The 144179-nt window shown below is 40.2% G+C and overlaps 2 protein-coding genes across 4 annotated transcripts; one reads left to right on the plus strand and one right to left on the minus strand.

Annotated features, from left to right (window-relative positions):
• Window positions 1-16277: 16277 nt before the first annotated feature.
• On the plus strand, window positions 16278-92083 carry LOC131255036 (dnaJ homolog subfamily C GRV2). Of its 3 annotated transcripts, XM_058255735.1 has the most exons (22): window positions 16278-17155; window positions 18792-19025; window positions 19238-19325; window positions 24335-24543; window positions 26006-26107; window positions 26193-26255; window positions 26422-28671; window positions 32009-32371; window positions 32902-33042; window positions 53574-53966; window positions 54135-54632; window positions 55783-56006; window positions 56105-56449; window positions 56896-57190; window positions 62166-62624; window positions 62700-63045; window positions 65632-65975; window positions 66059-66517; window positions 68870-68994; window positions 72523-72646; window positions 73732-73800; window positions 91591-92083. In XM_058255735.1, exons 1-22 carry the CDS (start codon window positions 16685-16687, stop codon window positions 91795-91797), a joined length of 7809 nt encoding a protein of 2602 aa, XP_058111718.1. In that variant the 5' UTR covers window positions 16278-16684; the 3' UTR covers window positions 91798-92083. The 3 variants fall into 3 exon arrangements, with proteins under 3 accessions (XP_058111718.1, XP_058111724.1, XP_058111730.1); XM_058255741.1 differs by lacking the exons at window positions 16278-17155; window positions 18792-19025; window positions 19238-19325 and having other exon boundaries at window positions 24449-24567; XM_058255747.1 differs by lacking the exons at window positions 16278-17155; window positions 18792-19025; window positions 19238-19325; window positions 24335-24543 and having other exon boundaries at window positions 26089-26107; window positions 26193-26259.
• Window positions 92084-97078: 4995 nt separating this feature from the next.
• On the minus strand, window positions 97079-110290 carry LOC131255057 (uncharacterized). Its single transcript, XM_058255758.1, has 4 exons — window positions 108491-110290; window positions 98804-98924; window positions 98375-98434; window positions 97079-98284 (listed from the first exon to the last, which is right to left on the minus strand). The coding sequence occupies exons 1-4, from the start codon at window positions 110194-110196 to the stop codon at window positions 97196-97198; spliced, it is 2976 nt and encodes a 991-aa protein (XP_058111741.1). The 5' UTR covers window positions 110197-110290; the 3' UTR covers window positions 97079-97195.
• Window positions 110291-144179: the final 33889 nt, after the last annotated feature.

Genomic DNA, 144179 nt, shown 5'->3' on the forward strand with positions numbered 1-144179 from the left:
TTGACTGCCAAAAACTTGATTGAGGAGCACAATGAGGAATCCGTGTAAGTAGAGACTCGTTTCTAGGTAGCTAGTTGGTAAGGCAATAGCTTGCCAATACGATGATCTCTAGTTGATTTGAAAGGATGATTAGCTACAATAGGACTAAAACATGGTCAAACTCGTATAAGAGATAATAATGGCGAATTTTTTATAATAGGCGAAAGCCTGACAAAGCAATGACGGGTGGAGGTAAAAGGCTTACGGGTCATAAATCTTCTGACTAAATGACTATCTAAAAGACTTGTCAATGATACATCGAAGGGAATGGGGCTGAGCCTAATATATGAGTTACCAATGTTGGTAACCCAACCTATACAAATAGAGATCCTATGCGATAGGTTAAATGGGTAAATAACAAGACACGAGGTAGACGACTGCACTAATATAAATGAGCCTCTTTTATGGTGTACAGTGTGAGCAGAAATGAAGAAGGATGAGTTTTTGCACTCTTAATGAATCCATATCCATATATTTGGTGGTGTACCCAATTGCTACGTACACTTGATGGAATTCACCTATATGGGTGTGGAGGTGGAGGCTGCTTCCTATGAGAATCTAGGCGAATTCTCTAGAGCACTCATGAAATCTAGGTAATGGTACATGATCGAAACAAATCGAATCGCATAATCACTTATATGAAAAAAGTTGTGTAAGTGGCATATACTTGTGATCTACATAAAAAGGAATTAGGTTTAAGACTATGGTGTCACTTGATTCCTGTAAACCTGTCATGTTTAATCTAATGTCGGTTCAAGTTTATGGTGACACCAGCACCATTGCACAACTCTTCCATCTTAGCCCGAAATATCAAAAATTTTGAAACATGTGGAGGATTGTTGTATTTTAAATTATTTTAAAATAATTTAGTGTTTTAAAATATCCATTGGGAAGGGCTATGACTGTGGCCATAGGTGTCCTATGGATGTGTCTTTTCATTTAAGTCTGAAATGTTTCATCCTTTCATATTTTGTTTTGAAAAGTTGTGTCTTTTTAAGTCTATGGGTAGTCATTGAAAGGGTGTCTCTACACCTTTAAGGGTGTCTTTTCAAAGTTTATAAATAGACTTATACATTATGGTTTTAAGATGGATTAGAAGGTCAGGTTTCCTCTTAAAAATGTGTTCAAGTATTTTCTAGTTTGGGTTAAGACTATGAGTGGTTCGAGCCCGTGTACAGTGAGTGCACCACGAGGACCGGGTCATAGTCGTTGTATCCTGGAGGTTGATTACTCTGGAAACCTATTGCACTTGAGACGTTGTCCAAAGGGAGCAAATTCGATTTCAAGGCGAGTAACTCACGTCATGCCTCGACTTCTATAAACTGATAAGTTTCCTCTTTTTCTCAATTTAAATTTATTTATTTAAATAGTTTTTCGAACTCCTTATCCCAACAATATATTGATCCAACGACAAACTGCCTATTTTCATGACAAGGACACGTGAATGAAGTTCGAGCCATTAATCACATGGGCTCATCATGGATGTGCTTCTCTTGAATGAGAGGTAAAAAAGTGAAATAAGTGATGAGTAGTAATTTTGAGTTTTAAAAAGCAGTTAAGTTATAGAGGTCCGTATATGAAGGTACGGCCTGGTAAAACTTAATTTATGCACTTATTATTTAAATAGGCATTTTTCAGTGATTTTTATTGGTTCATATCCTTTGCGAAATTTAAATATTTTAGTGCTTAATTTGATTTTTCACTGAAAAATAGGTTTAGTTTTAAGCTTTCCTCCTTTGGCTTAAAACTTAATAAATAAGTGATTTTAAATGATGATGGGCAAAGTTTTTGGACTATGGGGCCCACCGTGATGCTTGTGTAAAATCCATCTTGTTCATCTATTTTTATATATGGTTTTAAAAATGAGACAAAATGATGTATATACAAAACTGAGTAAACTACACGAGGGGAAACAGTGGATAGGAAAATGCCTACGTATGGAGCCTCTCTGGTCCGCTGCCATGTTTATATGCCTTTTATACCCTTCACAGGGTCATTCTTACTAGGATGAACTGAAAACTATATATATAAGATATGTGATCCTAGAAATATTTTAACGGTGGATGTTTCATCCTTATTGTTTCCTATCATGCAGTTCACTTGAGTTTTTGATATGTCTCATTTTTATTCTCACATCCTAAAATGATAGGAAAAAACATATGGATGAGGTGGATTTCTCACAAATATTATAGTGGGCCCACCTAGATAATGTCCTTCCCTGACAGTGTCTGTAGGCCCTAGTATGATATATTTATTTTATACACACCTTCTAGCTATTTTTAAAGATCATTTCAGGGCATGAAATGGAAAAATGAGGCAATCTCATGTGAACCACGCCATGGGGAATAATGGTGATTGAACGCCCATAGTTAAAAACTTATTCAAGGCCACAAAAGTTTGGATGAAGCTAATATTATGTTTTCCCTTCATTCAAGTCCATGTGACCTAATCAACAAGTTAGATGTAAAATAAACATTACAGTGGACCTTAGGAAGCTTTTAATGGTGGGCATTCAATCACCACTCTTTTCTAGTGGTGTGGTCTATTAGAGATTTGAATTTGCTTAAGTTTTTTTGCTCATGTTATAAAATAATTTTTAAAAATAGGTAGACATTATAGATAAAATACTTCAATTATGGTAGGGCCATAAAGCACTATCAATGGCCACCTCTCTGCCGCAGGGTAGCAGGCAATGGGCACCCTTAGGTGGAGCGGATTAGGTGTTACCCGGGTCACATGTCAGTGGGTATTGCCATGTCTATGTTGCAAGATTGATAAGTATATTTTACATCTAAGCCATCCATCAGTTTTTCTAGCTCATTTTAGGACAATGGCCCAAAAATGAAACAAATTTAAATCTTAAGTGGACCACAACACAAGAAACAATGGACATTGAACGATCACCATTAAAAACATATCCGAAGGCCCATCTTAATGTTTATTTTCCATCCAACTCATTTATAAGGTCACATGGACCTGGATGAAAGAAACAGACAAATATTAGCTTGATCCAAATCTTTTGGATTATCATCTTAATAGGAATTCAAACCTTGTAGTGTGGTCTGCTTAAAATGATCATCTTCTTGCTTTCCATAGCAGGAACTTCCAGCAAAGGCTTTTGGAGGCAATAAGAGCTTTAAAAATCTAAATTGCATGGTGTATAACATGTCATCGAGGTTTGTAGTGTGATGACGTAGCAAAGTTTCGTAGGTCCACCACGATGCATGTGTTATATCCACGCTATCCATCTATTTTTCTAGATCATTTTATGGCATGATAAAAAAGTAGGACAATTCCAAACCTTAAGTAGACCACAACACATAAACTTGTGGAATGAAATGCTTATCATTTAGAACTTCTTGGGGGACACATAAAAGTGTTTGCCCTTCATCCAGGTCCGTGTGACCATATGGATAAGTTGGATGACAAATAAACATTGTGGTGGGCACTAATCTTCTAATCTTCTTAGATTTTTAGGTGGAAGTCTTTATTTTTGTCGCACTTGTAGAGCAATTCATGTTCAATGGGCAAGATCAAATGGCTCATATTGCTCACTTGGTGTGCTTGTCCCTTGGTAACACTAATTAAAGGGTTGTGATTATTCTATTAAGAAGAATATAGTTCATGGTCTATCAATGGTGTGGACCGTCTTACCAAGTACTATGATCATGAAACTAAAGGTAACAGATAAACCTAAATATAAAGTGCATATCTTTTAGACGGGTATATTTACTTGCCTCCTCCTACAATTAATTTATATCACTACATATTGGAAACATAAAAATTACAAATCATTTATTTTCTTGGCTATATTTAATGGGAAAATTATAAAACTTTTGTTGGATGGTGCATATGTATGTTAAATTTTGGTAGCATGACAATAAAAATTTCCGTATTAGACTCTACAAAAGAAAGAAATTGAGATAATTGGGCGAATATGATAAAACGTTGATTTTCAGGCATTTTTTAAAATATTTATTTACCAAACAAGTTTTATGAAAAAATACTTATTTTCAAATATCAATAATTTTTTTAGACAAATTATCAAACGCTTATATATGCGCACGCACTCACACCCACACACACTCGCACCATAGTGGGATTTCACCACAATGGGTACTCAAATCCATGATCTCATGTTGAAACTATCGTGAGTATACACCAAGTAAGGATCCAAATTTGTAATATTTTATTTAATTTTAAGACTTTATTTTTTAATTCACCAAACAACACCTTAATACATTATAAATAAGGGCCCGTGCCATTCCACAGAGATATAAATGGGCTTTCTTAATAGACTTTGTTGCCGCATCCCAGCCTAGAGCCCACCCACTATCAGTCGAGGTTGGGCTACTCCTTGAGCCCTATGGGTTGGATCCGAGCCTTAACATGACTGAAGACTTGGATGAGTCTTGTTTGATTTATTTGAGTTTACTCAAATTCAGTAGCATTGATGTGGGTTGATACAACGAGTTACCCTAACTTAAGTGAGTCAGGTTGATTTAGCCTTGACTCAGGTAAGTTGAAACTCATTTTACTATGGTCATGGGCACTATAGGTGGCAATGAGATGTGTTTGGGCTAGGCCAAGCTAGGCCTAGCCCCCACCTAAAACTTAAGACCCAAGGCCCCAACTTAACCCAATCCAACTATGAAAAATGATAAAATCTTTATTTCCCACTAAAGTATTCTTTATGTATCCATTGATCCGGTGCAACATGTGCACAAAGAAGTAGATATGTTAAGTGAATGAAACAAAAAGTGTATGGATGAATAGAGGTGTTTACACCCATTTTCGACGCCTTGACATGAACCAAGGGGGAGATACCACATGGAGACACTACATATCTAGCACAGTCATAATCATAATCGCAACCGAAGGAAATCCGCATATGATTTTCCTTTGATGTTATGCATTCTATCATTATTATGACGATACATACTCTTGCTGACTACTCGCTCAATCGCCTGTTCCAATAGGCACGTTAGGTATCCATCTTTCTTTTCTTTTCACTTTAATATTAAGAGTGTGAGGCACCACGATTATAATTGGGCTAATATGTTAATAATATTAATCATATTAATGCTACTATTTTCTCTGTTATGCATGAATCTTTTACTTTGATTGGGAAGTATTACATTAAAGTACCAGTGAGATAAAAAGTCTTTAAACCGGCCGATTATATAATCATTAGTACAAGGCAAAAAAAACTCAAATGTAAAGGGTTAACCCCTTTATTTGTTCCAATCGCCTTAGTACGACACGCACTTCTAAATCAGTACATGATCAAGAGGACTCTGGGTTTCAATCCGATCTCCAATATGCCTATCTCGACATAAGAGTACCGACCAATTCAGTCAATACCTTTGACTTGAGTAGACTTTGACAGGCCCACAGAATGACACACACACATGTACTTCCGATCCAGGCCATCCGCCGCATGAGTGGCCTTGATTGGCTGAATTAGGGGCAACATGTTTTATCTGGCACGCCCAGTGGGACCCAGTGGCATGAGTATTTTTCAATCAAGAAAAGATGTCATTGAAATCTAAAAAGACTAGCTTTGTGGTTGATGTTGCAAAGGAACAATAAGACCTAGCTCAGTACTATGAGTCTATGATCGATGTTAACATAGGAACATCCACCACATCCCATGCAATTGTGCTGCATTCTTCAGATAAAAGACGAAGTGCATGTAACAAATTGTTAGGGATGTTGAATCATGAGTAAAAAGAAGTGAAAGAAACAACGAGATCCATCTCCAGAGACTTAAAATGCCTGAAAGGTGTTCTCCCATTATCCAGATACTTGTATGTTCGCATTGTAAGACAACTTTCAAAAAACATCGATAGTTGACAACTACTCATTATTCTACACACATTCCAAGCGAACAAGAACCGTGAGTAAAGGCCAACAAATGATCTCATTTTTTTCATTTGTAGGGGACTCTCAAGCTAGCATTATGACTCATAAGTTTGAGAAACGAAAAAAGAAAAGGTAAAACAGTTGATTCTAAGGTTAATTAAAGTCGAAGAGAAATAATTTAGATTCATAGAAAGCAAAGTATTAAATGAATTATGCAAATACTTTTAAAACAATCATAAGTGTAGGACTACGGAGTAATATATTCTCGGTCAGATTGAGGTCGATCCACATAGAATGTGAAAACACAACTAAAATCAGTGTAAAATTAAGTTAAATGATAAGAATTCAAGCGGATTAAGATGAGCTAAAAAAATAACAAATACTAAGGATCCGTGGATTCACTTATAGCAATCGCAATATATAATTCATTGATTCAAATTCTCTAACTCAATTATAACTGAATTCCAGTTCATTTTAATCGAAAGATCAGATAGTTAAACCAATCTCAACATCCAACAATAAACGATTTCAAATGAATGTATCTCTTATGAATAACTCGTACACAATCATAGGGAATTCAAAGCATCTATTGTGCCCATAGTCTATAATAGGTTAAGAAATTTTACATATTAATTCATTTTATAAATAAACATTGTAATTGTACTTCCAAGCATCCAATGTAATCGGAGTCGACAATGAATCAAATATGAAACAACGCAAAAACTTTAAAGTAAATTCAAATTTACTTCAATTAACTAATCATTATTCAAACTTAAAGTATGAATCAAACAAACTAAAATATTTTAATATTAGAAGCTTCGCCCCTTAGCTTTAGCCATGAGATTAGCTGCATATAGTTAATTCTAACAAATAGAAAAACAAAAAGATATACTAGAACTCATGAATAAATTGAAGTAGAAGGATGTTGTCGGCTCTCCACCCGAGCTTTCTCTCTCTCCCCAAACCCTATAAAATACTTAGGAATGTCCTATATAACTTTGTAAATAGATAGGAGCCCTAAACTTCCGCATTGACTAGAAAATTTTGCAAATCAACTTTGATTTATGTAGTTATACACACTATCAATCGATCGATAGATTGATAGTTCTTAATAACGTCGAGCAACGAACTTTTGAAATTTTGAACTTCCATTAATCGATCAATCATTTCAAATTTTGTCCCTAATAGTTCAACCTTAAATTCAAATTTCCATTGATCACTTGAGCGGATCGCTCGAGACAGCTTGGTACATCTTCAATCAATTGAACCCCTGAGTTTGATTGATCGAAACTTTGTTGGTTCCTTTAAATTGAATGCACACGAACCTCGATCACTCTCTTTAATTGTACTTTAATTCCTTATATTTTTAGATCTTCATTTTCACATCTAAAAATCTTTAATTCTTTACTTGCATTCTTTCAGGCCTTATTTCACTACTTTTAAGCACAAAATTGACTTAGGCTCTGAAATTTTCCAATATAATGAAAATATATTCAATTAGACCAATTTATCATGAATTTGCATAAGAAAAGTAATATAATAAAATTGATAAATATGCAATATTTAGGCGTTAACAATACCTTATTTATAAGGTTGATAAGATATTGTGTACCACTGTGCAATGAGAGTGTATAATATATATTTAAGTGAAAAAGCGAAGATGAAAGACGTATTAAAATTAGTATCATGTATAAGTTTGACTTAAGATTTGTGTATGACATCTAATCAAATGAAAGGGTACATGTCATCGACCATACACCACATCGATGCGAAATGGAACTTTTGCCATCTTTCTCCCTCATACTAGTTTGACAATTTCCGACTATATATATAACTGTCTTCTATAATGGGGCATCAATGATAAAATTTTCGCAATAACATTAGATAATGCATTCGCAGAAGATAGTGTTATTTTTACCTATGATACCAATTTAAGGCGACCGATAAGTTATTCTTCGATGGAAAAATATTACAGGTTCGATATTGTCCCTGTAACGCCCTGAATTTCGAGGACTGAGTGATACTCGATTTCCAAATTTCGGGTGTCACTTATGCCTTACGGGGATTTCAAAATATGCATAACTTATTTGTTTCATAAGTAATAGAGAAGTTTAGTATACCATGCAGCATATATCAAAACCAATATAATAAGCTCAAGTGCAACTAACAAGGGATATATATATCTAGCAGAAGAGACAATATAAATAAACGTAAGGGACTGTGTCCCACAAAACATATAATCCAAAAAAAGGGGTACAAATCCCTGCCCGGGGAATCCATCGCAAATCTTAAGATGGTTTACAGGGATCCACCAAAAATCTGAAAATAAGAGAGCTCTTCTTCCTCATCCATGCTTGCCCCATCCAACGCATCGAGCTCTGTGACACCTGCATTTAAGATAGGTTTTGGTTTTGGTCTCGGAAAAATCCGTACAAGGACCCGAGTACCACCTCAGGCAGAAATTGCACAGGACCAAAACCTTTAGAAATTAGGTTAATATTAGCAAGTGCTAAACTAGAGTACTTATGAAATTAGCACTAATCACTTTAAATATGATCTGCAAGACCCAAATCGTGTAAAATCATTAACGCTATATTACCATGAAATCTAGAATCCATCCCTGAACCCGATTGCTCTCGGGAGCACACCGAAACTCCGTATCGGACTTGGACCGCACGTCGAAAGTCCGATAACTGCAAAACTATACAGTTATGACCGCATTACTGGACTTGACAACTCCATCAAAAATCAAGTCTTAATTGTATATATAAATACACAACTTGAGCCTGGAGCAAAGTGTGTGAGAAACGTGAATATATTTAGAAGTAAATTTTGAATTTAAGTAATCTGAGTCGTGTCGCTGGCAGGCCAAATATAAGGATTCAGACCCAAATACACCCTCGGATTAAGAAAAATGTCCCACACATGTCGGTGTACTTGTGGCCCTGATCGAGTCCCGGTGATCGTTAAACTGAAACTGGTCCGCCACGGCTGATCTGTAAACTCGATCACAACGAAAACTTAGTCTGACCTAGATCCATGGTCAGGGAGTTTAAGTCCGACCGCACGTGGAAAATGGGCCACCAGAAATGCTCCGTTGAGCTGAAACAGGCGCCCTTTGGATATAACCTAAGTATACCTTGGCCTTGGGGCCATTTCCATCAATCCCGGGCCTATATAAGGACCTTAAACCCTCTCTCTCTCACCTCATACGAATTTGAGAAACCCTAGGGGAGAGAGGAGAGAAAAGAGAAGGGAAAAGAGAGAAAGTGAGAGTGAGCGTTGGAGATTCTTCCTGGGATTTGATCCCACTATTCTACGCACTCAACCACCATTCTTGTCTCGCTATACAGCCGATTCCGACTCCGTTCTTAGGTAAGGAAACCTAACACTAATCTATTTTAGGATTTCAGATAGTGTAAGTTATGAAATAGCTAACCTAATTCATGCTATAGGTTGCCAATCCACCGTTGACAAAGGATAATTGTCTAAAACGAATCCGTTACGCGTTTACCGGCATAAGGTGCGGACTATAAACGTATAGGTTATGATTTTCAAGGCTTTCAATGTCGGCTAATGATTTATTATTGACATGGGTGTCATTTCACATGCCAAATGCGTTGTCTGTTTCGCTTTACATGTACATACAAACTATGTCGAAGTAGTGCATTCCATGTGTTTGTTGAAATGTTTGTATGAGTATTGATTCTGGATATGGGTTTGACATGATTAACTATTGTTGACATATGGTTGAGGTATACGTGACAACTTCTTAATGAAAAGATTTGCCCTAATACGTACTATCACCAACATACGTTATATATGTTGGAATATGTAGTCTAAGTGTTTGTATAAATGTCTGAATGAACAAGTATATAGTAAATTGTACTTTACATGGGTGTTGAGATGAGATTCTCAACTACCTTAATGATGTGTATGATTTCCTCCATGAAACTTATATTCTTTGTCTGTTTTACTTAGGGACTGCATATGTGTGAATTCACGTTTAAGTTGAAATCCATCAAATGCTCACATGCTTGTATGATTGGAATTATTGATCCATATTACTCTAATTATCTTATAAGATTATCTGTTATAATTGAATGTACTGGAACTATGGTATAGTCCAGGCAATCTGTAATAGGCACTTAATAGGTGGCTGAGGTTGTTTTCGCCACATAAGACGCGTTCGATGAATCCGAGTCATACTTTGGTTGTCGGCAGTGGTTAGGCCACACGGAGTGCTTACGCCCTTCATGTCGATCAACTCGAGGTGCACTCGTACTAGTCGAGCTCTTCAAGTAACCCGATTGGCTCGATATATGTTCACCATATATGGTCGTTACTGCTTGAATCTAAGGTACTAAACTCACCAACGAAAATCCCTTTAACCTTGGTACATCGATCCGCTAAGACTCATGAGCCGGGCATGGTGGTATGGGACACCGTGGTCGAGCTGTCGGCCTACGCTAGGGTGACGAGCCTCCCCGTAGTGACTAGTGAGCAACCCAAACTCGTGAGCCGAATACGATGGTATGGGACACTGTATTCGAGCTGTCGGCCTACATTGATAAGGTGACGAGCCCTTTGTAGTGACCTTGAGCATACTCTAAGACTGCGCAGAGGCGACGAGTCTTCTGTAGCAATAGAGTATAAACTAGGCCTGCACTGATAAGGTGACGAGCCATTTGCAGTGACCTAGAAGCGTAACATCGTATGAGAATTACTGGGACTGACGACCCTAGAATGGATCATCATTTGGGAATCGATATAAGGGAGGTACCTTAGCTTCCCAATCCTGCTGTATGAAAAGGACTAATAAGAACTTTGTAATCATACTCATGCACCGCATTGCATGTGCCGTTTGATGATGTGTAGAGAGCACGAGGAAGTGACTGACATGCGCGACCGTTAGATGAAGATCATTGAAGGAGTGCAGGCGAGGGCATGCATCATTTATACATACCATTCCTGAATTAATCAGAGTACTTAGGGATGTTTGATTGTATTGCTTTATCATTACTACTTGACTGAATTGATAACATGTTAACCTTTGCTTTATTGTTCCACTGAGTTCATCACTCACTCCCACGTTACGGGACGGTGTTTTAAACACCAACCAGACTCTGTCTTAGTTGCAGATAGAGACCCGACTGGAGAGGCAGAGCCAGATTTTGAAGACAAAGAATATGCTTTCTCATATATGCAGTATTCAGGTGGGTTCATATAGACCGTTTTATCGACGGGGCTTCAGGGTTATACTTGTAGAAGACTCTCACATTTTTGACATTTTGTAACTTAAAACAGTATTTGTAATATTTCACCTGGGATGTGTTCATACTCTGGAGATGAACCACGACTTATATGTTTTATATCCATCTATTATAGTCTTCTGCTTGCGTAATTTAACTGTCTCTGGAGTATGATATGTTGTTTTGGTATGATCCCACTCATGTTTAATGCATTAATATAGACAACATTAGTCATCATTTTTTATGTTGCATAAGTGATGTGTTGGAACTTGGCAGTTGGACTTCTACTCGACCCCGATTTTCAGGGCGTTACACTCTCTCTCTATACTCTCTCCCCACTTGCAGGAAAATTTATATATGAGTGTGGGAGAGAGAATTTAGAGCTTTTATAGTCTTAAAATTTGTCCAATTGGCCCTGAGGAGTCTTATTTTAACATATATACCCCTAATGGGTAGATTTCTGGTTCCTAGGGTCATCATAGTGGCCCCCTGGCCCATCCGTGTCATGGGGCAGGTGTCCCATTACCAGATGAAGGGTTGTTCCAAGTTTGGCGGCAAACGGATGACTCGGTTGACCGCAGGAGCCTGATTTATGATCAGCGGTCACTATCATTTGATCGGGGGTCCAACTTTGCAAGTAAGGGTAGGGAAATATCCTTGGCATTTGGTTTGAGTTTGAATGTTATTCAACGGTCGGAAAGTCACAACTTGCCGTTTTAATGGTGGGGCCAGTTGTTTAAATTTTAGGTTTTAGGTTTTAGATTCTGGCGAGTTGCGCCTTTCAAGTGCTGCCTTGGCGGTCCAAGTTGTGCGGCTCAAGGCACCGTTTGGGTCTACCATCTACGATGGATCTCGAGACCAATGAGGCCCACAATTTCTTATAGTTTTAGACTTATTGGACTTCCTACGGGCGATAAATGGTTATTTTTTGTTTGTCATAGTGCATCGTTAGAGAGATCGATATTTCGGTCTATTCCCGACCTGAACACGCTCGGGCTCGTTTGCGTTCATGACTTGATTTATCCCAGCTCATTGACAGTGGATCTCGGCGTTGCTTATCCTTAGACACTCAGGGTCTCATACGTGTGCACAATGTGACTGTCTAGTGTGGTCTTGTGGCAGATCCGCTAGTGGACTCCCCAAGACGCCAAAATGTTTGGCCTAGGTGTTACAGTCCCACATATTAAATTTGATTATATAAGAAGGGCTTATATTAATTGATCTCGCATTATATAATACAAGAGAAGTATTAAATACATATAAGGGGGTCACCTTCAAGACTTAGTGTCTGTAATGAGATACTCTATCATTTGAATGTTATGTACCATAAAACGTTGAAGTTAGATGTATACACATATTGGAATTCAACATTTGAAATGTTGGATTTGACAATGGAGTCGAAACCTGCATTCCCTAAATATAAAGCGTGCGATAGATCATATGTTTGGTGCCCTACAGAAGGTGATTGGACAGGAGTGGAACATGTTCACGAGTTTCTAGATGTTTTGTATGAATGCATACATTTTTTATATATATAAGTAAATACGCTGCTGCATATCTATTTCTTTCACCCCCTCCGAAGATTAAAGAAACTCTACATAGAAGTGCAATCATGTGTCCAAATTTTCTACACACAATGACTGAATGTATGTAAGTTAAATTCAAAAAGTAATGGTTTGAATACCATTTGTTAATGGCCATGACCATTGTTCTTGATATGCGAGATAAAATAATGATGCTTAATTACATTTTCAATAAGATTTATCTGACTGAAAAAGTAGTGAGAGAAACCGGCATTATTCGTGAAAGCGGTTGTAGAATTGTACAATTCATATGTTATTAATTTGGCCAAAAGACAGGATACATATGGAGTTATAACCTAAGGGCCTAAGGGCCTGTTTGATTTTCTGATTTCCTATAAAATGCGAGGTAAATAGCCATCATTATCATTTCTAGGTATTTGTTTCATAGGAAATTATAACTTATAGTTCAAGAGTCAAATACACTTGTGAAATGAGGTAAAGTTAAATATAATCATTACAGTTTCACATTACAAAATCACCATTTTCACAATAAATTGAGATTGAAACAAATAATGTATCAAAATCATCATTACAGTCAAATGTTGTGATGTGACCACCCAATTACAAGAGTAAATAATCATGACCCATTTACACTCATTTACCATCATAATTGGAAAACCAAACAGGCCCTAAAAGTGGTTGTAGTTCAACGACAGTTAGTAATGATGTGTTTGATGAATTCTTCTTGGCCCATGAGAAATAAAAATTGAACGAGGACAGTACCGAGTAAGAAATAGATATATACCTCAATGAACCAATTGTGAAGGTATAAGCGTAGATTTTAAAGTGTTGGAATGGTGAAAGGCACGAGCTCGTGGAGCAAAATACTCCACGCTATCTATGATAACACGTGATATTTTATCAATTTTGATTACAACAGTGGCATCAAAATATGCATTTGGCATGGGAAGTATGGTTGTCAGCAAGCATCGATGCTCTTATATATAAAATAATAATAATTGTAGCTCTCGTCTGTGCATTATGTTGGTTGCGACCGATTTAGGTTGGTAGCAATTTTGAAGTTGATGATGATTAAGAGAACGATAACAAGGGTTTAGGAGACACCCACTTGCATCTGTTTAAAGGCGGTTAATTTTTCATATTATCATTGATATTGTTGAATAGTTTAACATTTAGTTTATTATTATTGGCGGTGGTGTTGAATAATGAATTAATATTATAAATTACACTTATAGATTTATTAATATTTAAATTTCATGTGATGTGTTATTCATATCATATTTTTCATTTGTATCCAGTTTCTAGTCTTTTAGTTGTTACGTTAAATTTATTTCTTTTTATAACTTATGTAATTATATATTTATATTTTTAAAAAATAAAAATATATATCTTACGATAAAAGGATGTTCATCAATGTCTTCAGATGATCTGTTCACTACCAATTCTTGGCATTACGGTTCTTAAGTATATTCTCCACATTATGGAAGAATGAAGATTCAATGCAATTTGTGTGAAGTTAGATTTGCAAACAAGATAAATCAACTTAGATTATACTTATCAAGTCGTGGGGAGACGCAAAACCATATCTTAGAGCATCACGGGAGGTATAAGTTTTATTTCAGGCTCTCGTGGACTCCAGCATGAAGTCTTCAATCCCCTCCTCCACATCGAATGCATATAGTCGCAAGATATAACATAACATACCTATCGTTATTGATGAAGAATCCGAAATAAAGAAAGTGAAGAGAATTAGTAAGGAAGAAGAAAAGGAGAAGGAAGTTAGGGCAATTAAAAAATGTCATGAAGTTAAGCAGAGAGGAAGCACAGGCATCTAGATATCAGCTTTGTCCTCGTTGACAACATGATGCTGAAGTAGGGTCGAGCACGAGAAGCAAGAAGCCATCGAAGTTTATCTTTAGACTCACCTCATTTTACAAGATATTAGGTACTCCATATATATCGTCTCACCAAAAAAGATTGAAAAAACTAGCTGAATTTATAAAATAACATGTTGGAAAAGTCTCCACATATTCCGATTCAAGGGACGTTATCGGGCATCTTGGAGAAGACACCACCCCGTACACGGACGACGAAAATGATGGATAGGGTCCCGGTTCAAATGGGGGAAGAGTATTATGGATGTGGTGGTTATGACTATGAAATTATGCCAGGAAGGCATTTATTATGGATAATATAAAAATGATGAAAGATGTATTAAGCTTGTTACTTGCAAACTATAAATATGCTAACTTAACTTACTTTTTTATTTAAAAAAAGAAGTAGAAGAAGAAGACGAAGCTTAGCTCGACAAAGCACGCTTGGCTTGAACAATCAAGCTGAGCCTGAGCTAGTGTTTTGAGATCAAAAGTTGAGTCGAGCCCAAGCCGAGATAGTTATGGGAATGAGTTGAGCACGACAAAGCTCAACTCAATGTACAAGTTTACAAGTCAGTTATTTATCTTTCTTTTCTTCTTGCTTTAATATTAAGTGTGTAAGGCATTACGATTGTAATATGACTAATACATTAATAAAGATTGATTGTATTTATGCTAGTTTTTACTCTGCCATGTGTGAATATATTAATTTGATTGAGAAAGACCATGTTAGAAAACCGGTTACATAAAAAGTCCTTGAACTAATTGATTTTATAATATTCGGTATACAATAAAAAGAACCCATTCGCAAGAGCTAACCACCTCCTTTGCTCAAATCGTATGAGTGTATAGTGCGCACTTCCAAATCAGTTGGTGATCAAGAGAATTCTAAATTTCAATCGAGTTTTCAATCTATCTGTCTTGATGTATAAGTATTGACCAATTCAACAATACCTTTGGGTCGAGTAGACTCCGGTGCCCTGCACAATCATATATGCACTTCCAATAAGTCCCTCCATCGCATTGTCCGGCTGAAATGGGGGGCAACAAGAAGGATTGGAGTGATATGCATACGTATAATATTACACGTGTGCATATAAAGTCGGGTTGCGTAGGGCCGGGCTGGTCCGGTCCCAGGAAGGTTGGGCTAAAATGAGGCGGAGATTGCAGGTCCAACCGCACCCAAAATAGACTGGGCAGCCTGCCCGGCCCATTGCCATCCTTAATGCGCAAGTAAGGTCGGCGCAAGGTGTGCAATTGTATGTGTACGTGCCCACTTATTGTTACACGAGTTGGATTTGGGTGATGCTTCAACGATCCACACCGTTATTTGATGGGCCTCAGTATGAGAGGATATCAAAGTAAAAACATAAAGGTCCAATTGAATTTGGTCGTTCGGATATTTTCATTTAAATCTGGAACGGCTACCTAACTGTCTTTCGTGGGTTACTAATTGAAAGTTTATGATCTTCCAATGTTGAAGAACTTTTCAGGCATCCACGATCAGCTATACATCTAGTCATATAAACGGGCTGGATCTTAGAACAGGGCCCCTGATCGAACGGCTATAATCCCAACATTCCTGTAACAAAGGGTGTGGCTAGGATCACCAGCCCTACGCTCGATGTTGACAGCGGAAGAACAACTGGTTCGATAGGGAACACACACTGATGGCGTACATTAGCAAAAACCCATAAAAAGTAATTTTGTTAGATCGGACTTTTGACAGAGTGGTCAGACAAAGCAGAACCTCTAGGGCTTTCATCTCAATCAAAACAACGTGAAAAAATCCCAAAAGTTCACGAACTCTTCCATTTCCGGATTATTCAATCAAAACCCGAGAAATCCGATAATTTTGTTGGAACCTTTCGATGCAATCCAGCATTTTTTTCACATCTATTGAAGTTTCGATGAGAATTAAGCTTTTGGATTTCGTAGTGAAATCTAATTTCTGCGAGTTGGACGGTCGGTGAAAGCCGCGAAGGAATCCGAACCGTCGGAAGCGCTGGGGGCGAATCAGTCTCGTCAGGGCCCGCCGTCGGGCTTGGGATTCTGGTTCTTCCTCCGCCCGAATGCACGCAAGACTCACTACCTCGAATTCCTTCCCCAGATGGATTTCGTCAGCCGCCACGCGTCCGCCGATCACCACAGCCACCCCCCGCAGAACGACTCCTCATCGTCCTCGTCTCCTGTGCCCGCCCCACCCGAAGAGCTCGAGTACCTGGCCCGGTACGTGGTGGTGAAGCACTCCTGGCGTGGGCGATACAAGCGAATTCTCTGCATCTCAAACTCTGCGATTGTCACTCTTGATCCAACGACTCTTTCTGTCACGAATTCGTATGACGCTGGCAGTGATTACGAGGGGGCTGTACCAGTACTGGGCCGGGATGACAATTCACAAGAGTTCACAATAAATGTACGGACGGATGGTCGTGGCAAGTTCAAAGGAATGAAGTTCTCCTCGAGATTTAGGGCGAGCATCTTGACCGAATTGCATAGGATCCGGTGGAGCAGAATTGGGGCTGTAGCAGAGTATTCTGTTCTTCATCTTCGGCGGAGGAATTCAGAGTGGGTCCCTTACGTAAGTTTCCTAAACAATTCTGGTTAGCACGTGTAGCTTAATATATAGATTTGTTGAAGAGTGGCAGGTGTGTACCGTACACCCTTGTTCAATGTAGAGTCGTTGCCTGCCATTCATTCTCGGGAGGATCTTGAGAGGGCACAGCGTCTTGGGATGAAGCATCAATTTGGAATGGACAGCAGATGTTTGATTATATGCTGGATAATGGCTTGTGGCTTATATACCTGAACATTTGTCAAGTTCATGCAATGAACTAAACTTAAAGTTCTTTAGGCTGTGCTTTTTGTCAATTTGATGTATCTGTGTGAGCAGGGCAGGCTTTTGTAAATGCGTGCTTATTTTTTTTGTAATTTTTTTACTGTATAGATTCTATAGATTTGCTGAAGGATCATTGTCTATATAAATTGTAGGCCACTATTTGGTATATAGCAGTTCATCCACCATCTAAACTGAAAAGATCCTGAGGTAGGTACACTGCCTTGCAATGGTAGTATTACGGCACGCCTTTGTATCGGTGAATGATGCATGAATGGATAAATGGTGGGTGGTGAATGGTGACTAGTTTATTCACCCAATTCCTCAAATCTGCTGCAACAAACTAATTTTGATGATTATTTATTTATTTATAGACATCATGGTGTGCCATAAAGGCCGTTACTTAAAGGAATGGTGGCAACCGTTACACGTTACGGGGTCGTAACGGTCGTAACAGCTGTTATGGAAAAAAATGACCTGTAATTGCCGTTAATAGCTCATTACGTCCCCTATAAAGGCCTTAACAGTCCCGTAATGGTCTGTTACGGACAAATACAAGTTTTTCAGACTTTTTTCAACATTACAGGACACACACACACACATATTGGGTTTTTTCTGTCAATAAAAAAGAGACCATAACGGCTGGCCGTAACAGCTGTTACGACCCGTATCGTAAAGGTAACGGTGGTGGCCGTTATGGCCACCATTACCGTTACGGAATACCTTGATAGACGTGCTTTTTTTAAAATCAGTCTGATAGACGTGCTTTTTTAAAAAATCAGTCTGATGTAATACCATAACTAGGTTGCATTCATTGATAACATAAACCTCCATACTTCATGAATGAAAGTATTAGTGTAATGTTGGTAATCTCATACCGGTGCAGATTTGCCGATTCCTGTCTCCCCACGAACTGACCCCTGAAGCTTCTTGAACTGCTTGGAGATTCTTGATATACTATATCTTGGCAGCATGTTTCCAATTTGACCTCAGCTATAGGCAAAATGTTTATTTACTGAATTGAGCAATTGCAGGCTGCACCTCTGCAGTCGCAATGAAACTCACCAAGGTATTTCGACTTGGATACCATCTCTGTGGATTATGATGAAAATTGTTGTTTGTGCAATAGATCTGCGAGGTAGATTGCCATAAGACTTGGAAACTCACTTAAATATCTGCTTTAACCTCACCTTGGAGTTGAATTATGATGTCATTTTCTATACAAACCTGCTCAGTGGTGGTATGCATGATGCGATTGCATCCTGCAAACACATCCTTGTGTGAAGTATGGGCATTGAACAACATGTACCCTGCTTAACTGCAAACTTCTTGCTCTTGAGGCTGGTAGTCTTGTGTTCATTTCAATTGATGTATTGTGCAGAAATTGAAGGTTACTGCAATTGGAGTTGAACTCCTCGACGGAAAATCTGGAGACATGCGGTGGTGCTTGGATTTTAGAGACATGGATTCGCCTGCTATTATACTTCTGTGTGACAACTATGGCAAAAAAAGTGCTGAAGGTGGAGGTTTTGTTCTTTGCCCCTTGTATGGAAGAAAATGTAAAGCTTTTACAGCTGCCTCAGGGACCACAAATGCTACCATTATATCAAATGTGGTATGAGTGGCACTTTTTCCCCAACTTTTTGCTTATTTATAGTTTTTACCTTTTTGAGCAGCTGTTCTAAGTTTGCAGAAGAAACCGTTACTGTGGTATTTGTTAATGAAAGGGGAAGGCATTCATAGCTGTGTCTGAGATATTTCAACTTTTTTGATGTTGCTAAGGCAGAAAATTGATCTTTTGCATTCTCTCTTGAACTTTTTGTGCAGACTAAAGCTGCAAAATCCATGGTTGGTGTGTCATTATCTGTGGACAGTTCTCAATCGATGAGCACTGCAGAGTTTATTAAGAAAAGGGGTAGGTACTTGAAAAGAAGTTCACAGCATCTTGTGGAACTCTTACGTCTTTTTAATCAAGTTTGATATTGCAGAAAACTTCTCTTATGATTCTGTATTGTAGATTTCATCGAGTTCTTTATCAATTGTGCTATTTGTATTTTTACATTATGAGTAACTGTATTTTTTCTGTTTATTAAAATGTTGCCCAAAGTGTCTTCAACCCCGAATTTGGATTTTGTTCAACATTAGCATGTGTTTTTGGAGTAACTGTTTTTGGAGCATGTGTTTCAAAGCTCATCATTTTAAAAAAGCTTGCTTATCAGTGTCGACATTTACATAAAACAACTTAAAACACATTAGCAAGCTTTGGGCAACATGCTAATGTTGCCGAAAGTGTCTTCAACCCCGAATTTGGATTTTGTTCAACATTAGCATGTGTTTTGGAGTAACTGTTTTTGGAGCATGTGTTTCGAAGCTCATCATTTTAAAAAAGCTTGCTTATCAGTGTCGACATTTACATAAAACAACTTAAATTTTGTAAGCCACCATAACTATAACTATAAGTAAACAACTTACATTGGAGAATAATATTTAGCTTACATCACTAATCTTATTTTTAAATTAGTGGAATACCCACTATATCTCTGTTGCATCATATTATGATGCAATTCCATGATGTTCCTTTGGATGGTCCTGTCATTTATATATACTTTTTATCTGGCCCATAGTGGACTGCCCATTGTCCAAAAATCACTCATCATGGGATGACCCTAACAATGCTCATTCAAGAGGCTTCCAATAGGTTTTTATAAAATAATATAAGAAGCAGTCTGCATATGATAATAGGCAGTCTTTTGAATTGGATGTCGGGATCAGGTAATTAATTTGGGATGTGCAATTGAAGGTGGGGTCCACCAGGTGGTCGATGTTGGCAATAATGTTATTCAAGCGTACGATAGATGTAAAGATAGACAAGTGTTTGGGACCCACTTCATGAGTGGACCCAATCAATCTCACCACAAATGTGCTGTATTTTACCTTGTATGATTCTCTAAATTGTACATTAGGGTATTCTTGTAATGTTACATATCAACATGTATAATAAGATGGCTTTGAGTAAGGCATCTGGTTCAAGCGACACCCCAACTTTTATTTCTTCTCTCCAGTCCTTCCCTTCTCCACTTGAGATCTGAAATGTAATCAGAGCATGGTTGGGGGAAGCAGATTCGTTCTCTCAATATCCAGGCCATGCGCTGACCTCATCTGGCTTCCTAGATGATGTCATTGAAGCTGTTATCAGATCAGAGAAAGCCCCACTTCTCACCCATAGAACACCCATGGAAATGCATTGAGGGAGTCCCCCTCATCAGGCTTAAGACTCCTGGCTACTGCCATCTTAATAGCAGTGGGCATAGCAATAGTTTCTGTGCAAGAAACCTAAGAATACAACTTTGCAATTACCTACCCAATCTCTTATAATGCTCTGCCAACGTCAGTGGGGCCTGGGTTCCCCAAGGAACAGCTGTCTACATTCAGCTTGTAGCATCCCTCTAGAGGGCAATGCCAGACTTTCGGATCTTTAGGAAATTGGCAGCCGTGTAGAATCATCACCTTCCACCTAGATTGCCTGCGATCCTATGGCTCAGTGGTAGATTCACAAGAGTTTCAACACAAGGTCATGGGTTCGAGTGTGAGTGCCTGGGCGTGTGTGAGTGCGTGTGATTAAAAAAAAACTTCCACCTAGATCTAAAGAGAGAACATCAAGCTTTCGAGATTTTGGACTTACTCCCCCATAAACAGGTATTGCTTCAGAATGAGAGGACCAAACCCCATATACCAACATACTGATGGGAATGTTACTATTTGACTGGATTGAGGCATAACCAAAATACGAAAAGACAGCATTCTGTACTTTTTGATCAGAGGAGCGAAGAAATGTTTGACACTCTCTTTGGCAGCCTACACATAACGCATGATTAGGAATCATGGGACCTTGATGTTGGAGATGATCCATTGTGAGAAGCTTGTCCAAACAATCAAGCCATCAAAATGCATTGATTTCATTGGGGCACCATGTTTTCCATACAGATTTGGAGAGAAATGAACAGTAGATGCTTCGGAAATGAAAGTAAAAGCGTTGCTTGGGTGGCAAGAAGTGTGTGGCTCAATGCTATTGAATGGGCTGGGGGTACGGGTTGGATGGAGAAGTTCTAATTTTTCTTTGCTCTTTTGCCTTCTTGGCTTCTGTCTTGTTTTTCTTTGGCGCTACATTAAAGTCAGCATAGACAGGTGTTCCTTAGGGAAACATTAAGAGTGGTTTAGTGGGCCATATTATTTAATGCTTTTGAAAGATGCCCCTTTGAGCTTTTTGATAGCAGTTGGGTATCTGACTATATTGGGATTGGTTATCTACTTATCTTGCATCATCCATCCTCTCTTTTTCTATTTTCTTTTGTTTAATAGAATTTGAGCAAAAAAACAAGCTACATTGCGGACTTAGTGTTTGATAGATTGTGGATGATTCTGCTAGTGCTTTTGTTGGATATGAATGTCATATATTGTACCATGCATAGGTATCCTAGCAAGTAACCTCTGAATATTTAGATATTTTGACAGACTGCTTTTGAACAAAATTCAATAATAAGGAAAAAAAAATACTAACTTATAAAAACACTGGCTTTGCCAAACAACACGAAATGTTCTGCGAATCATGGTAAATTACATAAAGTTATATTATATTAAACGCCAATCTAGAAGTCATCTTGAAAGTTTGGTGGCGTTTCAGTGTGTAACATTGCAATATACCAGCATGTTTACAGCCACTAATTTTAAGTGTCTAAGTAATAGTGGCACCATGATGCATCGTAGTCCTTGTCTTTTATATATATGTATACATATTTATGATGTGTATGTTAGCACTTAGCACCAAACAAAATAGAGTATAATTAAATTGAGGCGATGAGGAATTACCCTGCTATATGCTCAAAAGAAATACAACCATACCCTCAGATGTCTGAAATGTCTTCCCATTCACTACCCTTAAACTGTGGATTTCCTAAAGCCTGTAGAATTATCCTCCCTTTGGCCCTTTGAAAGACCGCATCTGCACTCTCAGATTTTCTGTTGAATGTTCACTCTCTGCAAGTGGACAACAAACAAATGCCATAGAATTTTCGTTCCTTTTTTCTTGAAACCCCATTTCCATGCTAGTGGCACAGTTTCAATTGATCGAGGCATAACTGACTGCATGTGAAACTTGCCTGAAAATCTACTCTGTAACTTTGAGGTGTGCTCAAAATGTATGAAGAGGTGATTCATTTGTTTGGCATCCTTGAGGTAGAAGAAAACAAATGTTCGTAATAATCACATTCCTGTTTCTGAGGTGGTCGATGATCAGCACTTTATCTTTCAGAAATACTCAGCCAAAAACAGTCACTCTCGGGAGGCTGGGAAAACACGATAAATGAGTTGAGGGGGTGACTTGATCTGTCCATCCTCCAGATTTAAGAGAACAGTAGAAGGATTTCACTGTGAAAAGGTCTGAATTTCTCCCTTCCATCTCCACCAGATGCCGAAACTGGAAGAGTTTATGAAATTCTGCATTCGACCTTGGAGCCTGACAATTTCCTCTATCTCTTCATCTGCGAGGCTTTTCTGAAACGAAGAAACCATGCCATTACATCTCTGAAACTGCAAAGCATTGAGGTAAAAATCTCCTCTGTTGGGAAGAGAGGCGATAGATTGTCTGACTCCAAAAGAAGTGGTTGCTAAACCATTTTAACCTTACAGAGATGGCTGCTAAATAACTAGAGAACTCTGTTGACCAAATGAACTGAGATGGTTCACATATCATTTCAAAGTGATTTAGGTCATGAACTTTTCTCCAATTCCTGCACTAGGATCTTATTGCATGACCCCTCAATTGGTAGGTTGTTGATCAATACACCGAGAAAACTCGAGGACTATTGAAGAAACAGATGGGCACAGGTCTATTTGGTGTCTCTGGTGCTTTTGCCAATGACTCGGATTATGCAACTTCTGCTCAGACTTTTGGATGCTTGGAATCCTTGGTGCCATTGAAGCTGAGGTGGCTGCACTGAGGACAGGCACTGCACTCTGGGTAGAGGTGCTTCATAATTTTTAGATTGAGTGAGACTCTCCTGAAGTCGCACAATGGCAACAAAAGAACTCTTCATTCATAGATCTGATTTTTTGCCTTAAAAAACATTTCCTCCACACTGTGGTGTTTTCTTCCTAAGTTCCAAGAATTGATGAGATTCTGTCATCCTCTACGTTGATCTTTGCTAGAAGGCCGAATGGCTAATGGCTAATGGCTAGGAAGTGTAATGCTGTATTCTCAACCATTGAGGACAGAGTTCAACTATTTTACTACTTCATTAGCCATCTTCATGAAGAAGCAGAAGCATGAAGAAGATGAAGAAGAAGAAATTAACCATCTCCTTTCGAGTCTATATATGGCTGCTTCCATATATGGCTACTTCATTAGCTATCTCCTTTCGAGTCCATTTCCATATCTCATTATCGAGTCTCTTTATGGCTCTACCCTTACAGAATTATACATACAGTGGCATTTGCTTTTGTTTTTCATTACTAATTCAAATGCAACACGGCTCTTCAAGTGTGCCGACTTTGGAATGGAGTACTTCGATTTCTACCATACAGTCACATCGAAACAGCTCAAATTTTTTGATTTTTGTCATTGAAGAATGTAATGAATTGAAGGTTTCAAAGAAATTATTATTTTCTCCAATTATTTTTGTATTTTTGAAATACATTCCTTATAAAATATGCCCACTTCATGGCCAACTGTCTACATTAAGTTAACGTTGCCATTCTTTTCTTTAGTTCTCTCTTTTCTGTGAATAGTTATCATCGTTTGCACCATGGTACATGATTATGTAGAATATACCAATTAAGGAATCTTACTTTATGCTTCTTCTCGCTTCATAAACGTCAATTCGTGGCGGGTGTGGTTCTGGTCTCTCAACAGTCTATTCTAATGTGCAGCCAAAGAGGCAGTTGGAGCGGATGAAACTCCATTTGGAGGGTGGTCCGTGACGAGGTTGCGATCTGCTGCTCATGGAACTGCTAACGTTTTGGGCCTGAGTTTGGGAATTGGGCCTAAGGGAGGACTTGGGGAGCAAGGCGATTCTGTATCTCGTCAACTCATTCTCACAAAGGTTTCACTTGTTGAAAGGTGCCCAGAGAACTATGAGGTTGGTTGAAGTTGGTGCTATGAGGTGATCTAAATGCTTTTTCTGAGTTTAAACTATAAACACATTTATTTGTCACCAAGGTTGTAAAATACATCTAGAATCTGTTTGGCGTCCAAGAAATTTGTTGGCTGTTTCTTAGTTTCTCCTTGTTGCAAACCTTTTCTTTTATGTCTACATACAGTTGGATAACTTGTATATATCTGTAAATGTAAGGGTTACATATAGCAGTTGGAAATTCTTAAACGGGGCCTCTCTCCCTCTCTCACTCTTTTTCTCTCACTCGAATGGTGACAAATTTTATTGAAACCAAAGAAACAATACATAAGTGTTTAAGAATGGCTGATAGTGAGTAACCCTCTTGATACTCCGTTTCAAGTGAGATTACCCGCCATATTGTTAGTGCCTTCAGAAATCAAAGAATGTCCATGACCCAGTCATTCTAAGAGAGATTTGATCTCTGGCACATAGGAAGCTTGCTTGTTGTTCTTGTAGAAATACAATTGATTTGGATTTGCTTTTGTTCTATATTGCTTATTTGAGTTAGGTGTTGGCCTTGTTAGGAATTGAGTCATGTTGGTATTGTATTAGTTCTCTAACAGGCTCAATATACTTGATTTAACTTTATACTTATTTTTCATATAAAAAACTGCATCTATATTTACAAATTAATGGGGTCATGGGGAAGCTTGTAATTTAAGAAACTAGGATATCGACATTTGTAAGAAAGATTAGCAGGAGCTAGGAACCATAGAGACTTTCTTTTAGACTTTTTTTTTTGGGTAATGGGAGCAAAGAAGAATGATCGACTTCTTTAAATGCACAAGGAGCTAGAGAAAATACACTGGAAGAATGTTTTGTTAGGAACGTGGAAGGAGGGAAAATCAATTGGAAAAGAATTTGAATGACTCTGTTCTTCTCCAAAGGTTACGGTTGTGATCCACCCATAAAAGGAACCTAATTGAAAGTAGTAAATGCTTGGAGGTGCTGATTGACATGTTATAACTCTTGAGTATCTCCACATACGTTGCTATCCACCTGTAGCTAAGAAATAAGGTTACGGATTTCAGATTAAACTGATTAAGTGTTCCATGAATGGCAACCCCCTTGCCTGATTGTCAGATTTAGGAAATCCATTTGTTACCATTCAACCATACCAAGATTTCATACTGGAACAATAAGCACCATGAGTCTATTTGTCACTGCATCTACTGTTGTAATTATCATCTGATTCCTCGTCTTCTAGACAGCCATGTAAAAATACTCCTCTTGTCTTTATTGGTTTTGTGCTTTCATCTGATAATATATCATGATATGCATTATGCTATGTGTTACCGATAACATAATGGAAAGATTCATCAATTCTGCTAGAAACTTATTTGGCATTTTCCTACAGCTGGACTGTATTTGTTTAGATGGTAAAGGATTTCTATTAAGTAGACTGAGAACTGTTGGTGGTGCACAGGCTGTAATTGTTCGCCCTTTATCTGCTGTAAGTTCTCTTGTTCGATTTGCTGAAGAGCCACAGATGTTTGCTATAGAGTTCAACGATGGCTGTCCCATTCATGTAAGCATTTTTGACTTCTCATGCTGAATAATTTCAGGAAAAGTGGGAAAAGTGTTTAAATATTTTGATATACTGTAAATTTCAGGTTTATGCGAGCACATCTCGTGATAGCTTGCTTGCTGCAGTTCGGGATGTTTTGCAAACGGAAGTAGGTAGACGTGTTCTCTTGTTGACATTCCTTTTGTTTACTGGTGTAAAATTCGAAAACCAATGTCATGATTTATCACACTGGAGCTAAGAATTTGCACTTTCTGTCTATAACAGATGTTTATCTTCGTGATTTATGGATGTGTCATTGGATTTAACTAATGCAGGGTCAGTGCCCGTTCCCTGTATTGCCAAGGTTGACCATGCCTGGTCATCGTATTGATCCTCCTTGTGGAAGAGTTTATTTGCAACTCCAAAGATTGCCTGGTGGACAACAACGCCCTGTTGCTGATATGGAGAGTGCATCCATGCATTTGAAACATCTAGCTGCAGCTGCCAAAGATGCTGTGGCCGAAGGGGGATCGGTTCCTGGGTCAAGAGCTAAATTATGGCGCAGAATAAGGGAGTTCAATGCATGTGTACCATATATTGGAGTGCCTCCTAACATAGAAGTGCCGGAGGTTGCCCTGATGGCCTTAATCACAATGCTCCCGGCAACCCCAAACCTTCCTCCAGAGTTACCTCCCCCGCCACCCCCTTCACCCAAAGCAGCTGCAACAGTAATGGGCTTCATTGCATGCTTACGCAGGTTACTTGCATCAAGAAGTGCATCTTCACATGTGATGTCGTTTCCTGCTGCTGTTGGGAGAATAATGGGGCTACTCAGAAATGGTTCAGAAGGTGTGGCGGCGGAAGCTGCAGGGCTTGTTGCTGTACTTGTTGGAGGCGGTCCCGGTGATTCAAATATGTTGATGGATTCAAAGGGAGAGCGTCATGCAACATTTATGCACACGAAATCTGTGTTATTTGCTCATCAGAACTATGTTACAATTCTAGTCAATCGGCTAAAACCTATGTCCGTGTCACCTTTGCTGTCAATGTCTGTTGTGGAAGTTCTTGAGGCCATGCTTTGTGAGCCCCATGGGGAAACTACTCAGTACGCCACTTTTGTTGAATTATTACGGCAAGTGGCTGGTTTGCGGCGTCGTTTGTTTGTATTGTTTGGACATCCTGCTGAAAGTGTAAGAGAAACGGTGGCCGTGATCATGCGTACCATTGCTGAGGAAGATGCAATTGCAGCGGAGTCCATGCGTGATGCTGCCTTGCGAGATGGTGCGCTGTTGAGGCACTTGCTGCATGCCTTTTTTCTTCCTGCTGGTGAGCGGCGTGATGTTAGTCGACAGCTTGTTGCTCTTTGGGCAGATTCTTACCAACCTGCTCTGGATTTGCTATCAAGAATTCTTCCTCCTGGTCTTGTTGCATATTTACACACTCGGTCTAATGGGGTCTTGCCTGAAGATGCACAAAACCAGTCTAATCAAGAGGGGCCTTTAACTAGGAGAAGACAAAGGCGCATACTTCAGCAGAGGAAGGGTCGAGTTTTGAGAGGCATTGCTTCTCATGATCATCCTCCTTCCACTAACAATGCTGAAGTTGGCGATTTAGCAAAGCAGATAGGTGCTGGTGCTTCTCGGGGAGTAGAAAACTATCAAAATTCTTCCGTGGATTCGAATTCTGGACAGGTTCCAGCTCAATCTTCTGGTCTTCCTGGAGGAAACCTGACCAGTGAATCTTCCTCTTCGGGGGCTGTTCTTCATACTGATTCTCCTGGTGCTGTTGGTTCTGCCGGTGCTCTGACACCGGCTGTGGATCCAAATGCTTCAGATTCGCTTGACTCTGATGCCAATATGGTCGATTCCCCAAATTCAGGCCTCCCTGCCCCTGCCCAGGTTGTTGTGGAGAGCACACCTGTGGGATCTGGTAGACTACTGTGTAACTGGCCAGAATTTTGGCGAGCATTTGGCCTTGACCACAATCGTGCAGACTTGATATGGAATGAGCGTACGAGGCAAGAACTGAGGGAGTCCTTACAAGCTGAGGTTCATAAATTAGATGTTGAGAAGGAACGTACTGAAGACATTGTTCCTGGTGGTGTCATTACTGATGCTGTGTCTGGGCAAGAGAATGTACCTCAAATATCTTGGAACTACTCTGAATTTTCAGTTAGCTACCCCAGCTTAGCAAAAGAAGTGTGCGTGGGTCAATATTACCTGCGTTTGTTGCTCGAAAGTGGTAGCAGTGGCCGGGCTCAGGATTTCCCACTACGTGACCCAGTTGCATTCTTTAGGGCATTATATCATCGATTCTTATGTGATGCAGACGTAGGGCTTACCGTTGATGGTGCTGTTCCTGATGAATTGGGATCATCTGATGATTGGTGTGATATGGGGAGGTTGGATGGTTTTGGAGGAGGTGGAGGTTCTTCAGTTAGGGAACTTTGTGCAAGAGCAATGGCAATTGTGTATGAGCAGCATCATAAAACGATAGGCCCTTTTGATGGTACTGCTCATATCACAGTTTTGTTGGATAGGACTGGTGATCGAGCTTTGAGACACCGCTTACTTCTTCTTCTAAAGGTAGCTTTACGGACATGAGAATTTGTGAACACTTCTTTTGTTATCTAGTCTTTGCGCTTGTGCGTGTTCTGAGGTGATGCACAGTTTTCTATTTCTTTCACAAACTTTATTAGTTTAAACCCTTCAAAAGATATTTTAGAATATATCATGACATACATCATACCTGAATGCATGAGTTATTTACGTGTGTAAGCAGATCCAAAGTTTGCAACTTAAGCGTCTGCATGTATGGGAAAGGTAAAAGGATCCATTTTTGATGTTCCTTTAGGTTTTTGGCATCCTGAAGCGTTTTATGACGTTTGTTTGCATTATTTTTCAAAAATAGCCGATGCCATTTAGTTGGGATAAGGCTTTGATTAGGCTGATATTTCGGGAGGTGTTTATGACTTTGTAGGCGGGTTCGGAGCCTTGTCTACGCTCTAGACTTCTTTCTTCATTTCTTGAACAGGTGAAAAGCATTAATAACAATAATATAAAGGAAAGCAGGGCATGGAAACTACACAACATAGTGCTATACCAATACCTAATGATGCCACAATTAATCCCAGATTTTCACCATGTCAGCAGCCAAATTCATCAGCTTCCTGGTGTATATGATGTCAGCCAAAATTTTCTCCGTCTACGCTGTTCTACGTGTGTTAAAGAAGGATTTGCTGAATCCTGTTTCTTGTAAATGGAACCCCACCAAAAGTTTATGTTCTTAAGGTACCATTTAACGGTGCTCATACCCTTGTGATTGTTACATTTATCTTGATGAGAACTTTTTTTTAAACATCCGTTTCCTGTTGTTAGATCTGTTTCTTGTCGGTTTGTTTGCCAGTCTTGCTGCGCTATCCTTTTCTTTTTCCTGCTGTCAGAACAAATTCATCAATTGGGTTTTGTACGCTAGTACATTCACACCATAATGCAGAAGTTTGTGATGAAACATATCCCATTCGAAAAAGGTCAGTGATGAAAACATGTCCTGTTCTTCCTTTGAGTTCTGCTTTTTTTTTTTTGAGATGTAACCAAAATTTATTAAAAAACTGCCGTAGTAGAAAAGAAAACAAGCCCAAAACATCAAGAGCCACAAAAGAAAAAGGCAGGCTACGCCAACTTAACATAAACTGCCCACTCGGAAACAAGTCGATTAACCTTTAAAATGACTTCACTTTCCACTTCATTGATGTTACGGAAACATCGGCTGTTCCTGGATTCCCAAATAACCCAAAAAACCGCCATGATGAGGAGCCTCCAAAGCACTTTAAGAGTCTTCCCTCTGTCGCCCCTGTGCCAGGCCCATAAAAGCTCTTCCACTGACTTCGGCATAACCCAATGAATATGTAAGTACGAAAGAAAATGACCCTAAATTCTTGTGGCAAAAGGACAACGAATGAAGAGATGATCGATCAATTCCTCGTTACCCATACATATAGGACAAATGTTTGGCAAAACGAGCGCTATTCTCTGAAGATTGTCGATAGTTAAGATCCTCTTCCTCCCTACCAACTAAACAAATGCTGCAACCCAAGGGGCCCCCTGTAGAACCAATGGTGAAAAGGATGAGCCGGGACCACACTAGAGGGCATCCGAGAAATTAGGCCATAAAGGGCTTTGACTAAAAGTTTCCTGAGCATGTTACCCACCTAATTTATACTGTCTTCCTGCCTATGATCCGGGGTGATCAAGTTTAGAAGCTCCAACAAAGATACAAACTCGTTGTCCGACATATTTCTTCGGCAAGGAGGAAACCAGACAATCTTCTCCCCATCTCTAGAGTAGCAGTCCACCACCCAAATAAATCTATCCGGGGCGAGCCTAGCGACTCTAGGGAACAAACCCCAAAGAACCTGAGAGCCGCACCACGTTTCTACCCAAAATCTGACTTGAGATCCCGATCCAACTTTGAAGTGGATGCCCCGACTCACAATATGCTGCGTGGCCATCATAGCATTCCACGTGCCCTAAGCTTTGTAGGTGGATGAGGTTTTAACAAACCATCCACTCTTCTGCATGTCATACTTTACAGCTATCAAACTTCTCCAAAGATTTCCTTCTTCTACACTGAAATGCCAAATCCATTTCCCAAGCAAAGCCATGTTCATGAGATGTAAGAGTTTAATTCCGGCCCCCCCATTCCTTAATAGGCTTACACACTTCATCCCATTAGAGTAGATGGAACTTGCTCTCTTCATTGTTTCCATTCCACAGAAAATCCCTCATCTTCTCTAGCTTATCCAGAACTGATTTCGGGCATTTGAATAAAGACATGAAGTATGCCAGCATATTAGAAAAGGTAGACCTGATCAAAGTGAGACGGGCTCCCAAAGACATGTACCTGCACTTCCAAGTAGAGAGGTTCCATTCAATCCTTTCGATCACGTTGTCCCAAATTTGTTTGGCTGGTTTCCCTAGACAGAGGGGCAATCCGAGATATGTAGAAGGAAAAGAACCAACTTGGCATCCAAAGGCATCGACCATCTGAAAAAGTTCCTCTTGATCGACATGCACTCTGAGCATCTTTGATTTTGCTGCATTTATCTTTAAGCCTGAGACAACTTCAAAGCAAGCTAGAATCTTTCTCAAGTTTCGGGCATATTCTTCATTTGCTTAGCAGAAAAGAAGAGTGTCAGCTGCGTATTGGAGATGGGATATGCTTCCAGGATAATTCGCCACGTGAAATCCAGCTAAGAGTTTTCTTCACCTTTTTTAAGCATCATGCTAAGGGCTTCAACCACTAACACAAAAAGATACGGAGAAAGAGGGTCTTCTTGACGGAGACCGCGAGTTTCTTTGAAGTAACCTTTGGGAGAACCGTTCACTAAAATGGAATAAGAGGCCGAACGGGTGCAAACTTTGATCCACCTCCCCCACTTGAATCCACATCCCATCCTCCCAAGCATGTAGTCCAAGAATTCCCAGTCGATGTGATCATATGCCTTCTTGATGTCTAATTTGCTCTGTAAGTTGAATCGATACATTCGTGAGCGATCAATGCCGTATCCAAAATATGCCTTCCCAAAACGAACGCCCCTTGGTTCTCCAATATTACTTTAGAGATGCACTTCTTAAATCTGAGAGCTAGAATTTTGGCCAAGATCTTGTAGGGTCCCTTGATGAGGCTAATGGGTTATGGGTCTGAAATCTTTCAGTTGCTCAGCACCCTCCTTTGGAATGAGGGCTATAAAAGAAGCCCCGAGTTCGGTCGACAAGCGCCCCATGTTCTGAGAACTCCACTACAAATTCCGTAACATCCTTTGGGTTTCTGTTGTTGATGGTTTTCAGCAAGTGCTCAGCTGTACATGTTTATGCTGTGTCCTGGATTTTGAATATCTTTATTGTGTCGCTGTTTGTGCAGGTACTAATGAAAGTTCTATCAAATGTAGAGGCATGCGTCTTGGTTGGGGGATGCGTATTAGCTGTAGATCTTCTGACTGTAGCTCATGAAGCATCTGAAAGGACATCTATTCCTTTGCAATCTAATTTGATTGCCGCCACTGCTTTCATGGAGCCTCTAAAGGAATGGATGTTTATTGACAAGGATGGTGCCCAAGTTGGACCACTGGAGAAGGATGCCATAAGAAGGTTCTGGTCAAAGAAAGCCATTGATTGGACAACCAGGTGCTGGGCTTCTGGGATGCTTGACTGGAAGAGATTGCTTGACATCCGTGAGCTCCGTTGGGCACTGGCAGTTCGTGTTCCTGTTCTCACTCCAACCCAGGTATATTCAGGAGAATGGTACTGGTTTAGCTGCATCTTCCTGCCTTCCAGGTTTTATTGCTGCATAAATAAGTGTCCTCCCCAGCATATCGCTCACTAGATGCTTACCTGGTTTTGATGAATTCTTATTCGGTGGCTTGTTTGTTAATGTTCAAATGCTTGCATACAAGTTGGAATAACTTTATTGACTTCTAAATCATTACTTTCTGCCCTGAGAACAAAATATTCTTGGATATTAGGTTATCTATTCTTCCTACTTTGCTATCTTGTAGTAGCCATTGTGTACTCGTGAAACTTACATGAAAATTAGTACCACTCTTTAGAATATAGACTACAGAATGGCAAAGATTCAAAGTTTCAAAAGCTAAAATCTGTGCAGTTTGACTGTTTCTGTTCTGCAAATTGAAGGAATATTAATTATAATCTATCTGAAATTAATGTTTCCTTTTTTTCTTGTAATTCTTTTTCTCGATTCATGGTGTTCTTTTCATATGATATTATGATGGAGTTTTAATGGAGCTCCGCATTCAGATAGGTGAGGCTGCACTGCTTATTTTGCATAGCATGGTATCTGCACATTCTGATCTAGATGATGCTGGAGAGATAGTAACCCCAACACCGAGAGTAAAACGGATATTATCAAGTCCCCGGTGTCTTCCACATGTTGCGCAGGTAAATCTGGACTTCTTTTCATTCAGCACACCATTTTAATTGGATTAGTATGTATAATGGTTGCCACAGTTAAATGGATATTCGATACAACAAGGAGACTATATTTCTGGCTAATATCTTTCGAAAACCATTTTCTTTAGGAAACATTGAACCATCAAATTATCTGGTTCCTGCATGAATACTGGTGATGTTCGCATCTTTATCTACATGATATAAGCAGTCATATTAAGTTTCAACATATGCATACAAAAGTTCTAACATGAACCTTAAAGATAATTTTTTTGGAGAAGTAATGAAATTTATTAAAAGGCGGCTTGAAAGCAAAAGCAGCAAGCCGCAAAAGAGGAAACTAAAAAGACTAGAGAACAACAAAACACCCCAGGGAAAAAACTGCCAGGGCGCCCACTCCCTAACAAGCATGACTACACTCCTACTCACTACTGCTGCAGAGTTGTTTAGATTCCTGAATGTGCGGTTGTTCCTTCCAAATAGCCCAGAAACCAGAAAGAAGGGCTAAGCGCCACCTCAACCTGTTCTTCCTACCATTTAAGCCTATGTGCCACATCGGGAGTAAGACTTCAATCGATTTATGCATAACCCAATGACCACTAATGAGTCTAAAATGGCCGACCAGATGACCCGGGCAAAGGAACAATGAATGAAGATGTGGTCCACAAATTCAGCATCCATCACATGAAGGATGCAAATATTAGGGAGAACCATCCCTCTCTTACATAAATTGTCAATAGTCGGCACCCTTATCCTGCCAACTAACCAGCCGAACACTGCAACCTTGGGTGGGGCTCCATAGTACCTGACGGGGCCCGTAACGGCTTTACTCACAGTTGAAGAGCGCTGCCGAATCATGACGAAGAAGGATTTCATCCAGGAGGAGCCAAATTTACCTCGCAACTAGTTCATAGTGTCTTTCGAACCCAGATCAGGATGGATTCCCTGGAGATGCTCAAAAAGACGCAGCAGCTCGGACACCTTATTGTCAGTAAGATTGTGCCTGTGCGGAGGAACCACGTGCTACTCTCACCCCATCATCGGTCAAGATTGGAGTTGTCCATTGAACAAGATGACCCTCTTTCTATGCTTACCTTTTCATAACAAATACAAATTTTTTTTTTTCATGGGATTGCCAGTGCTCGGGTTTGTGCCAACCGCATTACCTCCTTTATGGTTAATGATGTTAAGGTTACAATTATAAGTGAGGATTTGATTTGTGACGCTGTTATCAAGTTCTATTTTGGTTTGCTTTCGGATGAGGGCTGGGATGGACCCTTTTTTGATAATCTTGATTTTCATTCCCTCTCTTCGAAGGAGGCTTGCAGTCTGGAAGCGCGCATTCTTTTAAAAGAATTAAAAGAGGCAGTGTGGGATTTAGGCAGGGATCGCCTCAGGGCTTGATGGGTTCTCTTTGGTTTTCTTCCAGTCTTTTTGGGATTTAATTAAATTGGATGTTCTTGCTTTCGCGGAGGATTTTTTTTTTTATAAAATCGGTCTGGCTCCTGAAAGAGTTAGGTTGTACCTTTCTGGTGCTCATTCCTAAGCTTGATGGTGCGGATTGTTTGAGGAACTTTAGGCCTATTAGTCTCCTCAGTAGTCTATACAGAACCATTGCCAATGTTCTTAGCCAGTGAATAAGAGCCGTGCTGCCCAAAATCATCTCGCCTTATTAGAGTGCTTTTATATCTGGTAGGTAGATCATAACAGCGCTCTGATCGCACATGAATGTGTGGATTCATGCCATGTTTCCTTGGAAAAGCTTACGATCGAGTTAAATGGGCTTTTCTCGATTCTCTGTTGGGGGTGGATGGGTTTTGAGGTCAAGTGGCACAACTGGATTCATTGATGTGTTTCCTCAGCTCCCTTATCTGTTTTGATCAATGGGTTCCCCTTTGGTGTTTTTTTATTTTTTTATTTTTTTATTTTTGTAAATTTTATTTGTAAGGCCTCTTGGAGCCTTTGGTTGGGGGATCCGCTTCCCCCTTTCCTCTTTGTGCTTGTTGCGGAAGCTCTTAGCAAAATGTTATCTAGGGGGTAATTCGTAGGGTTGTTTAGGAGCTTTAGAGTTCACAACTTTCCCCATATGAGCAATTATCTTTAGTTTGCAGATGACACTATTCTATTCTATGAGGCTGATCAGCTGATGGTGTCCAATCTGAGGACTTCGATCAGATGGTTGGAGGTAGTGTTGAGATTGGGTATTAATCTGTCTAGGTAAAAGGATTTGGTGCTGGGGTTGAGGTTTCAAACCCGTGGAGGAATATTGGTGCTGCTAAGTATGGTACCTCCCCCACAGGCTGGTGGATCAGAAGTTCCTCTCTTTACAGGGCTTCCTTTTTGTGGAAAGCTTTGGCACAGGTTGGTCCTAAGGTGCTTGAAAGCTTTAGCTTTGCAGTGGTGGATGGTTCTAGGGTGAGATTTTGGGATGATATTTGGTGTGGGGATTCTACTCTGAGATCGTCTTTCTTGACCTTGGCTAGTCTTTGCATTGTAGCTAATATTTCATTTGCTAGTTGTTTCTCTTTGGGATTTAAGGGTGCTTAACGGATTTGAATGATGCTAAATTCAGTGACTTGCTTTACCTTTTTTCTTGCTTGTAGGGGTTATTGGTTTCTTCGAGAGCGGCAGATTCCTTGGTCTGGCGCCATGGTAACTTGGGGCAGATTTTCGACTTGATTTCTCTATTTGCTTCTCTCAGCTGGAGCAAAGGAGTGACTGTCATCACACAACGCCTATATGGCTGTGTGGGGCCGCTCCTAAGATTGCAGTGTTTGCCTGGTTAGCTGGGAGGAATTTGATTCTCACTATCGATAATCTCCAAAAGCATTTGATGATCCTTCCTAACGTTTGCCTTCGTTGCATGAGTGACAAGTAGTCTGTCGACCATTTGTTTTTACACTGCACCTTTTCCAGAGTAGTTTGTTCCAGCATCGTCCGAGTTTCTTGTTTCTTGGGTGATGCCGTGTTTGATCAATGACCTTTTTAAGGTGTGGCACACTAATAGAGGTGGCTGTTTGGGTCGGTTAAGATGGAGATTAGCTTTGCTTGCTTGCTTTCCTTTGGGTGTTTTGGCTTGAGAGAAATAGCCGATGTTTTAGAAATCGAAGGGTCCACCACATTGTTTTTTTTTTTTTTTTGGGGGTGGTGTTATCTTTTGTTGTAGTTTTTTCTTGTTTTGCTTTGTTTTTGTTGTCTTTGACCCTAATATAGTGCTTTTTTTAAGAGAGAACAAAATTTAATGAGACACCCACCAAAAGGTGGAAAAAGAATACAACGTTGCATTTCAACACGAGAAAAAGAGGTAGCCATAGCTGCATTTGCATTGGGAACCCAATCCTTAGTAAGACCTATAATCATTTTAATCACCCCCTCCACCATGGATCTTCCATTTTTGAAACATCGCTCATTTTGGTCCTTCCAAACTACCTAAAGCATAGCCATGACGAGAAGTTTCCAAATGACTTTAGTGGTCCTCCCACCATCTCCACTTTGCAACAACTAGAGAAGGGCCTCCACCGTCCTCGGCACGACCCAATTAAAATGAGACTTGACAATGAAAAAATCCCACACTTTCTGAGTAAAGGTGCAATTGATGAATAGGTGATCGATAGACTGCATCATTTTCGCACATCAAGCACATGTTAGGGAGAACAAGCGACCTCTGCAGTAGGTTATCAATTGTCAAGATTCTTTTACGACCGGCCAACCACACAAACGCTGCCACTTGAGGGGGAGCCCCATAGTACCAGCGGAGATACGGATGTGAAGGCCCCAAATTCCTGCCTTCATCAGAAATGAGCTTGAAGAGAGAGGCCACCAAAAAATTTCCAGATTTGTGCCTTTTCCAAATCATTGAATGCTCCACATCTGGAGAAGGTATGATATGCTTGAGAATGTCCAACAAATAATGATCTCAACCGTCTTGTTGTCAGACAAGTTTCTACGGCAGGGAGGACACCAAATCACAGAATCACTCTCAAAAGAGAAGCAATGAGACACTAGGACAAAGCAGATCACAGAATCACTCTCAAAAGAGAAGCAATGAGACACTAGGACAAAACAGTCTGGGTCTAGATTAGCTAACCTCAGGAAGACCTCTTGGAGCGCCTTGTCTCCACACCACACATCCACCCAAAATCTGATTCACTCCCCGTTTCCAATAGTGAAGGCGATTCCTCTCCGAGCAAAATGTTCTGTTGATGCTATAGCTTTCCAAATGCTAGAGGCATGATAAAGAGAAGACTGCTTAACAAACCGAGCCCCCTCTTGCAACCCATACTTGCTCACGATTTGCCCCCATCAAAGACTTCCCAATTCGGAACCGAGCTTTGTAAGACATTTCCCGAGAAGCGCAATGTTTGTTAGCCCTAGATCCTTCCCCGCACCCCATTCTGAAATCGGCTTGCAAACCTTTCCCCATTTAAGGATATGGAATTTCCGACCATCACGAGCCCCTCCATAGAAAATCCCTCAACTTTTCATTGCGCTTAAGCACTGAGCTGGGGCACTTGAAGAGGGACATAAAATAGACAAGCATGTTTGAAAAGGCTATTTTGAGGAGAGTCAAACTACCTCCCTCAGATAGGTATCAACATTTCCAAGTAGCTAACTTCCTCTTGATTCTTTCAATTACCTTGTCTTACAAATGAATTGTAGGTTTCCCAATGCATAAAGGCGGGCCTAGATATGTAAACGGAAAGGAGGCTGTATTGCATCAAAAAGCTTTAGCATATCCAGTCAAATCCTCTATCGGAACAGAATCCCCAACATTTCACTTTTGTTCACACTTCACATTAACCTTCAACCCTGAAACCGCTTCGAAGCAAACAATGATTTTATGGAGGTTATCCACTGAACCCGATCTTCATCACAAAAAAAAAGGATAGCGTCGTCTGCATATTTAAGATGACTGATAAGAGCCCCCCCCCCCAATATAATGCTTCATCTTTATAAAAAAAACAGCAACACTTTTGTTTGTTTTCTCTGACAATAATTTGTTAAGAAGTTGATGATATTGGAGAATAAGATGTGAAACCAAAGGAGGATGACGGAGGAGAAAATAAGTATGTTAGTTTGAAGCATGATAGAGGAGAATACCAATACAAAATATTACATATCAGTATCGGTGGGCGTAACGGTGCCCACCGTTACCTATACGAATATGAGGGCGTAACGGCTCGCAACGGTGCAAAATTTTTTTTTTTTTGCCAAAAAAATATGGATTAAATCCGGAATATTCTAAGTATTTCAAATATGCATTCATTTATAAATTGGAACATGTTTATGGTGGTGTAACGGTCCACTCTTTGGTGAGAAGTTGTATCGGACTGTCTGATGAATTTATGAACCAAACAACATAGATTTGACTACAAAACTCATATATTTAATTTTCAAACTATCTACTATCAATGATAGATATATTAGAATGAATGTAATATCAAAATATCTTACATGTGTAGGTGTTTGCAATTATTTTTCATAATTTATTCTATATTAAGTTATTAACAATTTAACATACTTGAGGAGGAGTGATGTCTCTACTCTAGAGTCTATGACTCTATACTAGAGTGAGTCCAGACTTGCATAAATTACAATGTTCATTCTATTTTAAAATCTTCATTCTTCAACATGTCAGAGACTTCTCCTCTTATCTTGTTCCTGTTCCCGTGGCTGTGACTGTGATTCCTGTCCTGTGACTTGTCATCCTCAAGTCAAGAATATTAAAAAAAATAGTGTCTGATATACTCTCCTGTAACTTGATTAAGGATTACTTGATTGGTTGTCAGGGGAGCTATTTTAAATACAAGTTCGGCAGTGTCAAGTGTGTGCTTGCAAGAATACTGCTGCAAATACTTACCCTAATACAAATATATACATACAATTACCGTAATAAAATTCACAAGTCACCACCAAAATGAAAATCTGCTTTTTTGTGGTTGCTCGACCTCCACATCATCGTCATCGTCATCATTAGGCTGAGGCTGTCCAATAGGTGGAGGTGCTGTATATCCATAATATCCAGTGCCAGAAGGAAATACTAGATCAATGAAACCAGAGGATGACTGATCCTGACTAGACAACGACTCCGACCCCCAGTAAGGATATCCACCAGTGCCCGTCGAATAGCCATACTGGTGCCCGTACTTAGGCTGTTGAGAATTTCGAGATTGAGAGTGTGTCTGTGATGAGTAACTTGGATTTAGATCTGGATATTTATGACTATAATCATATGGATATGGATCGGGAGGACTACTCTAAAATGAATGTGATGGAATAGGCTCAATATAACTATAATCATAATCCAATTGACCATAAGAATATTCATCATAATAACCAGGACCATGAGCCTGCTGATGTTCCTGACCTCCTGGACCCGGTGCACCACTAGACTTACCCTCCTCTTGTTGGCTGTATCGTGACTTAGTACAGTTATAAGTCTAATCTCGTGTACTACCTTGTCGATGTTTATCAGCATCGCGATCTGTAGATGGCTGTATGGTGTGCTGAACAATACTAGAAGTGCCAACACCAGGGGCAGGGGCATCATCATCACCATCATCCGACACGGTCACCCTACCACTGCTCGTACTCTTCTGTTGATCTTGAGTCGTACTTGGCATAAAAGCTGTCCCTCTTTCTGGGTCCAACATAGCTGCACGACTCTCTTGTTGTGTTGTGCGTATTAGTGGGTCATCAATTTCGAATTCTTCACTATCCTCTTCAATTTACTTTTCTCTTGTTTCCAACTAAGGTAGAAGCGGGTCGTCCTCATCATAAACATTGTCCAAGTTCATTGGATAGTAGTCTGTGTCATTGACGGCTGTAATGCTCCTATGATGTCGTAGCATTCTTAACTTAATATTGTAGTGCATGAAGACAAGTCTATCTAACGTCCTAGTCTGCAATCTATTCATATTCTTTGAATGAATAAGTACAAAACAACTATAATTCCTTTTGTAGATAGAAGGAGATGTTGTTTGGCTCAAAACTTTTACTGCAATTTTTGGGAGAGCCTTCGTACTCTCTCCGAAATTCATCCTCCATTCGGCCGGTTGCAACCTAGATACCGCATGCTGTGCAAGAGCATCTCCAAAGCTACCTAGGTGATTTCCAAATGTATCTAATTCATTTAACGCTTTTATTTGTATATCTAAGTCAGGCTTTAATCTCTTTATCACATTCTTTAGTCTGACATGAACTTCATTATCCGCAACAAATGATTGAGCATATCTGTACCTAGGATTTAGGTAGTAACCTGCTGTATGAAGATCGTGATGGAGTTGTCTTGTCCATCTCTTGTCGATCATCCTCCAATAAGACTCCCAGCTTCTACAATCACATTGAATTGCCAACTTTGCCTTATTCATGACATCGTATAGGAAGCCCATGGTAGGTGTTTCATCGGTTTCATCAAGACGGAGTACCTTCATTAGTGACTCCATCACCTTTAGGATCGACTTGACCCTCTTCCAATATTTATTGTCCCGTATGGTGTTCGCAACTTCAACCGGTGTCCCTGATGTCTTCTGCCCATGTTTTGTGTTGAGCCAATCTTGGGAAGCGAACATCTCACTCAACTCTCCCCTATGCTGGTATAAACTCTCTAATGCTATAAAGTTTGTTGCGAATGTAGTGGCCGCATGCCTCAACAACTCTCGTCCTTTCGTAAACTTACTCATTATTGCGACTACTTGATTATGATTGTAAATAAACGTTGTTACTTCTCTTGTCCTTTCGACCATTTCCTTAACATTCTTCTTCTTCCCAATATCTTCTAATATAAGATCAATACAATGGGCAACACATGGTGACCAAAAAATATGTGGTCTCTTTTTCATCAACTTATGTCCTGCAAGCTTATATGATACTTTATTATCTATCACAATCTGCACTACATTCTCCTCTCCAATCTCATCCACAACTTTAACCATTAGTTCAGTAATATAATCACAATTTTTTGTTACGGCTGAGGCATCAATTGACTTGTGGTATATAGTTGCCAAGTGGCAGTACACCATGAAGTTGATCATGCTGAGTCTGGTTAGGCCAGTCCAACCATCGCACATGATTGTGCATCCTCTGGCCTGCCATACAGGTTCAAAGGTAGCCATGTATGTTTTCACGTCCGCATGCTCTGCATCTGTCCATTTCCCCTTAATATCCCTAGCTGTGGGAGCTTTAATTCCTTCACTTGCTTCTGCTGTTGCATAAATTACCACCTGCCAATATGGAGAATTGGCCGCATTAGGAGATATGTTGGCATGTATAAATAACTTTGCCGCTGCCTTACCTAGCTTCTCAACGGAAGTTCTACTCCACATTTGTTTTATTTTCTTTTGTTTAGTTGATTCTTTCCTAAACAGGATTGGATCAATAGAGGGTCTCCTAGGCTCATTTACTTCTTCATCCAAATGCATAGGGGCATCACGTGAATATGCCTCTCGTCAGCTCCCAACCATACGTCATAACCCACTAAACCTACCGCCCCTGCAGAAGTAGTGACACTCTCAGTTGCACTCCCCCCCTCGGTATCATGTATTGACCCATACGCGCCAAACATGTAACGACGTTCTTCCTTTTCATGAGCTAGGCGCAAGCTCTTTCTCCTAGCTATAGTTAATTCCTGATCTGAATCTTCGTCAGAATCAATAATATCTTCATCACGAACGCCCATATATTCAGGACCAAAACACCTTTGTCGGGCCGCATCCAAAATCTCATCTTTCTTCTTTTGTCCAGCAGCATGTTTACCCTTTGACTCATCCAGACTGGCTTGCATTAGAATCATTATCTCTTTCAATACTCTAGTACATCCCACAACTTGACCCTTTTGATGTGCCAAATGTTGTTTGAGATGTGTAATTCCACCAGTTACTGGTCTATCACAGTAGTTGCACTTCATTTGGTGCCTAGTACCACCAATCCTCTGACAATGTTGCCATCCAATATCCTCACTTGTTGGCCAAACCCAGACATTTCCTTAGGTAGATTAGATATGACCTATGTCTATGTGAGATTGCGAGTCTACTCGCTATTCTAAATTTATATACAGTTTTTACTTTTTATTGGAGAATGAATGAATGGATTAATTTAAATCTTGAAAAACTAATGCAAATAGATTAATAACAGAAAGTTCGAACTTTAAAATCTAATCAATAAAGATGATTTTATGTTCTAAACCTTAAGAAGTTCCAAAACCTTTCCAATATAAGAAAAAATAAATATAAAGTCACTAATTCGAAAATAGAAAAAAATTATAAAAAAAATATAAAGTCACAACAATAATCTGTTAAATGGACATTAATATGTTTTACTATGATTAACACATCATATTCTACCATTAAAACAACACCACATCGAATAAAAATTGATTTTTCGATTTTTTTAAAAAAGGTCGAAAATAGTGTGTAAATAGAAAAAAATTATAAAAAAAATAAAATCATAACAATAATCTGTTAAATGGACATTAATATGTTCTACTATGATTAACACATCATATTCTACCATTAAAACAACAACACATTGAATAAAAATTGATTTTTCGAATTTATTTATTTATTTATTATTATATTTTTTTAAGGGCCGAAAAAATTTATAAAAAAATATAAAATCACAACAATAATCTATTAAATGGACATTAATATGTTCTACTATGATTAATACATCATATTCTACCATTAAAACATCAACACAAAAAAAAAAGATTTTTCGAATTAAAAAAAAAAAGGCCGAAAATAGTGCGTAAATAGAAAAAAATTATAAAAAAATATAAAATCATAACAATAATTTGTTAAATGGACATTAATATGTTCTACTATGATTAACACATCATATTCTACCATTAAAACAGCAACACATTCAATAAAAAATGATTTTTCGAATTTTTTAAAAAAAGGGCCAAAAATAGTGCGTAAATAGAAAAAAATTATAAAAAAATATAAAATTACAACGATAATCTGTTAAATGGACATTAATATGTTCTATTATGATTAACATATCATATTCTACCATTAAAACAACAACACATTGAATAAAAACTATAAATACCTATTTTCGAGGAATTTCTGGAAAATGGCCCACGAAGTTTCGAATCAAGAAAATCTTTAATATAAGTTGTTTTTATCCTTAATTTCAATCTAAGGGTGGTCAAAAATTGCAATAGAATGATTTAGGAAGAGTTTGGAAGAAAGAAGTATTAAAAAAGGTGAAAAATTGGAGCTTAAAAAGGAAAAAAACTAGCCGTTATATGACCGTTACTGGGTAGTAACGGTCGTTACGGGACCATTATGGTCATAGAATTGCAATAGAATGATTTAGAAAGAGTTTGGAAGAAAGAAGTATAAAAAAAAAGTGAAAAATCGGAGCTTAAAAAATAAAAATAAAAATAGCCGTTATATGACCGTTACACCCTGACCGTTACTGCGCAGTAACGACCGTTATGAGACCGTTACCGGGGGGATGGGCGCGTTACGACCCCGTATTGCGTAACGGGGTCGGCTGTTACCATTATGTATCGGCCAATACGTAACTGATACTGCACACCCTGTACCAATATGACAAAGGGACCCATTGATCTTGTCCCAGTTAACAACACTGATCATGACACCATCTGAATTAGGGTTATTGTTGGCCTTTTTAGTGGTACAGGCACAAAAGTGATGATCTTTCTTTGCCACAACAATCACTTCCATTCCATTAAAGTGAAATTTCAAATAAAAGGTGTAGGTGGTTAACAATTCAATGCATAGTCATACACATACATACTCTATGCATATGCACATGGGTACATGCTCGATAATATTCAAGTAGGGTTGACCCAATGGGAGCTTCCTTTAGGGTTGAGTAGTGTGGGCTCCACCAGGATGTGTATGTGGTATTTGAATCGTGCATCTGGTGAGTCCTATCCATTAAATGGGATGCCCCAAATATCAAAGGTATTTGGAGCTTAGGTGGGTCACACCATTTGGAACAGTGCGAAATCACACTTCATGGGGCCCACCTGAGTTTTGGAATGTCTTGAAATTTGGTCAACCTCCTCATTCATGTGGGAATGATGCATAGACAATGAATAGTTGGATCTTTAAACACACGTCTTTTGGGCCTCACATTGGCATCCGCTTTCAATTGTTTCAACTTTAAAGGGTAGCAGATGTCCGACACACATCACTGCTCGACCTAAAGGTAAGCTTCAACTTTAACATGAGCACACATGTTAAAAATTGGATGCTCTGTGTGTGTGTGTTGGGCTGCTTGACCTAAAGGGAAGCTTCAACTGTAACGTGAGCACACACGTTACAAATTGGTTGATGGTATGGTCCTAGTCATCATCATATCGAGTTCAGCAGCTCTGAGATATAGCCCATGCAAGCAAGACAACATTTTTACATTTAGGGCCATTGTTTGATGCGTGATAATTGACATAGTTCGCTCCTACATATTAAAAAATCAGTTGATTGTATATTGCTTAAAATATGAAATGAAATCAATTTCTTGAATGGACCCAATAAAAATTATTAGCTTGTACAAAAATTGGGTTTAAATGCAGATCTCATTAATTTCATTGAGAAGGAAAGACTGGGTTGCCAACCCCAATTAATTGGGATAAGGCTTAGATGACGATGAGGAAGGACTGGGTTGCTCCTATAGTTAATATCTAGCGAGTATCCGACTACGAGTTTCCTTCCTCCCTGCTTTGGAAGATTGGAGCTTTAGGATCATCATGCTCTATGCATTGGAATAAAGCAAACGATTATTCAAATCCCTAAGCACACAATTCCAATGTTTGTAGAATAACATGTCTGCTCCCATTTAGAGACTGCCCACACCCAATTTGCTTGAGATGCTACTAAATGTGGTATACACTTGTGAAGTTGCTAAAGATCATGTGAATGACATATGTTGGAAAAGTCTATCCAGATGTGAGTCCAAGTGTTTATCTGTGCTCTATAGGTCACGACTTATTCATGTGTTGCAGTGGGGTAAGTTATAGGAAGCTGGCAATATGATCATGCAACAGTACTGAGGAAATTCACATGTTGTGAGCCATCCCTTTGACTGAACTTTGCAGACTGGTATTCAGAACCAATCATGTATCAGATGCACCATCTAAAGGGTTAGCATTTAATTTTTCATAGTAGAAATAGGAGGCAAAAAGGATAGAGCGATTAAGAGGAGAAGAAGAATCGAAGAAGAGTAGTGTAGAGGAGAAGAGAGAAGGGAGAGAGAAGAGGAGGGATTAGAGCAACAATAGGTGTTTGTCCCACTGGACTAACAATCTCTTATTAATAGTAACAAAGAAACATTACACTACAAGACCACATAAATAGAAACATGCACACACACACACACACACACACACACACAAATATTTCTCTACACTCCCCTTCAAGCTGGACCATGGATGTATTCATGGCTAACGTGTGACACGCTGAGCAGGCGATGGCTTCTAATCACTTTAGTTAAGAAATCAACAAGTCGATCTTCAGATTTTATTTTATTTTTTGTATGACATGTGAACCTCCTTAGACGCCACTTTGTCACAAATAAAGTGGCAATCGGCCTTAATGTGCTTAGTGTTCTCATGGTAGACTGGATTGGAGGATATGTGAACAGTAGCCAGATTGTTGCAAAGCAAAATCATTGAGGAAGATACTGGAAAGCTCAGCTCTGTCAACAGGGTTTTTTACCAAAGAAGTTCACTCATCCCATGAGCCATGGCTTGATGCTCAACCTCAACACCATAATGAGCCACCACAGATAGCTTCTTACTTTTCCTTGTCACTAGGTTCCCTCCTACCAAGGTACAATAACCAGAAGTAGATTGATGATTGGGGAGTGATCTAGTCCAATTTGCACTTGTGTATGCCTCAGCTTGAAGATGACCATGTCAGGACTAAAGAAAACTTCAACCTGGAGATCCATTTAAGAACTTTAAGATGTAATAGGCTGCATCTAAGTGACGTGTGAGGAGCATGCATGAATTGACTCACCATGTTGATGACAGAGACATTTTCAGGACGGGTAATTGTCAAATAGATGAGCTTACCAACTAAGGCCTGCTACAACCCCACATCCGGTAGTAGCTCTTCACTGTAAGGTTGAAGACAATGATTGTTCCTAATAGGAGTGTCTACGGCTGAGCACTATGATGACTGGACTTGCAAGAGATCAAGAATATACTTCCTTTGAGAGAAAATAATGCTTTTCTATGATCTTGCTACTTCATGCCCAAGAAATATAAAAGAGGTCTTTAGTGTCAAACTCTCTGCCAGGAAACACTTTAAGCAACCGAATATCATCTGTATCATCTCCTTTAGTGATGATATTATCAGCATATACAACGACGATTAGAGATACCAACAACTGCTTGAAAAATATAGTATGAATGTATGATTGGGGCTACTCCTGAAATACCAAAAACTGCAATAAAGTATTGTTGAAGCATTCAAACTATGCAACTGCAAGCCATAAATAGCTTAATGGAGCTTGTTAGCTGACCATTTCCCAGCAAAAGAGAAAACCTAGTGGAGGTGCCCTATGTGTTCTTCTTGAAGATTGACATAGAGGTAGGCATTTTTTACATCAAGCTAATGTAATGGTGAAGAGAAATTTGCAGCCAGACAAAGAAGCACACAAATAGAATTAAATTTAGCAAGCAAGGGTCTTATAGCAGTTGGACTTCATAGGTCTGATTAAAGTCTTTCACTACTAGACGAGCTTTGTAGTGCTCCACTTCTCCATTAGGCTCATACCTGATCGTGAAGACGCACTTACACCTAACAACCTTTCTCCCTGGATGGAATTGCACATTTTTCCATGTCTGATCTGTTTCAAGGGACTCATTTCTTCCAGCATTGTATATTTCCACTCAAGATGAGAGAGGGCCCTTGTAGCACTCGTATCCCTTGTTACTTGAGTAACCCCAAAAAAATACATGTGACAGCTTTAGCATCCAGTTTGTCGTTATGAATGCTAGGAACATGATGGAAGACATGCATCTAAATACCCTAGGAGTATAACAGACACAGGTTTTATCAGGTTGTAACACTTGTATTGGTGCTTCCCCTCATCCTAGGATCCTATTAAGCATCCTATTGATCAAGCAGGCCGTACTAAGGGCATCATCAGCCTAGAGACACTTTGGGACATTCATCTCCAAGAGAAGGGCATATACCAGTTCAAGGAGATGCCTATTCTTTCTCTTAACGACTCCATTTTGCTGTGGAATATGGACAGGTGGTCTGAGACTCAAATGTCACATTCTAGTTAGTTTGGAAAACTAGACGAAATGTATCCCCATTCATTATTAGATTGCAAAAATTTGATTTTTGCATCAAACGGATTGGCAACCATCTTATAGAAAATTTGAAAGATGGAGAAAACTTCATATTTAAATTTCATAAGATAGACCCAAGTATTCCAAGTGTAGTCATCGATGAATGGCACAATACTTATAGCCAAAAGAAGTAATAAAGGTTGAAAGACCCCAAACATTGAAATGAATTAGAGTGAAAGGAACATCACATTTAGGATTATTGATACTAGGATGGGACACCCTATGATGTTTTTCAACTTACATGTTTCACATAACAAATCAATCTCATTGTTTGACTTAAAGTGAACGGGTAGTAACCGGTAACAATTTCAAACCACTAGTTAGAATATGTCTTCTTCTTCTTTTTTGAAAGATAATTGGAACTTTCATTGAAAGAGAGCTGAGTTAGCGCCAAAAGGGAACAAAAACAAAGCAGAAAAGGAAAAACAAGGAAAAAAACATCTAGGTCAAACGACCCAAACCCGCATCTCAGTTGTTTACAATATCCCACACATGATTAGCGATCCAATTGATGTTTGGCTAACATTACAGAAACATCTCCCATTCCTTTCACCCTAGATTACCCAAAATTCAGCACGAAGCGAGAGTCTCCATAATTGACACAAGCTCTTTCAGAGTGCCACCCCATGCCAAGCAAGACGGACATCTTTGATGTCATAAGGCATAGACCATGCCAGACTAAATCTTGAAAGGATAGAAGCCCACACTTGGCTAACAAAAGAGCAATGGATAAGGAGGTGGCTCACAGGCTCAATGTGGGACATATAAAGACGACAAATATTCGGAATAGTCATGGATCGCTTTTGGAGATTGTCAATTGTGAGAATTCTTTTTCTTCCCGCTAGCCAAACAAAAACACCGATTTTAGGAGGGGCTCCATGATGCCAAACATAAGAAGTGTTAGCGCCGCTCTCCCCTTTTTCCTGAAGCTATGAATAAAACAATCTAACCGAGAAACACCCTGGCTTTTCATTTGTCCAAATGATGCTATCGCTTTCATCAACTGACAGATTGCATGGATGAAGCCACTCCAAGAGGGCGATGTAGTCCTCAAGCTCCTCGTCTCTCAAAAGATAGCGACATGGCGGGGTCCAAACAACCGAGCCACCATGAATCTTAAAATATTTATCAATTGTGATGCTTCGATCTTGCGCAAGACAAGCAATAGCCGGGAAAATGAATCGACAAAAGCAGATCACCCCTCCAAACGTCTTCCCAAAATCTAATCTTCTCCCAATTTCCAAGAGAGAACGCAACACCTTTAAAAAAGATGGGTTTCATTTTAAAAATGCCTTTCCAAACCGAAGAGGCTCTATAGAGAGAAGATTCCTTAGTCCAATATCCTCCTACCAGGCTACCATATTTAGTAGCATTAACCTCTCTCCAAAGAGCACCCACATCCGTACCGAATTGCCACCACTATTTTCCTAATAGAGCATCCTTCATTAACTCCAAAGATTGGATATTAGCGCCACACTCATGATAGGGTTTGCAAACTTCACTCCCTTCCAAGATGTGGAATTTTTTATTCTTGGCCGAATCGCCCCAGAGGAAATCCCGTCATTTGCCTAATAGAGCATCTTTCATTAGCTCCAAAGATCGGATATTAGCTCCACCCTCGTGATAGGGTTTGCAAACTTCACCCCCTTCTAAGATGTGGAATTTTTTCTTCTCGGCCAAATCTCCCCAGAGGAAATCCCATCTAAGCTTGTTGAGGTGATTAAGAACCATCTTCGAACATTTAAAAAGCGACATGAAGTAGATGGGAAGATTGGATAGAGCTACCTTAATGAGAGTGATTCGCCCACCAAGAGACAAGTACCTCCCTCCCCAAACCGCCAATCTCTTCTCGAATCTCTCCACCACTTTGTCCCAAAGATGCTTGGTTGGCTTTCCAATGCAAAGGGGGAGCTCCAAATAGGACGAAGGGAAAGCTCCCGCCTTACATCTGAAAAGGCCTGCTAGGTGATCAATTTCTTCACTATCCAAATGGATACTAATCATTTCACATTTTGCTAGATTAACCTTTTTCTCCGAGGCCACCTCAAAACAACGGAGGATCATGCTCAAGTTATCAACCTTATCATCAATAACCTCACAAAAGAGAATCGTGTCGTCTGCAAACTGAATATGGGAAATCGGAGGAAGGGAAGGACTCACTTGAAAACCTTTGAACAAGCCCACCTCGTGCTCCATGGATAGCATCCTGCTTGGAGCTTCTGCGATAACTACAAAAAGGAATGGGGATAGCAGTCCACCGGGTCTAATGCCTTTCGAACTTTTGAATTAACCTTTGGGGGAACCGTTCACCAAGACCGAGAATCTTGCCGTACCAATGCATTTCTTGATCCACTATCTCCAAATCACCCCACAACCCGTCCTACTGAGCATATAATCTAAGAAAGGCCAATCGACATGTTTGTAGGCTTTCTCGATATCCAGCTTTCAAACCGCCCCTTTATTGCCTTCCTTGTGCCTGGAATCAATGCATTCAACAACAATGAGAGCATTATCCAAAATTTGCCTTCCTTCGACAAAAGTTCCCCGATGCATAAAGATGACGCTACCAAGAACTCAACAGAACCTAGAAGCAAAACTTTTGGTGAGAATCTTGTAAAGGCCATGGATAACACTAATCAGGCGGAAATCCCTCAATCACTCCACTCTAGAAATCTTAGGGATGACCATGATAAAGGAAGTGCCATTTTAGACGTCCTTTAGAGAAAAACTCACACATAAAGCTCATGAGATCTTTCTTGACTGTGTTGCAAAATACTCGAAAGAAAGCGAGCGGGAATCTGTCGGGACCCGGGGCTTTATCCCTCCCCAAAGAGAAAACAACTTCTTTAACTTCCTCCTCCAAGAAGAGGCGCTCAAGCGAGGAGGAATCCTCATCCGAGAGCCAATTGAAAGGAAGGTTGTCCAGAGAAGGCCTTTTCCAATCTTCTTTTTTAAGGAGAGACTGATAGAATTTAACAACCTCTGCACATATATTCTCTTTTTATTCGATTCTTGAGTTGTCCCCATAATGGACATAATCTTGTTGTTTCTTGTTCTCGTGCTAGAAATTTTGCGGAAGAAGGCGGTATTTTTGTCCCCTTCTTTTAGCCAAGTAGCGCGGTATCTTTGCCTCCTTTTGATTTCCTCCTCTTTAAGCCGATTAGCGTAGTTGGAAGCAAGCTTGGAGCACAATGATATCTCTTCCTCCGACAACACTTCCCCTTCCTCCAATTCGAGAGCTTCAATCTGCAAAGCATGGCATCCGTTTCCGCTTGCCAATTTCCCAACACATCTTTTTTTACTCCAAAATCATTCTCCTAAGAAGTTTCAAGTTTTTGCTTAGGATGAAGCTGGCGTAGCCTTGAACTTTGAAAGACTCCAACCATGATCTGACTAAAGAAGGAAAATCTTCCACCTCAAGCCATGAGAGTTCAAATCTGAAAGGTTTGGGACTCCGGTTATCTTCCTCCACATCGCGTAAAATGGGATAGTGATCCGAAATCAACTTTGGGAGCGCACGTTGAAAAACCAGCATTGCTTTGACCATTCGACCACGTAAAACTTCCTCCATTTGTTGGCAAGTCAACTAGCTGGTGCTTACCGATCCAAGAAGAAAAAATTTCATATTGTTCGTCACCTTTTCCCCTGACAACTTCTCTGAAACAAACATAGTGACGTTCAAGCAACGCCAATCTTTAGCCTTCACTGTCTAGAGATTGTCCAAAAGCATACGATCAAGCGACTGAAACTTAGTCTTCTGTAGAGTAATAATCTGCACGTGTGATCTGAAACAGATGTCCCTGATGTGATTTCTCTTGCTGCTACTCCTCAGGCCCCTTACATTCCATGATAGAATCTTCATTTAGGAACCAAGCAACCTCTTCGCCCCCTCCACTGGGTAGCCACAGCAGCGATACCCCCAGACTACTAGCTAGAGTATGTCCAAGGCAACAATGCTAAAATACATTATCTGTTGACTTACCTCCACTTGAAGCCCAAAAAGTGGAATCAACTTTGCTCGAGGAATGAAGGTAATAGTTCACCACTCTCATGGGCACCCCCAATAATTTGTCCAGTTGCCAAATTCTGAAAGACTGAGAAGGAAAGAAGGTCACACCACATTGAAGTGATTTTGTAAGGCTACTCACCAATAACAGGTTATCGGACAATTTAGGCGCACGAAGAACTGGGGACAAACGATGATGGAGAAAGGTTAACAGTGTCGGTTCCCTTGACTTGAGTGTAGGAACCATTCACAATTCTGACATGACTATCAGATTTAAATAATCAAGAGTAAGTGAGAAACTGAGAGTTAGCATCAGTCATATGATCTCACATTCTAGAATTAATGATCCGGGATGAACTTGCAAAGGATGTACATACTAAATGTGTATATGCAGATATACTGGACTGGGCGCAGCAAGCCTGATGGGATGTGAATGCCCCCTTCAAGCATAGGCAGATGATGATGAATGTTAGCAATTTCGTCTGCTAGAGGTTTGCTAGTACCACTCAAAAGAATCGGATCATGAGGTTCATCATGCACACGGCACACCTTTATCAAACACAGTAGTATCTGTATATGCCTTGCTTGGGGTTGACCAACTAACTCCCAACATGTTTCCTTTGTATGACGAGTGTGCCTGCAGTTAATACAGTAACACTGGTCCTTCTCATCACTTGACAAAGTTCTACGTTCATGACCAAAGTCACTTGATGAGTTACCAAGACTACAGCCAAACTCATCATGGCCCTCAGAACAACCTGATCGTCCACTTCGATCAGGCTGTCCTTGAAGATGTCCACTACCTTCTTTGCTTTGCCCAGCATGCCCTCCACTAAATATATGGGTTAACTTGGACAACTCTCGATAATTCTTGCCAGTGAACTTGACTAATTGCGATCTGCCATCTTGGATTATCACCCATTCCAGGCACACTTATCCCCTTTGATGCTGGTGAAGGGGTGGAAAATCACTGGTACTTGAAGATCCACCTTCCATCTCGACTCAAGAGCACCCCAATTTCTTTCAACAAAACAATTTCTTACAAATGTGTGTAAACACAGCCTACCACAAAAGTTCAGATGTAGCAATCAATTGAGAAAAAAAAGAAAGAAAAAATGACCCAAAAATTAGGACCATGATGGGGCTGATGTATTTCACCAACATCATCATAACTCTCTCAAAACACTTCGGATCAACACAACTTTTCATATGTACAAAATGAGTGTGAAACATCCCCCAAAAAAACCCCAAATCAAGCCCTATAACCCACAAACCATAAATGAATTTTGGACAATTTTTATTTATATTTATCTGAGATCTAACAGAAGACCTTGAAAACTCACCAAAAAACTTTGAAAAATGATCATAAATCTTACAAAATCATGCTCTACTCAGCCATGAGTTCGTCTTCCACAATGGGGACCACAGCCCGGATGGCGTTGATGTCAATTGTACAGACTGATGATGTCAGCATTTATCTGAGAGACAGTCAACAGAAAATCCGCCGTGACACCGAGTAGAAATAGGAGGAGAAAAGGTGATAGGCTAAGAGGAGTAGAAAAGGGAGAGAGGAGAGATTAGGGCAACAATTGGTGTTTGTTGTATTGGACTAACATTCTCTTATTAATACTAACAAAGAAACAGTGCACTGCAGGACCACATAAAAAGAAACACACACACACACACACACACACACACACACACACACACACACACTACCTATATTTCTCTACAACCATCAACTGCGTCATGGGTATTACAAACCCAAAGTCATTGAAACTACATTGTTTAACCAATATACATCAAACCCATTAAGGTAGATCAAACTAAAAACTGCACCACCAAAAACGAAAATTTTCTTGTTTCGTCTTTATTGTCTTTTCTGCAAGTATATCTGCATCTCAAGTTAGTTGCAGGGCAAAGTCTGCTTTAGCTGAGTGGTCCTCTTGTGCAAATTCGTTAAAGGACTTTAATATTTTGTTTTCTTAGAGGGTTATTGTTGGTGTGCCATCTTGGCGCTTTCAATAAAATTTTCGTTGATTTTCAAAAAAAGTTATCTAATGGTCAGAGAAATGTAAGACTGCCGCTTTTTCTGTTATAGGTGTGGAGTGCTGTTTCTTGGTGAATGTGTATTTGGTTTGACTGTCTATTTTTTATTTTTCTTGAAAATTTTTATAGGCCATGCTCACTGGGGAACCAAGTATTGTGGAGGGAGCTGCCTCTTTGCTGAAGGCCATTGTAACTAGAAATCCGAAGGCAATGATACGTCTGTACAGCACAGGCGCGTTTTACTTTGCCCTGGCTTATCCCGGATCTAATCTCCATTCAATTGCACAGCTCTTCTCTGTGACACATGTGCATCAAGCATTCCATGGTGGTGAGGATGCAGCGGTATCTTCATCACTGCCTTTGGCAAAGCGTAGTGTGCTGGGTGGGCTTTTACCTGAGTCCTTGTTGTATGTGCTGGAGCGTAGTGGGCCAGCTGCATTTGCTGCAGCAATGGTTTCTGATTCTGATACACCAGAGATCATCTGGACGCATAAGATGCGTGCAGAACATTTGATTCGTCAGGTATTTCGCAGAAGGTGCATATATTGTGTGGTTAATTTGTTGTTAACATAATTAAGATCAATGTTTTTTTTGTTTTTGTTTTTGTGGCTCTATTTATTGCATCGTTGTACAATCCTGGAGATTACTCACCCTGTGATTTCTTGCTTGTGCCTTTTCTTGCTTTCCCAGGTATTGCAGCATCTTGGCGATTTCCCACAAAAATTGTCACAGCATTGCCATTCTCTTTATGATTATGCTCCTATGCCACCCGTGACATACCCAGAGCTAAGAGATGAAATGTGGTGTCACAGATATTATCTTCGCAATTTGTGTGATGAGATACGGTTTCCAAATTGGCCAATTGTCGAACATGTAGAGTTTTTACAGTCATTGTTGGTGATGTGGCGTGAAGAGTTAACCAGACGGCCTATGGATCTTTCCGAAGAAGAAGCTTGCAAAATATTGGAGATATCCCTTGAAGATGTTATATTGGTTAAGGATGGTGATGACAAGCAACCCATTGATATGGATGAAGAGACCTGTAACACTTCCAAGCAGATCGAGAACATTGATGAGGAAAAGCTTAAACGGCAGTACAGGAAACTTGCAATGAGATACCATCCTGATAAAAATCCCGAAGGAAGGGAAAAATTTGTTGCTGTACAGAAGGCTTATGAGCGCTTGCAGGTATAGATTGCATTTTGTATGTAATATTAATTGGTTGGATTCTTTCTTTTGAGCTATTGTTTTGTTGCAGGCTTTGTTTGAGTCATGAGTGATGACCAACTTGTCTCTGATTATTGAGCCAAACATGGCATATCAGTTGGCAGTACTGTGATTTTAACAGAGATGAAGTATTTCATCCCTCCAAAGAACATGTTCTCTCACGATCATAAAATGTGGCTTGTAAATAAGGATTTGTACTGTTTCTTTGCCAACCCAAGGCAAGTGTTAAAATGCATTTTACAGAAACTGATGGGTTCTGTTTCACTAATATTGCATGAGTTGGTGATATATACAAAAGACATGCATTTGTAGAAACTAGTACAATGAGCATAGATATATTCATAGATGTATGCATTTTGCAAGTGAACTTTAAGTTTAGTTATAGTTCCAGAAGGGAATTTGGTGGAAATGACTTTTAACTATTTTATTGTAAGGCCTTCCCAACCTGGAATTATGCAGACCTCACAATACTCCAGAAAGGTTGGAAGATCTTTACAGAAACTGATGGGTTCTGTTTCACTAATATTGCATGAGTTGGTGATATATACAAAAGACATGCATTTGTAGAAACTAGTACAATGGGCATAGATATATTCATAGATGTATGCATTTTGCAAGTGAACTTTAAGTTTAGTTATAGTTCCAGAAGGGAATTTGGTGGAAATGACTTTTAACTATTTTATTGTAAGGCCTTCCCAACCTGGAATTATGCAGACCTCACAATACTCCGGAAAGGTTGGAAGATCTTTACAGAAACTGATGGGTTCTGTTTCACTAATATTGCATGAGTTGGTGATATATACAAAAGACATGCATTTGTAGAAACTAGTACAATGGGCATAGATATATTCATAGATGTATGCATTTTGCAAGTGAACTTTAAGTTTAGTTATAGTTCCAGAAGGGAATTTGGTGGAAATGACTTTTAACTATTTTATTGTAAGGCCTTCCCAACCTGGAATTATGCAGACCTCACAATACTCCAGAAAGGTTGGAAGATCTTAACAGTGTTCATGCCTGGGGATTTATTTATTATTATTATTATTTTTTGTGCTGTTACTGCTATTTTGAAAATTGCCTTGTACATAACCTTACATTATGCATTGTCCAGGCAACCATGCAAGGATTGCAGGGTCCTCAACTTTGGAGGCTGCTGCTTCTGTTGAAGGGACAGTGCATTTTATACCGGCGATATGGAAATGTCCTGGAGCCTTTTAAATATGCTGGCTATCCAATGTTGCTCAGTGCAGTCACTGTGGATAAAGATGACAACAATTTTCTTTCGTCTGATAGAGTACCCCTCCTTGTTGCAGCCTCGGAACTCATCTGGCTAACGTACATATTCCTGCCTTTGATGCTTATTGTTTTCTTATTGTTTGATTTGGTGTGGCGATGACTCTCAAGCCTCCTCTGTGCATGTTTTTCTTATTCAGGTGTGCTTCTTCTTCATTGAATGGGGAAGAGCTTGTCAGAGACGGTGGAATACCACTTCTGGCATCACTTCTTTCTCGTTGTGTGTGTGTAGTTCAGCCAACTACTCCTGCAAACGAACCGGCTGCAGTAATAGTTACTAATGTGATGCGCACATTTTCAGTCTTGAGTCAGTTTGGTAGTGCCAGAGTTGAGATGCTTAAGTTTGGGGGATTAGTTGAGGATATCGTGCACTGTACGGAACTAGAGCTTGTACCTGCAGCTGTTGATGCTGCTCTTCAAACTGCGGCACATGTTTCTGTATCATCCAAATTGCAAGATGCTTTGCTGAAGGCTGGTGTCTTGTGGTATGTGCTAAATGATGGTGGAGAACTTTTCATTTGATTATTCTAATCCAGTATGTTAGTCATGGAGGTGAAGAAATTGAAACCAAATTGCTCACTGCTTGATCTGGCCATTCGGTTACATTTTCTAGGATTGCTTGTCCGATTGACATCATCATCAATATATATTATTATCATTGTTGTTATTTCTGTTATTATCTATCGCTACTGCTTCTGCTGCTATAATTTTCTGGTTGTATATTCCTGGGACTCTGTCCTTGGCTGTTTGCTTTGGGGTTCTGTTTGTTGTTTTACTGTTTTGAGGTATGAATATCAATGCAACTGATCAATATTAAATTTTTATTTATGGGAGGTTCTTAATTGATGAATCAACTGAACCTCATAATTCTGCACGACATTTATGCTTTTACCATCTCCGTTTGCTGATATGTTGAGTTTTTCTTTTCCAGGTATCTTTTACCCCTGTTACTGCAGTATGACTCTACTGCTGAGGAAACTAACGCGATAGAGGCACATGGTGTTGGTGCTAGTGTGCAAATAGCCAAAAATTTGCACGCTGTTCGTGCATCTCAGGCCCTTTCAAGGCTTAGTGGTTTCTGTAGTGACGGAATTTCTACACCCTGTAATCAGGCTGTGGCCGATGCTCTCAGGTCTTTGCTTACTCCTAAACTTGCCAGTATGCTAAAAAATGACTTCCCAAAGGATCTTTTGTCTAGCCTGAACACAAACTTGGAGTCCCCAGAGGTAATTCCCTGTGCTTTTTCCTATTCACATCTGATATTTCCAGTCAAACTAATGCAGGGCATAGAGTTTTTTTTTTTTTTTTTTTTAATTTTAATTTTTATGTTTCATAAATTTCTTTCAGTTTGGACTTCATTTAATATTGAGACATATATTGGATCTTTTTTTTATTTTTTTATTTTTTTAATATAAATAATTTTAAAAGTTTGAGAGGTTATATTACTTTCATAATATCACCGAGGTAGGTTGCTCTTGGCTTCATACCTATTATTAGCTATTATTTCAAGCAGACATTGATTCAATCGAAGATAATATTTGTTACTAGTTCAAACAAAACATTAATTCTATCAAAGATACTCAGTAAGAGCTATCTTTTGGTGGTCTTTTACTTTAGTGGTCAATAAATAATTTGTTCATTTACAGGTGTCAATCGTTAAGAAATAGTGGTTTATGTTGAGAAATCATAGTGTAACTCACATGGATATGGGACATTCTTTGTAATTTCATGTACTATGAGGTAATATTGTAAGTTGTAATCTATGTAATCTTTCAGGTAGGATTGAGAAGATACTTAAGATCTCTTTAGATAAGCTCATGAAGATTTCTAGTATCTTCCAAGGTATAGACTTGACAAGCCTATAATACCATGACATTTGTACTCATTCCATTCATTCAATAGAGAAAACAAGTCTTATGCAATGTTTTAAGTATCGACGATATTGGCCGATATTTCCCACGATATCGGCCAGATTTCTCCTCTTTTCTTTTAATGAAATCAGTCACTTAAAAAAAAAAGATATCGGCCAGGTTTCTCTCCCAAATAGAATGCGTGCTATACAACACGACTTTTAACATGTGAAACTTTTCTGAGCCCCACAGTTATTTATGTTTTAGATCCACACCATCCATCAATTTTTACATATCAGTCCAGAGCATGAGTCCAAAAATGAGGCACATTCAAAGCTCAAGTGGATCACACTACAGAAAGCAGTGGGGATTGAACAAACTACCGTGGAAACTTTCCTATTGCCAACCGTTCATAAGATCACACATACCTGGATGAAGTTAAAATATAAATATCAGCTCGATCAGAGCCTTCTATGGCCCCAAAAAGTTTTTAACGGTAGCATCAATTCCTATTGTTTTCATTGGTGTGGTCCACTTTAGCTTTGAATCTGCATTGCTTTTGTTCTCGTGTCCTAGAATGATATGAAAAAATGGATGGACAGTGTGATCTAAGAAATACATCATCGTCGAGCCCATGTAAATTTCACATGTCAAGAAACTCCGTTGCTTGTTGTACGGTGCAGGGAATGGATTAGGTGAGACCCAACCTCACCCAAGACCGTGCATCCCTTTCCATGGGCCCCAAGTGTATATTCTATATCCACTCCATCCATCCATTTTTTCAGATCATTTTAGAGCATGATCCTAAGAACTAAGAAGATCCAATTATCAAGTGGACTATACTCTAGAAACAGTGGTGATTGAACACCATACCGTTAAAAATAAGGCATGTGTATATGTTTTCCCCACCTTGATGTATATGCTTCATCCACAATGTCCATTCCTTTTGGCAAATAATTTTAGTTAGGGCATGAGGCAGATTGAAGGCTCAAGTGGACCACACCACAGGAAGTAGTGGGGATTGAATGCTTACCATTGAAAACTTCTTGGGGGGCTCAGAAGTTTTTAATCAAGCTGATATTTATTTTTTCCGTTCATACAGGTCTATGTGACCATATGAACAGGGTGGATGGCAAATAAACATCACGGTAGGCCTTAGGCAGTTTTCAACCGTACGAATTCAATCTCCACTACTTCCTCTGCCTTGGTCCATTTGACCCTTCAATCTGCCTCTTTCTTAGGCTCATGCCATTAAACAATCAACATGATCCAAAACTTTTGCGGGCCACAAAAAGTTTTTAATAGTCAATGACCTCTGTTTCCTATGGTGGTCTGCACGTATTAAGAGGTGCCATATAATGTTGGGCCAAGATAACAGTGCCATTTGTACAAGTGGGACCCATGATCTAAGTATCAGAAGCGTTTGTCTGACGGGACATCCACCGATATGCCTAAGAACTTTGCATTCAACACTTCCATTTTAATAAATATGTCACTTTGGAGAACATCCAAGGGGCAAAAAAAAGTGTTTGATTTTTATTAAAAAGGCGGTGGATAATTTTTGTTTATTTCACATATTTATTTGATTCAATGGTACCCAATGCTTAATATTATCGAAGGATTATGAGTATTCTATCAAGAAGAGTATAGCACATGGTCCATTAATTGAGGGGTCATGTTTGAGAGATGTACGTGGGTGGGGCATAGGTGTGCCAAATTTAGTGGCAAGGCAATAGCATGTTTTGTCTCATATTCTCCAAAAGAAAGAAATTGAGACAATAGGGGCAAATATGACAAATTACCAATTTTCAGACATTTGTGGTTTGTTTTTACCAAACAGGTTTTTGTGAAAAAATACTTATTTTCATATATAAGGACTTTTTTCAAACAAATTACCAAAGATTGAGCTATGGATCATTATCATCAACGTTATGTCTATTAGGATTTGCAAAGCTGAACCCTAATAGACAGAACGTTGATGATAATGATCCATAGCTCAATCTTTGGATGATGCGCATCTAACGGCCTTTTTTGGGTTTCCTTCATTATTAACATACTGGAGAAGGACAGCGTAAAAATCCAGTCCTTTCAAATGCCCTGCCTCTAAGTTCAAACCCATCATTTGTTGTAAGAAATGTCTGTCCTTGGTTTTTGTTTCCCCCTTTTATAAGATAGGTACATGTACTTGTGTTTGTGCGTGGTTCCTATTTGTATCCCATACAATAGAACTCTTACGAAAATTTATTTTGCTAGTCATGTACCTAAAATTGGCTCACACAATCAAGACCTGTTACGGTATTGAAAGAAGGTATCATGTAGGATTATGCTTCTTGGTTTATCCTAATTCCTGGAAACCAGTTTGGATTATGGTGACTTCTTTGCGTTCTGGATGGCTTATTGTTGTAATAGATGACTATTTCTAGCACCACGTTTAGAGTCACAGATAGGGGTGTACATCGAGTCGAACCGAGTCGAGCTGGCCTCAGCTCGACTCGGCTCGAACACTAGCTGACCTCAGCTCGAACTCGGCTCGGCTCGGTCCTCGAGCCTGACTGGCCAGCTCGGCTTGGTTCGATCAGTAGCTCGGGCCAGTTCGAGCCTTTTTTGGGCCAAGATTGAGCCGAGTTCGCCATTGCAGCATTTTCACAAATACCTGGACTGCACCTTCAAAATCTCACTGTATTTGAGACAGCAGCAATGGTTTTACAGGTATTTTATCAAACACCTTCTAAGCAACATAAAAATCAAGAAAAAAAGGGTAAGGGTGTTGGTTTCATATACATACCTTCGTTGCGACCAGCCACACTTCTTTGAGTCATTTCATCAAACACTTGGTGAGCAACATCAATATCAAAGTAACCAAGTCACCGAACTGGTTTGATCCGAGTTCGATTCGAGCTGGGTTTGATCCGAGTTGAGTCGAACTTGGCTCGAACTCATTTTTGAGCTAAAAAAATCAGCTCGACTCGGCTCGAACTCAGCTTTGAACTGAGTCGAATCAGGCTTTTTCGAGTTGAGTCGAGCGAGCTAACCGAACTAGCTCGGTTCATGTACACCTCTAGTCACAGAGGATGATGAGATAAACACAATTCATACACATCAATACAGATTCATTCTTGATGGCCCGTTGCTGTAATGGGTGCTATTTCTATGAGCGGGTTTATAACCACTTTCTAAGGACAATGAGATAAAACTCAGTGCATACACATTTTTCAGAGTCTATTGCATCTTTTTTCTGCTAGTCAGATAGATTCAGTTACTGAAATGTTTGTACAGATCCTGTTTGTTTTCTGTGAGGTCTATGCATGATTGTCATGAGCCATGTACATATTCTAGTGTCTCTTGAGCTCGCGCTACAATACTACGACAAAATTGAGCATGGTGGCTGTCGGGAAGGGATCTATGGTTGAAATGTTTATGGTTTCTCTCTTGTCGTGGTGATTTGGGGATGTGATTTAAGCAGTACAAGCTCCACCCCAAGAAAGCATTAACAATCTCCCCAAGGCCTTATATTGAAATGTAGGATGACTAAACATTGATCTAGAATGCCCTTCTTACCACTAGGCACAAGCCATGTTGTGAAAAATCATGCCCATTGGATGATCAACCCTTTCAGTGTGGGTCATTTTAAAACTGTGTTTTACAAGCATAGATTGGACCATGGTGCTTCTTTGGAATATAGTTGCGTGAAGAAGTGAAGCAGCCTTGGATTAGGGCACAGGTGTGAGAATGTGCTTGTTTCAAAATTTTTGCGAGCACAAACAACTAATAATAAGCAGGAGTGGGAGTGCAAATCCAAAGCAAGACCTGAAGTGGCACCTAGTTAGAAGGATCTGTGCAACTAAGGTTAGGAATCATAAAAAAATCCATAATAGGGCCTATAGAACTGAACGGATGTTTGAAGATGGTGATTGGACACATTTTATGCGCTCAATCTCGACTATCCATTCCATTTTTCATGCAATTGGTTGGATGGCTAGTATCATCTAATTGTACCATGGCTTGCCCTAGTGGCATGAATGGATGGACTGTCCGGGTCGATGATTGGGGGAATTTGCTAGCATTTCAATATTGGGACATTAGCATTCCCTTATACATAAATACACGCATGCATAACCAAACTTTATTACACATGCATGCACACGAAATACACACACACACACACACATCGAGAGATAACCAAACTTCATTTGTATGCATGCCAATGGACATGCTTTTGCCTTTATATCTGAATTTCGTGTTGTTACCTTTTTTCTTGAGACGTTTACAAAAGTTATTCTAATGCTAGTGTCTTCCCTTTCTTGGGATTATGGATGTTTCATGAAATATCTTCTGTGGATTCTGTCTGTAGATCATTTGGAATTCGTCAACACGAGCAGAACTACTGAAATTTGTGGATCAGCAGCGTGCAAGCCAAGGCCCTGATGGTTCATATGACTTGAAAGAGTCACATGCTTTTGCATATGAAGCACTTTCTAAAGAACTTCATGTTGGTAATGTGTACTTGAGGGTATACAATGATCAACCTGACTTTGAGATAAGTGAGCCGGAGACTTTTTGTGTTGCTCTCCTGGAATTTATATCAGAACTAGTACACAAACAGCGTGCTGCAGATTCTGATGCAATGGACAGATCTGTTTCCAATGGTTCACTTTTGGAGTCATCCAAATCTCAAAATGGCACAATCGATGGTCCTGTAGATGAACAGAAACTTCCTGGTGATTCTTTGACGGCCTCTGATAGAGAGGGAGCAACCAAAGAGCACTGTGAATTGGTTAAGAACCTTCAAATTGGATTGACTTCACTTAAGGTACATCATTGGTTAGTTCATTTACATCTCCTTCTAGAATCTAAAACATTTAGTTTTTTTTCCCCTTTATTGCAGAATCTACTGACAAGCAACCCCAGTCTGGCTGCTATTTTCTCTTCAAAGGAGCAGCTAGTCCCCCTTTTTGAATGTTTTTCTGTACCTGCTGCATCAGAGAGCAATATTCCACAACTTTGCCTCAGCGTGCTTTCACTGTTGACTACATATGCTCCATGTTTGGAGGCCATGGTTGCGGATCGGACCAGTCTTCTCCTTTTATTACAAATGCTGCACTGTTCTCCCACTTGTCGGGAAGGTGTTCTCCATGTTCTCTATGCATTGGCAAGTACTCCTGAGCTTGGATGGGCTGCAGCCAAGCATGGGGGTGTTGTCTACATTCTGGAGCTTCTTTTACCATTGCAAGGTAAATCCTCTTCCCTTTCTTCCCATTGTTTTATTAAGAAACTAGCATGTTCTTAGACATCTACAGCAGTACATGGAAAGTGATGGATGTGCATGCCGTGCTGTGAAAGAGTTGCATATTCATTCCTTTTTTTGTTATTGCTGTGGGGTGTGATTGTTTCGTAATGGTCATGCTTTATGAGAGAGTGAGACACACACACACACACACATCCTTGCTAAGGGAAAAAAGAGAAGACAATACACTCATGAGCATCTCTCTTCTAAGAAACAAAGAAGAAGAAAACACACTCGTGCACACCTCTTTTCTAACTTTGGTAGAGGATAATATGTAACTTTGAAGGTTTGTCCTATAAATGATGAAATTCATGATTTAAAAATTGAGCTTCTGATTCTGCTAGCTATTAGAACCAGTGTTCGAAATATCGGTATCGCGTTATGTATCGCACCCTTGGGATATGGATATGTATTGGTTATCACATGGGATATATCGGTTATATCGCGTAATGTATCACTGATGTTGGAAACATGGGGAAACATTGGAAATTGGTCGAATTCTTCAATGAAATTTCAGTGATTGTTAAAAAAGACATCAATACACACTTACTAATCAAAACATTACAAAAACCAAGTGCACATAATAGGTTTTCTTGTATGAGGTCCTTAGCTATGCGTTGTCTAACTGAATTGATGCAAATATAATCAAAGTTTTTTCATATAGTTTATAAATGTAATAAGACGTTTGGAAACACAAGCAATACATTCAAAAGCAAAAGAAGGATCACTAAATCAGGTTACATGCATGTTTGATTTTATGTTTGGACACAAAGATTGCAACTGATTTATGAGAAATTGGGAAAATTTTAATTTTTTTCAATTTTCCGCAACTCGGTACTTCTCCAAATCTCAAAATTGCAGCTCCCAATCGATGAATTTTCATGCAAAATATGAAAAATCATGGATTTGTAACAATTTGACATTGATTTAACCTGATTTATAGAAAAAAAAGAGGATTAAAAATAAAAAAATGCTCACCGAATCGAACATGTGGGATGTATCCCATTACTTGTGCATTTCGTATCGCATAGGTGGGATACAAGAAATATCGTGGGATATATTGGCCGATATCGACAATATTTAAAACATTGATTAGAACATAAGATGCACTATTCTATGCCTTGATTGACTACATGGCCTTGCAAGTTTGAGTAGGCTAGGATAATGTCTCAAGCCAACCGTTAGGGGAAACACTTTCCTTAAAAATGGAATTTAGAGAAATTTTTATTCTCTTGTTTGTGTATCAGTTGGATGAAAGTGATGGGGAAGACTAAGCATGTATGGCCTTATGTCCCCCGCGCACACACGCAAGGATGTTGCAGCGTTTTGGTTGGTTTGTGGGCAACCAAAAAGTCTTAATGATAGCCAATCTTCAGAAGCAGTCTATGGTGATCCTGAATGTTTGTATCATGTCAAATGCGGATTCGGTGAATCACCTATTTATCCATTGCCCTTACGCTTGTAGCGTTTGGTATAGATTGGGTCATGCCAAGGTCGGTTTGTGATCTTCTTTTGGCATGGCATGGTGTTTTTTTTTGTTTGTTTGTTGTTGTTGTTGTTGCAAAAGCAGATTAGTGGCCTTTGGAGACTTGGCTTATTGGCAAGCTTGTGGGCTATTTGTACAGGAAGGAATGGAAGATGCTTCCAAAATGAGAAGTGTACAAGGGAAATTGTTCTTAGCAAGGTTTTTGGGTTTATTGTTTAATGGGCCTCTTCTATAGATGGGTTGAAAGACTGTTCTTTGCTTTCTTAGGTTACTTTTGCTTTTTTGTTTGGCTTGTAGCTTGGTGCACTATCTCAGCACTTTTTTAATATATATTCTTGTTGCCCTTCAAAAAAAATAAAAATTCAATTGGACGAAACAAATTAGATGGGTCCAGCAACTTGTGAATGAAAGGAAATATATCGGCAAATTGAATGATTGATCCTGCAAACTTAAGAGAATTGATGCCACAGATTGAGTGAACTGACTAAACCACCATGGTAATGGTTGAGAAAATCCTTGCAAAGAATGACTAAACCACCATGTAGTCTCAGTAAATAGGGGATTATTCTTACTTCTTAGTGGATGCACCTTAGGGTTGGAACAAAAATAGCCTTCCATCAAAGAACCAATGCCACAGCTTCTCAGGATCTTTTTTTTTTTCTTGCAGAAGCTTTATATTTTATGTGATGCAGGACATGCAGCTGGTGACAGGCCTTCTCTGGGACTAATAGATCCCATGTTGAATTTTAAAATTTTATTATGTTGTTCCTGAGTAATGAATCATATCTTCACTCATTCTTGAATCCTATTGTTTGTAGTTTACTGATAGGTCTTTCCCTATTACTGACATGTTCGCGCTGTTGTGTGGTACTGTTTAACCTGTAGATTCTTTGGTCACTTCCTATTAGTTACTGTTAAGTATTAGGTTACAGTCATCCACATTTTAATATGCTTTATCTTGTTTGCTTAAGAGTTACAAATGTATAAATGCTCTTAGAAAATTCTTGAAGGAAGATTTTCATTGCTAATAAAGGTGATGCTCTGCAGATGAAATACCTTTACAGCAAAGAGCAGCAGCTGCATCCTTGTTAGGCAAGCTTGTGGGGCAGCCAATGCATGGTCCTAGGGTGGCTATAACACTAGCAAGGTTTCTTCCAGATGGTTTAGTATCTGTTATCAGGGACGGGCCTGGTGAAACTGTGGTTGCAGCCCTTGATCAGACAACAGAAACACCAGAACTTGTGTGGACACCAGCAATGGCAGCTTCTCTGTCTGCACAAATATCAACTATGTCATCAGATCTCTACCGTGAACAGATGAAAGGCCGGGTCGTCGACTGGGATATACCTGAGCAGGCGTCTGGCCAACAGGAAATGAGAGATGAGCCACAGGTACGGTCCTACGTTTACAACATTTTCATTACTAGAATAGGCATTGATGCTTCTGTACAAATTCAAAGTTGCACAACATGCAGGTAGGAGGTATTTATGTGAGGCTGTTCCTGAAAGACCCCAAGTTTCCTCTAAGAAACCCGAAGAGATTCTTGGAAGGGCTGTTGGATCAGTATGTTTCATCCATTGCAGCTACACACTATGACATGCAAAGTGTTGACCCTGAGCTGCCTTTGCTGCTTTCGGCCGCATTGGTCTCCTTGTTACGTGTGCATCCTGCACTTTCTGATCATGTTGGATATCTTGGATATGTTCCCAAACTTGTTGCTGCCATGGCATATGAAGGAAGGCGAGAAACAATGGCAACAGTGGAGACAAAAAATGGCCATGCTCCTGAAGAATTTTATGGAAATGAGGATGGGCAGATGACACAAACCCCACAAGAACGTGTTCGACTTAGTTGTTTGCGCGTTCTACATCAACTTGCAGCTAGTACAACTTGTGCTGAAGCTATGGCAGCTACCAGTGTAGGAACTCCACAGGTAAGGCTGGAATTTATTATGCCTCCCTAGATACTTTCCAAAGTTGCCATGCACCATGTTGTTTTGTAGTGAGTTATACTGTTGATTTATGCCAGGCTTTGATGCAGTCAAATCTTATCATTTGAGGCTGTCTCGTCTTTCCTTCTGATTGCACTAACTTAGAAAATGGAGTGACAGTGACATGAGGGGTGTTTATACCACACAGTGGACTGCATTGCACCTGTTTATAATTCACACTTTGTAGCATGTAACTACTTACATCCAATAACACAGGACAACATCTGCTACCTATTGCATGCAGCCTTCACAATGTGCTTTAGGTAGCGAAACCCTTGTCAGTGTCATGGCAGACCTTTGACTTTTTTATTCCCATAGTAAGCGCATACCAGGGATGGAACCATGAACCTCATGCACAAAATATGCTGCCATTTATGAAGGGACATCTCATTTATCTTCAGATTCACAGTTTATTTTTTTGCAGGAATAAAATTTTCCAAAAAGTAATTATATTTATAGTTGAAAGATTTGTTAATTATTAATTAAAAAAATTTCAAGGCCCCTTAATCATTAAGTTATTTACTTGAAACCCAAGAAAATATACACTTACTATAAACATGCAAAAATAATTTTAATCACCTAGGCTGGCCATACCTACAAAATTACTACAACATATTCTAATAGTTACTCTATGGTGATAGTTGTGCATTGGTTGGAATTGAAATCATTATGGAGCCTAATACCATTTTTGAAGCATTGAGAAGATTCCGTATGTACTTAATTCTGACCTGCAGCAGCCTCTACGCATGAGAAAACTGTAAAGAACCTGCCTTCTATGTTACAGTTGTGAACTCACAAAAACTGTAAGCTAGTGCCTCGAATTTGCTTGAAGGCATTCTTTTTACAAATTTTTTTTTTCTTACTGCTTACCAAATACTTTCTGGTCCAATCGTTCAAAAAAAAAAAAAAAACACTTTCTGGTCCAGATCAGCGTTAGTAATTTAAGATGAAAACCATTGGAAAATAGCAGAAAATATGCAGTCCAAATGAGAAAATAAGAAACAGTAGATATCAATCACCAAGAGTAGAGCACCTAATGAAGAGAAGAAAATATACTTGCACTGCAAACAGGGTTTTTCAATCCCAAGTGGCCAACTCTCTTCCAATAGAGGTACCGAGTTTCTCTTCAAACAAATACTTGAGCATTCATAACAAGCTCCCCATGTAACTTAAAATATGTTAAGAAACTTGATCCTCCAGAAATTTCCTTAATGAATGCTGTAATGATTTCCTTAATCTCCTAATCTAAATAGGAACAGGTTTCTTAACCCCTATCCCAATGGAATAAGGAAACAAGATACTAACCATATCAACAAATCAACTAATGCATATATCAAGAACGGCTAATGGGATTGAGGAAATTATGCATGGGCAGGTCGTGTGGCCTATTTCTTGACCCATTTGCCCACTTGATTCTGAAATGTTCCATTTGTGTTCCGTCTATTTCTGCAACATGAACAGGTTCTCCAAGTTGTGCAGAAATCTGATTCCACTCTCCCTTCCAGATTTTGCCTGAGAGCGATTGAGGGTAGGCTGGGAATTGAACAGTTTCCGATTCTTGCCTGGCCTGCATCCTGAAATTCGAAACTCATCCAGACCATCTTAAAGTCGTGTAGCCGCTGATCACTGTTTTGCTGTGCCTTGCGAGTTGCGACCTACAGTTGCATCATTAATAAAAACACATCCTATGATATTAATACAAATTGAGCTGCAATGCATTGCTCACCATGAAAGAATATACCTCTAAACTGTGAATTCTGATCGCCAAGAGGGGCCCCTAACAAGTAACACCCTGCTTGGTTATCTGAGTTGGTAGCGTACCTGCTCCTTTGGAGGTGTGCCCTGTGATCAAGTCTCCATACTCTGGGGTTTGGAGAGGCATTGGCCCCAGTCCCCTACCAATGAGGCCACTAAAACTAAGCCACCTTCAAGATGATTTCAATTGTTGAACTGTTATTTGTCCATGGAGATTACTCTCTGTTTAGTACTACCAATCATGTTGATTCAGCCCCGTGGCACTTGAGAGAACAGGAAAATCCAAAGTAAACCTATACCTCCTCCATGGTGATAGCTACCATGCCTTTTCTTTTCGTTTGAAGCTTATTTTATGTTAGTTTTCTTGTGTCATATTGTAAGCATGTTGTTTCAACCTGCAGCACTGTTCTAACTCATGGTTTATATGCAGTGTTCTTGGATATGGTAATGCTATGCTTAGTATTGTCAATCATGATAGCGTACTCTATATTCTTTGGTGATTTGTATCCACCAGTTTACACATGTTGGTCTTATTCCCAGGTTGTTCCGTTGTTGATGAAAGCAATTGGATGGCAAGGTGGTAGTATACTGGCTCTTGAGACGCTAAAACGTGTTGTTGTTGCTGGAAATCGAGCTAGAGATGCACTTGTTGCTCAAGGATTGAAGTATGCTCTTTATATCAGAAAACCATTTTCGGACTCATATTTAATTTGTATGTTTCTTTTAGGGAGTACAATTAATCTGAGCTTTATGATGGCAACCTTGTTTGCGACTGTTTCACGTTTCTAAAACTACTTTCTCTGTTGTAATGGTTTCTAAGCTGCTTAAATTCTGCTTTTATTTTTTGTTCTTGGCAGAAAGAAGCTTCTTAATGATCCTTCAAAATGAGAAGTATCAATTATCTCGTCTGTTGTGTTGTGGTGATGTTGGATAGTAAGGATTATACAGGAGGACCTGAGTGTGAAAAATCATAATATATTCAGGAGAATCAGTCTTGAATCATGCATCTTAGTTATGTTCAAGAAATCTTACTTCTAAAATGTGTTACTTTAGTCCTTGGGGTTAGTTATTGACTTGTGAATTTTTTTCATGTCTCTTCATTTAGTACTTTCCTTTATCTCATGAGTGGCTATTCATCTCTCTATGGAGGGAAGGAGTTGAACTATTTACCCAAAAAAAATCCTAAACTTGTGATTTAAACTGAAAGATCATTGAATTTGGCTCTGAGCAGTTTAAATGAAGGCAGTTTTTTTTTTTTAGGGGGGGTGGGGTGTTGTGTGCGATTCTTTTGTAATTATAATTTAAATATAGATTTAGTAAATAAGAATTGCTGTAAATAATTGTGGCTGATGAGGCATGAAGAATAGTTGGAATTCCATCAAATATGATGGTTATTTTGTGAAAAGATACATCATCATTTAAAAAGTTACATGCTATGGCACTTTTCCATAGAGAGATGATGGAAATAGTTGCAATTCCTTCAAATATGATGGTTGAAAGAGGGTGATAAAAATACAAAATTTTCTATGCTATGACAAGTGCTCAGGTGAGAGCGAATAAAATTAAGTCTTTAATGGTGGAGGGGGATCGAGTAGAAGGTAACACAAATGTGTGTGGTTCGATAGTTAATTTCTGTAAGGGCCTTTTGTCAAGAAAGGATTGTAAGAGACCTTTTCTTTATCATCTTTCGTTTGATTCTCTTACATTGGAGGAGGCAAAATAGTTGGAAAGAGCCATTTTAGAAGAAGAATTGTAAAAGTTGTTTAAGAATTGGGTAGTGATGAGGCCCTCAGGCCGGATGGATTCTCTATAGCATTCTATAAAAAGTTTTGGATGTAGTTAAGAGATACGATTGGATTTATAAAGGAATTCCAGGATAAAGTTTAAGTAGCATTGGAGTTAGGGGCCACATTTATTGCATTGATTCCAAAAAAAGGAGTTGAGTGTCTTAGAGATTTTAGACCTATCAGTCTCTTGGGGGGTCCATATAAGATACTGGCAAAAGTATTAGCAATTAGATTTTGAGCAATTATTGGAAAAGTTATTTCATCATCACAAGGGGCCTTCATGGAAGGAAGACAAATAGTGGATTCGACATTGGTGGCTCATGAATGCATTCATTCTTGCCATAGGAGATGATTAGAAGGGTAGTATGCAAGGTGGACATTGAAAAAGCTTCTGATCATGTAGATTGGGATTTTTTTGGATTATATGTTGGGCAGGTTGGGGTGTGGTATGAAATGGATGTCTTGGATTTGGGAATGTGTAGGCTCAGCAAAATTTGTAGTCTTAGTCAATAGTTCTCCAAATGGTTATTTCTCGCCTTCTAGAGGGTTGCGCCAGGGGGATCTTTTTTTCCCATACTTGTTTCTGGCGGTAATGGAGGCTTTCAGTAGAATGATTGTGAGAGGAGATGAGGTGGGTTTGGTAAAAGGATTTGTGGTCGATAGCTTGGTCTTCCAAGTAACTCATCTATAGTATGCAGATGATATTCAAATATTATGTGAGGTAGATGAGTTAAAAGTGAATAGCATTCAAATGATAGTAGTATGTTTTGAGGTAGTATCAGGGTTTAAAGTAAACATCAGGAAAAGTGAAATTTTAGGGGTGGAAATTTCCGAGGAGGTGGGGAATTTTGTGAGGATCTTAGGATGTAGGGAGGGGTCCTTTCCTAATACATATCTTGGCCTTCCGTTATGCCTTGCAAGGCTTCCTAAACAATTATGGGACAAAGTGAGATATTTGAAAGGAAGTTGTCCTAATGGAAGAGCAGACATTTATCTTTGGGTGGAAGGATTATTTTAATCTAGGCGGTGATGTCTAACTTTCCGGTTTTTTACATGTTGCTTTTCAAATGTTCAAAATTAGAATTGAATAAACTGGAAAAATATTCGATGGGATTTTTTGTGAAAGGGTGTGGAAGAAAAACGGAAATTTCATCTGATGAAGTGGGTGGATGTGTGCAATTGTAAGGATCAAGGGGGGAGCAGGGCTTGGAGTTTTGGAGATTATGATCATATCTTTATTAGGTAAATGGGTTTTGAGGTTTGGTGCGGAAGAGGGCTCCTCGTGGAGAATGGTAATTGGTAATATGGGGCGGAAGAAAGGGGTAGATGGATTAGGTCGTCATCGTTGTATTGGGCATCATATCTTTGGAAATTTGCGGCATCAATACAAGGTAAAGTTTGGGAAGAAGTTTCTTTTTGAGAGATGGGAAGGAAATTAGGTTTTGGGAAGATATTTGGGTGGGGGATTAAAAATTATGTGTCAATTTCCCATGTTTGGCGGTGGTTGCAGTAGAGGCAGATTTGAGGGTGGAGGGATGCTTTACTATTCAGGAAGAGGTGGTTTGTTGGGCTCCGCCATGTAGAAGGAATATGGTGGATGAAGAGAGCGAAGAGCTAACGAGTTTGCTTGAATTGTTGTCCAAAGTGCATCCGGTGTTGTCAGAATCGGATTCGATGAATCCTTCAAAAAATAAAAAATAAAGAATTGGATTCGATGAAATGGTTAAAAGATCGGTTTGGCAAATTCTGAATGAAGTCCTTTTATAAATTGTTAACCAGGGAAGGTAGTAGAGAAGGGGTCGGTCCTTCATCCTTTGTATGGGAATACGGTGCTCTTCCAAAGGTAGCGGCTCTTGCTTGGCTAGTGGGAAGGAAAGTGTTAACAGTTGACAACCTCCATAGAGGAAGATGATTCTTATGAGTGTGTTTGATCTGCTATCAAGATGAGGAATTAGTAGACGATCTTTTTATTCACTGCTTGTTTGCGAAAAAGGATGTGGGATTGGCTTTCCAGTTTATTTGGAGTAACATGGAGCCAAAACAAAAATTCAATTTTTAGGCCTTTTGGGGCATATCTGCCATGTATCAATGCCGATGCTCCCCAATCGGCCGATATGACACAACCCAATTTTTTTTGGGGTAGATCGATTTGGCCCCTTAGCGCACATTGTATCCAACTGATATGGATGCGATACGACCTCTTGGCTGATACAATACTGATTTTCAAATCTAATGCATTTATTTACTTTTTTTTTTTTCTTGTAGTTGTCCGCATTGTAAATTGCTAGTATTGTATGGGAGGTTGATTATTTTGTTTGTAATCCTTTTTCTCTTTCTATACTAAAGTGATCACGGACTTCCTGTGTCTTGTGCTTACCATTTTGTATTGCATTGCATGAAATGTAGGGTTGGTCTTGTTGAAATACTTCTTGGCCTTCTTGATTGGAGGGCTGGAGGAAAAAATGGACTTTGTTCTCAAATGAAGTGGAATGAATCTGAAGCTTCAGTTGGACGTGTACTTGCAATAGAGGTTTGACATATTCTCTGGATTTTATTTTTGGATGTATAGTTTGATTAGTAAGTCATAGTATGAATTCTGGGTGTGTAATCCTGCAAATGAAGGAGAATATGCTGTGAAAGTGAAGCATCAGCTGAGGGACAATATCAATAGATGCAACTGATGTTTTTCATAGAAATATGATTTTTTTAGATCTAATAAACAGTAAATGATCCATGCACAATTGAGATTCTGCTGGGGAAGGTCTTCTATTGAAGTGATGAGTGGGCAACCTTCCAGGTTGGGTGAACTCCCCAGGGGCTTTGATAATGCAAACAGTGGGTGTGTGAAGATTCAGTTCCTAATGATTTAGATGCAATTCCTGGGGTCTCTGTTGCAAACTCATCAGGAAATGATAAAAGGAAAGAATAGAGTGATTTTAACGACCTACTACAATTGGGAAAAAAAATGCATGAAATAAATGTTTCGTCTCTAATATTACTTTCATTCTTTCACTAGTATCCCATTATTACGATCCATGACCTTGCAATACTAAAATATCTTTTGAGTTTATGGTTACAATTTACTTCATATTTTCTTCATTTTCTCTGGAAACCTGAAATAGAGTTCTATATTGAAAAGAATATCATCATCATCATCGTCATTGTAGCCTTCTTCCTGACTTCCAGGTATTTGGGGTCGATTCTATGAGTCCTGTTTGTATTGAAAAGCATGCACGTGTGCGTGTACACACCGATTTATTTATTTTTTGTTTTTGTTTTTGTTTTTTTTTTTTTTTTTGTTTTTAAGGATTTAAGCTAAAAACTGCCTCCAGTAACTTCAATTGATGAAGATTTAGCAGAAAAGTCCTTCCAAATATAGGATGCTTTGGACTCAAATACAACACTATTAGAAGCTGAAGTAACATTCATCTTTCTTGCTGCAAAATTTCATATGCACTAATTCCCTTCTTGCCTCCTTCATTCAATAAATTATTTGATCGTTCATGAAATTGTTTTATATTAGTTCTAGTTGAATTTTGAACCATACCTTTTCACAATTCTTTCTGAAATAGAAAAATTTCCTATAATATTTAATGCCTGAAGCTGTTGGTCCAGGTATTACATGCATTTGCAACAGAGGGAGCCCATTGTACCAAGGTTCGAGAAGTATTGGATGCTTCTGATGTAAGTATTTTCTCATGTCCATTGCTGGTTAAGCTATTTCATTTTTCATGATAATCACTGGTTGTCTAATCTTGCAAGTATATTCGCACGTGTGAAGGGCTTAAATATTTATTTTGGAAATTCCTTAACTGCTCGTCCTGAAACTTGATTTCTTGTATGTTTGGTCTGACTTGGTGACAAAGCAAATCAACATGAGTTGCATCATATGGATTGAAAGTCTAGATGCTAAAAACACAACGATTCATGGGTCCAGCATCAAAGCTTTTGGGATTGCCTAACCTGTTTATGAGCAACCAGTTCCACCAATTTCGAAAGAGGCCTACCTGCTTATGGGCATAAGCTGGCGAGAGTGTAAAGCTGGAGTCCTTTATTCCCAGTATATAGTGGAATGGCACTACTGCTGCTCAATCCATGTTACCTTGATACCTAATTTAGGATGACATAACTGTGCTGGCCAGTTATTGGCTGATGGTAGTTCTTGGACATCCTGTCCATGTGGGAAGATGGATGCCCTTGTCTTTTCAACTGCAGACCAAATTCATTACTGATTTACTGTGCTTCACATAGTTTCTGCAATATGCACAATGTCCTTCTTTTTGGCACCATCTCACTATGTCAAAGGGGAAAGATGCTGTTCCAGTATGTGATTGCTAGAGTGATCTCACATTTATTTTCTCTTCAAAGCTCTACCTGAAGGGGGAGATCCTGTCTTATGCCCTTGGACAGGGCTCTTTGGCTTCTAGAGTTGAGGTTTTGCTTGGTTGGTTGGTGGCACCCAGTATTTGAAGTATCGGTATTGCACCATGTATCACACCCTAGGCATACAGAAATACCGTAGCAAACATCAGGAAGTATTGCATGTATCACAGTCTGAGGGACACACTGGGGAACTCTAGGAAGATGGAGTTTTTCAGTGAAATTTCAGTAGATGTTAATACACACTTGGAACTCTAAACATAACACGGAGACACACATGCATAATAGTTTCCCATTGTTTAATGGAGAAACAATATGCTGTCAACCATAAGTGATACTACTATATCCAAAATGAGTTCATATCATTCAAATACCAGATAGTGCAAGCAATAAAACACAAATACTCAACATATATTCTTTCCACAATTGAGGATGGGGGAAAAGTTCAGAGCTAGAAACTATTGGACAAGCAGATTCTGATCAAGAAGTTGTGGGAGAGGTTTGTCCAAAGACTTCATGTTGGCAAGAGCCCGGGGTCGCTCTCTTAGAAGGGCACCCTGGAGGAGTTAAGCTAGCTGTGGCAGAGATCGCAACGATAGGAGAGAAACCATCTTCTTGGAAGGGCCATGCGGCACAGGGACAATGGTGGTCAAACGAAGAGAACATGGTAACGGCTATTGGTCAATGAGCTACGATGTGAGATTGGAAGGAAATGGTTTCGAAGGGGAGGAGAATCAGCAATGGATCGAGGTGTGAAAGATGAAAGAAGGAATAAAGAGAATGGGTAATTCTAGATTGAAGGGTGATATAAGGGAACTGCCAACGTTGTTTGTAGAACGTTGCCCGGCTGAGTGGCACCTAAGACGAGCTTTTGGGAATTGTGGCTCGGTCATGGACGTCTTCCTCCCTAAAGACAAGAACACCGGGAATTACAGGGGTTTTGCTTTCATTAGAATGGCATTGGAGATGGAAGTGTAGATAACTATTGATGATTATAATGGATAGTTATACAAAGGAATGATTAGGGGTGAAAAGGGCTAAATATGGCTCAGAGGTGGCCAATAAGGAGGCAGCGAATCCACTCCAGGGGAAAGTGTTTTGTGAGGCTAGAAGAGGTGAGGGGGTGAGAAAAGGAGGGGGACACAACAATGAGTCTCAGAAGGGAACAAAGGAAAGGGGTTTGATGCTCAAAAAGGGGGACTGATGGAGAATAGCAACAGAAGTGAATTAGGAGAAGGAAGCTCGTACCGGGACATTTTGTCGGGACTTGGGTGCAAGAACTGAGAAAAGCTTTAGAGGGGAGGACGTCATGCTCTCTTAAGAGGGAACCACCAAAGGTTGTCGCAAGCTTGCAGACAGGGAACTAGCTTCGCCTGCTCCACCATTGGAGCACGTCAGGGTTGCACCCGATGGATCTTTAGAGGCATCACAATGGATAGTCACACTTGGGGTAACGAGCGGCTGGTGGTGATGGTGGATTCGTAGATGATAACAGGGGTGGCCTGTTCATTCCGGTGGTGTTTGGTGGACTGTAGGCACCTCTCAAGTCGAAGTCAATAGGTGGTTGGAAGTGACCTATGAGGTATCGTTGTAGGATATAGTCATTGAACCTTTCTCATTTCCTTCCATCCGTAGATGGATCTAGAGTGAATCATCTCTCTCGGTAGCCATTTTAGCAATGATGTGGTTAGGGGCCTAATGAGATGGGTTCAATGGTCGGTTCTAGGTTTTGAGGAAAACTAGTTCTCGTTTTGGGGCCTGCCTTTAGAACTATGAGCGAAGGAGGCTTTTATGGAGATTTGTCCTTACATGGGGGAAGTCATTGCTATTGACTCTATAACGGAGCATTGTGCATATCTTAGAGTGGCGAGACTGTTAATCTGGAGGTGACACCTTTTGCCAGTGCCAAAAATGATTACTTTGGTTATTGGAGAACTTCACATAACCGTTTATGTTTCCAGAGAGGAGTCAAGAGGGTTAGAGAAAATGCTTTAATCATCATCTGTATTGACGTTGCAAGAGGAAGACATCGGAGGTGATCACGAAGGAGTACAGATGTCATTGTCCTGCAGTGCATCGAAAGATGTGGAGGACACATGTTGGGGCTAGGCGCATTTACCTTTCTCCTTTTTTTGAGGGAGGCTCGATCCTCTTTTCATTAATTCTTTGAATGGAAATGTGGAAAGAGAAGAATTCTTTTCATTAATGTCGGCGTCAGAGATCTCTCGAGAGGAGGAAGTAGTGCTTGACGCGTGTCCCGGGGTAAGGAAAGCAATTAATGAAAAGGTGAGTAATGAGCAAACGGAAGAAGAAATGGCGACGGTATTTCAGCCACCGCTAGACACGTGGGAAGAAGAGGCAGAGGTATTAAATGAAGGGGAAAATGTGACTACTAGAGGTCCTGAGGATTTGACATGTGGTGTTTATTTGTGAGAGCTGGAAGTGTTGGGACTAGCATCCGAGAGAGTGGAGGGAAACACGGTATGGTCCTCTACATGAGATATTTGTGTACAGTTTCTTGCTAAGCACATGTGTGGAGCTTTACTTACGTGATAACTGTGAGATGGTCATTTACTCCCCTACCTTGCACACTCGTTCTCACACGAAGGGAACTTTCTACTTAACTCCATTGGGGAGGAATCTGATGGGTCATAAATTGGGATATTTCAAAGCTCAGCTTCAACCAAACTTGCCTTAGAACTTCTCCAACAGCCAGCTCCGTTGCAAGATTACAACCACGATCATTAGCTGATTCTGATACACCAAGATCCCGATTCCTTGGAAGCTTCTGTTGTGGTCCCTCCAATTCATACTGAAAAGAGAGGAATTTGGTGCGAATGAGTAGGAAGGAGGCTTTGTATCAGTTGCCCAAGGTATGAAATGGACTTGGGAGGCCCTTGGGAAAATAGGAAGGCTATTGTGGGTCACTTTCGGGAATTGCGAAGAGGACTATGTGGGGGTTTGCCACATTCTGTGAATGGGGGATACATAAAGAAAAGGAAGCAATGACGGTAGTAGTGAAGACTTCTGCGAGAGGTTTGCGGGAATTGAGAAGACTTGAAAGCTCGATTACTTACGATGTGGCATCTAAGTTGAAGGGTACCGAGTCAAAGAGAAAGGGTAAAAGAGGGAATTCATTAGGATTATGTCTCGGAACGTAAGGGGCACAGGCCGTCCAAAAAAAATGTACCCAAATTCAGGCGATGTGCAGGAAATTCAAGGTGCAGGTGCTAGCTATACAAGAAACCAAAATGTCAGTAATGGATTAGAGAACAATTAATGAAGTTTGTAGAGGCTCTTCGAAGGAATGGTTAGTGAAAGATGTGGGTTTTGCGGGCGGTATTTTGGTTGTTTGGGATTCCTCTTGCTGGTCGATGGTGGATAGTTGGGTTGGGGAATTCTCTTAACCTGGTGCTTCATGATATTTCTTCTGCTTTTTGTTGGGTTTTGTCCTCGGTTTATGGTCCGAATGTTCCAACCATGAGGGGTTCTTTCTAGGCAAAATTAGATTCGGTTGGATCCAAATGGGGGTATTCGTGGTGCATTGGAGTCGATTTCAATGTAACCAAATTTCCGTATGAAAATCATTAGGTGGGAGAACAGCTCGTAGTACGTTGGACTTTTCTAAGCGGATATGCGTGAATGATCTGATTTATATGCCAATGGGGAGTGTCAAATATGCATGGTCAAAGCTGTGCCAGATAGATCATCTCCTAACAGAATCATTTGGTCCAGCGACAAAAGCAGCAAGTTCACGGTCAGATCTTTCTACACCCTTCTCACCTCCTCTCTCATATCATCGACTCCTTCTATGCCGTTCATTTGGAAATACTCTGCCCCCCCTAAATTCATTTGTTTTGGCTGGTTAGCGGGGGAAAACAGAATTTTAACGGTCGATAATCTGAAGAAAAGGGGCATGCAGATTGTGAACATATGCCCCTGTTGCATGAATGATGAGGAATCCGTGTACCATCTCTTGATTCATTGCCCTTTCGTCTCCCAAATTTGGGTAGATTTTTGCTATCGCTTTAAAATCAACTGGTGCAATCCCAAATCTTCTATCAATCTTCTTATGGCGTGGCATAGTGTGAAAATAGGCAAGCAAAGATCTCGTCTTTGGAGACTGTCTATCCTTGTGATTTGGTGGGCAGTTTGGGAAGAAAGAAATAATAGACGCTCCAATGATATATCTGCTTCGGTTCATTTAGTTGGTTCTAGAGCTAAAATTTTAATTTTTGAATTGGTGGGGATTGTAAACATCTTGAAAGATTACGATTTATCGTTTCTAGGATCCTAGGTTTTCTGCTACCTCAGCAGATTCCTTCCTTTCTTTTTGTACTTTTTTCTCTCTTTTAGTATTATCTAGTTATCCTTAAAATAATATATATATATATATATATATATATATATATATATATATATATATATATATATATATATATATATATATATGCATGGAATTTGGCTCTTAATAGGTTAACACTCGAAGATAGATTAGTTTGCAGTTTCAGGCATCTAGTTAGACCGTTTTCCGTTGTCCTCTCAATGTGGGCTATTGAAGCCCATCTCAAATCACTACCCCATATTATTAGAAGCAGAAATGGAGAGTCGGGGTCCCAGACCCATCAGGTTCGAACTTGCATGGCTAGAAGTGGAAGGCTTTAATGAACCATTCAAGGGGTGTTGGGAATCTTTTTATCATTTTAGGGCTGCAGGTCTTGTTCTATTCCAAAAACTTTGGCTTCCTAAAGCTTAAGATAGCAAGGTAGGAGGAGGATTTTATTTTATTATTATTATTTTGAAATAGGCAGTCTACTACAGACAAGTTGCGGGAGGAAATTCTTTTGCTAGATTTGAAAGAAGAAGGGTATGTGTTGTCTGAATCAGATAGGGAGCATGGTGACTTGCTTCGGTTGGAATATTAATGGAGGAAGAGATTAAATGGAAACAACGATCCCATGCGACATGGCTGAAAGAAGGGGACAACAATATGAAATTCTTCCATGGTTTTGGTAGTGCGCGAGCTCGGCCAAACGGAATCGAGAGTATTATGGAAGATGGGCCTTGCTACGAAGGCAAGCCTTAGGTCTACGGGGCTATTGTATCGTTCTACAAGAACTTGTTGTCGGATCCTGAAATTCGTAGACCATCTATGCAGAACTTGGAGTTTGCTTAAAATAAAAAATAAAAAAAATTCTTTGGAGGAGGCCGAGTCACTGGAAAAGGAGATCTCAGAGGAGGGGGTGATGAATGCAATCAAGGAGCTTGGCCGGGACTGGGACTTAACGGGTTCCCATTGACGTCCTTTCAAAAATTTTGGGAAACAGTAAAGAAGGATGTGTTAGGTTTTTGTTGCGAGTTCGAGCGAAATGGCAAGCTGTCTACTGAATTAGGGGCTACTTTTAAAGCCCTAATCGCCAAGAAAGAAGGGGTGGAGTGCATTGACTTCTCTGCCCAATTAGTTTAATCGGAGCCCCCTATAAGATTCTGGCAAAAATCTTAGCCACTAGATTTAGCGCAGTGCTGGGTTGCCTCGTATCTAGAGAGCAAGGGGACAGATACTGGAAAGCTCTTTGATTGTGAATGAAATCATCAATTCTTGCCACAAAGCAATGTCTCTCGATGTAGAATGCAAGTTGGATTTGGAGAAAGCTTATGATCATGTGGATTGGGCCTTTCTTGATTGCCTTCTGGGTAAGATGGGACGTGGATCGAAATGGAGAAGTTGGATTAGAGAATGTGTAAGCTTGGTGAAATTTTCTATTCTCATCAATGGATCCCTCCAAAGCTTCTCTAAGTCCTCATGTGGTCTTAGACAAGGTGATCCAATCTCTCCATTTCTTTTCGTTGTTGTTGCAGAAGCGCTCAGTAGAATGATGTTGAAAGATGTTAGAGAAGGTTTGTTCTTCGGGTCTAAGGCGAATGGTGGAGATTTCCAAGTGTCACATCTTCAATTGTAGATGACGTGATCTTATTTTGTGATGCAAATGCCTCTCAGATTGATAATATTCATAAAGCCATTTTCTGCTTTGAAGTTGTGTCGGGTCTTCTAGTGAATCTCTAGAAATTTGAGGTGTTGGGTATCGGTTTGGGTTTGGAAGAAGTGGAGTCTTGGATGCAAAGCTGGCTCTCTCCCTTCTACTTATTTAGGACTTTGTGCATAGGGAAGATCAAGAAACACTTGTGGGTGCCGGTAATCCAACAGTTTGAAAGGAAATTACCAGCATGGAAAAGAAGGTATTTGTCCTTGATGGTAGAATTACCCTCATTAAAGCGACTCTATCCAATATTCCATTATATTTTATGTCCTTAAGTGCCTGAAAAGTGCTCTTTAGGTTGGAGAAACGTCGGAAGGAGTTCTTGTGGCAAGGTGGGGAAGCTAAAAGGAAGTTTCACCCAGTGTTCGAAATATCAGTATCGCGTTATGTATCGTACCTTTGGGATACAGATACGTATCGGTTATTGCATGGGATATATCGGTTGTATCGCGTAATGTATTGTTGCTGTTGGAAACATGGGGAAATTGGTCGATTTTTTCAATGAAACTTCAGTGATTGTTAAAAAACACATCAACACACACTTATAAATCAAAACATTACAAAAAATATGTGCACACAATATGTTTTCTTTCTATGGGGTCCTAATCTATGCGTTGTTTAATTGAATTGATGCAAGTATATTCAAAGTTCAATCATATAATTTATAAATATAAGAAGACTTGTGGAAACACAACCAATACATTCAAAAGCAAAAGAAGAATCACTAGATTAGGTTACATACATGTTTGATTTTATGTTTGGACATAAGGATTGCAACCGATTTGCGACCAAGTAGGAAATTTTGATTTTTTCAACTTTCTGCAACTCGGCCCATCTCCTCCAAATCTCAAAATTGAAGCTCCCAATCCATGTATTTGTAACAATTTGACGCTAATTTAACATGATTTACTGAAAAAAAAGGATTGAAAATTGAAAATGCTCATCGAATCGAACATGTGAGATATATCGCACTACTTGCGAGTTTCGTATCGCATAGGTGGGATACAAGATATATTGTGGGATATATCGGCCAATATCATCGATATTTAAAACACTAGTTTCACCTCATGAAATGGGTTGATGTTTGCAAGCCGAAACAAGATGGGGGCGTGGGCATCTGTGACCTTCGGAAGATGAATGAAGCTCGTTTGGGCAAATGGATTGGGAGGTTCGGAGCTGAGAATGGGGGTTTTTGGAAGGAAATCTTGCTAAGGAAGTATGGGGTGGAATGGGAAGGGTGGTGGCCTAAGTGCATCCCTACATATAAAGGGCCAAGTGTGTGGTGATCTATTCTGAGTATCAAGGATCGGGTTCTTAGGGGAGTGGGTTTTGTGGTGGGTGAAGGTTCAAAGGTCAGATTCTGGAAAGATACATGATTAGGAGGAAGGAAATTGGAAGACTTGTCTCCGAGGTTGGCTCGGGTGGCACTGGACCCAGATATTTCTGTTAATCAGTGTCATGTCCCACACTTTTCTGGAGGGACCTGGATCCTTCTTTCTCGAAGAGATCTTCACGATGATGTTTCAAGATCTGCTGGTCCTAGTAGAGCAACTACTGAGAGTGTCTCTTTCTAATGATAGGGATTCTCTATGTTGGTTCGATTTGAAATTGGGTAAATTCTTTGTCAGTTCTCTTTACTTTCCTATTTCGGGCAGATCTTAGTGGGGTGTCAAGGCACGTACCTATCATATTTGGGCTTATGGTGCTCTGTCTAAGGTGGCAGTATTCTCTTGGTTAGCTGGGTGGAATAGAGTGCTCACCATTAATAAAATACGGAACAGGGGTCTCTGTTTGGTAAATGCGTGTCCATTATGCTGGGGTGATGAAGAATTGGTGGACCACCTCCTTATTCACTGTCCATTTATCGGCAAGGTTTGGAGCTACTACGTCTTGGATCTGTTCAGTGTGAGCTGGGTGATGCCATGTTCGATTGTTGAGCTCTTTGCTCAATGGCACGGTGTAGGGTTGGTCTCATTGCACAGGGGGAGATGAAGATTGTTCCTTTTGGCTGGTTTGTGGGCTCTTTGGAGTGAAAGAAACAACAAGTGTTTTTAAGACAGGTGCGGCAGTCCAATGGGTGTATTTCTGAGTGCTCATTCGTCTGTTGTTGAGTGGACTTTTGTTGCGACTCCTTGAGGGTTGTGTTTTGTTTCTTCAGTTTTTGCTACTTTTTTTTTTTCTTTGGTTGTATTCTTTCTGGTGTTGCCGTTTTATTTATTTATTTATTTATTTTATTTTATTATTTAATTTATAAAGTTGTCATCCTTCAAAAAAAAAAATCTTTCCACTTCCACTATGATTTTAATGCATGAAATAGAAAAATTCAGATATCCCCAATTTCTTCTATATATATATATATATATATATATATGGATTTTTATTTGTTTCTTACGAATCTATTATAAAAAAAAAGAAGAAACTTTTCTCGCTTTTACGGTTTCCAGCCCGAATCTACTCTCGGATCCTGATTTCTCCATCAAATTTGTATATTGATGCAAAAGAACTCAAGTGTTATTAAACACACAAACACGAAGCGCAATCCCCAAAAATTTTGGGCAAATGAATCCCTTTAATAAAAAAATTTCAAGATACTTTTTCATTGTATATTGCAAATATTGTTGCTACGTCAATCGATACTATGTAAAACGTACTTCTCGCCGATATATAATGATATATTGGCATGTATTGATGATATTATCGTCTACGCAATGTAATATTTGTTAGACACCCCTAGTTTCGAATTGTTGACTAGTGATTTTGATGACATCAGCTGATACTATCGACACATTGGACATTAGTGGCACCTCAAACATCGGAGCTCGAATTCCCTTGTATGTTCTTCATGGACTAGAAGGATGAAGAGATGGTCCACTTATTCACTGTACATCAGTTTAGAAGATTTGAGGCTATTTCTTAAATCCCTTAAATTCAAAATGGGTCTTCGAAGACAAGCTAGGAGAGGTTATGAGAAGTTGGGGAGGAACCATTCAAATCTTGAGGTAGAATCCTTTGGAGAATACCGATAAAAAGAAAAAAGAAAAAGAAAAAGGAAAAGAAGAAGAAGAAGAAGAAGAAAAGAATCCTCTAGAGAATGCTTCCTCATGCTCCTCTAGTTGAATGTAGGATCCCCTGGAGAGCGAATGCTTCCTCTTGCTCTTAGTTGGGAGGTGTGGATGGGAAAGGGTTTCTTTTTCTTTTCTTTTCTTGTTTTTCCTCTCTTTTTGAGAGGCAACACAACTTCCATTGAAAGAAAACTGGGGCGAAGATGAGGAATCGACACCCTGGAAGTTACAGAAAGCAGGACAAAAAATGATCAAAGACTCAATACAACAACTTACAAAGGACGTAAGGATCAATGCCTAAGAAACCACATCCAATTTGGCCTTTTTGAACACCTCATCAGAACTGCAATGAGGTTTGCACAAGCATTTGTTATTGCGCTCAGTCCATATGGACCACATAATTGTAAGATCTCCATAAAATTCTTCCTTTATGAATGACAGTCCCCCATGTCATGCGAGGAAAAATGAACCAATTGACGAGGGTGTCACCCAACAACACTGAGATAAGTCAAATAGTCTTCCTGATGGGCTTTAGCGAAGACGCAAGGCATAAAAAAGGTGATTGATGGACTCATCGTCCCGGAATCACATACATAACACACATGTAAAAAAGAAAAAGAAGAAGAAAGAAAAGCCGTGGTCTCACGTTCTTATGTTGATGGACACGAGAGAGAAAGCGAAGGAGAAATCGGACGACAGAGAAAGCGACAGATACAGACAATATGATCGTCGCTCACTCAAGACGACAGAGGGCTTAGGCGAAGACCACACGGGAAGAACTAGAGGCGGTTCGGACGATACAATCGAAGACGAAAACACAAAATCAGACGACTTTGGGGGACATGGATGGAAACAGGTATCACATTCGAGATGCAGCCGCATGTCTCCAACATCAGCGGAAAGGAAGAGGAGCTCCTACCCTACCTTATTCGTCAGGGGTTATTCGACAGGGTGGCTTCCTATCAATATTTCGAGAGTATTTGGGCGTGCAGGGGCAGTTGTGGATGTAGTAATGCCCAGAGATAAGGAAAGTGGAGTTTATCGGGGCTTCGCGCTGGTTCGAATGAGTTTGGAGACGGAACTCGCTAGAGTGGTTGAAATGCTCCATGGAGTTAATTACGTTGGTGTCCCGATGCTGGTCCAATGTTCGCGTTTTGGCCCAAAATACAGAGACCAACACAGAAAGGCCGTCAATCCTATTTCTCCTAAACAACTCGTCGGCTACAACCCTCCTCAGTCATTGCGCACGGATGACCACTCTTTCAGAGATGTCGTTCTCCAGCACAAACCTTTACCCATCGACAACCCCCCTGCTCAATCCAACTCTGATAAGGAAGACAATGCCTCACCCAGGCCTGCTAGAGAGAACCCCATTCAAGCTCAGGGTGAATACTCCCTCTCTATCAGTCAGGAGAGCTTCATACAAGCTAGAGCGAAGCTAACAAGGGATGCTGGTGATCGTCACTAAAGAAGGTGCTTCGCTCTCTCAACTTAAAGATTGGATTAAGGAGTGCACCGGCTTTCATCCTGGGAACTATATCATCAAACCCATTGGTTTTAATGATTTGTGGGTTAAGGTATGCCCGGGGATTAACCCGGATATGCTAACCATGGCAGGGCAACTGCATTCGGAAGGTCCAGTTGCGAAGGTGTTGCCATGGGAGGATTACTCTATTTTTGGTATGGAAAATATTTGGGTTCTTATTTGGGGAATTCCCTTGGAACTATGGTATGATGAATTTTTCATTTCAGTTGTTTCTCGTATTGGCTCCCTTCTTGAGGTCGACTCTAAGATGAAGCTCGGGGAGGAGTTAGGTGTCATTAGAGTTCGAGTGCGAAGGAAGAAGGGCTCTCCCCTTCCTCCTTACTTGATGGTGGAGGTTGATAATTGTCTCATTTTCCTCCCGGTGCAATTGGAAACACCCGACACTGTTTATCCCAGATGGGGTGATGTCTGGAGGGCGAAGGAAGCATCTTCTCCGGTGCAGCATCAAGCTCCAGAAGCGCAGTGAAACGAAAGTGTGCGTCTTCCGCTCTCTAGCGGACTACGGGTTCATGGCTCTGCTAGTGCTCTGGCCTCCATCATCGACCGTGCTCCCATCCACACTGTTGAAGATACACATGACTCAATCGCGGTCGAAGCGCCGTCACGTGCTGACACCACTGAACTAAGATCAGAGAGAAATCAGATCCCCGCCCCAGAAAAGCAACTACGTGGCGTCTCCCCTGCAACGTCTCTTCAGGAAACGTACCATCTCATTAATCATCCGGCAGAGAAGGATGCGTGGTTAAACCCCGCTTTGCCACGTCATGCCTTGCCTCGTCCAAGACGCAGTCGCTTGCGCTCTGACGGCACTTGATCCCTGGACTCTCGACACGTGGCCAATCTCTGCGAAGTAGGCACTTCCGCTCGACACGTGGGCCCCTCATCCGATAACGCATTTATTGCGTCTTCTGAGTATCGCGATTCCGGATCTTGCGATTCATGTCTGGATGGGTCCGACTTCATCTTTATTATCATAACCCACTTGGTCGCCCCGAACCCGAATCCCATTCCCTCCCCTTATCCCTAAAACTTACTCCCTTCCCGATAACCTCCTTGCTCATCCCTTAGCTTTATCATAGCCCCTGCCCTACCACAGCTCCCATCAAATCCTAAGAATGCAACCTCGCCTCGCTATGGCCGACGACGCCTCCAGAGCTGACGACTCCGACAATCAATTTTCCGATTTGCAAACCCAATCGTCCTTCCCATCATCCCCTCCCAACTCCATACCCCACTCTCGTGATTGGGCAGATTTGGTGGGACCCTTCACCTTATTCCAGGAAGACCTGCCATCCGATGTGATAGTCGCAGAACCTTTATAGATGTGTGTGGATTTCCCTAGCCAGCAACAGGAAGATTCGGGCCCAGGTGCAGCCACAAGCAGGGAAGAAATATTCCAATCCATCCAAAAGAAGAAATGGATTAGGGATGCGGTGGGACACGTCGGAAGGTCGCTTGGTCTGACATTCGGGGATAGACCAGAGGACTTCATTGCCCTCTTCCAATGTATCGAAAACAAAGGAAGATCCCTCCCCTCTCCTCGCACGCCCACGAAACATGCCCCTAGATCCGCCGACAGTCGGTTGCTTCAGAGGCTGCATCCAAGCCCAGGACTAATTACAGCCCCTATGGTGCGACAAGGAAGACAGGGATCTCAGGAAAGATCAGTGGCCCTATGAGAATTTTCTCATGAAACTTTAGGGGATTAGGCTCCAAATAGAAGAGGTGCCTAATCAAAGATTCTATTCATAGGAGAGACCGAGACGTTATCTGTCTTCAAGAAACTAAGGTCCCTTTGTTCAACGACAATCTTCTGGCCACCATCTGGAAAGCTAAGGATGCCAAGTGGTTCCCCCTCAATGCTTCCGGCAGTTCAGGAGGCATCATCATAGCATGGAAATCTTCAAAATGGGATCTTCTGTCCTCTTCTGTTGGATCCTTTTCGGTCTCTGTTTCTTTACAAGATAAGTCTTCCAACTTTTGCTGTTTAATTTCCTGTCTATGGTCCTAATTCGTGTCTCTTTAGACCAGCTTTTTGGGAAGAGCTGACCACCACTAGGCAATCCTTCTCAGGTCTGTTCTGCTTTGTCGGAGATTTCAATACTATCAGGTTCGCCGAGGAACATTCTTGGAAAAGAAGAGCTACTCCAGCCATGGAAGACTTCTCCGATTGGATTCAATCCCATGAGCTCATCGATCTTCTCCTGACTGGAGCTAGATTCACATGGACCAACGGTCGCCTTCATCCCATCCAATCCAGACTAGATAGATTCCTTCTCTCTACGGACTGGTTGAAGGCATTTTCGTCAGCGTCCCAAATGGCCCTCCCCAGAAGCACTTCCGACCACTGCCCAATTCTGTTGCGGCTAGAAGACGAAAGTTGGGGCCCGAAACCTTTCCGGTTCAACTCTTCTTGGATCGGCATCGACAGCTTCAATCAAAGGATAGTGGAATGGTTGCCCTCTTTTCAGGTTAAAGGGTTTGCAGGTCATAAACTTCTATGTAAACTAAGAATGTTAAAGGAGAAATTGAAGGAATGGAAAGCCGATGCATTGGGGAAGAAGGAAGCTGAAATGGCAGATCTGCTTTTGGAACTCCAGCAAATTGATGTGAATGATGAGGGCTCCCAGATGTCTGTTGAAGTGCTGGTAAGATGCATCCAAATCATTCAAGATATAGCGACCAGGGCAATGCAGGACGAATCTTTATGGAAACTCAAATCCAGAGTGAGATGGATCCAAGAAGGCGACAAGAATACAAAATTCTTCCACAACATTGCCAATATGCAATCCCGCACTAATGCCATCTCCAGCATTACAGTCGATGTTGTTCGAACTGAGGATAGACAGGAGACATCGGATCAAGCCCTTCACCACTTTAGTTCCCTCCTCTCTTATGAAGGATGGACTAGGCCGCGCCTCGATAACATCCACTTCCAATCGCTGGACGAGTTGGAAGCTAATTCCTTGGAGGTCCCTTTTTATGAAGAAGAAGTGAAGCTAGCTGTTAATGAGCTGGGGAAAGATAAATCTTCGGGTCTTGATGGGTTCCCAATGGCGTTTTTCCAATCATATTGGGACATCATCCGATCGGATATTATGGAATTTATGTCTGAATTCCATAACAGAAGCAGATTATCTAGAGTGCTAGGTGCGACTTTCATAGCTCTTATTCCCATGGTAGCAGGTGCTAGCTCATTCTCTGAGTTTCACCCTATCAGTTTGATAGGGGGCCCCTATAAGATTCTTGCGAAGGTGCTTTCTACTCGTCTTTCAAAGGTTATGGGGAAGCTTATTTCGATGAACCAGAGCGCTTTTATCAGGGCCAGACAGATTGTCGATTGCGCCATCTTAGCTAACGAAGTCCTTCACTCGTGTCGCAAATCTGGTGAAAAGGCTATCCTGTGTAAACTGGATATTGAAAAGGCCTATGATCATGTGGAATGGGACACTCTGCTCTATATGATGGGTCGCATGGGCTTCAGCGTCAGATGTAGAAGATGGTTCAGCGCTTGTATCGGATCAACCCACTTCTCAGTTCTCCTCAACGGCACCCCGATCGGCTTCTTCAACAGTTCAAGAGGGCTTCGTCAGGGAGACCCATTATCCCCTCTACTCTTTTTAGTCATCGGTGAAGCTCTATCTCAAATGCTGCTCAAAGGTCAGGAGGAAGGCATTCTTTGTGGCATTAAGATGTCGGGGTGTCCCCTCCCATCACCCATATCCAGTTTGTCAATGACACCCTCATTCTTTCCGTTGCCTCCCAGGAATTCATCGATAATCTCCACACGACGCTTCGATGTTTTGAGGCAGTCTCAGGCCTGAGTATAAATTTATCTAAATCCAACCTTTATGGTGTCAATCTTCTGGAATCTGAGATTGGCAGATATGCAAAATCCATCGGCTGCCATTCAGCTTCCCTCCCCTCCTTTGTGGGGCTCCCTCTAGCTATTGGTCTCTCCACGAAATCGATGTGGGACAAAGTCATCGTCAAATTTCAGAAGTCCCTCGCCAGATGGAAATGCAGATACCTCTTGATAGGGGGCCGTCTCACTCTTATTAAGGCAGCCCTGTCTAACCTGCCCATATACTTTATGTCTCTCTTCAAATGTCCTTCATCCGTGTTGATGGCTATCGACAAGTTGAGACGCGATTTTATGTGGTGTGGGAAAGAAAACCAGAAGAAATTTCACCTGCTCGATTGGCAAGAAGTTTGTAAACATTTCCAAGAAGGTGGCGCCGGCATCAAAAATCTGAAGATCATGAACCAGGCCTTTCTTGGCAAGTGGATCTGGAGACTGGGTACTGAAGGCGGTACCCTTTGGAATTTCATAATTAAAGGTAAATACGGCTGCTCTCCAGGAGGCTGGTGGACCAAAGATTCGGCTGTCCACAGGGCCTTGCCCATTTGGAAAGTAATCCTGCGTTCTAAAAAGGAAATCCTCAACAACATCGTTTTTGAACTCAATAATGGTCTCTCTATTCGATTCTGGGAAGACCTGTGGATAGGGGAGATGCCGCTGATGTCCCGGTTCCCAAATATTTATCGATTGAGCCCTCAGAAAAATATTCCTATTGCTAGCTGCTTCTCGTTCTCCAACACCAACATAGTTTGGGATGTGAAGTGCTTCAGAAATCTTCACGAAAGGGAGATCTCAGAGTATGTGGATCTCCTCCTCCTCATTTCCAATGCCGTGCCTGACCCTTCCTCCCCCTACAAGCTCCTATGGTCTGGAGAAAAAAACTGTTGTCTTTTCGGTCAGATCTTTCTATTCCCAGCTCTCCCTCCAGCGTGCTCCCTCCTCTCTAGCTGCTCCTTTTATTTGGAAATACGATGTTCCGCCCAAATTCATCTGCTTTGCCTGGTTAGCAGCCAAAAACAGAATCCTCACTATAGACAATCTGAAGCAAAGGAGGATGTTATTGTCAACATTTGCCTATGTTGCATAAAGGAAGAGGAATCAGTGGACCACCTTCTTATCCACTGCCCCTTCATCTCGCAGATTTGGACCGAATTCTTCTCTTGATTGAACATAAGCTGGTGTTCTCCGATGTCTTCCTGCAATTTGCTTTCGGCCTGGCACGGGGTCAAGACAGGCAAGCCTATCACGCGTATTTGGAGAATGGTGATTATCGCTATTTGGTGGTCAGTTTGGGAGGAAAGAAACAATAGATGTTTCAACGACAAATCGGCTACGGTCCAGCATGTCTGGTCCAGAGTTAAAAATCTGATATATGAATGGGTGGGCGCTGTAATCAGTCTTAAGGACTTTGATTTGCTTTTCCTAGGTCGCTAGTTGTCTGCCTTCTCAGCAGACTTCTGCTCTCTTTTGTATCTTTCGCCTCTTTTCAATAAAATTTCAGTTATCCTTAATTTTTTTTTTTTTTTTAAAAACATATGCATTTTGGGAAGCTTGTCAATGGTAATCACCTTGCTGTTGCCCATTGACCAGCCAAAGTTGGTAACTCTTGCCAGTCCTTTGAACTACCAAATGGAATCTACCGGATTGCGGGATTCCTCAGGGGAAGAATTGTGCATCTCCACAGAAAAGAGCTGACAGAAAATGTTCCTGTCCTGTGGATGATGGCATGTGTTCCTTTGAAAAATCACAATTGAGATGAGAATACATGTGATTTCACTTGAAAAGTTTGAAAAATGGGAACCTGCCTATGCGCATGTAGTTTGGTTCTGACAAAAAAAAAAAAAAAACAAATCCTGAATGTTGTTACATCCTAAGCAGCTTTTCAAAGATTGTAGATACTAGTACACATTTACCTTTGGATACGTTACTGGAATAATAAAATTACCATTATGCACACTCTTCCTTCTTTTCTACCTTTTTGTTTCAGAGGTTTGCATCTTTGTAAAACCGATGTCAGAATTAACATTGTCAGCCATAGCTGGGAACAGAAGTTTTCTATGTCCACGCGGTGGGAGCAGCTTCTCATCCACAAGCCAATATGGCATTTGTGTGTGGTCTGAGCTTTCTATCTCTTGAGCTACAGTATTTAGATGCTCTGGCCTAAATTCTGGTTGTTTCGAAGGGTCACTTTGTTAAAACAAGTGGAAGGCTGGAAAGGTATGTTTTAGCCATCCATTTGTTTGTTCATTGTGGCCCAATGAAAACAGCCCGTTCAGGCCGGAAGACTGAAAAAATGGGGTCCACATGATGAAAAGCGATATCATACATGTGACATGTTGCCATGTTTGTTTTTGTGTGAATGGGCAAGCCTCTACACGCGTGGGCTTAGGAAACATCCTGGGAACATAGTGATTGCCAATATTTGAGGACTGAAGAAACAGTTGTGTTGCATGTAGCAGCGACTCTTGGTCTAGGTCTTGACCATCATATCTTCCACCAGGACAACACGGCCTGTTTGTAGCTGACACCCTATGCTGAGACAGTGATACATCACAAAGGTACTGACTGATTATCTCTTGTGGGCAGGTATGGAGTGCTTATAAAGATCAGAAGCATGATCTTTTCCTTCCATCGAATGCTCAATCTGCTGCTGCTGGTGTCGCTGGCCTTATTGAGAATTCTTCATCGAGGCTCACCTACACCCTTACTGCTCCATCACAGCCATCTGTCGCAAGGCTCCCCTCTTCTTCGAGAGTGGAACCGAGTGGCAAACAGGATCCGCTGCCAGACTAGAGAAAAGCATGAAGGCCATTTTTTTTTTTCTGCCAGGAGCGTACATCTATTGGCGGGCTTGCATATCAATATTCCTTGTACAATATACTGTACAGTTTCCTTGTTTTCTTTCCTTTTTCTTGTGTTTTTAAAGGTTCCTATAAGAAAAGAAATCAGAGAAAGCCACAGTTCATTCATTTCTCATGCCATCTGAGGGTTTTTTTTTTTTTTTCCCCTTCTTTTTTTGTATCTTAACTGTCTATTATCATTCCATAATAAGTGAGGTCCTTTGAGTGCATTTATACGATTTGAGTTTTTTTTTTTCTTTTCTTTTCATGAAATACCTTCTTCGGTTGTGTTACATTCTGTTTTGCTTTGCAAGGTTTAGGTTCTGTTTGGGTGCATCCAAAACTGTGGGCAGGCCCATGCCTTTGCTAAGAATTCGAATGTGATGATAATGTGTCCGGCTTATTATCTTTACATGCTTTTTTTGGGTGTATTTTTTCTGCTTGAAACTTTGTTTGGTATCCCATCATCCACACTGATGGGATGCGTCAAATAGCTCTGCCTGCCATTCAATTGTCATTTTGAGGAGAATCTAAACGAGCCCTTCTGAGACGAAATGCTGTGATGTTGGATGTTTACCAAAATAGTCCTGTGGTATGGGCACAAGGTGGAAAGTCCAATCGACCAAAATTCTCTCTCCATCCCCCATCCCGTAGGAAAGAAAACATGAAGCCATAATGGGTTTCTAAATTTCACTCTTATCACCAGTGGCATGATTCAATTTTAAGCATAGGGCTCAAAAACCATTTGTATCTGTGATTCAGGTGAACCACACTATTAGAAAAGGTGTACATGGTGACGCCACCCTCCAAACTATTTTCCTTGGTGTGGCACACTTGAATCACCAAACATCCTGATTTTTGGGCCATGGGACCAATTTTTTATTTTTTATTTATTGCATCAAATGGTCTAAATGAATTTAATATAATAATCATGGCGGGCCCTGTAAAATATAACAGTCGATTGTCTCTCCCAACTAGTTCCTTGGTGTGGTCCATTTGAAGTTAGGATGATTTTTCTTTTTTCTTTTTTTAATATACTATAGGCCTAATATGAGATTATACATTTAATGATTGGAGTGGATTTCACATACACATCGGGATGGGCCATGCCAAAAATGGGTCATGGCCTGCTCCCTGAATGGTAGCACACAACACCTGGATTAGTACCGTGTGGTACTGGAAAAGATCTGTCGTCCCCACAATGTTTATGTTTTATCCTTGCCGTCCATCCAATTTGCCATATTAATTTAGGGCAAGAGCCAAAAAACTGAGGCAGATCAGAATCTCAGGTGACCACACCATAGGAAATAGTGGTGATTGAACACCCACCATTGAAAAGATCGTGGGGGCTACAAAGTTTTGGATAAGCTTATCTTTGTGTTTTCCCTTCATCCAGGTATATGTGACCTAATCAACATGTTGAATGGCAAATAAATATTACAGTCCGGAAACTTTTAATGGTGGGTGTACTGTTTCTTGTGGTGTGGTCCAATTGAGACTTGAATCCGTTTCATTTTTGAGATCATTCTTTAAAATGACCTGGAAAAATGGATGGATGACATGGATAAAACATATACATGATGGTGGGGCCAAAAATCTTTCCAGCACCACATAGTAGGCAGTGCGGATCTAAGAGCAACGCCCTCTTTTTGGCAGGGTAAACCCCAACGTGTATATGTAAAATCTACTCAGACCATTAAATGTGTAATCCTATATTAGGCATATTAAAAAATAAATAAGGCTGACGTGCGATTAGATGTGTTATAGCGGAAGGAAACAGTTGAGAGAGACTCCACTGTTAAATTTTTACATAGACCATCATGATAATTATATGAAATCCACTTGGACCATTAGATGAAATATAAAAAAGAAAAAATAGTCCCAGACAATTCACAATTAAGGTGGGACACACTGAAAGAAATGGTTTGGAGGGTGAGCGTCGCCCTGTACACCTCTTCCAATAGTTGCATGGAGACGTCGGGTTCAGTTGCATGATTCTCCTATCGAGGGCAAATTAAAATTTTGACCCATGTCCGTAGTAGGGTCATAGGATCACTTTGGTAAAAATACAATGTCAAAGCATTTTCTCGTAATATCCTTTATTTTGAGTAAAAATTCCTTTTTCTTCCCTCTTTTTTTTTTCCTATGTGGGATGAGCCATTAGTATTGATTTTTTATTTTTTTTCATTGTCTTGGCCTTATTTAGAAGCTTATTTACTCCACTATTTAAACAAAATAAAATTGTGATGCTGAAATCTTGGATAGAAACAGGTGATATTTTAGTAGGTAAATTAACATCTCTGTCCGTGAAAGAATCATTATATGCTCCCAAAGATGGATTATTATGGGCCATACTTGGCATCCGGGCATCCACTGCAAAAGAAACTTGTCTAAAACTACTTATAAGGAGAGTTAAGCTATTGATGTGAGATGGATTTAAAAAAAGAGGGTTTCAGTTATAATCCAGAAGCAATTATGAAACAATTATGTGTATATTCCATAGAAAGGTGACATCAAAATAGGGAATAAAGTATCTGGAAGGCATGGGAATAAAAGTACCATTTCAAAAATTGTCTGGCAAGATATGCTCTATTTGCAAGATGGAACACCAGTTGAAATAGTCTTCAACCCATTAGGATTACCTTTACGTTTGAATATGGGAAAGATAATTGAATATTCTCTTAGGTTAGCAGGGGCCTGTTGAACAGACGTTATATAATAGCATCCTTTATTGAGAGAGATGAGCAAAAGGTTTTGAGAAAACTTATGCTTTCTGAATTATATTCAACCATAACTAAACAACAAATTCATTAGTATTTGAATTGGAGTGTCCGGATTAAAAAAAAAAAAAGCAGAATATTTGATGGAAGAATAGGAAATTCCAGTGGACATTACGCACTTGTTAAACAACAATCTAACAAGTTCATTGCCATTGAGACTCCTGATAGTTTTTCCATTTCTAGTGTAGACGTTGAGGTGGGTTTGCATGAATTGGACTGTTCCCAGAGATCATTCTCAAGAACTGCAGAAATCTCTTAAAAAAATAAGTCTATTCTTCAATTTCAGGTCTTGATATCGACCTTTAACAATTTTGGTCTCTGTCATTTAAGTCATGTTATACACGGAGTAATTCAAAAGGAGGCTTGCCAAGCAACTCCAGACGAACTCTGCTAGATATGGTCCTTCCCTGGTCCCTAGCATCTCCACCTGTGGAAATTTTCTAGTGATTATAACTGTCAATCTAGCAGAACTGTGTTTGATGGGCCATTGCCCAAAATTGTAGTGGTTAGACAATTCTATTTATCTGACAATCGTGGGTAGAAAAGGCAATCCTCAATGCAGGCCGAAGATCAAACGCAGCCATAAATGGCAAAGGTGAGAGGCATTTCTGGGACATTCTTCAGTTTGGGTTCCACCATGTCCATATCCTGGTCATAACATCAATTTCTAAGGTCAACATGTCCATGATCCGGGATACTTCTTCGTAATTTTCTACTCGTTCGTGTGAGATGAACTGGATGGCTTGTGCGTGCATGAGAATTTCGTCAGTTGAATTCCACCGTGCCCATGTTCTGGTGCACTCGTTCATGTGAGGTTACACTACCGGACCATGTAGGACAAGAAAATAGAAATTGCCATCAGCAGTGTATGGGTGCTGGTTTTTATATTTCTCATCTTGGTATTTCTTTGGTTTTTATATAAATGAAAACACACACACACAAAGGTTGGTGTTGTGGGGAAAACTAAACTAGTACACCTATTGTACAGGAAATGCAACAAATCTTAGGAGTACCTTAAGGGGAATCACCTCTCGAGCTGACCAGATCAACCCCAACTAGAGAGACAGAAAACCTGAAGATTCCACATGATGGACAACCTATGGATAATTAACATTGATGGTGGGTCCACATGATGGATGACCCATATCAAGGTGGGCCCTACAAAGGGTGATCTACATTAAAGGTCGGCCCATAATGATGAATAACCTACATCCAAGGCGAACCTTGCATGATGTATGACCCACATTAAAGGTGGGACCGACATGATGGACGGTCCATGGGCCCCACATGTTGGATGACCCACATCAAGGTAGGCCCTACATAACAGATGACCCACCTCAAAGGTCTGTCCCTAATGATGAATGACCCACATCCGAGGCAAGCGCCACTTGATCAACAGACTACATCAAAGGTGGGCTCACACAATGGACGGTCCACATCAAAGGTGCGCTCCACATAATGGGCAATGGATATTAAAGGTGGGCCTCATATGATAATAACATTGATGGTGGGCCCAACATGATGGATGTTTCATATCAAGGTGGGCCCAACATGAGGATAGTTTGCATCAAAGATAATCAGCTAAGGATGAATGATTCACATCTAAGGTGGGCCCCACATAATGGATGGTCCACATTAAAGGTGGGCCTTGCAAGGTGGATGATCTACATTGAAGGTAGGCCCCACACAAAGGACAATTCACATTGAAGACAGCCAAGGTAGGTCCAACGTAATGAACGGTCCATATCAAAGGTTGGCCCCACATGATAGATGGTGGATATTAAGGGTGGACCAAACAAAATTGAGGGATAAGTACTCATGATGTTGGAAATCAATCATACTTTTATGCTTTTTGGCTGATAAGTATGTTATTTAACATGTTTATCTGTGAATACGTATGAACCAATATAAGCTACTTGAGGTATACATTGCTTAAACCAATATAAGCTACTTGAGGTATACATTGCTTAGGAAAAGTAACTTACGGTCCGAATGAGCCCTTAGCTTGGGCTGCCATGAGTCATTACCGCCCCCTCCCAACTTTTCTCTCCACCCGCCTCACGTATCCGAGATTAGAGTCACATGGTTTGTGCAAGGGACAATGGTCTCCATTTTGGCTACATAAACAAACATCACACCACTGAAAGAAATTCACACCCCTCACATATGCAGTTGGCAATGGTGCAATGGTGAAAAGGGGGAAAAATAAAAACCACAGCATCTTAGCCAACGACGGTGAAAGATGTAAATCCAAAAAAAACCTTGAAAAGACAAAAGGATCAAAAGAAGAAAGAAATGAAAGAAAAGAAACAAGAAAAAAACATTATCAAAACAGATGATATTTCAATAAACTTTGGGCTTAGAACATTTTATTGAGAAGCGGTCATCACATTCTCAAGTATTTGCAGTTATGGCCTAACAACATCTTTGAAACCAACCAAAAAAGCATTAGTAAGAGAAATTCAGATTTTTTTTCTTCTTTTAAAATATATATACAGACTACGATTACAATTACAGAATCGAATCTCTACACCTCAAAAAAAGGAAGTAACCTTGGATTACATTAGAGAGCTAAGTACCTCTACTCCTAGGGATATCTTGCCTCCAGCTCATCCCATTAGGCCCAGCTCTGTATCTGGGTGTATTATAAAACTGTCCATCAACAGGTGGGCCACCAAAATGCAAAGGCTGCATTGACCCATTTCCCTGGTTTCCCATGTCCGGCGGCCCATTGGAACCAAAAGGAGGAGCTCTCCAAGGGCCAGATTGCCAAGAAGGCTGCACAGTGGCATGTGCACCCTGTGTTGGACCCATCTGGGATGGTAGGGGCTGTAAAGGTATGGGCAGGGGTGGTCCGGGTGGCACCAGTGGCTGAGAGGGCATCGGTCCTAACTGCTGGTTTACTAGGTGGGCTGGCAACGTCTGCTGCTGAAATCCATGCAATGGTGGAGGTGGTGGAGGTGGCTGTTGGTTCTCTTGATCGGGCTGCCACTCTGGGATATCATCATCATCATTCCAAGGCTGGGTCTCAATACCAAAACCCTGACCTGACTGCCAATTCGCTGGATTGGCACTTGTTTTACCCTGCCCATACTTGTGCACCAGCTCTCGCATTTGCTGCATCTGATGAGGGCGAATGGATGGCCGGATTTGACCCATTCCTGAACCACGGGAGGGATTCGGTGACGGAAACTGAGAAAGCAGGGGTTTTGTGTTTTTTACAAAGTCAAATTCCGGCAAGTCATCGTCGTCCCTGGCGACTGCCGGGCCAAAGCCAGGTGGGATGTCATCAATGTTATCATCATCAGACGGTGGGTCAGGGTTGGATGGAGGTGGGCCATTAGGGAGAGGGGGGACAGATTGTTTGACGTTGCCATCCCTTTCTTGCTGTTTCTTTGAAGAGAAGTGCTGCCTTTTCGAGTTCTGCCGCTGGTACGAGGACATCTTGGGTGAAATTGAAGACGTTACAGGAGGTTTTCTCCATACTACAATGCCAATGAGGCCATCATCTATTGCATTAAGAATCTCGGTGTGATCCTTCGGCAGATGCCTGCTGAGCATTTCGATCATCTTCACATGGGGCGGGCAGAAGTACAGCTCGACTGCAGGGGCGGGCTCTGCAAACCCAACTCTCTCATCCGCAACATAGGAATCTGACACCTGCACAGGAAAAGGAATTTAGGTTCAGAAAGGGTCAGCTGTGATTATGGAAAGAGACTAAAGAAGAGGAATGTAGTGGCAAACCATGACCTCAGAAAGATGCAAACGTCCGCTCTCGGGGGATCCTTCCTTCCAACAGAAATGGACAACCTGCAAAACACAAACCTTCAGCAGTCTCCTAGAGGACTTGAAATCATCGAGCCTTCTCTGGGTTGGATTGGACTATAGTTCATAGATGGACAGGCTGGATAATCAAACATGGTGGGTCCTGGTCTGGCCGCCTAAAGGCCTGGGGATGCTGACCTGGCCGAACTAATTCAAACATGGACAAGCCAACTACTTGGTTAGCAGGCAGCATAGGGGATGGGGCTGGTGATGGCTGTTCGAGGACAGCCTCAGCTGGGTCCAGCCCGGACTACCGCCCTGAGATGGCTCTACATTCACATCCAATAACAACAACCAATCTGATTGCTACCAAAAAATAAATGAGAAGGATGCGAAAGAGAGATCAAAAGATACCATTATTGCGCGACTTCTGGACATAGGAAGCTCCTGGAGGAACTTTTCAAATGCATCTAATCTAACTCTTCCCTTGATCTCAAGAAAGTTAGGCCAATCTTTTGCAGATGTTTTTTCACCACTGCAAAGCAAGAAATAAATCATGACCATGCATGCATAAACAAACACTCTGAAACTGATGGGCAAGATGGATTTGGAGTTTCATTTTAACATCATAGATAACCTTGTGACAAGAACTTGCTACAAAACTTCGGGTTTATTGGCTAAATTATTCTTTTGATCAAGGAAAGATTGCTGAAATAAATGGCTACAGAAAACAAGAATATTATCTGTTCAAGAATTGGAATATTAGATTTTTTTTTAAAAAATAAATAAAGTAGTCTTTCACATTTTAATAACCATCCTAATGTACTGATAAGGAAATGTAAAATAGCAGATGAATACAATATCAGAATCACATCATTATGGATACCAGTGCATTCAAAATCCTTTTTGTTATTTTTCCACTCTTGGGCAAATATGCAGGCTGGGATCAGAATGCATTACTCTAAATTCCCATGCATTTCTGGTTGGGAGAAGGAACAAATTGGCTCCTCAGTTTGTTTGGCATTTGGAGTGGATTGACCTACTCCAAGCACGCTTTCGAATATACTTAAGGCATGATCCTTTGGAAGGTGGCCTCCATGTAGGCCATTTTAGTGTTTTAAATATCGACGATATCAGCCGATATATCTTGTATCCCACCTGTGCGATATGAAACGCACAGGTAGTGCCAATATATCCCACGTATCCGATCCAATGAGCATTTTCAATTTTCGATCCATGTTTTTGTTGTAAATTACATTAAACTAGTGTCAAATAGTTACAAATTTATGATTCTTCATGTTTTCCATGAAATATTATGGATTTGGAACTTCGATTTCGAGATTTGGGGGAGATGGGTCAAGTTGCAAAAAATCGAGAAAGTTTTTTTCTCAATTTCTCACAAATCAGTTGCAATCTTTATATCCAGACACAAAATTAAACATGTATGTAACTTGGTCTAATGATTCTTGTTTTGCTTTTGTATTGCTTGTGTTTCCATACATGTCTTCTTACGTTTATAAATTATATGAATAGACTTTGAATATACTTCCATTACTTCAGTTGGAAAGCACATATATTAGGACCAAGGTATTCCGTATCGATAATGATGGCTGTAACGGTCACCACCATCACCGATACGGGTATCGGCCATAACGGCCGATACGGGGGCGTAACGACCGTAACGACCCCTATAACAGTTGAAAATTTTCTTTTGCCCAAAAAATTCTGAAAAAATATCTAGAAAATCAAGAATAATGTAAACATTTCAAATATGTATTCATTTTTTGTTTTGAACATGTTTATGGTAGTGTAACTGTCCACTCTTTGGTGAAAGTGTTGTATCGGGCTGTCTAGTGAATTGTTTAATATGATTGTCTCTAATGTTTACACATCACAATCAAGCATTAAAACTAGAAATCAGAAAAAGGCATAAATACTGCTTTTTCAATTTTTTGAAAAAAAAGGCCCTCGAAGAATCTATTCACTCAAATCACTTCAATCCACAATTTTAATCTTAAAAGCTATAGTAAGAGTGGTCGAAATCTGTTATAAAATGAAACAGAAGAGTTTTTGGAATGAGAAAAGTGAAAAAGAAGAGAAAATTGAATTTAAAATAGAGAAAAAAAAAAGTGATCGTTTTTCGATTGTCATAGGAGTAACGGTCATTATGCCTTGTTACGGCCACCGTAATAGCTGATACGGTCTCAAAAAACTAACTGCCCCTTTTCACCCCCGTATCGCCTAATGGTCATGGCCGTTACCTATACGTATCGGCCTTTACAGGCGTATTGTAACGGATACGGAACACCTTGATTAGGACCTCATACAAAGGAAGCCCCTATTATGTGCACTCTTTTTTGTAATGTTTTGATTTCTAAGTATAGATGTCTTTTTCAATAATCCCTGAAGTTTCATTGAAACATTCGATCAATTTCCCAATGTTCCCATGTTTCCCAACAACAATGATACATTACGCGATACAACCGATATATCCCATGCGATAACCGATATTTATCCGTATCCCAAGTGTGCAATACATTACGCGATAACGATATTTAAAACATTGGCCCTTTTATGTGGAAACTTTGCTTTGTCACAGTCCCTTGGTCCATATGGGAGGACAAAACCAAGTATCTATAAAGAGAGGGAGAAGTGTGGCGGTTCAAGGTTAAGGGTAGGATTGATGTACAAACACTTTTTTAGGATTGGAATCCCAGGGTATGAGCAGATATGTGGTGTTACAAGGCATTGACAGCGACTGGTGGATTGTTCATTGACAATTGGGTGGAAAGGTGGTGCCCCCTCCAGTTAGCTTCATAAAGCTCACCTTTCATAGCTCTCTGGGAAATCTGCCCAGCCGGATGGCAGATTTTGAGGGATTTTTTGGGATATGTGGTGCTGGGACAAGGCTCTGATTAAAATGACGACCATGGTGCTGAATAGGGATACATGGTACAAATTTACTTGGGTCCAATTGGCAAAGTCAACTTGAATGCAATGGGGTTAGATCTTTTGTCCAAGCTGTGTGGAAGTATTTCTGGTCATTGTTTCAGTGGATAAGATGTTTCAAACTTTTTATAACATATAGGTTGCGAAATTGCAACCACTATTTGGGTGTTTCTGTTTGAGTTGTATGAGATGAAATTCTCATGTATGGATTCTCGGAGGGGAAGTCTCTTTGGTATATGATCGGTTCAAGGTGCATCTCGAGATTCAAGTGATTGCAGGCGTGATAATTCTCAGGCCAATTACGATGGACATGGGGTTCAGTCCAATGCTTCCCCCACCACAAAACCTTCAAAAGAGGCTTTGTCGTGGTCAATGTCGCTTGAGCCTCCAACTATTAGGTCCCAGACGGTCTCCCAGCACCGAGCACTCCACCACCAATACGGTCTCCCAGCACCGAGCACTCCACCACCAATACGGTCTCCCAGCACCGAGCACTCCACCACCAATACGGTCTCCCAGCACCGAGCACTCCACCAATATGGTCTCTCAGTACCGAGCACTCCATCACCAATATACTGTGTACAAAATTGAATTGAACAATTTCTTTGACCCTATTTCATGTCACATATGCTCTAATTATTATTATTATTATAAAGATACACATGAGATGTAGGATGGATTGTGGGAGAGTGGAAGAGATATGAACCTCCACCCACAGGTAATAGAAACAATATGATAACAAGGATTTCAACAAAAATAATGAGAAGCAGCCGCCCAAAGGTAAAGAAAGATAATAAAGTGACAATCACATGTCTGAATAAGAAGTGCCTGATGAGTGGAGATTAAGAATCCAGTTAACAACGAATGAGCCCAATGGTTTCATGTTCCAACCCTAAAAATGGCTCATACCAAGCTGCTTTGACGCCCCTCCCTCCAGCACTTCTCTGAGCCATGTTGCTGTCTTTGACCCCATTTTTGGCCACATTTAACAGTGAGTCTTCCGCCATCTAGAGATTGCTGAATGCAGGCAGATTTTCTATACTAAAACTCGTTTCTTCTTATGAACTCTAGTTGCATCCACTTTTTTAAATATTGATTATCTGCTGATATTATCGGTATCGAACCAGACTGATACGAAACACGGGGAATTAAAAGTCACCTGTATCGTGCAATATATTGTGATATTTTCAATATTGCAATGTACCAGCAACCTTCATAAAACTACCCCATATCGATATCGCATCTATTGAGTGAAAATAGTGAAATTTGAGGGGAAATTTTAAAAAATAAAAATAAAAAACAGAAAATAATTTTTTTTCTTATCCTTTCACATGCATGATGGAATGGCCAGATTTTCTTGCCACATGATCTAAACAGTGTGGCCATCATTGATGGACAGCTTGGACCTTGCACATGCTTGAGGTCTTATGATGGAGATGACAGAGTAAAAAAAGCTGTCTTAGCACAGAGAAGGAAAAAACGAGTGTTCTTCTTCTTCTTCTTCACATTTGCGATGAAATGGCCAAATTATCTTGCCATATGATCTAACAATGTGGCCTTCATTGATGTGAAGCTTGGATCTCACACATGCATGTGATCTTTAGCACGGAGAAAAAGAAGAAAGAAATGAGTTCTTCTTCTTCTTCTTAAATGTGGTCTTTCACGGAGGAGAAGAAAACAAACTTCTTTTTTTCTTCTCATCTCTTCAAAATAAAGGACTCTGAAGAGCTCTGCAACATGCCTGAAGTTTAGTGGGTAACATGAAGGCAGACTTCTATGCTAGTTTAACACCATATAGAAAATGATGGTGACTCTTCAACCATATGCATGTCATAGCTGTACAGCAATCTGTCTATGGACGGTAACCCAAAGATTATACTGCACTGATTTGTCCATTAGAATTTGGAGGACCATTGTTTCATTTTGAACCATCCATTTGATAGCCATTAACCTGATGGTTGAGATTACTTGATCAGTGTGATTTTAGAGAACAATTTGGATAGTTTGGATTGCTAGACATCAACACCACGTGCCATTCATTAACTCAAATTAAACTTGATAAATCGTGGAACTCCACATTGATTAGTCACGGTCCAAAACTCAGATTTGTTGAACAATCCTAACCTCTGATTACATGTTTGTTAAAATAGCACCATTTGTTTTTGAGCAATGGAAAATTTTAGTAAAAGGCCCGCTCGCAAGCAAGACGGAAAAAGAACAGAGGAGAGAACCCAAAGAGATTACAGCCCTGAGATAGAGCCTAAAAGATTGTGCTTAACATTAAGATAGGCTACCCATTCCAAAACAAAAGCTTTGGCACACACAACCACTGCCTCACTTGATCCTGAAGTGTTCCGAAACAGCCAGCAAGGTCAATAGAAAGAGCTTACCGAAAACTTCCCTGAGCTATGATTGATCCATATCATAGATTCGGGTTTGTCCGTAGGGACCTGAAAGCGAAGACGGGGTAATAGGGAAAGAGGTTTGCTTATCTCACCATCCAATAGATTTCCTCTGCAAGGAGGCATCCAATGCTTTAATGGGCCTTCGCCATGGAAACAATGAGTCACCTTCAAATCTTCAAATGTCGCAAGGCTAGCTAGGGAAGGGAAATCAAGCTCAAGAGGTCAATCTCCACACCAAGGGTCCTTCCAAAATCTAACATGGGTACCCGCCTAGGCTGAAAGAAATGCCTTCCTTAAACTCCCCTCTCACCGCCAATATAATCTTCCAAATATGAGAAGCCCGATAGAGAGAGGATTCCTTCACCTCCCATCCCCCTTAAGGCCATACAAGCAATTAATACTCACCAAAGCCATTTACCAAGGAGAGTGAAATTCATAACCGATAGTTGACGCAAACCAGCTCCGCCTTGAGAAATAGGCTTACAGACCTCCCACCAACTTATTAGATGAAATTTGTTGCCATCCTCCAAACCTTTCCAAAAAAAATCTCTTCTTAGTTTGTTCAACCTTTCCCGAACGAGAGACATAAAATAAAGTGGCATTTGATCAAGGTCAAGCGACCTCCCAAGGAAAGAAATCTGGTCTTCCACTTGGGTAATTTGCTTTCAATTTGCTCAATAACCTTATCCCATAAATGTTTTGGTGGTTTCCCAATGCACAACGGCAAGTCGGCAACCCCAAACATGTGGAAGGGAAAGATCCTACCCTACACCCCAAACAGGAAGCCAGGCTTTGTAACTCACGTTGGGATAGGTGAACACCCAACATTTCGCTTTTGCACAACGGTAACCCCAAAATAACACCATTGATTAGTTCAACTGTCCAATAAATGTCCACCAATCCAATAGATAATTAAATAAGCATAATTTTTCATTCAAGATACAACTAAACTGGGACCCATAATTTGGACAGTTTAATTTTAATTAGTTGTATTCCATGTATGCAATTTAAGTAATTTCTGAGTGGTTACATACCATCCAGCAGTCTGCTAGGGTACCAAAGTTTTTCTCTACAACCAGTTACCCATAATTAAATTTTCTAATGTTTTGAGTTCCAAATGTGTAATCATGTGTTTTAACATCTCTTGAAGTTCCATTGAAAAATTCCATAATTTTCTGAATATTTCCTCGATGGAAATGCGATATTTCTCATGCAATACCAAGGGTGCGATACGAGCATTGATAATGGAGTATATTAAAGAGCACAAATGAAAAAAAGACATCGTAACAAATGTGACAGCATGAATCTTATATGGAAATGCAAATCTTCCACTGTTAGAAACACGTCCTTCCCAAAGTGACTTGCCCTAGAAACTAAAACCGTCAAATAGCCAAGATTGGCCAATTTAATCAGCGAATGCATGCATCTTTAAACCTATGACCAGTGTTCGAAATATCGGTATCGCACCCTTGGGATACAGATACGTATCGGTTATCGCATGGGATATATCGTTTGTATCGTATAATTTATCGCACTTTTTGGGAAACATGGGGAAACATTGGGAAAATGGTTGAATTTTTCAATGAAACTTCATGGATTATTAAAAAAGACCCTAATACACACTTTTAAATCATAAAATCTTAAAAAAGAAGTGCACATAATAGGTTTCCTTTGTATAGGGTCTAAGCTATGCGTTGTCTTATTGAACTCAGATAACTATATTCAGTATCCACCCCATCCATCTGTTTTTCCATATCATTTTAGGACATTATCCAAAAATTGAAGCAGATCCAATAATTGGGTAGACCATACCATAGGTAACAATGGTGATTGACCATTAGTGGGCCACAAAAGTTTTGGATCATGCTGATAATTGTTTTTTCTCTTCATTCAAACTTATGTGAAGTTATCAGCGGATTGGATGCCTAATAAAATATAGGAAAAATTAAGGTGCACCTTAGGAAGTTTTTAATGGTACCATGTTCAACTAATACTGTTTCCTTGAGTATAGTCCACCTGATAATTGGATCTTCTTAATTATTAGGATCATGTTGTAAAATGATCTGAAAAAACAGATGGATGGAGTGGACACAGAATACACACGTCAAGTTGGCCCCACGGTACGGTTGTGTGGTCTTGGGTGAGGCGGGGTCTCACCTAATCCACTCCTATAGCACTGAGTAAACTTATTGGGTCCACCATAAATGTACATGGTTTATCTATGCAGTCCATGTGTTTTTCCAACTCATTTTAGGGGTTGAGCACAAATTTGAAACATATCCGAAGGTCAAGTGGACCATACCGCAAGAAACAATACGAATAATGATTTGCACCGTTGAAACCTCCCTTAGGGCCTACAGCGATGTTTATTTTTCATCCAACCACTTCATAAGATCACAAAGATATGGATAAAGGAAAAGAACAAATATCAGCTTGATCCAAAACTTCTTTGGCTCCCAAGGATTTTTTTTTAATGGTAGATGTTTAATTCGCACCATTTTCTGTGGTGTGGTCCACTTAAGCTTTGGATATGCTCATTTTTTGGGCTAAAAAGCATAATATTATATGGTAAAATGGATGGATGGAGTGGATAAAATACATGAATTATGGTAGGCCCCACAGAGTTTATGTAGTACACTAGTCACTACGCCTCCTACCGAAGAAGGCGGTGACGCTCCTGCAACTCGAGTGGTACCAACGGTTCAAAGTTACATGGCCCCACGATGATGTATTTATTATATCTACACCGTTCATGAATTTGGAGAGATCATTTTAGATCATGAGCCCAAAAATGAGCCATATTCAAAGCTCAACTGGACCACGCCACAAATAGCAGTGGGGCTGATTCTCACCGTTAAAATATTCGTAGGGCCCACTATATTGTTTATTTTCCATCCAATCCGTTCATTAGGTCACACAGACCTGGATGAAGAGGAAAAACAAATATCATATTGATCCAAAACTCCCGTGACCCCAAAAGGGTTTCAATGGTAAACGTTTAATCTCCCACTCCTATTTGCAGTGTGGTCCACTTGATCTTTGGATCTGTCTTATTTTTCGGCTCAAGCCTTACGACGAGCTTGCCAAATGGAAGAACGGTTTGGATATAACACATACCTTATGATGGGACCCACGAAACCTGGTGACGTCAACACACCAGTCAACTCGGTGGTGTGCGGTACACCTGCCACCTGATTTCCAAAAAAAGGGGATCGGACGCCTGTTTTTTTCGAAGCAGAGAGGGTTCCGGCCTTCCGGAACCTAAAATCTCTCCAAAATCTCACAGATCTTCGGATTTTGGCGAGGATTTCTCCGGATTTCAGCAAGGATTTCGCCGGATTTTGCCTAAATACTTGGATTTCTCCAGATTTTGATGGATTTCTCTTCCAAATCGGAGATTTTGTTTGCACTAACCTATGGACGACGCTTTGATTCGAATGGCCCACCAAAGGGAAGCTTCCGATCATAAAAATCTCTTGTACAGGTATCGAAATCCACCTGTTGAAAGTTTCTCTATATATTTTTTTAATTTTTCCAAATTTTTTTTGGGATAATGACACAATCCCGGACGATATTTGGTGTTTTTTTTTTTTTTTACTTGGTATCTTTCGACGATATATTGCGCGATATTGACGATAATATCGTGTGATATTTGAAGTTTTGGATTTTTGGTATCTTCCTGGTGTTATCGGAGGAGTTTCGTCTCGCAGTGGTGCGATAACGATAATATCGGCCGATATATCGGCCGATAGTATCGATATTTCGAACACTGCCTATGACCATTAAACCTTGCATCAAGTGCAGACCGATACATCAGGAATAATCAAACTACAAGCCATGCTGCAGGTTTCACAATGACTCAGGCGACTTGACAGTACAACTAGATTAGCATCCAACCTATGATATAATAACAAACATCCACAAGAAGGCAATTCAAATGATAGAAATGGATGGAACACAAGAACATCATAAAAACATGTTGGTTAACACAGAGTAAAATGTCAATTAAAACGGATGATACTAGTAAACTAAAATTGGATGCTACAGTCAAAGTGATATCTTTCAACAGGTATACTACCAATAGGAAATTAATTCATTGGCAAAAGGTGATATTCCAACATTTGATACTTAAAACAGTGACATCATCATCATCATCATAGCCTTATCCCACCTATCTGGAGTTGGCCTTCTCACGATCAATTGGCAGAAGTTCTACAACTGGCTGTCCACATACATCAACCTTCCTTTACCCATGCTTGGGATTGGCTGGTGCATCACTACCAAGCAGAGTTTAAAGACTAATGGAGAGACTGATGTAGGTGTTCAAATCAACTAATTGGACCCCTAAGTAATAATCAAACTAGCACATTAGTGTCACCATGTCATGTGGGTGCAACATCCAATGCGTCTAAAAGGTTTGTCCAACTATCACTCAAAGACATATCTACAAAAAATACAAAAATAAATAAATAAATATATAAATAAGGAATTGCAGGTGACATGATGTCCTTTTCTGGGAGATGGGCCAGATGGCTTTACAACAAGGTACTATTTTGTACATAACCAACATTGCACATAGCAGTTCAAAGAAAAAAAATGTGGTCCGTTTCACAAACTGTGGGATCCATATTTGATATAGTAGAAAATCCAAAACTTAAATGGTTCATGAAGCAGACATTTAAGAGTTCAGAAAGTCAGCAATTTTCCAATGCGCATGGAAAAACAAAGGCAACTATGGAAAACAAACCTTTTAAAGAAGCCAATAACTGTGACCATGGCAGAAACATTCAGTTGAAGTAAGCCTTCCCAGACATGCTCTCCCTTGTTTTCGCCGTCAGGATGGGATGTTTCTGACTCTATGTGGATGTCACCGGATTTCAGGTCAGTATCGGTTATCGTATCTTTTGCATCTTTCAAATTACCATCAGTCCTTGTATCTTTTGCATCTTTCAAGATACTATTGGTCCTTGTATATTTTGCATCCACTTGATCTGGCTTATCTGAGGAAGTTTTGACAGGATCTGTTGAACCAACCTTCAAGGAATCCAACTTGGACCCCAAGCTATCTGAGTTATTATCAGCAGAAACGGGAATATCTTGGCCACTCACTTGTTGTAAGTTTTCAAATGGTGGCTCAGAATCAAGTGACTCCATAAACTCATCCAGAGAAACTATTGGAGGAAGAAACTCAGCATCCTTCAATTCATCCTCCATGAAACCTTGCATAAAATCAGATGCATCATGGGAAAGAGTGATTACATTACTTGGGAAAGCTTGATCTCTAGAATCAACAACCTTCTCAGGTGCAGCAGCTCCTTCAGCTCCTTCAGATGCTCCAGTTTCATTAGCTTTTGATGGAATTTGAGCTTCAGGTTCAGCGGGTTTGGATGGAATTTGAGTTGCAGTTCCATTAGTTTTGGATGGTATTTGAGAAAGTGAACTCGCCCCAACAGCTACTTCCACTGAAACACTATCATCCCTTTCAACTTCAACTTGAAACTCGCCTTTATGTGTTTTCTTCACCAAACGCCTAATATCAACTTCAGAGTCAGGCAAAACCACCATCTGTGCAAACTCCTCAGCCTTGGCTATCCTCCACTCAGAAAGCTCCTTTGAAGCAAGTTCCTCTGCAGTCATGCTACAGAGACGATCAGGAGGAATATCACCTGACAAAACTCGTTCTTTTAGTTCAGGGTTGTTACGATCTTTCAAATTGAACAAAAGAGATCTGCCTTTCTCCTTGTACTTCTTGTTAACACCACCAAATAACTTGAAAAGCTCAGCTTCTATTTTAATTGCCAGTGCTTGCGGGCTTGGAAGTACCTGTTCTACCTCAAGTCCAGTGCTGTCATCAGGCGTCAATTTGGGTCTTTTGGGATCACGGCTTTCAATCATTTCGACACCACCTAATTCGAGATCAGATGCCCAACACAAGCCATGTCCTTGCAAAAGCTCATCTTTTATGACGAAGTTGTTGCTGAACATGGCTTCGTCTTCTAGGGAGACATGCTTCGGCAGGAATTCTTGCCCATCACATTTCCACAATTTTGCAGGGTCAATTATATTTCCATTTATCGAATTATCATGCGAAGAACTCTGGCCTCCATTGTTGTGATTCTGGTCAAATTCATTAGTGCTGGAGATTGAAGTTTCCAAGGCCCTTCCTGTAATACGGCATGAAGTAGCATCTACAGATGTCGAAGCGGATTCGGCCTGTTGAGATTCCACATGGGCCTGCCTTGGGGTGGATGCAGCCTCACTCTGGGGACTCTTTTCTACAGCTAGCGGTTTGTTCTGTGCCTGAGAACCCAAGGCTAATGAAGCAGCTAATGATTCCCTCAACTTTGACCTTACCAATTCCAATGACTCAGATTGGCCCTTGGGAGATGGTTCTGTTGGTGCAGTTCGCTTGTTTGTTAGTGACAACTGCTGAGGACCCAGATTATTGGACATGGTGAATTTATCCAGTAGGCATATAAATATGCATGCACCACTTTCTATCAAGATTCACAACCACCTTGGTGACTTCCTTAAGTTTCTAAAACACAGTTCTTTGAGAATAAGAAGACAGCAAACCTGTATTTAAAAAAATATAATAATAAATAAAAATAAAAATAAAACTTTACTAAAGCGGTTCTTTGAAAGCCATTAAACCAACTGGAAAAACAGATACACCTCTTTATAAGGCATAAATGACATAAATGACTAGAACGTGCAGCTTCTTATCTTTTAAAAAAAAAAAGAAAAAAAAATAAAAGAACAGAGGATTCAAATCAGAGTCAGAACATGAGAATAGATTAATGGACCCATCAGGCAGAACAAGTCATGCTTAAATGTTAATTTGGAAACATGAGTTAGCAAGATTTACTAAAATTGGTGGAAGGCACTGGCCCTTTCTAGAAGCATGAACATACATTTTCATTTGAATGGTAGAAAATATAGCGCATGTCTTTGTTGGGAAGAGAATTACTCTCAAAATCAAGTAAACTCAGAAAAAGCCAGGCAGATAAAAAAGTACAGTATACCTAAAGATGGCAGAACTAAGCAGGAACAGTAAGCCAACTACTGTAATAGGCCGCAATGCTGTCTCAGTGCATATATATTATATATGAAGTAAATATTGTTCGCTATATGTATACAAGGCTTATTTAAATGAGATCACGCACCTTTGTAGCAAATAAGTAGAACATTAACACGCATACGCATACAAATATGCAAAAACTCAGTCAATACAAGAAAAGGAACAGGTTTTCGGACAAGGGTTGCCTGGCTTTGTGTAGCCCACTGTGTGCTAGGTGTATCATACACTCCATTCATCAAGAGAGCCTTCTCATGTTCAATGTACATATAAAAATGAGGGTGAACCAAAACTTACGTGGGCCACTCCATGGGGAACAATGTAAACCACGCTTAAAACTTCTGAGTTCATCCGTGTGGCCCACATGAGTTTTTGATCAAACTGATTTTCGGAGTGTCTGTTCATCCTGGTGAGGCTGATCTGATGAATGGGTTAGATGGAATAGATGGAAGGAGTACATGTCACACATTAAACAAGGTGGTCCCACAGATCTGTATTAGTTTAAAACTGTATATTTAGTGGCATAAAATTCATCCAAATTATGGGTCTAATTGGACCAAATTTTTTGCTTAGTCGATTATGCGGCTACTGGATTGGTGAAGATTTATTGGACGGTTAAAAATGAAAACCATCCGATGGAGTATTTCGACAAACAAGTGACCACGAATCAGAGGTTGGGACTTAAGGTTGTTCATTCAACTAGTTTTAATTTTGGGATTATAACTTAGAGACAGTTATTTACAAAATTTGGTCAGTTTAATTTGAGCTAACGCATGCCATGTGTGCATTTTCTGAGTGCCTACATGTGCCCCTGTGTGGATTTGTATGGATCTGCATACGTATGGAACTAGAAAACCTATTTTTCCCACTTTCCTATTATCCAATTGAGAAAAACTCTGATACTCTATTTTCTGAGTGCCAATTTCCCAAGATCCTTGCTACTAGATTCCAAGGAGTGATCGGGTCAATCATTTCAGGAAATCAAAGTGTTTTTCCAGATGAGAGATAGATATTAGACTATGCCTTGCTAACCTATGAATGTGTTGATTCTAAGTATAAAGAAGGCAGGGCCAGGGTGGTGTGCAATCTTAATATTGAGAAGGCTTACAATCATGTCCATTGGGGCTTTCTCAATTACATTTTGGTCGCTTCAGTTGCCGTCGGAATGGAGATTGTGGATACAAGAATATGTAAGTTCGGCTTATTTCTCAGTTTTGGTTAATGGCTCCCTTAAAGGTTTCTTCAAGGTTTCTAGAGGTTTGCGTCAAGGCGATCCTTTATCCCCTTTTTTGTTTGTGGTGGTTGTCGAGGCTTTGAGTAAAATGCTTTTACGAGGGCAGGAAGTGGGTTTAATCCAGGGATACAAAGTGGCAGCGTTTGGTCTTGTGATCATTCACCTTCAATTTGTGAATGACACTGATTAAGGTGTCCCGTATCGGTATCGGTTGGCATAACAGTGCCCTCCGAAACTGATACGGATACGGGGGCGTAACGGCTCGTAACGGCACAATTTATTTATTTTTTGCCAAAAAAATATGAAAAAATATAGATTAAATCCGGAATATTCTAAGCATTCCAAATATGCATTCATTTATAAATTGAACATGTTTATGGTGGTGTAACGGTCCACTCTTTGGTGAGAAGTTGTATCGGATTGTCTAATAAATTTATTAACCAGATAACCTGAATTTGACTACAAAATTTATATATTTAATTTTCTAAATATCTAATTTATATACTTAACAACTTGACTTCATTTCTCCCAATAGTTCTTTAAAAAAATGAAATTAAATTCAGGTAGATGGCGTTGCCAATTTAGGGCTGACTTGGAGGACCAATCCATGCACCAAATCAGCCTCAAATTCATGCAATTTATTGTCATTATCCAACTTATGAATTGGTGGACATTTATTGGATAGTGAATCATGAAAATTTTCAAAAGGCCTTATTTTAAAAAATAAAAGTCCACAAATTAACAATTAAAACTAGTCAAACAATTTGATTTTGGCATTGTGAGTTAGCAATTGCAGTTCATAATTTAATTGCTAATTTTTAAGTTAATATATGTCTCGTGTACAATTTTTTAAGGCTCGAATTAGGCGGGACTCGGATTGTGAAGTGTAGCACAAGTGTCAAAGTTTTTTGGGCCCCACCTGTGATGAATGTTGTATATCCACACCGTCCATCCATTTTGCCAAATAATTTTAAGGCATGAGCCCAAAAATGAGGCACATCCAAAGCTTAGGTGGGCTACACCATAAGAAACAACACTAATTAAACGTTCACCATTAAAAATTTATTGGGGGCTACAAAAGTTTTAGATCAAGCTGACATGTGTGTTTTCTCTTCCTCCATGTCAGTGTGACCCAATTAATAGGTTAGATTGAAAATAAACATTACAATGGACCTTAAGAAAATTTTAATGGTGAGCATTCTATAACCACTGTTTCTTATGGTGTGGTCCACATGAGATTTGGATGTTATTAATTTTTTAGATCCTGACGTAAAATGACGTGGCAAAATGGATGGACGACATGGATAAAATATATACATCATGGTGGGGCCCACTCGGGTCTGATCAAATCAAATTGGATGGAAAATAAACGTTACCGTGGGCCTTACGAATTGTTTAACGGTGAAAATATTATCTCCGCTACTATTTTTGGTGCGGTCCAGATGATCTTTGGATATAATTCATTTTTTGGGTAGTGCTCTAAAATGATCTCTGAAAATAGATGAACGGTGTAGATGTAATAAATAAATCACTGTGGAGCCCATATAACTTTGATCTCCTTTGAACCGTTCGTACAACTCGGAGCTTGAGGAGTGCCAGCGCTCGTCTTAGTGTGACACGTACCCCTAGCTGGTGCGCGGTACGCCTAAAAAAAAAAAGAAAAGAAAGAGAGAGAGGGAAACCGAAAAGAAAAGAGGGAAAGAGGGAAAGAAGAGAGAGAAGAAGAAGAAGAAGAAGAAGAAGAGGAAGAAGAGGAGGAGGAGGAAGAAGGCCGCAGCCACAGAAGAAGAAGAAGAAGAAGAAGAAAGAGAAGAAGAAGAAAATAAAGGAAAAGAGGTATGTTTATATATATATATATATATATATATATATATATATATATATATATATATATTATATATAATATTATTATATGTAGACATATACGTGTGCAGAATATGGACTCGGCCGATACGACCCCGAAACGTGTAACGGGTACCACCATTACCGTTACGTATCGGCCGTTACGGCCGATACGTAACCGTTTTGGGACACCTTGACACTGATGCAGGACAATTAACCACTTGCTCTAAAAGTTCGAACTGTTAGAGTATAGTGAATTAATCCCTTTATCTCATAGCCCAGGCCCTACATCTCATGAGTTAGGACCTCGGCCGAACCTCCCTCGTGGGCCCCAAATCACATAGGCCGCCCACCCCGAGTATGTCCCCGCATCTCATAGGCTACCCCACTTGAGCCCGGTGTGAAATGCGAATTAATTACCCCCGGCGAAGAGTCTTGAACACGAGACCTCCCTGGTGGGCCCCAAATCACATGGGTCACCCACCTCGAGTGTGCCCCTGCATCCCACAGGCGACCCCACTCGAGCCCGATGTGAAAATACCCCTGCATTAATCACCCCCGGTGAGGAGTCTTGAACACGAGACCTCCCGCTCTGATATCAATTTGATGTAGGACAATTAACCACACTGTTAGAGTATGGCGAATTAATCTCTTAATCTCACAACCCAGGCCCCACATATCATGGGTTAGGACCTCAGTTGAACTCCCCTCGTGGGCCTCAAATCACATGGGCCGCCCACCCCGAGTGTGTTCCCGCATCCCACGGGCTACCCCACTTGAGCCCGGAGTGAAATGCACATTAATCACCCCCAGTGAGGAGTCTCAAACACAAGACCTCCCCCGTGGGCCCCAAATCATATGGGTCACCCACCCCTAATGTGCCCCTGCATCCCATAGGCGACCCCACTCGAGCCCGGTGTGAAAATGCCCCTGCAGTAGACACGATACTCGTTTGTGAGGCAAGCAAGGTAATGGTAGACAAGCAGGTTTGAAGGTTTCTTCCAAGTGTGAGTTACTAGGAGTTCATATGTCTAAGGACGAGGTGGGCCGTTTCATAGAGATCTTTGGTTGCGAGGTGGGATATTTCTCGACCTCTTATCTTGGCCTTCCTCTATGCATAGGAAAACCGGCCAGACACCTATGGGACTTGGTTGTTGAAAGAATTGAAAGAAAGTTATCCTCCTGGAGAAGCCATCATCTTTCTTTGGGAGGCCGCTTAACATTAATAAAAGTGGCCTTTTTCCAATGCCTTTATATTTCATGTCGCTTCTCAAGTGTCCCAAGTATGTGCAGGCTAAACTTGAGAAACTTAGACATGACTTCCTATGGAGGGGCAAGGAGTAAAAAAAATTCCACCTTCTTTTAGGTGGGAGGAGGTGTGCAAGCCTTCAGTAGAAGGGGGCTGGTTTGTGGGTTCTAGATCACATGAATCAAGCTCTTTTAAGGAAGTGGCTGTGGAGGTTCACCATAGAAACTAATATATTGTGGAGAGAAGTGTCGGAGTCCAACTACGGTATTGGGCTAGGAGGATGGTGGATTAGAGAAGCCTTAGGGTAAAGAGCTTCGGGGGTGTAAAAAGCAGCCAAGGTGGCTGCTTTTGTGTGGTTGGTGGGAAGAATTAGTGTTAACCGTGGATAATCTTTGCAAAAAAGGCTTGGTGCTGCCCAATTATTTGCTTGTTGTGTAAGAGGGATGTTGTATTCCTTCATTACTCCTTTGCGTGAAAGGTGTGGGACTTCTTCCTCAAAACCTTCAACTTTTGTTGGGTTATGTTGGCTTCCATCTCTTCTTACTTGGCTTCTTGGGATGAAGGTGGTGTGGAGGTTATCAATGATGGTTGTCCTTTGGGCTATCTGTAGAGACAGAAATAGGCAATTCTTTGAAAATAGAATGGAGATGGAAGATCAGGTAATCAAAAAAGCAGTTTCATGGGTTATTGAATGGGCTTCCGGATTTAGGATTTGGACGCTTGTGTCCTCATCAGCGTTTTGAATAGCACCCATAGCGTAGAGGTAGCATTCGTAGCATAACATCAGTAGCATTAGCAAATAGCATAAATCCCATACGCTACAGGGGCCGTAGCTTATGCTTTTGAAGAAGTTGGCACCAAGACTCGAACATTTTACTTAGGGCCGTAGCTTATGTAGCGTGTGTAGCATATGTGGTGTATGCTACACTTTTTTTATTTATAAAATGATAATCGTATTTTGTATTTGGTACTTAAAATTTTCAACCTATGGGATTTTAATTTCTTTTCATGCTTGTGACTTATAGTTTTAATTTATATGTGTGGATTGGCTTTAGTAAATGATAATTAATAACTTGTTTGAACATGCTTATACTTGAAAAAATGAATCATCTTTTAAGCATACATATATATATATATATATATATTGTTTTTCTTACTATTTATCATATTTTTCTTTTTCTTTTTTTAAAAAAAAGTATTTTGTAGCTTACCCTACACACTACAAAGGGTTGAATGCTACGCCACACGCTTCCGCTATTTAAAACAATGGTCCTCATTGCCCTCTTGGGGCTGTAATTTTCTTTTGCTTTCTTTTATTCTTTTCCACCCCTTATTGGCACAGTTTCTTAATAAATTTGTCACCTTTCAAAAAGAAAACATTGATACTCTAGCTACCCTTCTAAATTCTAGCTACCAATATTCAACACAATGCCTCTTTCCTTCTTGCTTGCTTTTTTTTTTTTTTTTTTGACTCGTTCAATTCCTTTGATAGATGATTTCAGTCCCCTCTCATGCACACAACAACAAGGAAAAACTAGGATACTCTAACTAGGTGTGATGACCAATATTCAATTCCTTTGACTCGTTCAGGTTTAGATGTGTGATGAAGCAAAGAATATGCTTGCTTCATTATATCACAATCGTATTGACAGACATTCATTGAACGATTAAAGGACCAAAAAAACAACAACAAAAAAAAAGGACAAAAAGGAAAGAAATCCAATGGTCCTATTTCAAGATATAAGTGTCCCCAAATCAGAAGCAAAAGGTATTTTGTATCAATAACAATGGCTGTAATAGTCACCACCATTACCACTAAGGGTATCGGCCATAACGACCTATACAGAGCATAACGACTGTTACAACCCCCGTAGCAGTTGGAAAAAAATTATACCCCAAAAATTTTGAAAAAAAAAATATTTAGAAAATTCAGAAAAATGTAAATATTCCAAACATGTATTCATTTTTATTTTGAACATGTTTGTGGTAGCATAACAGTCCACTCTTTGGTGAGAGTGTAGTATCTGGTTGTTTGGTGAACTTAAGAACATGGTTATGTCTCTAATATTTACACATCACAGCAAGCATTAGAACTAGAAATAGGGAAAAAAAAGAAGAAGGTATAAATACCACTTTTTATTTTTTGAAAAAATGGCCCTTGGAGACAATGTTGTCAAAATTGTTATCATATCGCAAATCGTAGTAGGGTCCACTGTTTTAAATATCGACAATATCGACCGATATATCCCACGATATATCTTGTATCCCACCAAAGCGATACGAAACGCACAAGTAGTGCGATATATCCCACATGTCAATCTAGTGAGCATTTTTTAATTTTGATGCTCTTATTTTCGGTAAATCATGTTAAATTAGTGTCAAATTGTTACAAATTCATGATTTTTCATGTTTTGCATGAAAAATCATGGATTGGGAGCTTCGATTTTGAGATTTGAAGGAGATGGACCGAGTTGCGAAAAATTGAAAAAAAAATTCAAAATTTCCTAATTTCTCACAAATCGTTTGCAATCTTTATATTTAAACATCACATCAAACATGTCTGTAACCTAATTTAGTGATTCTTCTTTTGCTTTTGAATGTATTGCTTGTGTTTCCACACATCTTCTTACATTTATAAATTATATGAATAGACATTGAATATACTTGATCAATTTAGTTAGACAATGCATAGATTAGGACCCGATACAAAGAAAACATATTATGTGTACTTTTTTTTGGTAATGTTTTGATTTATAAGTGTGTATTGATGTTTTTTTTTAACAATCACCGAAGTTTCATCGAAAAATTCAACCAATTTCCCAATGTTTCCCCATGTTTCCAACAACAACAATACATTACATAATACAATCGATATATCCCATGCGATAATCGATACGTATCCGTATCCTAAGAATGTGATACGTAACGCGATACCGATATTTCGATCACTGGTAGGGTCTGAATCATATTGTAAATTGTAAGATTTTTTTATAATAAAAAAAAATATGAAAAACATAAATAAATCAGATTTTTTTAGAACCCATCAATCTTCCTTTTGTCATCAATGTGCACCAAGTATAACCATGTCATGATAGTGTTAAAGGATTCTTATTCCTTCATTTTTTTTTCTTTTTTTGTCTTTCATAAAATTCCCTTAAAAAACCATACAAGGATCCTTTAATAATTTATGTTCTTGTTACCTTTCTTGAATGTAGAATCACAGTGGAAAAGCGACCTTTGATATTGTAGATTGATGAAAAAAGATATTTTGATTTCCAAACATCATTACATAATAGATATAAGTCAGCATGATTGTCATCATCCATAAAAACCTTATAGGTAAGTCATGCAAAAATTGGGTGTTTCGACCAGTTTAGAAGTAAGAAATCACAAAAAAGCTACATGATTTAACGTTGAAGAGAATATATATAGTTTAATCTCTTATAAAGAACAAATAAAATAATTCAAATTTTATAAACGATTCTCAAAGCCCCCACCAATTTAAAAACATAAAATGAAAGGCAAGTGAAGCTTAAAATAGAAGAGAACAAGTATAACTTGAATCGTAAATCATAAGATTCATATAAAAAGGGATTCAAGGTTGGGATTCAAATAGTTTTGCTTAATATTCTACTAAAATTGTATATTGTAAATCGTAAATTGTAGGATCTTGACAACACTACTTGGAGCATCTATTCACCCAAATCGCTTCAATCTAGAGTTTTAATCCTAAAAACTATAGTAAGAGTGATCGACATCTGTTATAGAATAATCTAGTAAAGTTTTTTGAATGAGAAAAGTGAAAAATGAGGAGAGAAATAATTTAAATAGAAAAAAAAGAGTCATTTTTCGACCATTACGGTCGTTATAGCCCGTAATGGCCGATACGGTCCCAAAAAACCAACTGCCCTGTTTCACCCCCGTATCACATAACGGTTATAGTTGTTACCTATACGTATCACCCTTTAAGGTTGTATCGTAACGGATACGAAACACCTTGACCAGTCTCATGTTGAAAATGTGATTAAGTAATAGTGTTCTGCAATTAAACCAATTTAATTGAGTTAACATATGCCACATGAACAATCTTTGTGTGCCTGTGTATCCAGCATCATACACTGTAAATTATTGCTGAACTCAAACAACCCATCCCTCTTACACAAACACCCCACATCCACAAATCTCTCTCCTCTTTCACTCCATAATGGGATATGATGGGGTAGAGCAGGAAGAATAGTAATATGGTAGAGCTACCTCTCCATAGTTCATGTGGTGAGATGATGAGCAAATCGGGTATGCTCATATGTATTGCTCTAGCATAGATGGTTTGTCTCAGAAGCAACTCCTATTAGCCATTTGATCTGTGGCCAAAAAAGAAAAAAAGAAGTGATGATGGAAAATAAAAACAGTAAATAGTCAAATATGCAATGGATAAAAAGTAAGCCATCCATCCCAGTGCCCAGTAAATGGGCGAACCAGATCGATAAATCACCCTGCCACGTGTGGAGAGATCGCTCTATCATATTACCATGATTTGGCAAAACGGTTACGTAACAGTCGTTAGTGGTAACCATTACGTGTTACAGGGCTGAAACATTTGTTATGGAAAAAATAGCCCGTAATGGGACCGAAATAGATTTTTTTTTTTTTAAAGGCCATAACGGTTGCTACAGCCTGTATCATAACAGTAACGATGGTAGCCATTACAACCACCGATACCATTATGGAATGCCTTGCATATTATGGTTCTTTTGGCTCTACTATGTTATCTCTCCTCTAGAAAATGTAATCTTATCTATAGAGCTCCCAGTTTTGGTCTCAAAAGTCAACTCCCATTAGCCATCCGTTCCGTGGCAAAAAAAGTGTTGATGGAAAATAGAAATAGTAAACGGTCAAATATGCAGTGGAAAAAAAAGGAAGCCATCCATCCTAGTGCCAATATATGGGTGGACCAGATTGATACATCACCTTGCCATATATGGAGAGATTGCTCTACCATATTACGGTTCTTACAGCTCTACTATATCATCTCTCCTCTGGAAAATGTAATCTTACATACAGCCCCACCCCACCCCACTCTCTCTCTCCTCAAAAGAATCTTGTGATGGATTCTATGAATGGGTTGTTCTATGCCATGATTTTAAGCAAATGTAAATTTTTTGTCCTTTTGACTAAAATAATTCATAGCAAATTTGTCCTTTTGACTAAAACAATTCATAGCTTGACAAGTTTATGATTGGTTCTAATAAGTTGTACCCCTTCTACCACTTTGTGTAACATGTTAATGTTTGAAAACTTTCTACGTTAATTAGTTTGAAGATGGGAGTGGCACAAAATAATTTTGACATGGGAATCAACATAGGTATGGTGTGCTCCATGTTCGATCTATTCTAAGATTTCACGTGGTGCACAGCCTTGTATTTTTTTTAAATACTATTTCTTGTCTACATCTAGGTGCATCTACAAGAAACTAAATGTAAGAGTGGACTTTAACACTCCTTTTTGGATTCGACAATCGTAGATTGTTGTGGTTTTGGAATCTATGAAGGTGTGGCTTTCATTATTTTGTTGATATGCTTCCATTGAATGTGCACATCCATCATTTAAAAATGTTGCATGATAGTGTGTGTGTGTGTGCGCACGCGCTCTGGGGAATGTATGTGTGGGATTCAAGCAGCTCATCATTTGAGACTCGCATAACCAATTAATGCAGGGGCACACTCGAGGTGGGTGGGCCGCAAAACCCATGGATTTGGGGCCCATGTAAGGCGGGTGGCTCGTGCGAGGCAGAACCCATGGATTTGGGGCCCACAAGAGGGGTTTGGCCGATGACCTAACCCATGGATTTGGGGCCTAGGCTATGATATAAAGGGATTAATTCACCATGCTCTATCAGTTCAAGATTTTAGAGCAAGTGGTTAATTGTCCTACATCAAATTGGTATCATAGTCAGGTTGGTCTTGTGTTTGAGACTCTTTACCGGGGTGATCAATGCGGGGGCATTTTCACATCGAGCTTGAGTGGGGTGGCTTATGGGATGCACACTCAGGGTGGGCGGCCCATGAAACCTATGGATTTAGGGCCCATGAGGGGGCGAAACCCATGAATTTGGGGCCCACGAGGAGGGTTCAACCTAGGACTTAACCCATGGATTTGGGGCCTGGGCTATGAGATAAAGAGATTAATTTGCCAAGCTCTATCAGTTCGAGCTTTTAGAGCAAGTGGTTAATTGTCCTGCATCACCAATGACCAACGGTCTTATTTCACAAACCATTTATGCCATGTGTGCATGTTTTGGGGAATGTATCTGTGGGCGGTCATCATGTGGGACCCACTTACTGACTGACCAACAGTCTCATTTTATAGACCAATTATGTTGGGAGCTGGTCCAACTACGAAATGGTCTCATTTTACGAACCATTTATGATGTGAGCTGGCCGCAACACAAGGGGAGTCACTTGAATGATTGAGCCCTCCCTTGCTCCCTCATTTCAGCTGTTTTTGTCATGGCATCGCCTGGATCTGGATGGGATCCAGATTTCTCAAACGCCACACTAAATAGCACTCTTTTCTCCATCAAAGATTTAAAAACTAGACATTTTACCTAGAGCTAATTTTGTACGGACAAGAAACAAGGAAGCATATACATTTATAACTAAAATTTCAATGGACCATATGATTAAGATTTGAATAAGTGGAAATCAAAGATGCATATAGGGATACACAATAACAGATAATTAAGATAGCTTGAACGATAATTGGAATTAAATGCAAGCAGGGTCAAAGCAATGTTTTAAAACCTAGGGCAGACCGGGCAAGCAGTCCAACCTGATTGGACCAGAACTGGCCACTGTTAGAGTACACATTCAGTTGTCCTATGGTAAACATATCCTTGGAGATAATGGTGTATCTTCTATATTTGATTTGCATATATTTTGAGCCCGCGTCATGTATCAAGTAGTCTGCAAATAAGAGCTAATATAGGGAGAGATGAAGAAAATATTCCCTCTTTTCTTTTTTCCTCCTCTCCATGTCTTTCACAATGTAGTCTCTTGAGTTTAATAGACGCCAAAATGGGCTAGGTAACCTTAAAACCAGTCATTTAAGGGGGATTTTTTTTGTAAAAAAGAAGGCAACTGCATCTGTTAAAACTCTCAAACCCATGACTTCTACGAGAAAACCAAACACTCTGGACACTAAGCTAACAACAGATTAGCTGTTAACTATCTCTACAATATATATTTCAAAGGAAGCATATTTCCAGGGAAAATGGCCCAAGGGGGTCGATGTTTTTTTTTAGAGATAAATAAAAATTTCATAAAAAAGGCCACAGCCCAAATGTACGGAAGAGCAGAGATTACAAAGAGAAAAATATTGCCAACCCTTCAGGCATTGGAACAAGAAGTTCGAACCCGACACCCACTCTAATACAAAATTTTTAACCCTCCTAAAAACATCTACGCTTTCCCCTTTCTGTTTTTGAAAGCATTGATCATTACTTTCTAACCATAATGCCCACAAACCCGCTAGCATGCTCAGCTTCCATATCCTTTTCCCTGTTTTCCCAAATACTAAGGGGGTTGATGGTTGGACCACAGGTTGGACCAATCTACCCACAAATACTGGTTGTCAAGTTTTTAAAATGTTGAGTGGAAGTGGAAAGAAGTAGAAAAGCTATTTAGGGCCCAAAGGCTGTAGAAATCACCAGTGTTAGAGACGCACCATCAGTAAAGATCCATGCAACTATATTTTTCCCTTACCCTCAATGGAATTCATGCAGCCTTTTTTTTTCTTTAAGATGACTAAAATTTCATTAAGCAAAGTTCCCTTCCAAAAAAAAAAAGCAAACTATAAGATAACGCATCTTAGACTATAGGCAAAGCAAGCCACCCTTACCTAACTCCCATCTCGGAGCGCATAAAAAGGCCTGTAAAAACACCAGACAAGGGAAAAGAAACAACAATCAAGGAATCAATTAGTGGAGATCTCACTAATGCCACCTCAGTTTCTTAGCCCCATCAAGGGCAAACAGCCCCTTTGGATTCTGTCCTAGCCATAGCCCATCCCACAGCAATGAAGAAAATTCTCTGCAAAATCAGATCACCATGCAGCCATATTGTCTCTGAAAAAGATTAATTGGGTTTCAAAAAATTCTTTTTTTTTTTCCTTTTCTTTTCTTTCTTTCCTTCTTTCTTTTCTTTTTCCTTTTTTTTTATTTTTTATTTTTTATTTTTTTAAAAGGTGGGTTTCAATAAATTCTACACGTAGGAGAATATAAAACCTTGCTTCAACCCATGACTCGGTACATACGGGACAGGAAATAAAAGGACCTTAATCAGTAATACTTTTTTCACTTTTCCTTTCCTTTTTTTATTTATTTGAGAAGGGAGCTAAAAACGACAAGAGAGAGAGAGAGAGAGAGAGAGAGAGAGAGAGAGAGAAGAAAAGAAAACAATTACATCAATTCAAAGGGATCATGGAGAGAAAACAGCCTTTTTCGACAGAATTTGCCACTACATTGACTCTCTACCTAGTAGCTACATTTGCAAACGTAATGTTTAGCCAAGAGATGATATGGTGAAGCTCATCAAAATTAAAAGACAGCTTCCTGGGTTTGACGCCAACCATCCAAGCCCAAAATATTACCTCCCCTCGACAATTATTGGACATGAGAGTTTAGAAGCAAAATGGAGGAGCCCTTCTCTCATGGCCAGAGGCATGGCTCTAGGATCCGGATAGCAATGGAAGCAATTTCACCTCTAATTAGCTCCCCCAATTCCACTTTGACCAGAATTACCAAAAGAAGATCTGTCAACATTAAGCTTCCACCAACCGGAAGTGGGGACCACAAAAGGGAACGATTTCCTCTATGTTGCTCACCATTTACCATGAAGGCATCATAGAGGAAGTCATCTTTGCCAAAAAAAAAAAAAAGAAGAAGAAGAAAAAAGCCATATTAAACAAGTTCAGGAAGTATCCCATATGATCCAAACCACACTGCACTGGATAAATAAATGGTGCATCAATTCCTCCTCCCTGTTGCAAAGAAAGCACATACTTAGGATGTGATGGTTCCTATGTTTGGGGGATCAATAACATGGATCTTGTTCGCCACCGTTGCACAAAAGAAAGTCTACACTCTAAGGGGAGCAAAACATGCTAGGCCATCATAGATGGGGGAGAACCCTTGCATGAACCTTCTATCCAGGTGGCATTCATGCTTTGAATTAAACTTCAAACTCGCACTCCATGATCTTGTTTCCAAGTTGCTCACACTAGCTAACATTTTGTGGCAGAAACTTCCCCAGTCCCACACCCAAAATGTACACACTTCGTGCAACTATAGCCTAGGTGAATCATCATCTGAGATTTTTTTTTTTTTTAAGAAAATGATAATCTTATTTAAAAAGTGCCAAGATGGCGCACAAAAACTATACAAAAAGCAAGGAGCAACCAGCCCCCCTCCCCCCAAAGCAAGAGGCCCATTCAATAACTAAACCCCTTGCTCTAAAACTTCCCAACCCGGAGAATGGCTCATATTTCAAAAGCATCTCCCATTTTTTTTTCTTCCCAAACCGCCCAAAGGTCCACCAATAAGCACAAATGCCATATACCTTTCAGCTCCTTTCTAACCTCCACCCCGTGCCAACTCACAATGAATAAACCAATAGAGCTCGACGAAGCCCAAAAGACCTTAAACTTGGAAAAGAAGTTGTTCCACAAAAAGGTGATCCACCAACATCGACTAGCCCACACACATTAAACAAATATTTGGAAGAATCATTTCCCATTTGCCAACAATCTTGTCCATTTCCCCACTAATTGGGTGACATAAATTGATATGGTTTAGCAAGGAGGCCATTTCCAACACCTCCTCATCCGAAAGGAATAGGAGGCAATGAGGGGACCATATCATGGAGTCACCACTCACCGAAAAACAACCCGCCACAAAAAAAAAAAAAAACATTTCGATCTACAGATATACGAGCAATCCTCGGGGATAGCAATTGCAAAGGTTCCTCCCCAATCCATAAATTTTTTCCAAAGTCAAATATTTTCTCCATCTCCAATCACAAACTGTAAACCTTCGCTAAAGCATGGTTTAACCGGATCAATCCCTATCCAAATTGCCAAAGCCCTATACAAGGAAGAATCTTTTGTGAGCCAACCGCCCTCACTACAACCATATTTGCTAATAATTGTATCCCTCCAAAAAGCACCTTCCTTCATCCGAAACCTTCAAACCCACTTACCTAACAACGCCCTATTCATCACTCCAAAGTCTCTAATACTTGCCCCACCTTCATTATAATTTATAAACACCTCTCCCCAACTAAGCCAATGAAATTTCTTTTACCCTTGCAACAAAAAATCTCCTTAACTAACTGATTTTTTCCAAGATTGATTGTAGGCACTGAAATAATGACATAAAGTACATAAGCATATTTGATAAAGCAGCTTTGATGAGAGTGATGTGCCCCCCTAAGGATAAATACCCACTCTTCCACCTAGCAAGCTTCCTCTCCGCCCTCTCCAAAACCACATCCCACAAATGTTTTATCGGTTTACCATTACAAAGTACATGGAGGGAAATTCATCGACCTCACAACCAAAGAGAGGGGCAAGTTCCAATAGTCTTCCTTAGGCGGGCGAACATCCAACATAACATTTTTCGCAATATTAAACTTTCAATCATAACAGCGCTTTAAAAGACTTGATAACCATCCTCAACTTCTCCACCATACCAGCATTTGCATTACAAAAGAGTAAAGTATCATCGACAAACTAGAGGTGTAATATTGGGGGGCTTGATTTGTCGACATAAAAGTCAGTATATAGCCTGATTTCTTGTCCTCGTTCCAACATTTTACCTAATGCCTCGACTACTACACAAAGATGAGGGGAGAGAGGGGGTCCCTTGCTTTAACCCACGCAAGCTTTGAAAAAATCCTTTTGGCGACCCATTTTCCAACAACGAGAACCAAGCAAAACTAATAAACTCCTTTACCCAACCCCTCCACTTAGCCCCACAGTCGATCCTCCCTAACATGTAGTCCAAAAATCTCCACTCCTCCTGATCATAGGCTTTCTCAATATCTAGTTTACAAACTACTCCTCCTGACCTTTACTTAAACCTTGCATCAATGCATTTATGGGCTATAAGAGCGCTATCGAGAATTTATCTGTCTTCAATAAAAGCCCCTTGAAACTTGGAAATGACACACTATAGCAATCCTTTGAACTTTATGGCTAGCACCTTAGCAAGAATTTTGCATATACTCCCAATTAGACACATTCAAGATTAACGCAATAAAAAAGGCTCCTATTTCGAAAGCCTCATCCGGATTACAAAAAATTCCTTCATAAATTCCATAACAACTCCCTTAACATTCTCCCAAAAGATCTAGAAGAATGCCAACAGAAACCCATCCGAACCCAACGCTTTGTCCCTACCCAAGTCATCCATTGCTTTCTTGACTTGCATCTTTGGAGAAAGGTTTTTCAAGCATGTCCACATCCATCCTTGACATAGTATTAAAGTGTAAGTTGTCCAATGCAGGCCTCAACTTTCGTTATTCAGCAACTCTTTATAGAATCAAACTATAGCATTGCAAACCTTGTCTTTATCTTCAAGCCTTTCTCCCTCTACTATGATGCCACTCAATTTGTTGCATCTAGCCTGAGCACTAGCTATATTGTGGATAAATTGAGCTTTTGTCCCCCTCTTTTAGCCAAGTGGCCCCCGATCTTTGCTTCCATTTGATCTCCTCCTCCTTTAGGCGATTCGTATAATCTTTCCCAAGCTTCCCACAAACACATTTATCATCCTCCGATACATCCATTTGCTTTGCCTTTATGTCAAGCTAGTGAATCTAATTCAAGATTTCCTCGATTTCAATGTACCTCCTATAAAAAACTTCCTTTTTTCCAATAGATAATTCCTCTTTAGCAATTTCAATTTTTCGCTCAATTTAAACCCTACAAGCCCTTCCACCATAAAGGATCCCCACCATTCCTTGACCCACCATAAAGGATCCCCACCATTCCTTGACAAGGCTCGAGAAACCTTCCACCTCAAGCCATGAGAGCTCAAACCCTTCCACATGAATATGCATACACACCTTCCCTCTATCAATTGTACTTATGCACATTCTAAAAGCCCATTCTTTCTTGTTTTTTGCAAGTCACTCCATTTGCTGAGATGATATTCGTGCTTCTCTTATTTTCCTTCCCAAAGGAAATCTCTCTACAGCTTCTTGATCTTCTTCGTTATTACCAAAATGCAAAATAATGATAAGAAATATGTGAAAGATCGGAATAAGATAGACCATTCTTTTTTAGCATTGACCCACACCAGCAATCCCACAAACTCAACACTCCACTCTTTTCAGACGGTATCTAGAAGAGAACTTGTGATCTCAACAAGCGCCGCTTGCTGCTGCATCTAGAAGTACACTCAAACCACATTTCTGGCAGAAATGTTTTCAAGCCACCCCACCTTGAAAAGGCCCACGTTTGGAAGGCAGGGAAAGTGTGCCTCTCACATAGAGCAGGCTATTAATTCTCTGCCAAACCAGCCTGGATTAACAGTTCTGCTCATCTCAATGAGCAAGCTATCAGTTTTAGCCAAATCAACCAACCACATTCTGAAGATAACCAAGCGCAGTTTGAATCTGAACTGCGAAGGCAAGATGACCAACCCTATCCATGAAATATATAGCCATCAAGACCAGCCCAACCTCCTCCATATGGAAGAGGAATCAGGCTGAGAAAAAACAACGAAGATGCCCCATGACAAACCAACATACCCCATCAAATTGTACAACACCCTGCTATCCTAGGGCACTCAGGCCCAATCAATCTCTTCGCAACAAATAAAGGACTGCAAAAGGCTCATTACATAAAGCTAAAATAAATAAAGAAAGTAAGCCACTAACTACTACCACAGACCACCATGACTGATTTGCAAAAGTTTGCTATTTCAGTAACTCAGTCCTCAGAATAAAGAAAGGAGCATGCAGATCAATCACGGTGCACGAAGATATGAACTGACTAATTAAAGCCTAAAATCATCATAAGTATTGAAAATTCAGCATACCTGGATGAATTATAGGACATGCAGCCAAAGGTTTTGCACAGCATATGCGGATTTTGAATTCTGATAAGGCGGACCCATACTCCAGTAATCCGGATCACTGGCCTATTGTGCCCCACCATGGATTGATATACTAATAAGCATTTAAAGTGAACTACGGCAATGGTCTACATTCAACTGAAAAATGACATGTCAAAAGATCTGCATCTAGAAAATTCCAACCTGATAGATTTTCGAGGCTTGGTCCATCCATGGTGTGCTGCAACAGAACAATGGCCTCGATCACCGAAGCATGGACCTCGCTTCCCAGGATCGAAACTCCCGCTTGTTACTCTGGGAAACCTATCAATATAATTCCCCATTCCCAAAACCAGTCTTCTCCACTCCTAACCAGAATTTCTCATTTTTTTTTTCGAGAAACAAAAAAACTCTATTCTTTCACACCTACTTCTGCCATTCCAATCAAACCATCATGCGGATTAAAAGAAAAAATGAAAAAAAAAAAACAAAAAAAACAAAAAAACAAAAAACAAAAAGAACAAGAAAAAACTGTCATGCAAGTGGTTTCATGCGAAGACGATGAAGCCCTAGAAAGTCACCAGAAATGACATAAAATATTCGATTTCATGGGCAGGTCTCAAAAACCTAGGGCAAAAAAGAAACAGAAGTACCAAAGAGAAAAACAGTAGAGAACTGAACCAGAGAAGTTGGAATGGGAAAAAATCTATACCTGGTATTGGAAAGAAGGAGATTCGTCGAGACGAGAGAGAGAAAATTGGAAGAAATGATCTCAAGATGAGAATTTCGAAGCTCCGGAATTCCCAACTGGGATTTTTGGGTTTCTTCTGTTCTTGCGCCGTGGAAGAAAAGAGCTGAGATGTTTTGCTGGCAAACAAAAGACGCACGACACGAGTAGGGCTGGAGCGTTTTATAATTCGGTGCTCGACCCGAGGATCTTCGCCCTGTACTTGGGTTTTCGGTTTGGACAGATGGGGCCACGGATTAGTAATCAAGACCGTTGAAATTGTGGTCCTCTCTTCAGATTGCAGTTGGATTACAAATATGGTGAATCTTGACCGTTGATATTGTTAACAGAAAGTACATAGTTAAGAAAAGACAGCAACGGTTATCCTTGTTCCGCAGGGGAAAAGGCCAAGGATTCAACGTTTAGGATATTTCAATTAGGAAGACTTCACCCTCCGTTGCAGGGCCCACAATGTCGACGATCTCGATCACTTTTGGGCCCACTTGCACTGATTGAAAGAGAAGTGCAAGCGTACAATTTCTCTGATCCGCACCGTATGATAACTAGGCTGGGATTTTCCTCCGCGTTTCGGTTTCCACAAGGGAGGCCCATTGCTCCGTGGCCCGAGCCGTTGATCCAATGGGCCTTGTCCTGGAGGACACGGATCCTGCGCGGGAAATTAGGTGGGGCCCACTGTGATGTTTGTGAGAAATCTTATCCGTCCATCCGGTTTGTAAGTTCATTTTAGGACAATTTCCCAAAAAATGAACTGTATCCAAAGCTCCGGTGAGCCAAAAACATGATAATTAAATTTCCACAGTTGAAATATTTGTGGGGCCGCATAAGTTTTGATTCATGCTAATATTTTTTTTTCAGTTCATCCCAATAGGAATGACGTTATTAATAGCATGGATGACATCTGGATATCACTGTTGAACCTAGGAAGGCTTCAATGGTAGGAATTTCCCTAACTACATTTTCCTTTAGTACGGATCACTCAAGCTTTTGATACGGTTCATTTTTGACAACATGTCGAAAAATGAACTCACAAAAAGGATGACCGGAGAGGATTTCTCAAAAACATCACAGTGGGCCCCACCTAAGTTCCCAGTGCAGGAACTTCATACAAAAGCCTTTCACAGGAAGTTTCAGCGCTGGGAAATTAGGTGGGGCCTACTGTGATGTTTGTGAGAAATCCTATCCGTCCATCAGTTTTATAAGTTCATTTTTAGACAATTTCCCAGAAAATGAACCGTATCCAAAGCTCCAGTGAACCAAAAACATGATAATTAAAATTTCACAGTTGAAATATTTGTGGGGCCACATAAGTTTTGATTCATGCTAATATTTTTTTTCAATTCATCCTAATAGGAATGACGTTATTAACGGTATGAATGGCATCTGAATATCACCGTTGAACCCAGGAAGGTTTTAATGGTAGGAATTTCCCTAACCACATTTTCCTTTAGTACAGATCACTCAAGCTTTGGATACGGTTCATTTTTGACAACATGTCCAAAAATGAACTCACAAAAAGGATGGATGGGGAGGATTTCTCAAAAACATCACAGTGGGCCCCACCTAAGTTCCCAGCACAGGAACTTCCTGCGAAAGGCTGGGAAATTTAGGTGGGGCCCACTGTGATGTTTGTGAGAAATCCTATCCGTCCATCCATTTTGTGAGTTCATTTTAGGACAATTTCCCAAAAAATGAATCGTATCCAAAGCTCCAGTGAGCTAAAAACATGATAATTAAATTTTCACAGTTGAAAATTTTGTGGGGCCACATAAGTTTTGATTCATGCTAATATTTTATTTTTTCAGTTCATCCCAATAGGAATGACGTTATTAACGGTATGGATGGCATCTGAATATCACTGTTGAACCCATGAAGGTTTCAATGGTAGGAATTTCCCTAACCACATTTTCCTTTAGTATGGATCACTCAAGCTTTGGATACGGTTCATTTTTGACAACATGTCCTAAAATGAACTCACAAAAAGGATGGACGGGGAGAATTTCTCAAAAACATCACAATGGGCCCCACCTAAGTTCCCAGTGCAGGAACTTCCTGCGAAAGCCTTTTGCAGGAAGTTCCAGCGTTGGGAAATTAGGTGGGGCCCACTGTGATGTTTGTGAGAAATCCTATCCTTCCATCCGGTTTTGTAAGTTCATTTTAAGACAATTTCCCAAAAAATGAACCGTATCCAAAGCTTCAGTGAGCTAAAAACATGATAATTAAATTTCCACAGTTGAAATATTTGTGGGGCCACATAAGTTTTGATTCATGCTAATATTTTTTTTTTTTTTCAGTTCATCCCAATAGGAATGACGTTATTAACGGTATGGATGGCACCTGAATATCCCTGTTGAACCCAAGAATGTTTCAATGATAGGAATTTCCCTAACCACATTTTCCTTTAGTACAGATCACTCAAGCTTTGGATACGGTTTATTTTTAACAACATGTCCTAAAATGAACTCACAAAAAGGATGGATGGGGAGGATTTCTCAAAAACATCACAGTGGGCCCCACCTAAGTTCCCGGCGCATCAACTTCCTACCAAAGGCTTTCCCAGGAAATCCGCGTCCTGTCCTGGATGGTACATGCACGAACACGTGGAACCTCAGTCCACGTCATCCAAATAGCAAGAACCATTGTCGACAGGGCTGGTACCTAAACGTGCGGGCACCATTGGACTTGACCTGAGCTTATCTGTCACGATCTCAAATATTGGACCCGTTTAAGAGATTGATTCCCGTTCGGGTCTCACTTTTTGGGAGCCGGTCAAAGTTGGGTGGAGATCACATTACTAGTCGGGTCTCAACCAGGTGAATGGGACCCAATGGTACTATTTCTATGACATTCCAACCGTCCACCATGGTACACCCTATAATGAAAACGGGATGCCTTAAAAATCAAGTTGATTCTACCATTAGACAGGACTCACATGAGCATGGAGGTTCTTGGGTGGTTCATCATTTTTATAGTACGGCTTACTTGATGGTTGGATTGACCTGACTTCTGGGGCATCTCATTTTCATGGTGGGATTACCTTACCAGATGGATTCGATGTTATACAAACAATTTGGTGGGCCTCGCATGCCACTAGTTAGACACACAAAAATTAAAAAATAAATAAAATAAATAAATGATGTTAGGGCATGTAAGAGAGCCCATTTACACAACAGAGTATGTGGCAAAATGAGTGTGGAATATAATACACCCATTAAGAGAGCTAGAGCCTCTAACCGCTAGAAACTTTGATCTAAAGTCACAATGCTTTAAGTTGATTTAATCCGGGTCTCGATTTTCAAGAATGAAATTTGGATCTCGTAGATACCTTACCTCATGTCGATAAGTTGATTGAAATTAAACAAATCTTTATTAATGCCCTCAAATCTAATCCAAACCTTAAACCTTAAATCTCAATCTTATAAATCCTAAACTCATAGGAATCAACCCTAAACCCAGTCAACTCAATTATGTAAACCCATTAAAAATCTAACCTTAAACCTAAGTTTTGAGAAAACCTAACCTATCGAGTCAACCCATTGAGTCAATTCACCCAGTTAGCCACATAACCTACCAAGTTAACTCGCCTTGCCAAGATAGGTCCATAAACCCATTTTATCCCAAGCCCATTCCAAAGCTCAATCGGTGTACAAGAGGAAACAACAAAGCAACTTCAGATGACCAATGTTGTCCATGTGTATGGGAGGAGCCTACATCCAAAGTTGATGCAAAACTGAGGGATGAGCAGTCTGATAATGCCTAAATATTACATATTTATCCTCTCAACCGCATTCGTTTTCCATGAATTTCACTGTTAATTTGATATACTTATGTGTTTTATGTATGTGAGGTGATTTCAAAACCAACGATGAATACATGCTCAAAGTGAAGGAATTAAAGCTCAAAAGAAGATACAATGAAGAATTAAAGATTTCAAAGTTATGAAGAAAAAATTTAAGTGTCAAAGGATCAAAGAACCAAATTACACAAGGAAGAAAATTGAAGATTTAAAGTGGAGTTGCAAATTGAAGAAAATACAACATTAGTCAATCCCATTGATGGGAGTTCGATGCCATCGAGTGAATTTTGATGGATGGTCTATCCCTCAAGCACAAATTGAGGAATTCTGGGATTTTCCAAAAAAATTGTTGGACTCACTACTTGATGCCATTGACGAAGCTTTGATGCCATCAATGGATTTCCAAATTTTGAAAAACCATTGCTGGATAAAATCTGTATTTCTACTTAATCCCTCAAGGAGATCTTCAAGGTCATCGACTAGTGTCCGATGAGAGTTTGATGTCATCAACTGTGCGAGCGGCTGCATAAATTCAAAGTCAATTTGCGAAATGTCAAAGTCAGTGCAAAAGATGGAGTTCCTAATCTATTTAAAAGGGTCTTTAGGACATTTCTAATCATCTTATAGGGTTTAGTGAGAGAGAAAGCTCGAGTGGAGCGCCGACAATGTTCTTCCGCTTCAATTTATTCACGGGTTTTAGCAGATCGTTTGTTTTTCTTTTGTTTAAGATGTTATGCTTGGTTAATCTCTTAGCTAAGGCTAATGGATGAAGTTTGTAGTTTAATTATAATATTTAGTAAATTGAGTTAATTTGGATTACTTGAAGTCTTTGAGTTGTTGATTTCTGGATTTATTGTAAAGCATGGTTACAATGAATGCTTTGATTTAACAATTGCTTAACCTGAATTAGAGGAGTCAATCTTATAATTGATTGATCTAATATCACCTAAGGGTGCTTTTAGACACTCTTAATTCTCTGCGATTGATGTCGGAATGCTTCATGAAAGATTCGTTCAATCGAAATCATATATTTATTGGTGTTGATGATTGGTTTAACAGAATTATTTTCCGATTGGTTAGGATAAGACTTCGATTCCAATTGAATTATAAGAATTGAATCAAAGAATGCGATTTCGTGATTATTATAAGTAGATTCATGTATCTTTCGTCTTTTATTTTTGTTGTTTTATATACTTTTCTACTTCGTTAGATTAAAATCCAGACAAACCGTTATATTTAGACTAGTTTTAGGTTGTGTTACCCATTCCTTGAGGATTCGACCTTAGTCTCACCGAGCTATTACTGCATCACAGCCATGCACTTGGGGTTGTCAACCCTTGGGTTCGATCACGGTCCTCAGGGGGCTGCTAGACACGTGGCATTTTCCATACTTTTGTGAGTTGTTCGTCCTTGTGCATCCATTCCTCTGTGAATCCCAAGCATGTGCAAAAAGTCAAACTACTTTAATAACCACTCCCTTATGCTGAAATTACACCTCAGGCCATCAAATCCAAACCATGAGATTTTGCCACATGGCAATCTCAAATCCCACTCATCCAAGCCCTTTTTAGCCTCAAGCTTTACAAGAATTACAAGAAAATCAGGTTGTGTGCTATAAATACCTCATTTCCCTTTACATTTAAATCCATCCCAGAAAATCCAAAAAACATCCACTCTCATTTCGAGCCTTTTCACTCACCCATTAAGTCTTTAGCCTAGCCACTTCATCCCTCCACCAAGGAGAGGAAAGAGATATAGGAAAGAGTCCGGCCAGGTATAGCTAAATCCAGCCAAATAAAAAACCACCTGAGCCATCCAAATCTCAGTTCAAGCCTCTAAGTCCGACCCTTGTGACATTACCGTCCATCCAACCATTCAATCCTTAATTAAGACTCACCTAATCTAAACATTTGAATTGTGCAACACTGATTTCATTCATAAAACACCCATTTGCACCAAATTGGCTCGAAAGTATGCTTTGCGGCTTACCGATATAATCGAATCTTGCCAATTAGAAACCTTACCGATTTAGTCACGAGCATTGCATTCTATAAAGCATTAGCGTACAAGAATTGATCATTGACCCTCAATAATAGTCAAATCTTGTGAAGTAGAGATTGTACGTACTTACGAGCAGAGTGGGTTCTTAACACTTTCCCTCTCTATAATCGCGTCCCTTACTCAAAATCTCTGGTCACAGACTAATAGAATCATATTAGGGTTGAGAATGTCCTGATTCTCTATCCTAACATTTTTATAGGGTCTAGTCGATTATAGAAATGAATAATTGACTAGTGGCGACTCTGATCAAATTTAAACTCTAAATCATAGCCCAGGAAGCCCTCAAGAGGTACTTGTGGAAAGCTATCCGAGTCCATCATCCCAGGATCTAGCGTCCACAAAATGACGACTCCACTGGGGATGTGTTAGTCACACCAGTTATGATCCGACTTGAAAATTAAGATTTCACTAACTCCTAAGGGTCAACAGCTTTTGAATATTTGCATTTGCATTCACGTCCATTCTAATTCCAAAAAAAAATAAATTCAAAACATTGCACCTACCTGAGCCAGACTGTCCCAAATAGCTTTCTATCACAACGCAATCCATATTAGATCCTGAATGGCCATGGCCAACCATAAGAAGGCTTTCCCCCATAGACATATCTGGCAGAACCAATGTTAGTCTGCTGCATTCAGGAGCTAGCCCGAAATACAAAGATTGTGCTAGAAATGCTTCATCGATTCATACAAGAAAGAAGTGCACAAAACTTCCAAGATGTCCCATCACGACAACAACAGCCACCATCTCTTGTGCCTATTTTAACCTCCAGTATAGTCTAACCACAGCCGTTAAGATGCACATAGGACTTTCAATACCCTCCCAATGGAGACCTCCATCTTGCACAACCATGTACATCGAGGCATTTCTTTCAGTATCCTCCTACAAACAGGAGCCATTTCTAATTACATTGTGCATTCAGGATTCTCCATCAATTCCAACATCCTCTTCCTAATAGGAATTCCAATCAATTTCAACAGCCTCTTACAACCAAGGTTTCTTTTCAATCTCCTTTCTCAGTCCCAGTTCAATAAACTTTCTATAACAGAAATAATCATCGAGTCCAATCTCCTCCAAGTCTGAGTCATAGGAGCACTGATGAGGGCAATTGTTATGAGAGGGGGCAGTTCAAATCAGGCAAGGGGCAAAATTCCTCTCATCCGTTCCCTCTGAAATCAAATAAATTCGAGAGCAATTGCAATAGATGAAGAGGTTTGTAGAAAAAGTAGAGGGTGAATCTTCCATCTACCAAGTTTAGGGACCTCTGTCCCTTTCCTAATGCAAAAGTACCTCCAGACTTTGTGGTACCAAAACTCAAAAAATATAATGGTATTGGATGCCTTGTAGACCATTTAAGAGCATTTTGTGGTGAGCTTGATGTTGTGGCAGGTAATAATGGAGCATTGATTCGTCTGTTTCAGAAATCCGTGAAAGGTAACATGTTAAATTGGGGCACATCATTGGACTATCGTTGAATCCAAACATGGGAATAACTTTCTTAAGCATTCGTTGATTATTTTGAGTACAATCTTAACACGACGCCTAGAAGAGTGAATCTCGCTATCTTAAGGCAGAAGAATGATGAATAATTATCAACTTACGTTTGACTGTGGCGGGCCATGACCGCCAGAATGAAAACACCCATCGACGAGGAGGAGCAAATCTCCATGATCGTCCACTCGACAAACTCGAGTATCTCTGGATACCTTGTCTCGCATCCATATGTCAACTTTACCCAACTCATCTGTGTCGGGAAACAAGTTAAAGCTGAAATAAGGGCTGAGACGATCTGCCCTTGGTGGCCTCATCAGGCTTCCCTGATATAGCCGATAGTGGAAGGAAGGTATATTGGATACGAGGATGGTGATAAAAGTGTTCTTGTCCCCCATCCAATGAAAGAAGATTATCTTATCATCTCTACCCAAGGCACGCCATTCACCCTCAACAGGGACAATAACAACAACATCAACGACAACCAAGATGGATCAAAGCCTGTGACATAGTTGTTAACGACATACTCCAGAATTTCCTACTACAATATCAAGTGAATCCTAGTACATTGGGCACCCATATCGTCCATGAAGAATCTTCTCTCAATTCAGTTCAATTTGTCTATACCATTGACTCTCATTTGAAGCTCAAACCCCTCATCCTGCAAGGGTCACCCTCAACCAGTCTAATCTCGAAGCCCCCTATCTTGCAAGGGGCATCCCAACTAGTCCAATATCAGAGTCCCTCATCTTATAAGGGGTACCTTCAACCAGTCCAATCTTAGAGCCCTTCAACTTGTTAGGGGTATCTCCAGTTACTCTAATCTATATGCCCCTAAATATACAAGGGGCATCTCCAGTCAATCCAGTCTTCACACTCTCAATCAACTAAGGGCATAACCTGCCTATTCCAACCACCAACCAAGGACGCAATCTGTTCATGTCAACAACCAGCGGCCAGGGGCACAATCTGCACATTCCAATCAACTAAGGGGACAACCTCCCCACCTCAACATCAATCTTACAAGGGGAAAACCTCCCCGTCTCATCAATCAATTAGGGGCACAACCTGCCCACACTAGCTATCTAAGGGGACAACCTCCCCATCTCAACAGTCAGCCAGGGGCATAACCTGCCCTCTCCAGTCAGTCAGGGGCACAACCTACCCTCTCCAATAAATCAAGGGCACAACCGTCCCATTCTAGTCATTAACCAAGGTCATAACTTACCCACAACATCAGCACTACTATTCATTTCAGCGCCATCATTCGACAACTAGGGGCAGAAGTGCCCATCATCTATCCACAATAATGGGAGATAAGAGCCTGACATCTTAACCATAGACATACAACGCTCTAACAATGACATCCCATATAATGGTTTCGGGTATGAGGATACAAGCCACATTCCTCTTGCATGTCCCATTGGATCAAAATATGTCTTTCATCCTACTGAGTGACAAATCTTCTACTATTAGCTCAAATATCAAGACTTGATCCCAGTCACTAAGGATCGAGAGAATGTGAATATGAGTAGACTGGGATATCGGTCCCCATCATGGGAGAAACCAAGGTACAAAGGTACCAGAAGAAGACGAGGTTGTCGAAAGGAGGGTAATCCCTTCACCTGCATAGCAATCCAATCCACCAAATGCAGAGGACTCGGGCAAGAGGTAAGATTGCCCCTGATTGACTAGACCACATTTCAAGTCCCACCTGAGCTAGATGAACTTGAAGAGTTATAATGCATTGGGGATGAGGTGCAAGAAATCACATCTGACACCGACTCAAAGACTAGTTCCATATTTATCATGACATTTGGACATAATGGCGAGAGCTTGCCTGCTGATCCTTCTAGCCCTAGCTCCTGAGGAGAGGGAGTGTAGGGCAGTAGCTAGTTTGTAGCCTCGTGACAGTAATAAAAGCCAATGTGAATAGTGCTAGGCACCCCAAGCCAAATTCGGCAACCCCTCGTTCATGACACCGTTTTGCTCGAGATCCTTTATAATTAATAAATCCAAAATAAGAAAATTCAGAAAACTCAAAATACCAGGTATTTCAAAATTTCAATAAAAAATCCAGATATTTCAAATTTTCAAAAAAAAAACCCAAATATTTCAAGATTTTAATTTTTAATTTTTTATATTTTCAAAATTAAAACACCAAAAAACTTTTTTAAACACCCAAAAATTCAGAAATGCTTTAAAAAAATTCCAAGCAATAAAATGACAAGTCTGCCTATCAAAGCACTTGAGTATTAAGTCAACTCATATGATTTCAATATAGAGTTGGACTTTGAACTCAAGTGTTTGGATGAAGCTGATGATGTGGAAAATGATGAGTTGACTCTCAAAACCTTTAGGGAAGTGCGCATTGAGAATCCTTGTCCTTGAGGAATAAGTAAAAAATGATTGAACTCTTGAAGCCATGACTGCCCAATCTTGCAAGACTTGTCCAAATTCGATCAAAAACTTGTCAACCAAGCTTGAAATCAAACCTGTCAAGCAAAAGGTGCCAAGACCATGCCTACATTCCACGCTAGAGTATGCGTCTTGCACATGAATGAATACATAATGGTAGAAGAGATCCTACTGCTCAATTATTATTAACTAACAATGGAGACATATTGTGCTCAGTATGTTAAAAAATACTTTAAGTATTATGAGCACGCACACCGAATCCATATATGTCACGCCCCAAACTCAGAAACCGGGCTCACAAAATTCCCGATGGCCGAATCCGGCGCCGATAGCCTCCGTAGAACCCCATTCTCGGCTCCCAGCGCCCATTCGCCAGGTTCCGATCCTGGGATGCTACGAGGAGGATTTTTTTTTTTTTTTTTTACATCAGTTTGATTCGTAATAAGCATAATCAAAGGCATAACCCACAAACAACAATAAAAAACTCCATCACATTTTCACTATGATAAAAAACTTTACAAGTACAATGAGCATAAAGGAAAATACAATGAAGATGAACAAAAACTCCAAAATGATCTGCCACGCGCCCAAGCCTCAGCGCTGCTGCGACCCAACGTCACCTGCACGCAACGGTCGTGCATAAGCTTATAGAAAGCTTAGAGGGTGGTGAAAGTGTATGCTCAAGGTGGTAATGCAGTTATGCAGTATCAGAGTAATGTGGAACATGCTGATGAATGCCAAGAATACCATAGCCGTACCAGGGCCATGCGATGCAAAGCATGAATGATGTCGGTCGTACCAAGGCCATGCAATGTGAAATGCAACTCAAGCATACAAATCCTCATCTAAGTCCACATATCGATACAGCTCAAAATCTGAAATATCACCGGGGTCTAGTACACTTCAAGCCAGATTGCCGCCCCATCGCGCGCAATAAGGTGAGTGAAAAAGACCTCACTATCCGCCTGCCAATATCGGGCTCGGCTCGTCAATAGCGGACCCATTCCTCGAGCTGGTCAGACTCAGCCTAGCATTGCCCCCTACTCTCGGGCGGGTAAGGCCGCACCCCCTTCCAACCGACCACGACACAGTGAAAAGCGCAACCGTCTGGTAATCAGTACTCGACGCTTATGCACCCACTCGCTCTAGACGTGGAGCAACCTCTTGGTACCATAAGGGTTTAGGGACTTTCACCCAGGGATATCTATAGCACTCCATGTAGAACAAGATTTTCGGTATTCAATCCTGCCAACCACGATATGTCATGGCGGTTATGACCCTGATGTCGCTAGGGCGTACAGTAACCATATCACACAATGCGAATGCATGAATCATACTATCCAGTCATACAGCAATCCTGCGCGTATCGTGCGCTCATGTAGGGCAACACCCCCTGTACGGGAGCCCCTAAACAATCTGCCCGAAAGTATATGCTATGATCAGTCATTTCTCATATCAAGCATACGTATGATGCATATGATCATGAATCATGGAACTAAACATGTTATATGGGATGGATGATGTTCATAATGAAGATGGGCTTAGACGGCCTACACATTACACGTATGGGCCCTAGGGAAAGTCATAATGCGGACATTTAACCAACACTATACTTACAATGGGGACGTCAAACCGCCATTGCTCCCAAGGTATATCCCGTTATAAACATCATTACATAAATCATATTAGGATTGCACATTGCAATGGACCTTAGGTATATCCCATTGGGCCTTCAATACATCAAATGGGCCGTATCATATGGGCCTCATATTCATCAAGTGAGCCACATCAATGGGCCGCACCAATGGGCCTTATGTGCATTGCAATGGGACATAACCCGTGGGCTTTAGAATGCATCAAATGGGCCTAATCTCATGGGCCTTATGTGTATCAAATGGGCCTTGCCAATTGGGCCCCATATGTACATCAAATGAGCCTCAACCCATAGGTCTCAATACATCTTAATGGGCCTTAAACCATGGGCCCTTAATACCTCAAATGGGCCTCGACCCATGGGCCTTACATATATATCAAAGTGGGCCTCAATCATGGGCCACAAGTAAACTGAGATGGGCCTCCCATCAGCAGTAAATTATATATAATATAATATAATATATATATATATATAGTACATACAATATTATATATAATATAATATTATATATATATATATATATATATATATATATATATATATATATATATATATACACACACGTACACACCCACACACGCACGCACAGGGACACCCACTGTGGGCTCAATACAAACATCACAGTGGGCTCCACCGTCCAGGCGGACGGTGGAAATAAAACACATGAATCACAGTGGGCTCCATGTGGGGCCCACCATAATGTTTATACCCCATCCAACCCGTTGATAAGGTCAAGTAGACCTAGATGAAGGGTGAAAACAAATTTCACCTTGATCCAAAACTTCTGTGGACCCAAAAAAGGGTTTCAAGGGTAGAGTTTAATTCACACTGTTTCCAATGATGTGGGCCACCTGAGTCTTGGATCAGGATGATTTTTAGAGTGGGCCCACGTCAGGGGGTGGCCCACCCGATGGACGGGTCAGATGACAGATAAGCATCAAGGTGGGGCCCATGGCTACAGTCGTGGGTGGCTGTACGTACGCCGTCTACTCGGACGCTATGCGTAGGCAGCGCCTTTTGCTCTCTGACACAGCAGCAGCAGCTGCTGTGTTGCATTTTATTTTTTTTATTTTTAGTTTTTTCATGGATTTTACAGGTGGGGTCCACATCTTGCAAATCCACTCCGTCCAATGGCTCTCCATGCCTCACGACAGGCAAAACAAGCCCAATATTGGGCATATTTCGGCGTATAGACAATCAGGGAAGGTTTCAATGGTGAAAACCACCATTTGATATGGTATGGCCCGCCAGGACCTCGGGTTAACACTAATTTTCGGTTCAACGCCTAAAAGGAGGTTGGGAACGGAATGGATGGCGTGGATTGAAGACATTCATCAAGGTGGGGCCAAAATAAGTGGGCCTCCCCCATTGGCTTGGAACCAAGCCAATATTTGTTTTTCTTTCCAACCAACGTCCAGCGTCCCTGGACGCTGGACTTAGCATATACATTAGAGGTGGGCCCTGCTTAGGTAGGCCACTAAGTGGGGTATGGTGTGGGTACAATACACACAAAGTGGGCCCCCACTTGTAGATGGTTGGATAGAATACATACCTCGTGGTGGGGTCCACTCAAGTGGGCCACACAACTTCATTATCATCACACATAAAAAAGAAATAGAGAGGGAGAGAGGGATAGAGAGTGGGACCCGCGTGATGGAGGGACCCCGGCACTATGGGCCCTCCCTTCAATGATCTACAACATAAATCAAGTGGACTATTACATGTGGGCCCCTTTAAATCGAAATCCAACGGTGGAGATCCATTCTCCACTAAAATAGACGGTCTAGATGACCCTAGGTATGCAAGGAAAGTAAACATCATGATGGGGTCCATGGAGAATGGCCCCATCATGGAATGATCATGATGATCCAAGTGGGCCATCAGCCACATCTTAGGGTCCAAAGTGAGATCCAAACCATTGATCGGTTGGCCTCACTTGGCCCATCTTAAAAACATTAAAAACTACCCTATCAAAGCACCCACCACTTGATCTTCTTGCTCCCTTGGCTTCCTTAGCTCCTTGTGCTTCTCTTTGATGGAGGAAGATGAGAAATGGATGGCTAGGATGGGAGATCTAGGGATGGAAAGGTGGGCCACACTTGTAGCTTGGAAGAGTTGGAGAGCTCATACGTATGGATTTTTTTTCTTGCTTTGAGAGAGTTTGAAAATGAGAGAGAGGCTTGTAAAGGGAGAGAGAGAGAGGGAGTGATGGGTGATGGAGTGATGGATGTGGTGGTGATGGGTGTAAGAGGCTTTTTTGACTTTTGTGGCAAAAGTTGTAAGAAAAGTATGGCTTGTGTAAGAACTTTTTGACTTTGGGGCTTGCTTGGGAAAGGGTGAAAGGTGATGTGTACTTGAGATGATGAGATTGATGGGTTGATTGATTGATGTGACATCTCGCAGAGATTCTTTCGGGTTTTGCAACGTGCGGCGTTTTCCTCGCACCGAACGCTGGCCCACATCTCCCGACCACGGTATCCCTCAGCGCGCGAGTCGCGGCATCGGAACCGCGACGACGGCGTGGTCGCTAAGGTACAAGTCTTGGGTTGAGTCAACTCGGGTTGACGGCATGAGAATCAAGGTCGCGCGCAAATACCGGTTAAGGGTCGAAGGTTGCCGAAATTCGACTGGAAGGACTGCGGAAGCCTATGGAACGGTACGGTCTAGGATACGGGGCTTACAATATATGTGCTTTGAAACTCTATAACCTAACAACGCCCTGACCATTTTCTATGCGGGGTATCAACATCACCTGAAAATTTAGCCTGATAGTATTTAATGATCATGAGTACGTACTTGGGACAATCAAATACTTTGCAAAGTGGATGGAGGCAACATCGCCGCATCTATCAGACTCAAGAGGCAAGTTCAAAGCTTACATGTGACGGCCTAGAGTTCTTCCAGGAGGCACGCCCGACTTACTAACATGAAGGGAGGGGATCTTCCAGAGCCAATCAATGCCAATAACATGAAGAGATTTTACAAGTAAGCTTATATAACCATGTGAAGAGTTACATTAACAAAGATGAAGTTAAGTGATCGGAAGTTGGTCATCCTAAGAATCACCTCTCCCATTTTGTTCCCCAAATAAGTGCTTCAATAAGAAGGGTTGAAAACAAAAAACAGAGAAAGAGAAAAACAAAACAAAAAGAAGAAGAGAAAAGGAAGAGATAAGGGCAAAATAAGAGCATGAAGTCCAATATAGCTAAAATGAAAAAAGAAAGGAAAAATGAGAAAAATTAAAAGAAAAAAAAAAAGGAGAAAAATCAACCCCAAAAACCACATTACCCATCACAGCCTCTCTCCCCCAGGATGATTTTAGCTTAGGTTGACAGCTTTGCCATCATGATTCAAGACAATGTAAGAAAAATTGTCAATCGGCTGGCAAGGATGGAAATTCACCTCTCGGCATAACTGAAGAAATCAAAGAAAAATCAAAAGGAGAAAAAAAAAACGTGCCTAAGCAAAATGGGCAGAGTGAAAACCCGAAAGGGCGCCTCGAGTAAAGACAATGGGCATGCAATAGACTTAGTGAAAACCCAAAAGGGCACCAAGGGTAAAGACAACACACCTGCTGGGGGTAGGCAAGATCAAACACCCAGGACGTGGTAAAAAGCCAAAGGGGTGCTACATGCAAAAATGACGGGTAAGCCGGACGCAGTGAAAACATGAAAAGGTGTTGTGGGTAAACAAGGTAAGAGAAGAAAAAAAAGAAAAAGAAAGTAGGTACACGAAAGGTCCGAGCAACAGAAAG

This window comes from Magnolia sinica, chromosome 1, assembly GCF_029962835.1.
Source record: "Magnolia sinica isolate HGM2019 chromosome 1, MsV1, whole genome shotgun sequence".
Lineage (NCBI taxonomy): Eukaryota > Viridiplantae > Streptophyta > Magnoliopsida > Magnoliales > Magnoliaceae > Magnolia > Magnolia sinica.

What these genes read in the sequence shown, in the direction of transcription:
- LOC131255036 (XM_058255735.1), top strand. Translation starts at nt 16,685, where the DNA reads ATGGATTTCGTCAGCCGCCACGCGTCCGCCGATCACCACAGCCACCCC. An exon ending in ACGATGGCTGTCCCATTCAT is followed by an intron (nt 26,108 to 26,192) that starts GTAAGCATTTTT and finishes TGTAAATTTCAG; the next exon opens with GTTTATGCGAGCACATCTCG. An exon ending in GCTTACTTCTTCTTCTAAAG is followed by an intron (nt 28,672 to 32,008) that starts GTAGCTTTACGG and finishes CTGTTTGTGCAG; the next exon opens with GTACTAATGAAAGTTCTATC.
- LOC131255057 (XM_058255758.1), bottom strand. Translation starts at nt 110,196, where the DNA reads ATGTCCAATAATCTGGGTCCTCAGCAGTTGTCACTAACAAACAAGCGA. An exon ending in GTTATTGGCTTCTTTAAAAG is followed by an intron (nt 98,925 to 108,490) that starts GTTTGTTTTCCA and finishes CTTGCTTTGCAG; the next exon opens with TGGTGAAAAAACATCTGCAA. An exon ending in GACGTTTGCATCTTTCTGAG is followed by an intron (nt 98,285 to 98,374) that starts GTCATGGTTTGC and finishes TTTCCTGTGCAG; the next exon opens with GTGTCAGATTCCTATGTTGC.